General features: G+C 41.0%; 9 protein-coding genes across 16 annotated transcripts in view; 3 read left to right on the top strand and 6 right to left on the bottom strand.

The window, feature by feature from the left end:
- Nucleotides 1-1,035, top strand: part of stx18 (syntaxin 18) — an 18,975-nt gene extending 17,940 nt beyond the window's left edge. The window contains exons 9-11 of the mRNA XM_061727772.1: nt 16-85; nt 187-267; nt 363-1,035. Of these exons, the coding sequence (XP_061583756.1) occupies nt 16-85; nt 187-267; nt 363-458 (247 nt within the window). The 3' untranslated portion in view covers nt 459-1,035. The remainder of the gene's footprint in view (nt 1-15; nt 86-186; nt 268-362) is intronic.
- A 293-nt stretch (nt 1,036-1,328) lies between these two features.
- LOC133448853 (neuronal vesicle trafficking-associated protein 1-like) lies at nt 1,329-12,860 on the bottom strand. The gene is made up of 5 exons (XM_061727773.1): nt 12,662-12,860; nt 12,275-12,415; nt 11,915-12,031; nt 3,797-3,907; nt 1,329-2,562 (listed from the first exon to the last, which is right to left on the bottom strand). The coding sequence occupies exons 2-5, from the start codon at nt 12,401-12,403 to the stop codon at nt 2,362-2,364; spliced, it is 558 nt and encodes a 185-aa protein (XP_061583757.1). The 5' UTR covers nt 12,404-12,415; nt 12,662-12,860; the 3' UTR covers nt 1,329-2,361.
- Nucleotides 12,861-18,259: 5,399 nt separating this feature from the next.
- tacc1 (transforming, acidic coiled-coil containing protein 1) lies at nt 18,260-55,666 on the top strand. Of its 3 annotated transcripts, XM_061727769.1 has the most exons (14): nt 18,260-18,437; nt 19,892-20,058; nt 44,310-44,419; nt 46,187-47,567; nt 48,400-48,463; nt 49,031-49,220; nt 50,104-50,168; nt 50,525-50,656; nt 50,785-50,861; nt 50,985-51,028; nt 53,251-53,414; nt 53,491-53,597; nt 53,701-53,821; nt 54,110-55,666. In XM_061727769.1, exons 4-14 carry the CDS (start codon nt 46,258-46,260, stop codon nt 54,173-54,175), a joined length of 2,340 nt encoding a protein of 779 aa, XP_061583753.1. In that variant the 5' UTR covers nt 18,260-18,437; nt 19,892-20,058; nt 44,310-44,419; nt 46,187-46,257; the 3' UTR covers nt 54,176-55,666. The 3 variants fall into 3 exon arrangements, with proteins under 3 accessions (XP_061583753.1, XP_061583752.1, XP_061583751.1); XM_061727768.1 differs by lacking the exons at nt 18,260-18,437; nt 19,892-20,058 and adding an exon at nt 23,533-23,674; XM_061727767.1 differs by lacking the exons at nt 18,260-18,437; nt 19,892-20,058 and adding an exon at nt 42,108-42,629.
- On the bottom strand, nt 23,574-31,100 carry aggf1 (angiogenic factor with G patch and FHA domains 1). 2 transcript variants are annotated; one of them, XM_061727770.1, is made up of 16 exons: nt 31,049-31,100; nt 30,898-30,959; nt 30,358-30,572; nt 28,439-28,538; nt 28,110-28,339; nt 27,861-27,992; nt 27,548-27,748; nt 26,372-26,807; nt 26,097-26,205; nt 25,929-25,980; nt 25,739-25,840; nt 25,487-25,655; nt 25,308-25,387; nt 25,091-25,218; nt 24,907-25,006; nt 23,574-24,828 (listed from the first exon to the last, which is right to left on the bottom strand). In XM_061727770.1, the coding sequence occupies exons 3-16, from the start codon at nt 30,562-30,564 to the stop codon at nt 24,580-24,582; spliced, it is 2,295 nt and encodes a 764-aa protein (XP_061583754.1). In that variant the 5' UTR covers nt 30,565-30,572; nt 30,898-30,959; nt 31,049-31,100; the 3' UTR covers nt 23,574-24,579. The 2 variants fall into 2 exon arrangements, with proteins under 2 accessions (XP_061583754.1, XP_061583755.1); XM_061727771.1 differs by lacking the exon at nt 26,372-26,807 and adding an exon at nt 27,287-27,356 and having other exon boundaries at nt 30,898-31,098.
- Nucleotides 55,667-56,857: 1,191 nt separating the features above from the next.
- Nucleotides 56,858-81,431, top strand: loxl2a (lysyl oxidase-like 2a). Its single transcript, XM_061727765.1, has 14 exons — nt 56,858-56,958; nt 58,112-58,420; nt 60,998-61,173; nt 68,441-68,649; nt 69,770-69,986; nt 70,285-70,468; nt 72,211-72,362; nt 72,456-72,623; nt 76,106-76,274; nt 77,018-77,258; nt 77,492-77,607; nt 77,812-77,948; nt 78,226-78,337; nt 80,309-81,431. The coding sequence occupies exons 2-14, from the start codon at nt 58,144-58,146 to the stop codon at nt 80,377-80,379; spliced, it is 2,229 nt and encodes a 742-aa protein (XP_061583749.1). The 5' UTR covers nt 56,858-56,958; nt 58,112-58,143; the 3' UTR covers nt 80,380-81,431.
- Nucleotides 78,760-89,851, bottom strand: r3hcc1 (R3H domain and coiled-coil containing 1). Its single transcript, XM_061728301.1, has 9 exons — nt 89,848-89,851; nt 87,657-87,786; nt 85,043-85,180; nt 83,905-84,424; nt 83,501-83,676; nt 82,453-82,523; nt 82,280-82,375; nt 82,025-82,160; nt 78,760-80,139 (listed from the first exon to the last, which is right to left on the bottom strand). Exons 1-8 carry the CDS (start codon nt 89,849-89,851, stop codon nt 82,051-82,053), a joined length of 1,245 nt encoding a protein of 414 aa, XP_061584285.1. The 3' UTR covers nt 78,760-80,139; nt 82,025-82,050.
- On the bottom strand, nt 89,321-95,103 carry LOC133448848 (golgin subfamily A member 7-like). Its single transcript, XM_061727766.1, has 5 exons — nt 95,026-95,103; nt 93,660-93,782; nt 93,421-93,573; nt 92,270-92,371; nt 89,321-90,455 (listed from the first exon to the last, which is right to left on the bottom strand). Exons 1-5 carry the CDS (start codon nt 95,032-95,034, stop codon nt 90,408-90,410), a joined length of 435 nt encoding a protein of 144 aa, XP_061583750.1. The 5' UTR covers nt 95,035-95,103; the 3' UTR covers nt 89,321-90,407.
- Nucleotides 95,104-96,390: 1,287 nt separating this feature from the next.
- On the bottom strand, nt 96,391-100,314 carry rplp0 (ribosomal protein, large, P0). Of its 2 annotated transcripts, XM_061727763.1 has the most exons (8): nt 100,273-100,314; nt 99,869-99,975; nt 98,917-99,092; nt 98,152-98,239; nt 97,266-97,412; nt 96,971-97,156; nt 96,725-96,865; nt 96,391-96,608 (listed from the first exon to the last, which is right to left on the bottom strand). In XM_061727763.1, the coding sequence occupies exons 2-8, from the start codon at nt 99,920-99,922 to the stop codon at nt 96,453-96,455; spliced, it is 948 nt and encodes a 315-aa protein (XP_061583747.1). In that variant the 5' UTR covers nt 99,923-99,975; nt 100,273-100,314; the 3' UTR covers nt 96,391-96,452. The 2 variants fall into 2 exon arrangements, with proteins under 2 accessions (XP_061583747.1, XP_061583748.1); XM_061727764.1 differs by lacking the exon at nt 100,273-100,314 and having other exon boundaries at nt 98,917-99,108.
- A 3,189-nt stretch (nt 100,315-103,503) lies between these two features.
- Nucleotides 103,504-139,404, bottom strand: LOC133448845 (paxillin-like). 4 transcript variants are annotated; one of them, XM_061727758.1, is made up of 14 exons: nt 139,177-139,404; nt 118,477-118,649; nt 117,787-117,872; nt 117,425-117,570; nt 117,035-117,230; nt 116,746-116,893; nt 115,045-116,295; nt 113,362-113,631; nt 112,681-113,106; nt 110,783-110,941; nt 107,865-108,038; nt 106,364-106,445; nt 106,115-106,263; nt 103,504-106,022 (listed from the first exon to the last, which is right to left on the bottom strand). In XM_061727758.1, the coding sequence occupies exons 1-14, from the start codon at nt 139,187-139,189 to the stop codon at nt 105,756-105,758; spliced, it is 3,540 nt and encodes a 1,179-aa protein (XP_061583742.1). In that variant the 5' UTR covers nt 139,190-139,404; the 3' UTR covers nt 103,504-105,755. The 4 variants fall into 4 exon arrangements, with proteins under 4 accessions (XP_061583742.1, XP_061583743.1, XP_061583745.1 ...); XM_061727759.1 differs by having other exon boundaries at nt 117,035-117,227; XM_061727761.1 differs by lacking the exons at nt 112,681-113,106; nt 113,362-113,631; nt 115,045-116,295.
- Nucleotides 139,405-141,824: the final 2,420 nt, after the last annotated feature.

Here is a 141,824-nt window from a genome sequence, read left to right as displayed (position 1 = left end):
TTTTGCACTCACCAGGCAAATCGAGGGGAAGGTGGTCGAGATTTCGCGACTTCAGGAGATCTTTGCTGAAAAAGTCCTGCAACAAGTAAGCCAAGTTCCCTCTCTGCCATTCCTCCTTTCACTTCAAATAATTCGTTTTTTAAGAGGAGTTTGTACATAAACTAATCATTGATCTTACTGTGACAGGAAACGGAGATAGACAGTATTCACCAGCTGGTTGTGGGTGCAACAGAGAACGTGAAAGAAGGCAATGAGGATATACGGGAGGTACGTTTTACTGCACAGAAAAACCTCTGCAGTTTTTGTTTTGGTCGACTATTTGAAGGAAAATCAATAAAATGTTGTTTCTTATCTTTCACAAGGCAATCAAAAACAACGCTGGCTTCAGAGTATGGATCCTCTTCTTCCTCGTCATGTGTTCTTTCTCTCTCCTCTTCTTGGACTGGTATGACAGTTAACGTAGGACTGGCAGTGGACTTTCCAACAGGAAACCGCCCGTCTCTCTGGCACGTATTGTTTATCTAATGAACAAGTGATGACAACACGGTGACTGAACGAGCGCCTTATACTGCTAGACCTTGTGGGAAAAAATGGTCCTTCACGAAGATTGTGTCACCGCTGCTGAATGATTCATCCTTTTCCCGAGCTTTCAGGTCGGCTTTGATGCGTGTTTGGCAAAATCTATGTGAACCACTTTGTCCAGTTTAGCAGCCTGTCCAGTGGACAATTTGTCTTTCTGTGTCCGTAAAGCTGATGATGAAAAAACTGTTTTTGTGAATGTGACCAGACAAAAACAAGATCGGGTGAATTCTGCTGTGTCCCCTGATTCCAATTCAAAAATGCATAATAACAATAGTGTTGTATTATTATAATAATAATAATAATAATAACAATAGTAAATCCTGAACAGGATTCACTGCACTTGTTCCTACTATACTATGACATATGCTTATCTCAGTCTAAGAAAAACACAAATGTCATCCACAGCGGCAACTGTATGAGCACTTTCTAATAAAACTAATCCTCTAAAATTGATTTTATTTTCCTCTTGCTTAAAGGTTCATGCATTTTATATTTATCTGGCTTTTAGATAACTTGAAGATGTATAGAAGGCCGGGGCAAGTCGTGGTTTGTCTCAGCTAAAGAAAGGAGTTGTTGAAGGTTATTCCTGCTAATCTGTTAATCAGAAATAAATTCCCTTTCCCTTTCTCTTTCTCTTTGGTCTGCACTAAAGGGAACTAAAACTGTCAACTGTATTTACTTCAATAGCACTGAAACGATCCTCCCGCTGAGTTATTAATGAACATCTTTGTACTTCTGGGTGTCCGTTTGAAATGTGGGCACTTTATTTCAGTTTTTCAGTTAACAATTGTATGTAGCAAATGCACTTCAATGGTAATCATTACATCGTTTGAAAAAAGTACATCATTAGTGACAGTTCAAGTTAAATGACAAATACAGAAAAAAGCAACAGGACAAGCAACTACTGTCAGATTGATCCACTACATCAGCCTTGTTCTGGTGTCAGCGATGGCTGCCAACAGCCATCTGTGGTGACTTTTAACAAATGCAAAGCATTGCACAATACAGTATCTTCACCAGCAAAAACATTCACTACAGTAGCATAAAAGTTATGCTATGAAAAAGAAGTCTTGTGGAGCCAAGAAATAAAAAGCGTATGTTTTTCACAGACCGCCCAAGTGAAGAAAAACAATCATTATTAGGTAAGTACGGTGTGACTGAAAACAACACTCTTTAAAATATTTTTTCGCTGGTACATTTCCTCCATGAGAAGCGTCATCTTTTACAATATGACATAAAATATTTCAGCACGGATGAAATCAGTGGCAAATATGCTGCTAACTTTGTCACATCATGAGAAGTTGACCGCTGGCCTGCTCTCAAGAGGTTCGACATGCTTCATGAGTACTCAAAGAAGAGATTTAAAGCAAACTGATTGCTGTTAGTCGTGCGTTCATGTGCAATAAAACAAGCAACGCAGACACGAGATGTCTCACAACCATTTCACAGTCTTGAGTAGCCTACTAAAGTGAGTTCTGTTACATATGTGTATGTACAAAGTCAGTGCATGTGTGTAAGTGTTTCTGTGCCTTTTCCTACATATTTGCCACTTTGTTTTGTGTAAATAAATAATATATGCTATTCAAACAAATCTTGAATCCACCATATAAAGCATCAATGTGCAGATTTCCAACTACTGTTCACATTCGCTTACCAATTTACATCAAAAAGGCAGCATAGCACCTCAGCAAGAGAGGCTGTTGGGACTCTGAGCTTTGCTTGAATGGCACAACCATATTATTTATTTTTCTCCAGCCTCCGCCTCCCAACTGCACTTGGTTAAGCAAGTTTCTGGGCAGTTTCCGTCTCCTGCTGGGTCACCTTCTCTTCAGACATGATGGTCATCCATGGTGATACGGAGCGAGTGATGGTCTGCTTGGCCATGTTGTAGTGGTTGATGAGGGTGAAGAGACGTCCGCGGCCCCCAGGGCCCTGAGGGGGGTAACTCCCGTACAGCCCAGCCGGCATGCAGCGACCTTGCTGCTCAACAAATTGATTTTTACACACACACAAAAACAAGTCAATATACCTGTGCAATGGGAAAGTGACATGAAAACTATACACAGGGATGAAAACATCATTATGCAGATAGGCTTTTTTCTTTCCAAGCAAAAAACCAAATCAAAGTTTAATTTCAAATTGTTTAAATTCGATTCTGTTCTATTCCTATTCTATGATCCTTTAATAATCACCAGAAGGAAATGAAATAGGGTAGGAAAAACATGGTGTTACAGCAACAAAATGGAGATGTGCTGCTTAATTAACCCTATAATGCTAGATGTATCATATTTAAGACATGGATTTATGAGACCTTTATAGCATCCTCTTAATCAAAAAAGGAAAAAAAAAGTATACAAACCAAAAAATTATTTAAAAAAAATTGAAAAACTAAATAGAAAAATCTGTAAATTGACTTAATGTATTCATAATAATTAGGAAAACAATGTTTTTGATTCCAATATATAATTAACACTTCAAATAGGTTTTCTTTGTGTTATTTCATATGTCAGACTTTAAAGGGTTAAGATGAACAATAACAAAAGATCACAATCTACATGAAAACAAGATTCAAATCAAGCCAAACCTACACGTGTGACATATGTAGGCCTTGTGTCCATTAATTGGCTTCATAAGTTGAAGAATACGGAGTATGGAAAGGTTTTACGGGGAGAACCTGTATATTTGCTGAACAATAACTATTAGTTACATCCATGTGATAACATAAAATACTCGTCTTAAACTGAGATTTAGAAAAAAGAAAAAAAGCTACTTTTGGAGCAGGACGTGGATAACAGATAACCACAACCCAGAAGTCAAATTGAACCTTTGCCAGAAAAATAATTTCCGTCTCACTTATGTCTGTGTGACTTCTCACCGACAGTCTCACTGCTAAGATTTGGTACAAAAAGTGTGTAGTGATAGACACTTTTTGGTAAACATCGGCTCTCCAAAGTTACAAACACAAACTCATAAATACCAGGTATTAAAAGGGAAGCTCGAAGGAAGAAAATAAATACTGGATTATACGTGAAACCTGGGATATTGGAAAGATCTTGGCAAAATAATTGTATTCTACTTTAATTGTAATATAAATCCAACTGTGACATTTTGGTTTCTCTATGGACATATCTACCATATTTGGGTAAAATCTCGTTGTGATTTTTTGGGGGAAAAAACAATACACAATGAAGGTTTAACCGTTGAAAATATTCACCATGTACACGAAGCTGTCGGGACAAGGCTGCTCATACTGGTAGACCTTGTAGATGACCAGGAACACCACACAGACCAGGAAAGCCAGGGCACAGATCACCAGCAAGCTCACCTAAAGAAGACACGCAACAGCTTCATTATCAGCACAACGTCCACTTGACAGCTCAGCTGGAGAAAACATGCAAACTAATAAATGAAGACAAGACGACAGTCCAGATCAAGGGTATGATGATTCAATTATCAGCTATTGTTATAATGTATCAACAATCGGTCAAAATCACCTGTTTCCTTTGTGTTATTTATGGGTCCATCAGCATGAAAATGTGCAAAAATCCAGTCTACATATGAATCGTTTAATTTTACTGATTATTTTATGTTTTACTGTGAGACTGAATGACACCATGTGGTATAATACACCATGTCATTTATTTAACAAGGACTAAGTCATAACACTGAAGTGTTGTGGTAAAAGTTAATTACCCCCAATGATTCCATATCTTTTAAAAACCTCCTGTAGCAGTTATAACTTGAAGTAATTGATATCTGTATGATATTATCAGTCTGTAAAAGCATCTTGGTCCTTTTTTTGTTAGCCAGTGCTGATTTGCTGGTGTGCTTGGGATCATGATCCAGTCTCAGCTCAGCTTTAGCTGCTGCACAGATGGCTTCGCATCACAGAGAACTTTAAGATGCCCACTCCCCTTTGGTCTTGCCCGTCCAAGGATCACTGCTTCTGTGCAAATCTAAAATGTGCTGAAAGGTTCTCAGACAAAGGAGAGGCTTTCTCCTGGCGATCGTCCTGGCATTGTGTTAACACACACCAGAATCCTGCAGACCAGAAAACTACCAACGTCCCTGATCCCAGTTGCTAATCATCAGTTAAGCAGGTACATTTAATTAGCAGCACCCAACTGCAACTTATCCTCTTAACTCACATGCTTTTTCTAAACTCTGGCTTTATTTTTGTTAAATAAACATGGCACAGTCTAATGTGTTATATATTGCTGTTCATCTGAAACTGTATTTTATGAAGGACCAGGAGTATGATGCAAATCATAATAAGGCATTTTCATCATCACTTATTAAAGTTCCAGTTGGTAACTTTATTTTTGTCATTGTTGCTGAAAATACTGCTATTTTCTGATAATATTACATAAACTAGGTAATTTAAGAAATAGATCCGCTCCTTTGGCAAAACCTGCAGCTTGCAATGCAGTTTACAAGTTTCCATTGCTCCCGTTGCAACGCCTCCAATCACAGCCAGGAGGCGTGCTTCCCAAATGTCAATCACAGGGTCTTGCACACCAAAACAACCCCCCTCGCCTTCTCTTCCAGTGCTGTGCTTCATCCAATCATCCGCATGCCACTGCTTGAGAAAAACCAGATGTGAAGAGGTTGTCGGAGGTTTATAGAAAAAGCAGACAAACAAACACCGCAGGCGATGTTGCCTGTTTCTTCGTTGGCAGTTAGTGTTTCAGCGGTGAGGGGAGCTGCAGGACTTGAAGGGTTTTCATGACAAGTAATCATCTCATTTTCTGCTTGTCTCTGGTTTATTTGTTGCCGTTTAGGGGCATATGAAGTGTTCACCATAAAGAGTACAGCAATACCTGCACATTGTAAAAGATAAAGATTGCGTTCTAAAATAATGACGTTAGTAGATGTTTGTTCTGGAGTCCAAAGGAAAGTTTGGGAAGTTCCCAACTGCACCTTTAATTGAGAAGTACTATATAAGAATATAGACCACTAAATTGAATTGTAAATTATACGATAAATATATTAAAGACTGATTTCTAAAGTGTTTAAATATTTAATATTTGTATTGAGCTTTTTGAAAAATAATTATGTTTTAAATAGTAAATTAATTATTAATGTAAATTTATCATCTTTTTGAAAGTGCATTTTTAAATAGAGAAATGAATAATTGAATTTGAAAATGAAATTAGGAAATAACTTTCTTTTCAGATTTTTAAAAATAAATCTGTTTTCCATTCTCTTTTCCCTTGCTGCTTTTTCAAATCTTTTTCAAAATTGCCATTTCTATTACTTTCTCCATTTAGCTTTCCTTTTCCCTTTTCCTTGGCACTAAGTATGGAGGACCAGAAGTGCTGTGTAAATGGTAAAAAGGAATTTCCATCATCAGTTAAAAAAATTGGGAAATATAAATAAATATGCCTAATTTAGATGGCAAATTAGTTATCTGGGGCTTTGTGAAAAGAAAAGCAAGTTAAGTTAAGGGGTAAATCATTTACAGAATACATCCTGAGAACTTCAGGATGTATTCGAGGCCCAAAGTGCTTCAGAAAACGGAATAAGACAAGCGAAATGAAGAGGGTAATAGATTTAGAAAATGCATATGCATAATGCAAATGTATAGGGGATTTGAAAATGTAGTAAGGAACAGAAAACAGAAATAGAAAACAGAATTGCCCTTTTAAATACCTGAATAGTAAATTAATTACTAAATCAATTAAAAAATTAAATTATTTATTTATCTATTTGCAAAGATGAACTGCAGTTATTTTACACCATATATTTCTTATATTTTCTTATATATATATATATATATATATATATATATATATATATATATATATATATATATATATATATATATATATATATATATATATATATATATATATATATATATATATATGCTAATAATGTGCTAATTCTCACTCCAGTAAGAGCTGAGCTTCTTGGCTCAATTCTGCCAGTAAAACCAGATTATCCTCAAAAAGCAGAGAGGAAATGCTCAAACCGCTGTGGATGCTGCTACAAATTCTGTTGATAAAAGTTCAGTATCGGTGACGATTGGTGACGATGTTCTGCCCTGGATCCAACTTCCACCTCCAATGAATCCGCCAATGAATCTAACTTATTAGGAGAAAAGTGGAACAAACTCCCTCATATCTCATACTCCCTCATATCTCATACTCCCATGGAAAATCCTGCAGAATGCCCTGAGAGACTTCTCCAAAGCACATGTAGATTGGCTGGGCAAATTCCCATGATTCATCCAGGCCACATAGGGAGAGCTGGTGAAGTGTTCCACGGCCAGGACAGATCCAACGATGCCCCTCCTTAATCTGAGGCCTCACTATCGGCCAGGCTCTCTTCTCCAACACCCCTGCATAGACCTTACCAGGGAGACTGAGGAGTGGGATTCCCCTTTAATTGGAACATGCCTTCTGGTCCCCCCTCTTAAGACGGGGAACCACCATTACGGTCTGCCAGTCCAGAGCCACTGCCCCAAATGTCAGTCTCAAATGTGTCAGTGTTGCAAAGGGATGTCAGCCAAGACCGCCTGCAATATTCAGAGCTGCGAGGAGCTCAGGGGAGACCTCATCCACCTCAGGGGGGCTTGCTGTAGTGACGCTTCTTAACCACTTCAGCAATCTCAGCCTCAGTTGACAGCTTAGCTCCTCTCTTCACCAGAGTGTCCAAGAATATACAGTACCAAATCCACTAACACGACTATGACGACCCGGGGTTGTACTCGCACCAAGGCCCTGTCCCAATACTCCCCCTCGCCCTCGTTTTCATCACTTCCCCTAAATTTTGCGCGTTCCTGTGAGGGTAGTGGTGTCCCAATTCCTCTTTCCACCTAGGGGGAGTGGAGAAATCGAGGGCGAGTGGCTATGAATTTTCCCTTCACAGCGAGGGTTTTCAGATGCTGACTCGCTGATCTAGGGCCAGAAAAATTTCCCAGAATGCTTTTCATCGTCATTTGCGGACTGAATCCAAAAAAAAAAAACATGGCGGACATTTCTTATTTTTTAGTGAATAAAATCAATATTTTAAGTTAGTTTCTGCATAAAAATGAGTTTTGATTAAATTTCTAGTGAGAAATATATATTTTACTTTCATAATATTCACTCAGTGAATGTACATAATCCCTTTTTTTCCCGTTGTTCGCGAAGATCGCGCCGGAATAAAGGCTGTGAGGTTACGCCGTAGGCTACGTAACTTACGCCGTAGGCTCCGCATCGATTTAACGCGGAACCATAAATCAGCTCCGGAGCCGGCAGTCAGGCAGAAATCCCGAAATTTTCGGAGCAAATTTCTTAACAGGCATTATTTGGATAAACTGAGCCCAGGTTGGGGGATCTTAACGGTTACTTTTACGCCTGAAAAAATATTAAAACTTAATAAAGTGCCATATTAACAGCGCTACAGCTGAAATTAAAACAGTTTTTGGCTCTCAGCTTCCTGATCAGGGTAGGGATGAAAACGAGGGGTAGTGGGAGTATTGGGACAGGCCTTAGATGTCAAGTGCCCTAAAATCTGCCCCTTCTTTTTTAGGGGTTAGTGAAGAAAAGTAGGGGGAGTATTGGGATTGGGCCCAAGTGCACTGATTTTCAAACATACTGTTTCTTATGGACACACCATGGCTAGAGCAGAAGTCCCATAGGAGAACACCTCTCAGGCTCAGGTTGGAGAGGCCATTCCTCCAGGTAACACTGGCATTAACCACGTGAGCCTTGAAGTCCAACACAAGAACAACCAGGTTCCCTTCAAGAGGGCTTATCGAGAGTGTTGTGGCCGTGCAAAACAGTATCCGTCTGTTCTTCATGAGGGCCGGGGGAAAGCTCCCTAAGGTACTCGACCACACTTTAAGGAGATGGGACAGCAGCCCCCCATGTTTGCAGGGATGCGTCAGGAAGGATATCCAGCACACCTGACATATGCCAAAGTCTGTGTGTGACTGTGAAGGTCCACTGTGACGACCTCTCCATCACGGGAGGGACAGCTGAAACACAATTGCTTTTTCATCCTTTGTTTATTGACTATGTCTTATTATTCATGTGTTTAATTTTTGGTTCTGATTTTCCTGCACCGTAATCAATGGCTTGAAAGTGATCTTTTGGAAGTAGATGACTAGTCAATTTATGATACAAAGATATAAAATCCCAGTATTAAAAGTAAACCTGCTGCTGGTGGCATACTTGCTGTTTCAGTCAGTCTAAATATGGAAGGTTTCTGTTTAGAAACACTGAAGATGCTTGTTTTCAGTCAGCTTAATCAATCATTGCTGAGTCATTGAGTTTTTTTTGTTGCCCAGATTAAATAGACGTCTCATTTCGAACAGGTGAAAGCTGTTAAGATATGAAGATTTTCATAGTGAGTTGATGTCTGTTAATCTACTTCATTTCAGTTTACTTATGGTAAGTAAATCAAAACAAATCCTGGAGGGATCAATAAGTGCAAACAACAGTTAGAATGCAAAGATGAAATGTTTAACCTTCACATGTCCTATTCCCCACCCCAAAGGTGCAAGGCAGCTACCTTTTCACAAACTGGACTAAAGTCCCAACGTACAGGCTCAGAGCTGAGAGTAAGTAAGTAATCCCATTCCAGCCAGTCACCTCTAACTCTGGACAACTCAACAGTGGACCAGGATCCAGAGTAGGGCTGTGCGATTAATCGATTTTAAATCTAAATCGGATTTTTTAATCAAAATCGATGTTAAAAAAAGGAAATCGGAAAATCGATTTTTTGCAGCTGGCTGCATTACAGACAGAGCTCGTCTAGTTTGTTCAAGAAAATTGTAAATGTTGTCACTTTACTAAACTCAAGGGGGATTTACAGTATCTTTCAGTTGCACTTCATTCCCAATAGGGAAATTTTTTTGCTATTTTTCTTTAGAAAATAAAGATAAAATATTTGAAACAATTTTTTCCATTGTCTTTTGTCGTTTTACCAAAAAAATCGAAATCGAAAATCGGGTTTTCAGAGAAAAAAAATCAGGATTTTATTTTTTTCCAAAATCGCCCAGCCCTAATCCAGAGCCTCTTAAGGAAATTTGTTGCAGAACGAATACAATGCAACGTGTTACCGTGGGCCCATCTACATCTAATTGGTATCAACTTAACCTCACAAACGAGTTCAGATTCCCTCCCTACCAGGTCCCAAGAGACAGATTTGGCAGCTGAGGGTTAAGAGTCCAAGCCTTGCACATCAGCCACAACTCATGGCACATTTTACCCAATTTATACGGTACCTTTTGCAGGTACTGGGCCCACAGGGGGGTGAACTCTTGTTTTTTGTTCAGGCCAAGCTCAGCCGGCTCCATGAATGATGTTTCCCCCACCAGGTGCTCGCACACAAGTCCCATTCCCAGGCCAGGCTCCATGATGGGGCAGTGGTGAAGTATAAAATCTCCATGAAAGGGTTAGTTCACATAAATGTGTTCTGTGAGTTCAAGTTAAAGATATTGGAAGGGTTGTTTGACAAGTCACCAGAAAACCACATTTTTAAAGATGAGCTCAATATTTTTTTAGAATTGAGATAGATTGAAGCAGTGTGATAGTTAAAGGAGCCGTCTGTAAGAAATGTCCAAAACTGGTACTGCAGTCACTTTCAAAATATTGTTGAGCGGCGTGTACCCTCCCCCTCCTCCCCCCGACCAGAGGTTGCCAGGTAGGCTGCAGAATGCAGCAGGAACGTAGGCTGCCATGGCTGCGATAATTAGAGCCGAGCTGGCAACCCGGATGCCGAAACAATACTGACTTGGTGATTGGGAGATAGGTGGAGGGTGGAGCTTCAGAAACAATACTGACTTGGTGATTGGGAGATAGGTGGAGGGTGGAGCTTCAGAAACAATACTGACTTGGTGATTGGGAGATAGGTGGAGGGTGGAGCTTCAGAAACAATACTGACTTGGTGATTGGGAGATAGGTGGAGGGTGGAGCTTCAGAAACAATACTGACTTGGTGATTGGGAGATAGGTGGAGGGTGGAGCTTCAGAAACAATACTGACTTGGTGATTGGGAGATAGGTGGAGGGTGGAGCTTCAGAAACAATACTGACTTGGTGATTGGGAGATAGGTGGAGGGTGGAGCTTCAGAAACAATACTGACTTGGTGATTGGGAGATAGGTGGAGGGTGGAGCTTCAGAAACAATACTGACTTGGTGATTGGGAGATAGGTGGAGGGTGGAGCTTCAGAAACAATACTGACTTGGTGATTGGGAGATAGGTGGAGGGTGGAGCTTCAGGCCAAAACAAAAAATGACAACATAAACATCAGTTGAGGGCTGAAACTCCTCTTTTTAAACTGGAATATCCTGGCTTGAGTGCTGTTGTCAGTGACATAAGTATTTGAAATGAACATGATTTTTAAATGTCTGTTGACATATCGGGGTCATTTTATGATTCGTTTTATTATTGCTCTTACATACAGCTCCTTTAAGCTTATACGTTTGTGATTATATAGCTAAATACAGCATGCATGTTAATGATCTTGAAGGATTCACTGACAGGGAGAACACCATGCGTTCAAATATTGCAGCATCAGGTTTGATTCACGTTTCAACCGTGTGTATCAATATAAATGATATTCCTTTTATCTGTCTGATTAAATCCTGCAGTTACACAGCGGAGCAGATGGTACAGCATGTACAAAGCGAAGCAACAGGAGCTTATGAAAGACACTATCTGCAACGAAAGGCTTGCCTACCGCACTTCAAAAGCACAGACGCCTGTTCCCTCCGACAGTGCTGTGCCTGTGCCGATCTGCTTTTTAGATGTCTTATAATCTAAGATCCTTAAAAGAAGCTTGGAGGCAATGTCATCTGTTGAGTGTTAAGGGAGAGCAGTGCCGTCTGCATAGACAGAGCTGTGTGGATTTCATTTGAAATAAATAAATAAGGAAGTGTCTCTTACATGCAGGTTATTCACCCAACTTCATATTTTCCTTTGAAAATAAAATGTGTTTTAAGCATTTTGTAGGTGTGAACAGTTAAACACATTGGCGGGTTGGGGGGGGTTAAGGTAGATGGGGAAGAGGAGGATGCGTGGTGTGTGCAGGCCATCACCATGGCAGCAGTTGAATTAATGAGAGTTGCAGGGCGGGGTTAAGTGAATCATTGTGCATTATGTCTCTATCCTGATGAGATGACAGGAAATACAACACATGGAGGAGGACTGAGCAAAAAAGCCCCAGAATCTGTAACTCAAACTGGAGAGTGAAAGCTCATGATGACGATGGCGATGATGACAAATGTTCTGAGCTGCGGGGAGACAGCTCTCCACTCCTCTCAGCATATGCATGTGTGGGGGTGTAAGAGCATTACTGGCATATGTAATGCAGATGGCAAAAGCAGCATTCTTCTTACTTTGAGTCGCTCAGAAACACCTTCAATGATGCTTATGGAGAACTCTGCAATTTTAGCAGACCGTAGCTTGCCCTTCTTGTTCTCACCATCATAATCTGCCTTTGTCTTCACGACCACCTGGTAGAAAGATACATCACACACAAATATATGATAAAATCAGCTTATAGTTGGGGCTTTTTGTGGAATTTAAACATCTTTGAAGACAGCTGGTATGACTCAAATATTTCTATAGAAGAAAAATGTGTAATGGTGAACTCTGGTTACCCCTTAAAGGGTTTTTTTTTTCTTCAATTAGAGAAATTGAGTGTTCTGAAAATATATTTTTGGGAGGAAAAACGTCAAATAAAAATACAATCTTACCTTATCAGGTGGAGGGAATTGCAGCTGACTTGCATCTAATGGTGTTATGAGAGGGATGGTGTCAAAGCCGTCCTCGCAAGCCACCTTCCCGTTATTTTTCTCGGTGAAATTATTCCCCAGTTTAACCATTTTTTCCCTGCACTGAAAATATATAAACAAGTAGTTATTACTCACAAGCAAAAGGTAACCTATTGTCAATGATCGCGTCCCCTGCATGAGGTGACGCAAACCAACCCAAGAACCATCGGTGTTGAATTAAGGTTTGTTACACATGAAAACACAATGCCGCTTCATGTGAGGGGCTTTGGTAACCGCAGACGACATAATGGGACTGATGCAGCAACCGTGAAAAAACCCAAAGACGCTTTTCCTCATCCAGACACTTACCAGCTCCGCCGAGGCGCGTTTTCAGTCACTGCGCTTCACTTGGTGCGTTTATTTTCTTTTTTCCAGCCTCTCTCTCTCGCTCTGTCTCTGTCTCTGTCTTTGTGATTTTCTTTTCTTTAATTTTTTTCCTCTTTCTTCTTTCTTTTTTTTTTTAAATGTGACGCAGCCGATTTGTAAGTGGCTGGTGCACAATATGGCGAGCTGGGTTTGTGCGTCGAGCCTGAATTATGGTTATGCGTTAAATCGACGCAGAGCCTACGCCGTAGGGTACCGCGGAGACGCGCACCGTACGATGCGCGTCTGTAACGCGGGACCAAAAATCAGCCTTCGCGCTGCATCCGAGCTGGATGCTGCTGCTGGCGTCTGGCTGCACTGCAAGTGATGTAACGTCCTCATCACTTCCATCCTACACAGGCTGCGTTCACCAAACCACACGGAGTCTTTCACCATGTATTTGGAGGAGTAAATTAATATAACGCAGCCCAACAAATGCTGCTGTTGTGTTCATTAATTCGGGAGTACAGACTGAAAGACCGGGGGATCTAGATGTCAGCAACATTCAGGTCTGCTGGAATCCCTCCATCAGCAGTTTGTGCCTTCAGGAGACCCCTGTTACCCCCAGTTGATCATATGTGCAAGGACTGGTACAAACATCAGGGAATTTAATGCATGAGTTGTTTTCTGAGGCTGATTTCTTGGGGGAGGGGTGGGGGTTATGTCCTTTCCCCCCCAGAGGAGGCCAAGTCTTTTCCAAAAAAGCTCCTGAAATTATATAAAACTGTATGAAAACTACTGTCCATTTCTGGGCCGTGATTATAGCTCAGAAATGTTGGGAACTGTCTTTTTGTGTTTGTGTTTGGTTTGGGGTTTGCTACTGAAATGATAGTGATTGAGTGACTGACTTCACTGCTGTCAGCTGTGTTTTATGATTGGTACTGATCAAGCCATGCCTCAGTCATGAGAGCTCCAGTTATGCGCTGACTTTACAAATGAAGTCGATCTGAAGACAGTGGCTTACAGACGATCTGGCCAAGCTTTCTTCCAGCAGTACATTCACCGGTTCTCCTCATTATGCCAGAAAATACTTGCTTAACATTGGGTCATCCTTGTGCTCCAGCAAAGCTCTGAATGCAGTCGGGGTCTGGACATATAACCACTGAGGGTGTCTTGGAGTGTCCTGCCGGGAAGTTAGCAATAAATCCTTGGGTCGTGTGGCTTGTTGGGTGGGGTCTCTGCAGACTGGAATATGACATGAGGTGCCATCACACCAGAGAAGTTTGGAAACCCCCCTGACTCTTTGTTGTGTTCTTTGAGGAGTTAATACAACATTTGTTGAGGGGCCACTGTTGACCTGCGGAGGGAAGCGGTTACTGTGGGGGAATCATTTTGCCATGCTGAGGGATACAAGTGATCCACAAAACATTTTGGTTGGACAAATTTGTTAGTGCCCTTCCATTAACCCTTGTGCTGTCTTCGGGTCAAGGAAGGAGGAAGAGAAGAAGGGAGGAAAGAAGGAAGGAAGAATGAAAAGAAGGAAAGAAAGAAGGAAGGAAGGAAGGAAGGAAGGAAGGAAGGAAGGAAGGAAGGAAGGAAGGAAGGAAGGAAGGAAGGAAGGAAGGAAGGAAGGAAGGAAGGAAGGAAGAATGAAAAGAAGGAAAGAAAGAAAGAAGGAAGGAAGGAAGGAAGGAAGGAAGGAAGGAAGGAAGGAAGGAAGGAAGGAAGGAAGGAAGGAAGGAAGGAAGGAAGGAAGGAAGGAAGGAAGGAAGGAAGGAAGGAAGGAAGGAAGGAAGGAAGGAAGGGAGAAAAGAGGAAGGGAAGAAGGAAGGAGAGAGCAGGAGGAAACAAGGAAGGGGAAAAGGAAGGAAGGAAGGAAGGAAGGAAGGAAGGAAGGAAGGAAGGAAGGAAGGAAGGAAGGAAGGAAGGAAGGAAGGAAGGAAGGAAGGAAGGAAGGAAGGAAGGAAGGAAGGAAGGAAGGAAGGAAGGAAGGAAGGAAGGAAGGAGGAAAGAAGAAACAGGAGAATTAGGTCATTTTGACCCAAAGACAGTACAAGGGTTAAAGGAAAAACAAAACGGTCACGGAAATAACATTAAACTGAAAAAAGTAATGATAGATAATATTTACCTGAGCATGGACTAATGACTATCAGACATTGCTCTAAAATTGTGGTTCAACAGGATCATTAAAAGAGAGAGAAAGAGAAAAATATTGGCCTGAACAAAAATGATGGGATCCTCAGCGTAACATTTGATCCACATCCTTTGAGCCAATCACTCCAATCAAGAGATTCCTGCAAGCCCTTCACCTGTAGGCGTGTGTTTTGGTCCATTCCTCACTGAAAAACTTTTCCAGCTGTGTCATGTTTAAAGGGGATCCAGACAAGGATCAACAGGATCTAGATCAGGCCGAAAGGAGGGCAACTTCAGAATTGTACAATGCATAGTTCTTAGTCATTCTTGGCTGTTTTCGGGTCATTGTCCTATTGGATCATGACCTGCGACTGAGACCAAGCTTTCTGATGCTTTCCCTTCAGAATGTCTTGATAGTCTTGAGATTTCTTAGTAGCAGCACAGATTCAAAACACCCTGTACCTGACACAGCAAACACCCCCACAACATAACCTCTTCCCTGTTTCACAGTGGCTACACCCTTTCTTTTAATGCTTTATTTTTACATCTGTGAACACACACAGAACTATTATGAATACACAAAAAGCTCCAGTTTCTGTCTCATCTGTCCAAAGGAGCTTGACAGAAAACATTGTGATGAATTCCAAAATTCCTTTTTTATGATTTGTTTATAACACAAAGTCCTCTTCAGTCGTCTTCCATTAAGTCCACTTAAACTGTTACAGATGATGTGAACTGACACTGATGTACCTTCACTTTGGAGTTCACCTTGAATCTCGGAAATTTGTTCAGGGCTCTTCGGGTTGGAAATGGTCTTCTAGGTCTTCACCCTTAACATGCTTGTCTTTCATTTTCTCGTTGATACCCTCAGAAAACTCTTTGCTTTCTGTGTGTGTTTGTGTGTGTTTAAAATAACAGATTTTGTATTCTAAGAGAACTACTGTAAGATCACTGACAGTGGGACATGAAAGGGCAAGAAAGAAAAGACAGTGATGGGTGCACTTTGCCAGTGTGTGAAGAGTTTTAGTGTATCTGAATGAGCGTATAACGTGTTGTATTGGAGTAAAGAGAGACATAGGACAGCCAAGTATTTGCAAACAGAAGAGGACAGAGAAAAGGGAGGGCAGTTGTTAATTTTGGTGTCTGATGTGTGTGTGTATCATATACATAATACACATTGTGTGTTGTGTACTATATCACAGTTCATGGTTAGCACACTGTAGCAACCTCGTTGCCACTGGGGCCGACCGTCAGGACAGAGGACACAGGGTTTTATTTCACTCAACACACGTGCAGTCTCCCTCAGCAGCTTCCTCTCTCTGGAGTGCAGCTGCTCCTTATCAAGGCAGGCAGGGTGGAGAGGTTGATTGGACACACCTGTACCCAATCTCCTGAGTGGCTGCTCCTCCACCCTGCCACACACCTCCATCGCCTAACTCAAGCCGGGGTCCATCCGGCCTAGCAAACCCCCCCCCGGAACGAGAGAGGAAGCCAGGAACCGCCGTCCTGGTCACCGGGTCTCCCAGACTCCTGGTCTCCGCCTGCTTGTTCAGCCCGTCTCCGGCGCGTCCCAGCAGGCATTGCAGCTCCGCCACCAGCCCGTAGAAGTCCCGCACCCTGTCGCCGGGGTCCTCGTTCCGACCCAGCCGCTCCATGGCCTGCCGGCCCTCCTCGAACTCCCCGACGCAGCACTGCTCCAGCAGCTGGTCCGCCAGCACCTCCAGCGCCAGCGTCTCGAGGGTCCGATCCCCGTGTACCGCTACCATCCTGTCGGGCCCCATGTTGGGCGCCAGTGTAGCAGGGCGAGTGCTACGGGGCACGACCGACAGGATAGAGAGGACACAGAGTTTAGTGCAGAACCCTTTATTTAATCCACCGGAACCTCACACCCAGTTCTCCTTGCAGCTTCTCTGTCTCTCCCTTATGGGTGGGGAGGCTGACGGGCCACACCTGTGTCCCGTCGGCCTGAGTGGCTGCAGCTCCTCCACCCTGCCACACACACTAGTATTGTTATTTAATTATATTTATTCATTGATGTCAAATACATACACACACATACATGTGCTAAAATAAATATACATACAAATAAGCATACATCACAATATGAATATATATATAATATACACATATAAATATAGATCACTGCACATACTATATATATATATATATATATATATATATATATATATATATATATATATATATATATATATATATATATATATATATATATATATATATATATATATATATATATATATATATATATATATACACAAAAATAGTTACAAGAATATAATAATAATGATTTTATTTTTATTATATTTATTATATTGATATTTTTACAATAATAATGGTGGTTCTCATTATCTTTGGTTATTGCCACCAACATCAGACTGGCTCAGGTCCTGCAGGGCAACGGCCATGCCCGTAACTCCCAGCGGGGGAGGCAGGAGGGACGCCACCAACCTAGCAGACCCCCACCACATGCAGGTCCAGCAGCCACAACGGCAACACCACCTCTCCCGTAGCCCACCCGCCACCGCTCAGGCAGAGGGAGAGGAAGGCTGCGAACAAGGAGGGAAAGAGGATGGAGAAACCGGAGCGATGCGACCAACATCAGAAGGACCGGTCCCCCACAAGGGGGAGGGACAGCCAACACCCGAAAGCAGCACAAGGCCAGCCATTTGAAACCTGCCAACACGTCATGGGCACGTCCAGCCAATGACTAGTCACCACACCACCCCCTCCAGAAGCCCCCCCGGAGGCTGGCCCACGTACTAGACCCACCAGCCGAGGCAGATCCTGGATTCAGGCCTCAGAAGGTCCGTTGCCACAGGGCCAGTCCCAAATAGCAGGGACGTGCACCAGACAGTCCAGGCCCCCGGAGGCCCCCCCGGGTCGCAACCAGCAGTGAACGGGCCTAAACGTCCGCTAAACCGCCCTGCTAACACCCCTCCATCACGGCTGACCAATTTTTTTTCCCCTCTTTCCTCTTTCCTCTTCTTTCCTCTTCTATGTCCCTCCTCTGTTATTTTGTGTGTTTTGGATGCATTAAAAACAGAAGGTGGGACATGCTGGGTGGATAATCCCTGTATGCCCAGTTCATGCCCAAATGTGTGATTTTTATTTATTTATCTTTTAATTTTTTATGTAAGTTTGTATATGTCTTGGATGCATTAAAAAGAAAGTGGGACATGCAGGCTGGATAATCCCTGCATGCCCCAACTTTTCATATAACTAAAATGTTTTTTTTTTGTCTTTTTTTCCCTCTTCCCCATGTTAGTTTCTTTATTGTGAGTGAGTGTATTAGGAAGAATGTGGGGCATGCAGGGCTGACTGTCCCAGCATGCCTCATCCCTCCAGGTCAATGTATATAATTTGGTGTGTATGTATGTGTTGGGGAGGGGAGGGAGGAGGTAATGTTAGAGGCCACGTCCCGCATAGCGAGCCCAGCGTGGCCACAGGAGCCAGGTCAACAGCACACGCACTTACCACCAGGAAGTAAAGGTCCCAGTGCCCAGAGTGGGCCGACACACCACCAGGGGTCTGGTACCTGGGCCAGCCCCCAGGGGAGGCCACCGGGCCGTGCAGGATCTCCACCGACCGGAGCACCGAGACAGCAGCGGACACCCCAGCACAACACCAGGTACGGCCGCCCCCCACCCCACATCACCACTGCCGCTCCACGCCGACAGGAATAGCACCCACGGTGATTTCACGGTGATTAGAAATTTGAGTTAATTCTGAAATCAATCGTGGAAGGTTGAGTTTGGGTGTTTTCCTGTTTTTGCCTGACCAGATGATAAAATTATTATTATGATCAAATTATTTTCAATCTTTTCCAGGGGTACCAGCTAATTTGTCAATACCAGTTCATTTATTTGTAATTTTTTTAAATTAAACTATTCTATTGAATCACAATTCAAAAGCAGTGTCTTATTATCAATTAAATGTTCAGTAAATTATATAATATTGTAATGTCACTATTTTATTTCAGTGCCTATTTTTTTGGTGCTGTTGTTTTAAATGGGTGGTATCCATAACTTTCTCAACGTGTGTATTTTAAATACACAAAAATTCCTGTGAATGCCAGGATTAAGATTTTCCCTGCAGAACATTGGCATTCTAATAATAATATCAGTATGTACTCACATTACCTATTACATTTCATATTAATATAGTATTGTTTGTGAGTATATATTGAGTCCTTAAATGACAGAGAGCTTTATATGAGTAAATGTTTCTGAGTGGCAGCTGAAAAGTAAACTATAGGAAGTTTAGTTTGTCCCGTGGGGGTCCACGTGAGGAGCCTGGTGGTCTAGATTTCATAACAGAGTGAGTGTGGAGACGTGCAGGAGGGTTTACCGCTGCACAGATGAAACCAATACAACACTAGAGGGAGATACCAGCACACTGCTCTCATGACATCACGCTGTGCTGCTCTGCATGTTGACAATAGTCCCAGCATTGGTTGATTTGTTTCAGCTGTGCTGTAATCTCAACATGAAGGGATGTTGCCATAAAACAACTTCAGCAAAAAGAAAGATATAAACAATCTCCTCAGCTTGATGTAAGGAAACACTTCCAGCACACTTTATTTTCCCGTTTGTTCATGAGTATGTGGGTCGTACCTTAATGCAGTTGTGTTTTAATGTTTTACTTAAACTTTAAGAATAAACACTTAAGTATGATAATCAGAACAGGGTTTAACAAAGTTAATACTTAATGCCATCAAACTATACAATATGTTTCTTTTGAGCTAAAACACTAACCTCCAACTACAGTTTAACTGTAATTTCTCACTTTAAACTGCCTTTTTTCTTTTTGCACTGAAAATCCTGACTGTCACACACACCTTCCACCTCATATGAAAATTGTACTTACTCACAGTCTTTGTTTTATGTTTTTATTATGACAGTTCATTTTAACGTTCTTGTATTTAACCCACTTGCAATTTTTGCAGCACTGTCGTTGCAGTGACTCTTGAACTGAGGGTAAAGCGTGACTCCACCTTATATGGCACTGCGACGGCTGTGTCTTTAAAGCCCACTCTGTTCTTGGCTCCCTGCCCAGAAAGTTTATTTCCCATTTCCCATCCAGCCACATGGACTAGGCTCCGCCACGCAGAGAGGACAAGAATTTTCCCTCTAAGAGCAGCAGCTCTAACAGCAGCCCGAACACAGGACCTTTGTCTTTAGCCGAAGACTTCTTCATCCTCAACGTCGCTTCATCCCAGCAGATCTGTCACAGACCGTCTCAGAGGTGAGGTAGGTTCATACTCTGATGCTCAAAGTGTGACGCCTCTCAGGTGCACATATAGTGTATTACATATTGGATTGGTTTGCGTATATGCTCTATGTTGTGTTTTGCAAACTTGGTCTTTGCTGGTGCTGACTACTGTTTTTGAACAGTGTGTCAGAGCGTTCATTGAACGTCCCGTGTCTGGATTAAAGGTTCTGCTGCCATGCAGGAGCTATTGTCTTTTGAAAACAAAACCTCTTTTCATAAATCTATTATCTCTCTCACTATTCAGCCGGTCGCATGTGAGGTTTTCATGTGAACTACAAAGTACCTCTGAGAGAGTGTAACAGACAGGTTACTGAAAGTTTGCACACATGGTTTTTTCATTTTTGCTCCTGAGGAAGAATTAGTCATAGAGATTACAATGGAAAGAATGTTGGCATGAACGATTAAACAGGAACATTGTTTCAAGTTTTCACCAGTCACAGTCACATGGCTGTATAAACACTCACATTTACGCGCTGAAAGCGATGCTTTGGCTGACTGAACGGTGCCACTCTATCCTCTACACTGATGTAGCAGGTTGAGTGAGATGTGTCTCTGAAAACGTCTTGGTGTATTATTGTGGAAGACACGCACAGCCTGGGTTTATGGATTCCTGTTCTCTGAGACGATGATGTCACAGGGAGACACACCCTGAAGTGCGGGCTCTGAACAGGAAGGGCCAGGGGTGGAAGACCTTCAGCAGCAGCTCCAGTGACTCATTCACTGGAAGGAAGACATAGTTCTGTGGGAATTTACATTCAGTTTGGAGCGCAGGGATTTTGGTCTGGATGTGGATATTTATCCAAGCCGCATAGCAGAGCGTGTGTGGGAGAGGTCCAAACTTTTATTTGAATTCAACAACAGCAGACAGCTCTAATCAGATTTCGTAATCAGCTTTAACTTTTGCAGCAAGACTTTCAGTCTTCCAATCAGTGGACTGCAAGCTAGTAAAAAATGTCAATATTGTAGATGTGTGAACTGTAACCGTTCAGTCCTCCAGTTTTGTCGTCTGTGCCGCCTCTGCATGGAACTGGTGTAATCTCTGGAATTTCATATTAGTACAATCTGCTGTTTTGGCCAGAGAGCGTTGGTCTGATTAAGAGAGGAACTGGGGCTCAGATGCAGCAGCATAGAGGGACAAGGCGGAAGTGGGGGGTGGTGGAGAGGTTTGAGTCAACACTGGACTGTTTCTCAGACTTGTCACTTCTGGTCTCGTGCCTTTCAATAGACGAGCAGGCACAGAGACTGCAATAACACAAAGTTGCAGATGATGGCAGACTGGCCGAAGTGAAATTAAAGTGAAAAGTGTCTGGCTGGAACAGTGATAATCTACCGCTCAATCAGTGATTTACGGTGACAGTACCAGCAAAATATGTATTGAAAGTATAAGAAAACAGCATCATGCTTCATTTATTCAGACTTTTTGTTTTAACCTTAACTATACTCTTTTCTTCGTGTATGTTATATATGTATGTATGTATGTATGATATATTTGTATGTATGATTGATATATACATACACACACATCCTGGCTGTAGAAACTTTACATATAGGGAGGATTCCCTTTCCATGGTCCATCGTTTTCAATTGCTGTTCATGTCTGTCTGCTATATATCACACACGAGGACTTTGTTCTGATTAACAACTTTAAGAATCACAGATAAACCAAGTTTATCGTCTTTTTTTTTTTTTTTAAATAGCTTATCAATGCAACACCGGATAAGATATAAACACGACCTTATCTTGTGTTCAAGTCAACTACAGTATATGTCCGTCACCAATCTATATTCTGTAGATACTTTCCTTCATCCTAGATTTCACGCTCCAGAACAGCCTTTACAGAAGCCATGAACTATATTGTATTAAGAAGGCTGATGACGCAGTTTTCCTCGTTATGCTTTGAGCAAGACTACAGACAGTGAATGCAGCAGCTTGATATCAGGCTTCACATCATGATAACCAGCATTTTATTAGATTTCATTTAATGTTTTATTTTAAACTCAATTTTTCTGTTTTATAAACCTGCTTAATGTCATTCATAGTTGCATGAAAAACTGCAGCCTCTGGTGAATTTGAGTAAGAGGCATCTACCCGGGACAGGTGGGCAGTCCATCACACCCTAGCGTGCACGACTTTACACTATGGGGAGAAAACAAACTCCACACAGAGGCCCCAACTTTTAATGGCCTGTCCTGAACCAAGCGCATACTGACTGATAACAGCTGCACTATCTAATAATAAATATCACTATCTAGGCTAATATGTATAGAAAATGTATATTATCACAAGAAAATCCTTTCCTTTAATCGGCTGTAACTGATCTCAACTGTAAAGACTGAAAATGACATTTCAAGTTTGATTGAATACCTGATACACTATTCCTCGTACGTCAGACATAACGTCCTCGTCTCCATTTTATCTGATGCTACAGAAAAATAAAGCCGTCCAGTGTCTTTAACAAGCCGGCGTGGCTGAGTACATGCGCGTGGTTCAATTCATGAAAGAGCGGTTGATCTTTGACCTGCAAAGAACGGGTGGAAGACAAGACAAGGCATCTTTGTGCAACGTTGTTCCTAGAAACTTTGTAAAATTGTTGCTGTTTGGTTAAACCTTCAAAACTCACAGCAAATCTTTCGCTTCTTTAATTATTAGTTAGTACAGTACCCTCTGAGATAGCAAGCCGTCTTCTATGACCCACCATAAAACGTATCTTAAATGTAGACTCAGGGGAGAAATTAAAAATCCTTCTCACTTTCTTAAATCCTAAGTGCACCCTGAACTAGATTTATTTATTTCCTTATTTTTGTCTCTATCTAGCCTTAAAAAATTGTGATCATTACTTCCTCTTCTGTGACATAACTCAAGTCAGCAAAAAAATGACTGAACAGAGAACTTGTTTGCACTTGCTTGTGGGAGTTCAGTCCCACGAATTGCTGTTGTCTCGGGAATAGTCACATTTTCTCGCTGGGAATGATGTAAAGTGCAAGGATGTTCTTTACAGACACTGTCTACAACAACCCCAATTGAACAAAACATAATCTGGAGTTGTGTTACCTATTCACAGAAGTGGGAAATGGGTCTAAAAGTCCTCAGAAAAATGGTGGGAATCAATGCACATGTTTTTCTGCTGGCTTCAGAGGAAATAAACAACATGGAAATCCTGATCCTGAAACAGATAACTTGTGTTCCTCTGAACTTACTTGTAAAACCACACATCTGAAATTGCCCAGGGCCCCATCACACTTTGTCTTATGATCGTCTCCGTTTTCCAGCTGAGACTTTCAGCCCAAAACATTCAGTCAACACAGGACAGGAGCGAGCACCTCCCACTGTTGTTACAAACTCTACGTGCAGTTGAGGGAGGAGACGTGACAGAGTTGCCAAGCAAAGGAGGGAGGGCCCACCTGTCATGAGAACTCTGAACACGTCACACTACCATTACCTGTTGAACTGTCAGCCGTGGAGACTGCCAGCGGGCTGAGTGAAGGTGTGGTGCAGTCTGTCCAGCGACAGGAGAGCAAGCAACATGGGTGGCAATGCAAGTCGAGGGAGGGGCAGCAAGCGAGGAAGCTCAAGGAGCAACACCGGCAACATAGCGTGAGTCCACTTACTCGTGTCCTGTTAGACTGTTAAACATTTTGTCTGTTAAAAATGGTTTTAATCCACCCCGCTTCAAGCCCGTTTGCAAAGTAGCATGATAATCCAACAGCAGTAAGAACATTTATTTCCTTTAAATCTATAAAATATATGCTTCAACTCTTCCCTTTATTTGCCTTATCTTTCTGCAGGGAGTGAGGGAGTGTTTCTGTTCAAGTGTACGCTTGCACACACATGCAAATATTCACTCACCCTCGAAATGTTTCCACAGATAAGCAGCACAAAGATGGACAGCTACGTTTTTGTTAACTGAACTTACAGGAATGTAGATATGCATATCATCAAAATGTCACTCACCATTTAAAATACAAGTTGTCATTTCACAGTAACAGAAAGTGGGTCAAACTAATTCCTTAAGTTGAACAGATTTAAAATTTAATATGACACTTCTTAAGTTGTTTTAAAAGAAATTGTGAGTGGTTTAGCAGGTGCAGTGAGTGTTGCCTGAACATATCCATGGGTGTTTCACTGTTGCATGATCTGAATCTGAGAAATAAAATACAGCTTCACTATGTCAATATTTGCTCAAGGCGTCCCATGTCTTCTTGTCTCAGGGAGAAACGGTGGCACCTCAGCCCTCCGAGTCCAACTGCAGAAACAAATGGTACTCTTACGTGACTTTTACTAAATGGAAGATCCATAAACACTACAGGTCTCTGACTAGTAGTGCTTCATACTGACAAGAGAAAAAACTAAACAAAAAAACATTAAAAAAAATTATTCGGCTGCTGTTTCCAGTGATGCTTCATCCTGATCTTTCATCATGTTTTGAGTAAAAACCTGAAGCATCAGTCACTTAAGAACACTCTTTTCTGATACATATGAAAACACTATAGTCTTTGACTTTAACTCTGCCCGGCTGGTTCCTGGCTCGGTTCTGAGGTTTCCGTCTCCCCTGATCTGATCCAGGCCGCAGGGGAACTATTTTTCGGTGTTTTGGTCGACGGCATGTCAGGCTGACACGTATCAGCAAACCGCTCACGGGCTTTCTCCCAGTTCTTTTGAGACTTTGATTTGGTAATGGATATGTCGTCCAAAGATGTGGCGGCACCTGCCCCCAAACCTGACTGAGACTTTCTGATCTTCAGCTCGATCTGTGGGGGAAAGGAAGAAAGTCAAATCTTTCTCCCGCTTCACAATCAATTAAAATCAAATTCAGCAGTTTATCTTACCGGGTCTTTCATTCCCGTTCCCTCTTTACCAAGTCCTTCTCCTTTCTTCCAGCCCATCTTTTCGAGCATCTTCCGGCCTTTATTGGCTTCACTGATCTCCCTTTTAAAACAGAAACGTACACGATAAGCATTTAAGTCTTCCATTTCCTCTCCTAGCAGTTTGACTGAGTGACAATATACTGACTCGTGGACAGAAGCTGGTGCATCGTCTCGCTGGAAAGTGCCCTGGCTGCCAACCGTTTGTCGTCGAGACTCTGCTCGGTCCTTGTATTTGGGATTCCTCAGGGCTTTGGCCTCCTTGTACTCATTACTCTGTAGAAAAGGCACAGGGATGAGTAACTCCGCAAACAAAAACAGGTTTTTAACTTCTTCCGACCAGGTGCAGCCAGTTTAGCGCTCACCTGCAGGCCATATTTGGCCTTCATTTGCTTTAGCTCTTTCTGTCGCAGAGCTTCTTTATCCTCCTTGGTGGGGCCAGGAACTGCAGCAAACAAAAAAACTACAAACGTCATTTCTGCAAATGTTTTTGTGAACCTTTAAAAAAAAGAATTTCTGTGTCTCCCTGGATGCATTTTCTCACCAGAGTTCTGTTCTGCTCTCCTGTGCTTGCTAAGGTGAGCCATCACCTGACCGGGCTCACAGCCATCACAAGTATCAGTGCCTGAATGGATGTGGAAGGACAGCACAGTCTCCCCCATCTTAACCTCATCACCATGCATCAGTGCATGAGGCTCAGACTTGGTTTTAGGCTGCAGGAGAAAGATCTGACAATGTCACAACCAAAAGGAATTATTTTCATAGTTTATTTAAAAACCTGAGACAACATGCTGACCTGTAATATTCTGTTGCCATTGATGACTGTTCCGTTTTGGCTTCCTTGGTCCACCAGCATGTAGCTCTGCTGCTCCTGGTCGAAATACACCTCTGCATGGAACTGGAACCAAACATGTGGGACATTTAACATATTTACAGCACAAATAATCATTTCCCTTCCAGTAGGAGAAGTGGAGATGGTACCGTACCTTACTGACTCCCATTTCTGGTATACGAATTGCATGGTCCAATTCTTTCTCTCTGCAAGCAAATAACATGTTTTTTTATAAGTATTTAGGTAGGCCATTGTGAAATTTGGTGCTACAGAAACAAGCACTGTTCCACGTATTTTATTTATTTTTTTAAATAGCACAAACCTGCCAAAGGTGGCCGGAGAGACGGCTGTGATGATGAACAGCGTCCCCACCTGCAGCACCGGAGACCTGACCACGGTCACTCTTACACACGGAGGCCAAATGTCTTTAGCTGCAAGAAAAACAGACCATTTCCATTGTCCCTTAAAAATACACAGAGCTTCACATAAAGACAGGCAACTTCCAGCTCCAGGTATTAGGCAGGTAAACACATTTGCCCAAAAACCAGTCTACAGTTGAATGGTTTGAGGATACGTTTGGCTTGTTCTCCCTCTCACCTTCTTGACTCTGCATTTCCATTTCTGAGTCTGGATTTTCATTTGGGGAGGACTCAAAAGATGCTGAAGAAGAGATCGAAGATTCCTCATCTTCCCTCTCTGATTCGGTGATCTCACCCTCCTCTGGTTCACTGTTGACCTCCGAGTCATCACTCCGAGCCTTGTTCTTCTTCTTTTTCTTCTTGTGCTTTTCTGATTTAGATTTCTTCTTTTTATGCCTCGATCTTCCCTTATCCTCGTGGCTCGAGTCTTTTTTACGCTTTTTTCTACTCGATGACGATCTGTCCCTCTCTTCCCGACGTTTTGAAGAGTCCTTTCTGTGCTCAGCCTCATCGGGACTGCGGGACCTTCGGTTCAGTTTTTGGGAGTCTGCATTCCTCTTGTTTGTTTGGCGTTCGGTTCCTTCTTCTAGGTTTGTGTCTTCAGATTTCAGCTCCTGCCACCAGACAGTCAGTAGTGAGATTACAGTCCCCAGTGACGGCAGGCCAGCTGACTTTATACTGTTGATCCCAAGCCTTTTTGCCACCAAAATCTAATACACAGGTCTCAGTCTTCAAAGACAATTCACCGATGGTCTTTGCCAGAATAATTCAGTCTTTACAGTAAAATATTCTGCTGTTAAAAAAAAAAAAAGTTGCATGCAGACACTGCATACTGGTGAGGGGGAAAAAGAAAAACTTACACTAAGCTTTTATGACTAGTGACAATTTCAAATATCAGTTTTTTTTTTGTAACCAGCCCAACAACTGAAATATCCCACGTGTCGGGCTGAATGCTGACAGCACAGGTGTTGGGGTCAGTGTGTGAATTCTCTGGTTAGATTTAAAATACTGTTGAAGAGCTGCTTAGACCAAAAATAACTAGAAATAATCAAAATGCTTTATAAAGCAACAATAAAAAAAAAAAAAAGTATACCTCTGTAGGAGGGGCTTTTCCAGTAAGAGCAAATCTTCATTTTGGCCAAAGACTTAGTCACATCTTGGACCTAGATCAGAGGAAATCTTTTCATCACCTTGCCTCGTATTAATACAAATATGAAAAGTTTTTGAAGACTGAGACCAACTAAAGTCAAAATAACTTCTATGGAAACTCAAAAGTCAAAAGCCAGCTGTCAAGAGCCAAACCTAACATTTGCAACTCAAATATCTACAGAGCATCAGAGCACTAGTTACATACCCCATCGTCATGGTGCCATGATTTCTTCACTTCTTTCTTTAGCTTCCTGGCTTTCTTGTCAGCGCCGTTCTTTTCTGGCAAAGGCTCTGCGGTACTCTGCACAACGGGAGCCTCAATCCTTGAATGAAACTGATACCGACCGCTCTCTGCATCATAGTAATAGTATATGCTTGTGTTGGCATCATAGTACAACTGGCTGGCCTGTGGGAAACGAAAAAAAGAAGAGAAAAGCAAACATGGATAAGCTCAAAAGAGAAACTAATTACGTCTAAAACGAAATGATCATCTGTTATAAACCACCAAACTAACAAACCGAGTCATAATAGAAGCTTGTGCTGTGGTCGTAATACATCCCAGTAGTCTCATCAAAGACAAACCCAGTCTGGGACATGGCCTCCTCAGCAGTGGCCCGCAACATGTCAGCTATGGATCCTGCGTCAGCACCCTAAAACAGTCAGGAAGCAGTTTCACTACCGTAACAAACACATTTCTACCATCAACCATTTATTGTGATTATTAATGGAGAACAGGATTTGCCAACTTCTGTTTAATAAAAACACACCTCTGTGGCATCGACCGGTGCTGGTTCATTTGGTGTTGAAAGTTCTGCTGCTGTTTCACCATCAGCTGCGTTGCCATCAGCCGTCTCCACTGCTGCTTCTGCTGCTGCTGCTGCTGCTGCTTCTGCGTCTGCTGCTGCTTTTGTTGTTGTTGAAGTTGTGTCCAAGCTTTCCTGAGGGTCTGTCCCCTCAGGGTTCTGGGCGTAGCCTCCATAGTAGTAGTTGTAGTAATCTAGAAAGAAATAAGACGCATTCAAGTTGTTGTTAAATAAGTTATAAATAAATATATAAAGCTGCTAAATTCTTCAACGTGCATCCACAAGTTACAGACCCGTTTCTGTCCAAACATATTCCTCTGTCTGAGTTTCAGTGTCGACTCTGTTTTTATCTTTCTTCTTGCGTTGGTGCAATTCTGCGCTCAGCTGCTCAACCTAAAGCAATGAACAGGGAAGATGACTGGTGGGCACATTTTTTTCAAACATAAACCCAAAATATTGAGAGGAAAATTAGGCACATTATTTCCCTCTCTAAATTGAATGAGATGATTGCATCAGGCCTAGGGCTGGGCGATATATCGAGTATACTCGTGGTATCGCAGCTTCGACTCTGTGCGATGTACAAAATGACTATATTGTGAATATTCAAGTATACATTGTCACGCATTTGCTTTTAGCCGCGGGCATTAAATTACAAGCTCTTCTCACTCTCTTGTCTCGTCTCTCCTTCTCAGAGAGATAAAACAAGCGCACCTAGTTACACACGTCAGTCACGTGCGTGCGTCGCCATCATACACCCAGCAGAAAGGTGCTGCTGGTGTCGGCGCCACTGTCCGGTCCGCCGGTGAGTTCCACCTAACTTTCCCAAACTCGGCTTGTTTGCGCCGTGAGCTCATCCGCGCGGTTGCTACGCGCAACGGACTCTTTTCAAAGCTAACCGGTTTAGTAAAGACGGGAGGGATGTTTTCTCCTTGCACGACGCGCACGGCTCTCCGGAAAGCCGAGGAGCCGCTCAGTGCGCCACCGAGCCTTTCTCTTCCAGAGCTGAGAAACATCACCTAGTGTTGCTTAAATGTGGCCACATGAAATCAATCACTATCATCGAAACAAAGTCAAACAAGATTATGACGTCATATTTCTAAAAGTAAGTGAAAGTGATGCAAAGTAAAAGGAGGAGAGGATGAAACATTGCAGTCCCTACACCTACAATTAGGTTAGGGTTAATAAAGGTGCTGTAAGGGCCCTCCTGCTCAGAGCAGCTTATCGAGGTAAAACCGGGACCAGAAGATTCTGAGCAGATTCTTCAGACGGGGAGTCAGAAAGATGCAACGTGCTCTTTCTGTTTTGAAATTACACTTTTTATGTTTGTGCCACTCACTGCTTAGTAACGGTTTAATAAATACAGTTTTGGTAAATTTGACTTATTCCCCCTTTTTGCACGAAAGTTTAAAATTAGCATACCGTATTTTCTGGACTATAAGCCGCTACTTTTTTCATAGGTTTTCACCCGTGCGGCTTATACAAAGGTGCGGCTAATCTGTTGATTTTTCTTCCACCGCTCAGTGTGCTCTAACCGGAATTAGATTTAAAACTAAGACAAAATAAATGCAAAGAAGAATATGCTACTTCTTTAGCAGATAGAAGTAGAAGCAGATTTCAAACAGATAAATAAATACTGGTTATTTTCTCTTGGTTCTGTCCCGTTTTAATCAGCAAAGTTGCTGCCGTGTTAAAAGACACTGATAGGAAATGATCTATTTAGGTACAAACATGTACATCATTTACAGTTCAAAATCCTTCTGTACATGTAGTAAATATCTAATCTAAAGACGACATAAATATCTGCGGCTTGCATATCTTTTTTTTTTTTTTTTTTTTTTTTTTTTTAAATAGAGCGGATGCGGCTTGTATATCTTTTTTTAATTGTTTTTTTTTTTTTTAAATAGAGCGGGTGCGGCTTATATGCAGGTGAGGCTTATAGTCCAGAAAATACGGGTATATTAATGAAGTATGAACAAGAATGTTTTAATGTAGACATATAGAATCATCATACTGGTGTGATTGTATGCATCAAAGTGTTAATTCAAGGCTAAGGAAAAATATCGAGATATATATCGTGTATCGTGACATGGCCTAAAAATATCGATATATTAATAAAAGGCCATATCGCCCAGCCCTGATCAGGCCGAAAAGGTCTGCCATCCCTGCTTCAGTTCACTGTCCCTGTCAGATCAGTCCTGTGAGTGGTGCGGACCTGTTTCCTGAGGTCCTCGTTGTATCCGTCCGTGCTCCGCTGCAGCCGCTCCGACTGGCTCAGCTGCTTCTGCAGCTGGGACAGCTCGGCTCTGCACTCCCGCAGCTGCTGCCTCAGCGCCTCCACCTTCTCCCGCAGCTCGCCCAGCTCACACTCCTCTGACCCGCTCTCACGCCCGTCCTGGTCCTGGTCCTGGTCCGGCTCCATGAGCTCAGCTGTAAATGAATCACGGGCAGCAGTCGGGTCAACTACAGGCTGATTTATGGTTCCGCGTTAGACCGACGCAGAGCCTACGGCGTAGGTTACGCGGCGACGCGCTCCGTACGCTGCGCGTCGCCGCGTACCCTACGCCGTAAGCTCTGCGTCGATTTGACGCAGAACCATAAATCAGCCTTTAGATGCACCTCTACGCAAAGAAGCAGAACTCAGGGTTGATGAGATGTCCAATCATGATTGATTCAACAACATACAACATCTTTGACGCGTCAAAACACTAGTTTATCCTCCAGACATGAGGGAAGTATCCGAGCTGCTTCTCACCGTTTGTTTCGTTTAACTCTTCTTCGAGGTGAATTTCCCGTCAGCTCGGCACATGAACCGACCTGAAAATAGTTGAAAATAGACATCTTATGACTGCGCTGCGAGTTTGACACATCCAAGTACATGTTTTTGATGATAATTAGACAGTTACAATTAAAACCGTGGATATTTTTACAGTCCGCCCTGAGCGTAACCGCCATTTATACAACTACGTCACTGAGCAGTTCTTCTTCTGCTCCGGAGGACCGACACGGAGACACCAGCGAGAGCTGCTCTGCCGCCACCCAGCGGCGGCGGAGGGTAGAGCAGGTTTAACACCAGTTTGTGCCTGTGAAATGAACATCTCAGAATCAGAAAGAAGTTTATTGCCAAGTAGCAGAGGTGTCAAAAGTATTCACATTCATTGCTCAGGTAGAAGTATAGATACTAGAGCTTAAAAATACTCCTGTAGAAGTTGAAGTGTCAACTCAAGTTTTTTACCCAAGTAAAAGTATAAAAGTACTGGTTTCAAAACTACTTAAAGTATAAAAGTAAAAGTAATGTAAGGGGGAAAAAAGCCATTAAGGACAAAATCCATTGAAAATGAATGCATCTTAGTATAATGCAAATATATTAAAGAACCATATATGTGTACTATGAGCATTAACATGTGTTTCAGAGAGCAGAAGATATGATGACTAGTTGCCTATAAGTGTTGTCATGGTGCAAAAAGTCAAACTTCAGAGGCATGTTATCATTTATCCTAACCTTTATTGGAATGTACATCCAAGTTTAGTTGCAGGAATCTGAGGGAACGGATGTAAGAACAAAACTGGACAAGAACATCTGAAACAACCACAACCAAATTCACTCTATCCGGACAATTTAACTGGATAGTTTTTTTTTTAAAGGCCGAAATGAAATAGAGTAACAAGGCTGTTTTTAAAATGTAAGGAGTAAAAAGTACAGATAATTGCGTGAAAATGTAAGGGGTAAAAGTAAAAAGTCGTCTGAAAAATAATTACTCCAGTGAAGTATAGATAACCAAAATTAAGTAAGGTAACAAAGTATTTGTACTTTGTTACTTGACACCTACCTTTGCCAAGTAGTTTAACAGACACAAGGAATTTGTTGTGGTGATTAGGGCAATACAAAAGAGCAAATAATATTAAAGGAAAAAATGTACAACAAGGGGCAGCATGGTGGCTTGGTGGTTAGCACTGTTGCCTCACAGTGCCTCAGTCTCAAAAAGACACTGAACGAGACCTGCAGTTCTCGCTTAAGTTTGAGTGTGAGTATGACTGGTTGTTTGTCTGTATATGTGGCCCTGCGATGGACTGGCGATCTGTCCAGGGTGAACCCGGCCCTGCCTCTCCCCTGTGATGAGCTGGGATAGGCTCCAGTAGAACCCCGTGACCCTGCAAAAGGATAAAGCTGGTATAGACAATGGATGGATGTACAACAAGTTGGTTCTAAAGTCTGTAGTCTGTAGGAAAAAAAATTACATGAGGTGACCTGGGATGTGCGTTAATGTGATGCATAAGGTCAGGAGTGGAGTCTTTACGTTAATGTAATGTAGAGCGGGGTGGGGGGACAGTCTGTGGTAGACTGGGGAGAGGGGGCTCCGGGGCCTTGTTGACGAGGACAGCTGCAGTTGGGAAAAAACTGTTTTTATGGCGTGAGGTTTTGGTCCTGATGGACCGCAGCCTCCTGCCAGAGGGAAGTGTCTCAAACAGTTATTGTCCGACGTGGGAGGGGTCTGCTGCAATCTTTCCTGCACACTTTAGGGTCCTGGAGGTGTGCAGGTCCTGGAGAGATCTGTGCGTGTTTGAAGTAATATAATGCTTTCATGAATCAGTCTTGTGGAACGAACACGTTTTGTAATAGTTCTAACACCATAGTTTGATATACCCAATATCCTTTTTTTTTAAATCAAGAATTTTAACTTTTGTGTATTTTCAAGCCTTTAAAAGGTTTTGAAAATGTGTGTATTATTGCTATGTGAATAAGTTGTTGAATAGGATTTACTGGTTTAATTATACTCTTTGACCACTAGATGTCAGTCCAGTGACAGCTATTTACAGCTCAAAGTGCCAGAATACAGACAGGAAACATGAGAAGTTAACTGAAGCCATTTCTCTGGAATGTGGGGAAAAATTGTAAAGGCTTCGTGACTGGCTGACAACTGTTCTTGTGTTTTTGTGTCTTTCACATACAGTTTGGTGTTTGAGTGCTGAGTTATTTATTTTCACACACACAACTGTGTCTCTGGCCACATTTTGAGTCACTTCCCTACTTCTCCTCCTCCTCCTTCTTCTCTTCCTCCCCCTATGAACTTTATGTCTCATTCTTTTTATACTCAATCATTTCTGGGAATGTCTGATGCTTTCAGTCAGTTTGCAGGATCTTGCCAAAGTTGAGCCGTCTACTCTTAGTTTAGGCTCCACAGGAAGGACTGTTACATAATCACAGTGCTCCACTATTGTCTTCTGCTCTATTTATGGTGAGACAGTATTTCAGCAGTTTCTCTGTTTACACATTGTAAACTCAATTTTCACATATTATCTCTGTTTTCTTTCAGACACTTGTTACTGCATGCAAAGTCAGTAGTGACACAGAAACTAAACATAAATGAGCCATATAATTCACATGTGAACTGAGACCATCAGGACTGGAATGAGCTGAGAAACTGCTTACAGTAAAAAGGAGGAGGCAAGATGTGTTGTCTCTTGCTTTAGTAGTGTTAGGTATTTTAAACCTGTGTTCTCATTGTTATGAGAAAGAAGACACCTAGTTAGAAATAAAGGCAAACAACTTCTCTCAGTTAAAGTTTTTCTTATTGGAGATTCAAAGTTAATTTACACACAGACCTTTTCTGTTCAGTAGACAACTTCCCAGAAAGACCACAGAACAGAATATGCATCATAGTTTTCTACTGACAAAAATGCAAATATTACATAAATGATTACAATATAATTGGCTAAACTGATGGTGAGGAACTGTAGTTTAGACTTAGCCCTCCCTTTGTTTCAATCAATCAATCATAAAGGATATGCTATGGTCGTAGATTGAACACGTCTCCTTCTCGTCCCACCTCGATTCCACCGGCACCGTTTCTTATCCCATCAGCACCTAAGAAAGACTGTTGATAGGGAGGGGGACCTTGCTGACCCTTAGACAAAGCTGATGTTATTACTCTGTTGACCAGTTATTTTTATCTGCTTATCTAGTCTCAATCAAGTTAGTTTTGCCACTAAGGGAATTCCTCATTGACATCAGTGCCAATGGTAGGGCATCCAGCCAGGTGAGACTCTTGTTTATGTAGCAGATCTTGGCTATCTTCCTCTTCAGTGTCTGATTGAGCCTCAGAAATTCCAACATTGCTCAGGATCCTTTTGGTCAGTCTGTGCCCTTCTGCTCTGGACAGCATTGCTTGAATGTGTCCGAGACACAGAACATTCCCTGTAGTGGAATCTTCATATGGAGACATCCAAAGGTCGGCTCCAGACATAAGTGGAGGTAGACGCTGTACCAGTCCTCCTACTGTATGTCTCGATGTCAAAGGGGACATACATTTTGTCCCCATTTCCAGTTGTTCTTAAAGGGAAATATGCCTCTATCTCCAAGGTCAGTTCCACCAGGTGGTGCGTGGTTTCTGGTGCGTTTAGCCGGACCATCTCCTGGTGGCAGCCGTTTTTGAGAAGGGTGGAAATTTCCTTTAAAAACCCCATGAAGGCCACCATACAGAAATCATCTGGATGGTGGACCTCCTGGGTCCACCAAAACTGGTGTCTTGTCCTTGTAGGTTGATGATGTGGGTTTCTTGAGCGGATGGCGTTAGGTTCTCAGTCCATGATCCTCAGCCTTCCACGCTTCCTCTTTTCCTGAGTATGTCAATGAGAGGTTCTGATGATGCAGGAAGAGTGTGAAGTAGACCGTCCCTGTCTAGGCCAGGTGCCAGGGGTGCGGTCAAGTCTTTTGGGCAAGGTGTATGCAGAGGACCGGCTAGGCAACCTCTGCTGGAGCCTTTTCTTGTTGTTGTTTTAGGTTTCTATTCAACAGTAGCCTTTTCTTGTTCTATGAGTCGCCGTTCAATTTCCTCCAATGCCCTTGAGGCCAGATTGTTGACATGTGTTCTGCCCTGTTCATCTCCCTCCTCTTCTACATCCAGGAATCCTCCATGATTTCTGAGTACAGCCATGATGGAAGTATTGCTGTCGGGATCTTTGTTAGTGGAGTTTTCTGGGCTGTAGGGTGGAAGCATAAGTGGATAAGCCCCCAACCCTGATGCATGACGTGGGGGTCAGTGGTTTCTCTGCCTCGATGTGAGAGGCATCTCAGATTCTTGGGGGTGGGCAAGCCTTCTCTACTTTTGTCATGAAGTTGCAGATGGACATGGTCAGTTCAGCCTTGACCTTTTCTTTCTTCATTGCCTTCTTCATTGCCTTCTTCCCAGGAGTGCTGACCAGCATCCTCCCAAACTGTCTTTGCTGCTCTGTATGCCCCTTTCACCACTATAGCAATACTGGTGATTTGGGAGAGAGCCATCTGGGGTCTTGGCGATGAATCCCTTATCCTGCCACATCTTATTGAGTTTCTTGTCTATAACCTTTTGTTCTCCTGTTCCAAGGATCACAAGTTGACGAAGCACCCAGGCACTCAGTTCTACCCCATTGGTGTGCAGGGCAGGCGAACTGGAGTCCATTGTGTCTTTTTTTCTTCTTTAATTTCTTTCAATCTTCTCTGGACAAAGGGTTGTGGAAAAAAACAATTTGGTGTGTAGTGCCACTTGCAGAACTCTCAATGATTGTTTTTTTTTTACAATGTGGTGGAGTTTTTGGTGCATAATCAATGGCATAGATCTGTCGTTTTCTGTGGGATCTCCTTCCAGCTGAAAATGAAGTTTCTTGGCTTGAGTGCTAGAGGGGTCCTCTTCGCTGATCAAGTCTTTTTCTTCTCAAAATGTCGTGATCTTAGGTCAAATCGAAATTCCCTGTATGGCAAAACCGGGATTTTCTCAACATTTTTTTTCTAACATTTTATAATAAGAATAAGAATAAGAATAAGAAATTACATTGTTTCTTTATTTATTTGCATTATTGTTATTCATATATATTATTATTGGACACACTTCCCCATTTGTTTGAATGGGAAGGTGTGTCCAAACTTTTGGTCTGTACTGTATATGTACTTATTTTTCAGATATTAATGAATCATTTGTGTGTGCGTGTGTTTTTGATGAACGTGTTTGTCTGTTAACTTTATTTTGAACGTTTAATGTTACAAGTCGTTCTGTGAGCAGAGAAAAAAATCACTACTATTTGTATCAATTAATTGCAACTATAGCATTTGTCCACCAGATGGAGCCAGAGGGCGTTATACCTCCTCTCTACCATGGGGGAGTTGTTTATTGTCTTGATGTAATTTGTTCTTTGTCCACCAGATGGTGTTACAAGGATGTCGTACTACATGCACGTATTCTTGTAGTAGTCTTTTATATGATTATTTTCTTTAATATCATTAGATAAATTACACCTTAATTCTTAATTAATCCTACTTCTAAACTAAGAATTATACATATATATAAAGACACAAATTTGTCTTAAAAGACAGGTCGCTGTGGGACAACAAATCTCGGACTGTTGCAAGGAGAGCAGCCAGCAACCGGCCCAATCTGAGTGAAAACGGAGGTCATAAGGTCTCCTCTTCCCCACAGTTCACTCAAAGACAACTACTCAGCCTATCACAGTCCACCAGTTTCACAACCAGTCTTCCACAAATATGTATTTCTTCAATAAAAGAAGACAACATAAAATAAAGTAAGAACTACTCTTTTGCACTAAGGGAAAAGGGGGAAACAATGTGAACACAAATACACACATATTTAACAGGAGTTTAACCTGAGGGATTTTCAACCACCCAAAATTTTACAGGACCTTTAACCTAAGGGATTTTAAACCTGTGCCCATTTTACAGGAGTTTAACCTGAAGGATTTTACAGGATGTCCAACCCGAAGTATTATAAACCCAAAACAGAACTATCAAATTTACAGGATTTCAGTATTTACAGAAAAAAGTACCTTGAATCTCCTATATTACTCACACAATAACTATTCTCACTATATTTTGAACTACAAAAGCTATATTTTAACAATTTAGGTCAGTTAACCTTACCTCTTCACTCAAATACATTTTAGAGTACTTAATTTGACAAGATTTGACTCTTAAGCAACTGGTTTCTGCTCACCACCTGATTCTTTTCCGTGAGTCAAATCAGGGATATCTGAAAATGAAGGACTTGTTCTCACATCACCAAATTGTTAGGTGTTTTAAACCTGCATTCTCGTTGATATAAGAAAGAAGATAGTGAGTTAGAAATAAAGACAATTAAATTCTCTCAGTTAAAGTTTTTCTTATTGGAGATTCAAAGTAAATTTACACATGGACCTTTTCTGTTCGGTAGACAACTTCCCAGAAATACCACAGAACAGAATATGCATCGTAGTTTTCTACTGACAAAAATGCAAATATTAGATAAATGATTACAATATAATTGGCTAAACTGATGGCGAGGAACTGTGGTTTAGACTTAGCCCTCCCTTTGTTGGAGCCTTGATTGGTACCAATCATTCGGCTCTCTTCATCTTCTGTTCCTCCAAACATCGTGGAATTGGCCTTGTACTAAAGTAACCGCTCTGGGCTGACTCCTCTCCGGCACTGTTTGCTTGAGATAAGTGAACTACTTCAAGTGATTCAGCGCTACACTATACTTAGACATGGGAGATACTTCCTTTTTTTTATAAATATTTTTATCCCTGATTTTTTTCTCCCATTTTATCACCCACTGTAAGTTTTATTACCTACTGTAAGTCAGTCATGGGCATTGCTCTCCCTCTACCAACCCCGGGAGGGCCCACACTGAGCTCAAGTCTCCTCCTTAACCTGAGGAGTGAGAAGGCGGCTTCTTTTCACCAGACAGGGTGGGGCTTCTCTGGCCGGACGTAGCGCGTGGAAGGATCACGTTATTCCAGCCAGATCCTCCCCACCCCATCGGACCAGAGGGGGAAGTGTATAGCCCAGGACTGCTGCATGTTTTTGTGAGGTTCACATTAGCTACCCAAGGGAACACGGGCAGAACATGGGTGATCCTTCCATATCATGCAGGCTGACGTAAGAGTGTGAGCCAGGCCATAACACACAAATGATGTTTGGGCCTTTTTAATCTATCTCCCAGTTCTGAACAACTCCTGCAAAGGCTAAAATAAATGTATTCCTAACACTTCCCTACTTTCCCTCCTCCTCCTTCTCCTCTTCCTCCCCCTATGAACTTTATGTCTCATTCTTTTTATACTCAATAATTTCCGGGAAGATCTGATGCTTTCAGTCAGTTTGCAGGATCTTGCCAAAGTTGAGCCGTCTACTCTTAGTTTAGGCTCCACAGGAAGGACTGTTACATAATCACAGTGCTCCACTATTGTCTTCTGTTCTATTTATGGTGAGACAGTATTTCAACAGTTTATCTGTTTAAATATTGTGAACTCGATTTGCACATATTATCTCTGTTTTCTTTTAGACACTAGTTACTGCATGCAAAGTCAGTAGTGAAACAGAAACTGAACATACAGTAAATGAGCCATATTAGTCACATGTGAACGGATACCATCAGGAATGGAATCAACTGAGAAGCTGCTTACAGTTAAAAGGAGTGAGGCAAAAATGTGTTTTCTCTGGCTTCAGCAGCTTTAGGATTTTCTTAAATTGCTTTTGGGTTTCTCCCGCTGAGTTTGAAACCTGAGCTCTTTTTAGTTGTGTGGATTCTGGTGTAGTGTCAGACTGCTTGGTCGGGGCCCTGAGCTCTGAGGTGCTGGTGCCAGAGTTGCCTTTGAAAGGTGGTGGGGGGGGGGGTTATCAGGACCACCACAGAGAAGTGCTCCCTGCTACTTACTGATGTTTACTGATAACATTTTTAGACAAGAAAAGAGCCATTTCTCAAGAGTTCCCATAAAATGGTTTTAAACTTTTTTTCCTCTTCTTTTTGTAATAAGCATTTGCTGCAGCTGACATTATCTCTCAAAGGGTTGAATCAAGGCAACTAGACCTACATTTTTTTCTGATCTCATCAGTTCATCATCAGCTGAACTCATGAGTTTTCCAGATAAAAAGTGTAACATCTTGAAGACTAAAAGATCTCTTACGCTTTCTTGGCACTTGAGAGTCTACATCAACGTTTTGATTTATTTGTCACGAGAAATGTAATGAGGAACCCTTCCTTTATTTCATTTACCTTCAGGGATCTTTCTTTACTGGTGGACGGAGCAATCTAGAGACTGTTGTTTTTGGTAAAAAAGACTCGACAATTGTAGGAAATACATTCTTATCTCCATCTCTTTGAAGTCTCTCAGTCTTTTGGCCTCAAAGGCCCGAGATAGTGAAGGTCATTACTGCTACCCTTTTAATAACCTGGAAAACAAACACTTTTAATAACAAAACAGAACTAAGAAACATTCTACTTTTTAAAAGACACATATAGCTCAACAAACGCTACACATGCTCATGATTAATGCGCGCTCTCTCCAGACTCCACAACCGCCACCACTCAGATAGAAAATAAGTGAACGGAGTAAAAACCCCACCCTTTCTGGTCAAATGTGGAAACTAAGCCTGACTGAGGTTCTGTTACTTTACTCCTTCATGGGAATGTGGGAGGAATTCAGCCGCCGCTCTGGCGTTGCCCAGTTTGTAGAAATGGGCTACTACTTATTTTGCCACAAGTATCAATTAGAAGGAAATTGATATGCCAGGGGAGTATTGCTGCATTACAAGAGCACATCATGGATTTTCTTTTCAACAAAGCATATTAACTGGTAAAAAAGGTATCGCTGATTGCACAAGAGCAGTACACCAATGTGTGGTGTGTGTATGAGGAGCAGCAGATGAGTTTCAGATGAACGTGGGACTGCATCAAAGACCAACCCTAAGCCCCGTCTTGTTTTCCCTGCTGATAGGTTAACAGATGAGCTCAGACAGGAATCTCCATGGGCAATGATGTTTGCAGATGACTGCTGATCTGGGTGAGCAGGTTTCATGTAGGGGGGATACAGTCCTTGCATGTCTTTCCCCTCTCTCAGCTCAAAGTTCCTGTCTATTTACTGCCAATGAAGTTTCCTAGACTGATAAAATCTAAAAATAAAAACAACCTGGAGAGGTGAAGATATGTGCTACAGAAAGAAGAGGAATCAAAGTTATTCACAGTAAGACAATACATGCGTGTAAATGAACGGGAGGCAGGTGGAACAGGTGAAGGACGGCCGGATGTTTCAATAGTTGGGTTTGAGTGTTCAGAGCAATGAGCCTGGAAAAGAGAGAAGCAGAGAGTGCAGGCAGATGGTGGCTGAAGAAGACGATCTGAAGTTGGAGTAGTTATCTGTGATAAAAGAGAAGCAGCAGGGGAAGGGAAAGGTTTCCAACACAGTGGCGACACACAGAGAGTTGAAGATGTTAAGACTTTATTTGGAGGTGTCAGTGATGGATACACTCAAGAATGAGTGAAACAGCCAGCGTTAGACGTCTCTGAGACAAAATTAGAGACGCTAGACTGAGATGGTCTGGACAGATTAGGGAGAAGGATCCATTTTTAGGTGACTAGCGGAGATGGAGCTGCCACACAAGAGGAAAAGAGGATGACCAAAGAGGACATTTCTGGATGTGGTGAAAGAAGATATACAGATGGTTGGCTATTTCTGAAAAAAGGACTGCACTTGACTTAACTAGATGAAAGCCACATTTATTGTGGTGACTTTCATCAGTTTCACTTTTATTTTACACAGAAAGCCCTGGTTTGTGGAGGTATTTCACACATATCAGCAGAGGTGGACAGAGTACTCGACCCCAGTACTTGAGTAAGAGTACAAATACTACTGGTCAAAATTTACTCCGTTACAAGTAAAAGTAGCTCAATCAAAATATTACTTGAGTAAGAGTAGAAAAGTACTTGCTTTTAAAGGTACTTAAGTATCCAAAAGTAAATGCTTTTAAATTTACTTTAAGTAAAAGTAAGAGTAAGAGTAAGAGTAAATTTCTTATTTTCCACATCAGTAAATGACTATATTTTTTCTAAATTAATTTAAGGATCTTTTTTAACTCTTGTTTCTGAGAATTAACTCTTTGAAACCAGCTGCACTGATGTGCTGCTTTTAGAACCACAATGTTATATAAAACCTGCAGAAACACCAAAAACAATAACAATAACTCAATGTTGAAGTCACTTAACTTTACAGGAAGGACATGTACCAGTACAATATAGCAATATACTACTTTGGCGGTATCGTTTTGAGGAGGCTTGACGTATTTCCGCTTTACGTACATCCCAGTGGAGAGCGTGCACTGTGATAGGTCTCCTCCTTTGACAAAAACAGCTTGTCTCCAATAGGATTTTAGGGAAGAAGAAAAAAGAGCAGACCTGAAAGTAACGAGTACTTTTCAGCCTTCCTAGAAATTTACTCGAGTAAAAGTAAAAATATTTGTCTTGGAAATGTATTCAAGTAAGAGTAATAAGTACCAAAGAAATCTAATACCCAAGTAAAGTACAAATCCTCTGGATATGTACTTAAGTACAGTACTCAAGTAAATTTACTCCGTTACTGTCCACCACCGCATATCAGGAGCGATGTTGGGCCACATTTCTGTTCCTTTTATATTTGTTGTGCACCTGTGTAAATCTCTGATGTTTTGGGTTTATTTTACCATCCCCTGAAGCCTGCACTAAAGCCTGCGGTTCCTGCATTCTCCGTGGACTGATGTTACCTAAAACAAACAAAATCCAAGCAGGTAGTTCTCCTGAGGCTATAGAACTGGTTCCCCTGGTCACGCATGCCTGCCTGCCGCTGGATGGGAGAAACAGTTAAGTGCTGAAACGCCTTGAGGGGAGAGGGGCAGTCTTGAACGTCCAGCCCCACATTCCTAACCTCTCCCTGGACTATAAAATGTAGAGCCCCAACAGCACAGCTCCTCCTCTACCTCCACCTCCCTCTGTGTTTGTTTTGTGTCTCTCTCTTTCTGCCTCAGAGTGGAAGAGAGCGGTCTGACAGGGACGAACCATTCTGCAACCACAGGGGAAGTTGTTCAGCAGAGGAAGCAGAAGCAGCATTCGGTTTTAGAGCTGCAGGCTCCCGGTCCACCCCCCTCCCTTCACAGCGTTCTCTATCAGTGAACCGTTCCAAGGTGGAGGAGGGAGGTTGGAGAGGGGTTTAGAGGAGGAGAGAGCGAGCAGAGCATTTGAGGGACCAGCTGATCAGAGCTGAGGTATTCAGACACAGAGGGAGAGAGGGAGAAGGAAAGAGGAGGACGGAGAAAGCTGTAAATTTGAGATTAATGATACACAGACTGGAAAGTGAAAGAGAGATGTCTACCTCCCTTCTCTGGAAACTGGGAGCTCATGACGAGGGAGAAGCTATGCGGAAAAATGTGTGAGCTGTTGTCAGGGTGGAGATCTGAGGGAAGAGTGTCACAGAAAAGGATCAGGCAAGTGCTGGAAAGCAAACCTCGGATGCGAGCGAGTCGACGACAGGGCTGAAGAACCTTGAGGAATACAGAGCAATGTCTTGGCTGTCACCTGTGTCATGGGCCAAGTGGACGTGGACGGCAGTGCGAGGGGGAGAAGGAGAGGATGAGGAGGGGCAGGAGCCCAGTGAGGAAAGGGAGCAATATTTAAAGACAGTGAGGGAAGATGAAGAGGAGAGATCTCAAGACTGCAGGCAAGTGTGCTTTTAGCTCTGAGACTTCAGGCGGGGTCTCTTTCTCTTTCTGGAGTGGAGAAGGAGGTTGTTTTTATACAGGAGAGGCATCTCTGATTATGAGGGTTATGAGGGGAAGAGGAAAGGGAGTTACAGTATCTGGTGTCTTATGTGCGTGGACATTTTGTCCCTCATATGTTGTACATGTGCAGAAATGTGACTGTTTTAGATTTATTAAAGCATCAGGGGCACATGCTCCTCTCTCACACATGCTCAAATGCTGCATTCAGGTTTCAGTTGAATAATTGCTGCTAACACACAAGCATGACACGTGTGTAAGTCATCAGGACCTCAGGGTCTCTGCCGCTCACGTCTGCTGTGATAACGCTGTTATCTTGGCCTCTGTCCCGCACAGATACAAACACTCACAAGGACCTTTTTGTGCTGACTCCCGCCTTTCCACACCTGCCCAGGCACCTTATCAGTTCCCTTGAGCATGAAGTCATACTCAATATATCTAACTACACTGTGGCACGGCTTCCTGAAGCGATCGGATTACACCAATCAATCTGAAAACCAATGAACTGAGAAATTGCAATCAATCAGCACTCACAGGTTTTCATACACACAGATATTTTGTGCATATACAATGTTTTGATTGAGCACAACCTGCATTTTACCGTCTCGTGTTAGACACTATATTGTTCTTAGACTGTGACAGGAAGTAGCAGGCTGCCCTACTTCCTCTTCCTCTATGTATCTTTACTTTAACTGAGTTCTCTGGTGTCATAACCGAGAGCTTTGCAAGATGAAGTGTCATGAAAATGAGAGAATCCACTTGTCTAATCTGCTCATTTCTAATCTTTAAATACTGGATTGTTTTATATCTTCATAACCCAAACAAAACAGCCGCATTCCATGAGTCATTGAAGCACTTCTTTTTTCTTTCTTTCTTTTTTTCCTGTATTAGCAGACATAGCAGTGCCAGTTTTGATTATGAAGGTCTACTAAAGTCTGCTGCTGCTTGCAGCGCTGATCCACACTTCCGCCCGTGGGCATCAATGCTTTTTCTGTCTTTTCGTTTCTTCAACTGCTCTGTATAAAAACAAATATGAGGCACATGGTCCCTACTCAGCATTCATCATCATTCTTTATTTTGTGTGAGGGGGGTATATTATACTTAAATACATTTAACTGGCCGTAATTTTTTATTAGGTACTTAAAAACAAACATTTAGTACTCAAAACATACAAATAATTTGAAAGACGTGATCCTTTGTTTAAATGTCAGAACATTGGTTTGGTTAGAGCTTTGGTTGTAATTTGCAAATCAAACTTTAAGTTGATTAATAAAGAAAATAAACAGAGGAGTAGTCCAGAAGGAAACCCATTGTATTTGGAGTTTAAAAGGTTAAACATCCAGATCCAGCAGCAGCAACACTAAACACTGACTCTTACAGAAACTCACAAGTAATAACAGTTTGATTACGTAATAGAAAGTATGAGAGGCATTTTTTTTCTTTTTCATTTTTAATACTCTGAGTCAGTATATATTTTTTATTATTATACTAAGATACTAGTACTTTAAGTGGAGAATTTTCCACCACCAGTGACTGTTTCTGTAATATGATCATCTCTCCTCAGTTATGTAATCATTTCTCTTTTCTCTGTCCCTCTTTCTAATGTTTTGAATATACTACAGCTCGGACTCGGAGGGTCATTTTGACACTCCTGAGGCAGCGACTCCTGTTCGTGCCCCTCCGCCCGCCATAGGAGCGCTGGAGTACAGTAGCACGGATGCAGACCAAACAGGTGAGGCCCCTGCAGAGCAACAACACACGGGCGGAGGGAGAGAGAGAGAAGGGGGGGTGAGAACGAGAGATGAGACAAGGCAGTCAAGACATAAACACTTAAACACCTCGGGGCAGCTGAAGACTCCTCTTAATATTTCAAATGTTCAACATATCAAAGGAGCTGCCTGTTTGAGAACACAGCACATAGGCACGATCCTCTTTTAAGGTTGCTATGGAAACAAGAGTCTTTAGAGGCACTGAATGTGCACACCTCATGTTGTGTCTCTTCATAGCCAACAAAAGAACGGAAGATGTCAAATGAGTAATCACTCTACTTTAGTTTTAATGGCATTATGAAGATTTATAAAATATGACATCTATGCATGTGTATCGAGTTAAAAATGCTGTTTGAAAGTTAAAGAATGTACCTGCTAACTAGCAGCATTTCAGCCTTTAGTAACGTATGTCCCTTTTTACTATGAGAGGCTTTATGAGTATTGAAATGCTGTGTGTGTATATTAATAAGAGACAGCGTCACATGTGGGGTTTCACTGCAGGTAACCAAGATTACCCAGCACCTGAGGAAGCACTGAATCATGTTCTGCATGCTTGTCAATGCAAACCCAGCAGGGTTTTTTGGTGTGATGAGGGTGTGAGCACATTGGAAACTGTCATTTGAAGGACTTAGGGGGAGGAGCTTGCAGGAGAGTGTGGGAACGACCTTTGCTCTGGAATTCAACAGGTTCTACAAAAGCTTTGGTTCGCGGTGCTTTGTGCTTGCCTCTGATGAAGATAGCAATGAGGGGGGGGGGGACTGAACAAAGCGTGTCATCACACTTTGTGAGGAGATATTTGGGTCTGTGCATTGTGTGTCAGGTGGAAGCACGAATAAGTTGTTTCTGTTAAACAGCTCCAACATTTTCAAACATTAATTTCAAGATGCAAAGGCCAATCAGGCTAGAGAGGGCAGGGCGTTGGCTTCAGGCATACCTTTGAGCAGCTGTTTGGGAAGTTTGAACCCTGGTAGACAGGAGCTGCAATGCCACTCAATACTTGTTTGCATGTAATCATGGCACTGATTGTGGTCAGTAAATTGATCATTAATGTCCTTCAGACTGGTGTCTTACTGAAAACACGGTGTACGGATATTGAAATGCATTTATTTACATATTTGCAAAATGGTAAAGAAAATAAGTGATTGATCGCAGCAGAGTTCAGGATTTGTGTTAGTGCTGCCGTGCGGTGCAGCTGTGTGAGGTCTGCTGCCTCTGCAACATCGTCCACCAGCATGTAACAATATTAGTGATGGTTGGGAACAAAGATGTGTATGAGCAGGTTAAAGTGTTGAATAAAAATGAAACAATGCCAATGTGGCAATGGGAAAGCAAAGCAGGTCCTGCTGGTCTCCTAGCAACACAATGTTACAGAATACAGCGAGTATGACAGGCACGATGAAATATGCTGTGAGTGTCAAAATGTTCCCTGGAGCTCATTATTGCACCATAGCAGCCACTGTGTGTGTTGTCCTCAACCACAACACAAACTATATTAAAGATGTCATTGTTTATTGTTTATAATGTAATATCTAACTTGAATGTCATGGCTTGGGTAGTTAGATATCACCATGGCAACAATGGCACCATGAATGGTTGGCTGGTGGCTGACCAATCAGATATCGCCTGCATCTAAGTTTTGATGTGAATGGAGAAATGAACACCAGCAGCAAGATTGTACATTTGCTTTGCAGTTGTCTTTGTTAACTGTGTTTTTTCTATTTCCTTTATAGACCTGGAACAGGAGCAAAACCTGATAGTGACTGCTCCTGTGAGGGATCAGGATATTTTGTTCAGTCACAACATGGGCCAGGACGAGCCTGCAGTCCCCATGGGGGGTCCGTTAGAAACAACCACCCAGAAAGTAGAAGAGGAAGAAAAAGCAGAGTACTCTTCGGAAGACCCTGCTCCTGTTCCTGTTCCTGTTCCTGTTCCTGTTCCTGATCCTGATTCATCCTCCCTGGAGGGGGCTGAATGTGCAGCTCCATTCTCCAAGCCAGCCCAAGACACGACACTCAACCATGTTGCAGATCCAGTCTCATATCTGCCTCCAGCTGCAAGTCCATCTTATCTCCCAGAATTACATTCAATACAAAGCACTGAACTTGCAGCAGTCTCCCCCTCAGAGCCCCATGCAGAGACGCCTTCTGCTGAACCAGAGGTGAAGCACAATGGCCTCCCCAACCCTGAAGCACCTGCTCAAAAGACTAAAAGTAGCAAATCCAAGCCTCCATCTCTGAAAATGCATTCCTCATTAAAAGACCCTGTCCAAATAGACGAGGAACAAGAACTTCCCGTTCCCAGGGCAACATACAACTTTGATCCTGATCAATTTGATGATAGCTACAACCCCTTCACCAGCGGGGGGCCTAAAATCCAGAACTCTCCCCCACCGTGTGGCCCGAGCTCTCTCCCCAGGCTGGAGCCGATTGGCAGCTCATCGCCTGAGGTCGGCTCGGCAGCACCAACCGAGTCCGACATGGGAGATTCTACGTCAGAGGTGAAGCCCGTGATGCTGGAGTTTGGCTTGGATGAGGGAGTGGAGCGCAAGCCCCCTCCAAAGAAATTAGGGGGAAAAAAGACAATCAGTAAACTTGCTTCAAAGAAGCAGAGGTCCAAAGGATCAGACAGTTCCAGCAAACCTGCACCAGAACCCTCGGTGTCAGAGACACTTTCCGAACCAGTATTGCAACTTCTTCCAGACCAGCTTCCTCAGTCTACATCAGAACCAGCTTCAGAACCAGCTTCAGAACCAGTAACAATTGACTCTTCCGCGCCTCTGAACCTGGATGATATTCCTATTCCCAAAAGTGGAACGTACAACTTTGACCCCAGTCAGTGGGATGACCCAGATTTCAATCCCTTTGGTGGCAGCACCAAGATGGGCGGCTCCCCTGTGGTCTCTAAGGGCTCCTACAGCTTTGATCCAGACAAATGTGATGACTCTATAGACCCTTTTAAACCTTCCAAATCCCTGACCAATGAAGAGTCATCTTGTAGCATCGCTCAGCCTGAGACGAAAATAAAAGATGAAGGAAAGCAGAAAGCTAAGAAGGCTCCAGCAGAGAAGAAAGGGAGGCAGATTCCTAAGAAAGTCAAAGAGAAGACAATCACGTAAGAGTCATTCTTGCACTCAGACTCGGCAGATTAGAAGCTGCAATTATTGATAATACAAAAATACTGGATTCAGGTTTACAAAATTCATATTCTGTCATTTCAGGTTTAGATTTAGCCCAGTGAACTTGCGTTTCACATGCCTGCTTCTGAAAACTATTAAAAACCCAGCAGTGCTTACTGGCCATCCATGCAAACAGGCTTCAGATATGCTTTAATCTGTGTGCAGCTGCACTGGTTGGACTAAATCTATCTTTTCCACATCTGTCTGCATCTTGTGTTTATGCTCAAACTTTAAACAAAGCTAACATGCCAACACCTTAAGTCACTCACTCCTTCTGCTTTGTCTCTTGGCCCTCTCCGCTGTTCAAAATCCCCCGTGCTTTATCTCCTTCATCCTGCATCTCTCCTCTGTTTTTGTTTGTCTATCGGCTTCAGGACATCTGAACAAGTCAAGTTTCTCTGTTTTCTGTTGTAAGTACTCACACTATTGAATACTTATTTCTCTCATGCAAGCTCGCTCCTCGTCAAACTATCGTCATGCCCCGTGCTGTGCCATAACTTGCTAGTGATGGAACATATGGGGAAGTTGACAGTTTCCTCACTTTCATTTCTGTCAACAAGGCCAGACATTAGCATTTTGATTTGTTCCATCTCTCATCTGTCCAGATGTTATGCAAAATTGTTGCTGCACCTCATTTGGTGTCTGCCTCTGCATCAAGGAACATAAATACTCATTAGTCAGTTATAGAAACGGTGGTAGATAATAAATTTGTTATGTATCATAGATTTTTCTCTGACTCTTTTTCCATCATTATGTGCTTTTTTGCAGAAATTCGTGTAAAGTACAGAAATATGATGAAAGCCAGTCCTTGGTTCTCGATGTGTGCAATCAGGTAATTTGTGAACGTCTACAAGACCGTGAGAGTTGCTGAAATGTTTCACCTCACTGCAGCGACACTGCAATGTCCATTATTCATCAGCTGTCCAACCTTTTGGTCCCACACGCAGGCAGAGTCACCCAAACTCTTTTTCCAGCGCTGCAGCAGCACCTTGGCATGGTGACAGATATGTGACTCACTCTGCAGTCAAATAATAGTCTGCTGCGTTCATGTGCCCTCAACAATAGCACCTCTGTCATCTGCTCAGAAGGATAATGTTCTCCCACAACGTGCTGAGGATAGTTTAACATCAATCGTCAGGACCTTTTAGTTTGGACTTGCTTCTTCCACATTGCGGTTCCACAGTGCTGTTAAAACACATTAATTCAACACAATAGTTACAAGTCTGGAGTGCAGTAATGTAGTGTTTTCATCTCTTTATGAAAAACATTCCTGCTGCTGACTCTGTCTGTGCATTAGCATTTCTCGTGTTACTGAAAACATGTTTATATTTAGTCTGTGTGCTTTTGTAAGACCAAACATTCTGTGTAATCACATTATACTTTACTGTCTTATGTCCAGGGGGAGGATGAAGGGGAGGTGCCCACCCCAGAGATCACTCAGCGAGTTCATCACGCCACAGATGAGGAAAAGCTGGCCTCCACTTGCATGGTGGGCCAGACAACAGACGACCAAGACGAGGGAGAAGAGCCCGAATGTGAAAAAGCACCTCCAAAACAGCAGCCTTCCAATGATATATCTGTTGTGGACAGTAAGTTTAACGGTGACCGTGGTGCTGACATGATCCTGAGAGATTATATATCTTTATTTAAATATAAATAAAGATTTAATATTGTATAGAGATTACAGTGTAACTACACATCATCATGATGTTATGACAATGTTCTAGACAGAAGGTTAACAAAAACTGCCAAATCAAGAAAGTGTATGGAAGGATAACTCTCCTGGCCAGTTCTGTTAATAAGAACTACTGAAACAATGAAAAGTGAAGTATGTGCAGCTACATAATCTCCTCAATGAGTACTGTTGGGAGTTTTTCATCCTGCAAGCTACAAAAATGAGTGAAAACATTTGGGTAATGAAATTGGAGCAGTGCTGTGGTGGTTAGCACTGTTGCTCACAGCAAGAATGCTCAGATTTCACCTGGGGTCTCTCTAAATGGAGCTGGTATGCTCTCCTCATCCAAAGAGATGCATGCAAGGCCAATTGATATTTCTAACAAGTCTATAGGAGTGAGTGTGCATGGTTGTTTCTGTCTGTGTCACTGTGACCCATCACACCTACACACCCAGATACACCTCCTCTCACTGCACTCAACCCTGCAACCTCTCCCCAGCCACCCCAAACCCCCATGACCCTGACCAGGAGGAAGTGGGTATATAACACAGATCCTAAAATGAAACGTGCATGCTTCGCAAAATTCTGTCCTGGGCACAGAAGAGCTATTTATAGTACACAGAGGAACAAAAACTCTGCATATTCCTGCAGTAGGACGCGTTTGTTTCAGTGGCTCATGCATCATACCAGTCTAACTGCAGCAAGTGAGGTTCACAAACATTCTGAACACAAGGCATATACTGTAGATGTGGTCGATTAATACATGTTAATGATATAAGTGTTTGATCCTCTCACAGGTCCTGACATCAAGATTGCAACTCAGCTGCAGGAGAAGGACACATTCTGCCTGAAAGATGATACAGTAAGCGCCCTGCGGGAACAACATGAATATTTAGTATGACTGGATTATTTTCTGTCCTCTTCTTTTGTGTTCATATGGAACAAGTCTTGCATGTTTTTGTCTATTTTTTGTAACTTCTTTCAAACCGATACACTTGGTTTATGATAGTTGTTTCTCAGTACTTTTCTAATACAACCATACCTGCACTTTTGGGTCAGTGAAATTCAACAGATTGTCCAGGAGTCTTGCTCTCTTGATGAAATGCAAACATCCGCAGCCAACAGTGGAAATACTAGTCTGTTGAATTGCAACTGTGAGCTGCCCGTAGAGGTATGTTTTATGTGTCAGCACACAGTGATGTATGTCACCTTCCACAGAGTGAGATATCCTTGCTGCAAACAGCAAAACTGCGCATCGGCAAGGCCCCTGACACAGCATCCCTCTCGGAGGATGGGACTCCTCTGACTGAGATGGACAAGGCTGCAGTGCTAACTCTGATCAGAGAAGAGGTATGTTTCTACCACATACAGAGAAAGAGAGGGCCAAGCACATGGATTGAAACTTTGAGGCTATCATTACTTCTTTTGATCTCACCACAGCCAATTTTGGCATTTATTGTCATTTTCATTATGAACAGATTATCACTAAAGAGATTGAGGTCAATGAGTGGAAGAGAAAGTATGAAGAGAGCAGAGCAGAGGTTATGGAAATGAGGTACGATGCTTTTGTTTCTATGGTTCTTTGTTCCTGGCTTATAGATCATTAAAACTCCGTTGTGTAAAAATACAAAAAAATTAGAACAACTAAGTTGACGGTGAACTGTTTTCTGTTCAACAGGAAAATAGTTGCAGAATATGAGAAAACAGTCGCGCAGATGATCGGTGAGTTGCTGCCCCCTGGTGGTGGTTTGTTCCGCATGGTTTGATTTGTTGAGGGACACAAACGTCCCTAGTTTATGTTCTGAAATTTTGTAAATAATTATGGTTTTATGGCATTTATCACTATTATAAGAACAATATATTTATGGCATTCAGTTCTTAGCATCTGTAACCTGTGTGGAGCCTGTGGGCCCGCTTCAAGGCAAGGCAACTTTATTTTTATTGCACGGTTCATACACAAAGGTGCTTTTGTATTACGAAGAAAAGAACAGAAAAATAGTATAATGAAATTAATTAAAACAACAAAATGATGTAGATTAAAATCAGGAGAATATACAATAAGAAACTCGTGCAGATGTGTTTATTAAAAGCATCTAGAAGTAATTAAATAATAGTGTTTTAATTCAAAGCCATTTTAAAAATAAGGTATTTAAATTGGTTTTAAAAATGGATACGTCTGGGGTAAACCTAAGCTTCACGGGAGGTGATTCCAGCAGAGGGCAGCATAATGTTTGAGAATCATTTCATTTTGTTGGGTTTAGATCTCAGACATATTCCAGGTTCATACCTGACCATTCAGAACTTTAGAGACAATAAGAATATCCTTAAACCACATTCTGTGTTTAACCTGAAAGCAGTATAAGGATCTAAGGGAGGGATATGTTTCCGTCTCCTGATGTTTGTCAGTATTCTTGTTGCAGTATTTTGAATGAGTTGTAGATGACTAATGCTTTTATTAGGGAGGCCACTAGGGAGTGCGTTACAGTAATCTACCCACTTCAAATAAAAGCATGGATGAGCTTTTTCAGGTCGTTCTTTGACAACATCTTTTTTATTTTGGCAATGTTTTCGAGATGCCAGAAAGAATAATTTGTGGCACTTTGTTGAGCTAAACACAGATTCTTAACTTGTTTTCTTTATTACCAAAAATATGTTTTCTATTTGCTCAGTTAAAGGACATTTTATTGCATCTAGTTGTTTATTACCTCGATGCACTGATATACCGAGTTGATAGAATCTTTACATACTGTAGATCTGAGTATCATAGTTATGATAAGAAAGTAAAGAGGAGGAGCCCAATAACTGATCCTTGTGGAACTCCATTTGTCAAGGTGTTTTTTTCAGATTCATAATTAGCATTAATAACTATGCAACTTCTGCCTTCTATGTATAATCTGAGCCATGTGATTACAGTTCTGAAATATTTCAGGATCTACTGTAACCGGGACTGTTAGAGTCCCTGAATTATTGTTCAGCAGAATGTTGTTCAGAATCTTAATGAAAGCATTTTCAGTGCTTTGAATAATCATAGGCCTGTTTCAAAACTGATATGGGTGTCATTCTTCTTCAAAAAGCTATTGATAATATTAAAAACCACCTTCTCAATCATCTTACTCATAAAGGGAAGGTTTGAGACTGGCCTGTAGTTACCTATTGTTACATCATCCAGTTTTCTGGGTCTGACAACTGCAGATTTTAGTAATGCTGGAAAGATCACAGAGAGAACTGAGCTATTGATTTTACGCAACAGCTCTTCTGTTGAAAAGCAAAAAATGCTTTTTTTTTCAAAGCTTGAAGACAGGTCTGGAGGAAAGTAGGTGTGTTCAGAGTTCTGTTATCAATCCCAATGAAGTCAGAGATTGAAGTTCTTCCTGCATATACTACAGTCAGGATGTTTTATGATGGCAAAGTGGATATCCAATTTGTCTCCAACTTTCTGATGAAAGAAATATGCAAAGTCTTTAAATGTCTTGACTGACCGAAGCTTAGCAGGTATTTTAAATGGTGGAGTCATCCTGTTAACAATGGTGAATAACATGAATATTCGTAATATTTTCATTAATGATATTAGATAGATTGTGAGTGACAGATGTGCATAACTCAGACAGACTATATTTGATTCATTTTGGGGATTGGGAAATAAAAATACATGATGACTTTCTGGCCAGGAATTCAGTTAATCAATCACACTTGATTGCATACCCATAAACAAAATCTGTTGTTTGTGAATATAAAAAAGTCCCACATTCCGTTGAGATTAATCTTCCAGTTATGGATTTATTCAAAACTCATCAGGCTAAGTCTCATTAGATTTATAACATGCCAAGCTTTCTGACCTCACTAACTGTTGTTGAAAACATATTGCTGCTGATGAAGCCCCACTGGGCTTGAGGCTGCTGCACATCTTCATCCCTTTTCTCATACTCTGATTTATTTGTTTGCAGAGGATGAGCAGCAACAGAAGAGCATCTCCTCCAGCAAGTCGGTCAGACAGTTGACTTTAGAAAGGGATCAGGCTGTGGCTGACCTCAACTCAGTGGAGCGTTCCTTTGCTGATCTCTTCAGGAGATATGAGAACATGAAGGGAGTCTTGGAAGGGTTCAAGAAGGTCAGTACAATTCATAAGAGATGTTGTGCAGATCCCTGTCATCACCAGATTTTTAGATGTTTATCTATCTTTCCAGAATGAGGAGATGCTGAAAAAGTGTGCACAAGACTATCTGATGCGTATAAAGCAGGAAGAGCAACGATACCAAACCCTCAAAATCCACGCTGAGGAGAAACTGGACAAGTAAAGTTCACTCAAATTAAAGTTCCAGGATTATGTCATAAAATCAGTATATACAGAATATCTAATTTTTCTCTCTGCATCTCTTTCAATTCCTCCTTGACAGGGCAAATGAGGAGATCGCCCAGGTACGATCCAAGGCCAATGCTGAAGGTGTTGCATTGAACGCAGGTCTGAGAAAAGAGCAGATGAAGGTGGAGTCACTAGAAAGGGCAGTCCTTCAAAAGGTAAATCAGCTACAAGTGGGACAATAATTAATTCATTGCATCCGTGTGAGTGTAGAGTTCGGCATACCGAGAGAAAAAAAACTAAAACATTTCAGATGACTGAAGGTGAAACCCTTGAGCACTAGACTGTACTTTCCCTAGAGAGCAACCCACACCTGGTTGAAAGGAATAAAATGTTTCTAAAGTAATAACAACCCTGGTAGTTTTTTGGTGTTGTTTTTTTTTTTAAAGACAGGCTCATGCTCCTGCAGTAATGTCATTTTCAATGTCTCTGTTTTTCTCTGACAGAATCAAGAAATCGAGGAGCTCACGAAGATCTGTGATGAACTGATCGCAAAACTGGGACCAGATTAAGAATCTCTGGCACTTGACTGGCTTCCTTCTGCTTGAGTCCTAAACCTTCTCACATCAACACGTGATGTAAATGGTGTACATGAGCACAGTTTGGCATATGGCAACTTATATAAAGTTTTTCTATATATATATAACTCGCTGATTACACTATATTTGCAATTGCTTGCTTTCGCCTTTCAGACTGAAATGTGAAACCAGAACAATAATTGTCCATTGTGTTGATCATGTTATAGCAAGTGAAGAAGCACACAATCATTATGAAGTGTATTCCTATTGCTTTGAAGAGGTGTGTACAAAAAGATGTGAAAGGTAACTTAGAAAAAAGTCTGTTACTTACAAATAATTTCCATCATGATTTTACATTTGCGTTTGTGCAGAAACCAGGGGAAAGATGATGTCAGCAGACAGCACAGAATTTTATCCACTTAACCGCACCACATTTACACTGTAATTGACTGTATTTATGATACGGTCTGCAGAAAGTACAAATTTCCATACTGAGTGCCTAAACTGATTGAAGTGTATTACTCCTTATGTAGTTCTTGCAGTCATTTATTTGGGGGTGATTAGTTCTCATTTAGGGGAGCTTTATTTTCTCTCATGGGCTGACATAAGTGTGTCCTTCAAGTCCGAAGTTAAACCAGCAGAATTTACACAATATGTACACAAAATGTACATTCTTCCTCATGAATCTTGAATGCGAGTACTAAGAGTAAAAGTCTATTTTACATTCAGCTATACAATAGCCTCTTCATCTGAGGACGCTTTGACAGTGACAGGAAACATTTTAAGCAGTAAAAACTTTATCATTATACTGTAATATTACTCATGTGCCATGTTTCCTTTTCTACGACTGCATTTGAGTGTTAAAGTGCTGGTCTGACTTTATTTTTTCTGCTATGTTTATCCGTCTAGGATATTTTACTTCGTACTAACTCCGTTGTTAAGGTGAACTGTATACATTTACTTCACGTATGATCAAATTATTCTAGACAATTTATGATGGGTTTGCAGTTTTAGTGCTTCACCCGTGGTGATGTATTGATTAAGCCTGCATTTTAAGGAGCAGACGTTTATCATGTAATCAAATTTGCCTTTTTAACAGGAACATTTTCTGGTCTGAACTTGAAGCAGCACACATGCACATTATTAAGCAGATATGCATAAAGAACAGATTTTCTTTTCTTTTTTTCTTCTTCTTTTTTTTAAGAAAACCCTCTTTTAACTTCTGCACAACCAGATGCCAAATATCACAGTGAAAGAAAATTGTTTTTAGTGGGATTTCATTTCTTGACGTATTGGTGTCGATTAGCTTGAAAAAGCTTTTCAAATTCATTGTAAAAGTACCAGATGTGTATATTTTATACTTTATTAAAAGGACATTAAGAGTTGTGTTGCTAATATTTGTAAAATGAAAACTTAAGTATGTTCAGGTTGTACGGTAACTGCTATATTTTGTGCATTGCTGAATAAATGGCTATGATTTAATAATAGTCTATTCTGTCCTTTCACCAACAACCATTTAAGCTGTGCACATCAAACCACACTTCTAAATGCATCTGTCACGGAGGTCATTTCCAAGTCCATGTGGTGAAGAGTACATGCAAATGGAAACACTTTCATTGTTTGTTCCTGTAGAAAAATGAAAAGCCAGTTTTCATCACGGTTCTCTTGACCCAATACTATTGCTGCAGACAAGTAAGTAAGAAATAGTTACATCTGGTCTGCAAGAAACTGCGGTTTCTTCTTGCAGGAAAATAGTCTTAACTATATTAGCACAACAGTGTTTCAGTCTTTTCTGTATTAACATCCTGAACTTGTTAAGTGTTGTATAATTTTGAAAAAGGCGAGGCAGTAAAGTCCTCTTTTGTCCCAGCTTTTGTCTGTTTGGTATGCTTCAAGATTATCTTGCTTTGTTTCAAATTGCATAAAAACAAGCTCCTAACTGCATTTAGGAGCTGAACTTTCAACAGTGGCATAGGAAAAGTATTCCAATAGGTCTTTGTTACACAATAGGTCCATTTTAAAAAACAGAATTTTGGTCAAAACAGCTCGAACCTTTAAAAAAATGAATCAAACTAAAGAGATATTTCCTTTGTCCATGTAACACGTGGACAAAGCTCAATTACAGTAAGTCTATAACCTGCCAGCTGGATTTATTTGAAGCAGACTTGGAGAAGCACAGGGATTTTTTTTTTCTCTCACGCTCTCAGCTTAGTTATATATAACCAGGAGGAAATACATGGGCTGCAGCAGTGATTTCAAATCACTGTTTTTTAACATAGCTTTGAATTAAACTTCAGAAACACAAATCGGATTGACTCACAAAAACTACTTTTGACTTTTAAGTTTTGGCCCGGTTATAAATTGGTAAAGTAAGTAAAATCACAGGAATGACACACTTTACCAAACCCTGAAAACTGATGCTGAATGGGATCACGAGGCCTCGGGGATGACAGACAGTCCAGATCCCTGCAGCAGCAGCAGCAGGGTTTTGTAACCCCGGTGATTGAGTGTGAGTGGGCGGGGCCAGGATGCTGAGGCGGCTTGTGATTGGCTGCTCGGTGCGGCGGAAGCGCGGGTGGGCGGGGCCAGGATGCTGAGGCGGCCTGTGATTGGCTGCTCGGTGCGGCGGAGGGGCGGGGCGGCAGCTTGCAGCCAGCTGTGAGGGGGGCCCAGAAACACGGCCAGCGCAGTACTTAAGGGACAAAGAACCGCTACCTCACACCTCATCCTCTGCACAAGCCTGGGAACGTGTGGCCTGCCTTTTCTCCGCTTTCACAGTAAGTCCTTCAACTTTCACACGAACTCTGATTGGTCGTTCGACAGACTGCATATTGTTTCTCACGTGCATGAATATGTGAAACTGAGTTTTCAAAGTACTTTTTCTTTGTTTTAAACAGTGAGGTTTTCATCATTTTTCTCTCTTCGACACTTGAAACAGAATGTATTGGTGTTTTTAATCTTATCATCAGTTTAACTTTGTTTAACTTTATGTATTTCTTGAAAGCCACCTGCCTTGTTTTAACTGAGTATTGGAGGAGGTGGGTGTGTCTCCACTGGTTGTATAGGCTGTATTATCAGAGCATGAAAAAGGTGATGTTACTACTGTTGGATAATACTTTCTTACATCTGAATTTGATTTAAAAATGGTCACAGGGGCTATATTTTCCCTTTCTGGGTTAAATTAACTGCTCCCACAGCTCCTTTTAGGAGGAGGGGAACCACTTTTCCTCAGAAATGACGTTCCACACGGCTGCACAGTTTATTGATCTTGTGCTCCAGGGATGCAGTTTCTTGGGCTATTTCTATGATGTCAACCCAGAGAAAGCCTCCCCGTCATTCCAGTTGTGGGGGGGGGGTTCCTAACTTTCACTGTCTCCCCTGTGTCCTATTACTCCTTCTGGCCTTTCTGTCTCACTTTGAACACATCCATGGTCTGCAGTGAAAAGCGTATATGAGATCAACTTTCTTTCTGAGCTTCACTGAGTCCAGAGCATTCAGTTCAGCCCGAAGGAACAGATCAGAAGATAAACAACAGGAGCAGAACCCTTCCTGCTGGAGCCTACGTTGGCTCTCCATTAGACTGAGGTCTCCAAACCTCCATTTTTAACTAAACCTCAAATTTTCTCTCTCTCTCTCTGTTTATCTGGCACAAACTGCATTTGGGGTTGGCAGCCATAAGCCTTTTTCCATGAGTCTGTGCTATAACTCTGGTGAATTTTGCTTTTATATATGTGATATGATGGAGTGGCCTAACCAAGATTTTTATAATGATACCCTCTGAAATGCCACATGCTTCAAATTACTGTTTGCCTCATCTGATAACATTCAGGATGAAGATTAATTTTACTCTTTAAAATTAGAAAAAGGTCCCTGAAAAAGTAACTATAGCAGCGGCGTTGTACGTTTGCTTGTTCTTCTGTTTCCTTGTAGATCGATCATCTCTACCTCCCTTGTCCTGCATCATGTTGTCCCCACTTGGCTGTCTCTTGTCCACCTTGCTGTGCATGGGCGTGCTGTGCAACGCTCAGTCAGACTCCAGCAGCCCTAAAATCCAGCTCCGCCTCGCGGGGGAGAAGAGGAAACATTACGAGGGCCGGGTGGAAGTGTTCTATAATGGAGAGTGGGGGACAGTGTGCGATGATGACTTCTCCATCTCTGCTGCCCAAGTGGTATGCAGAGAACTGGGCTTCATGGGCGCCGTGTCCTGGGCGCCCTCAGCCAAGTACGGAAGAGGGGAAGGTAAGAAAACAGGAACTTTTGATGTCAAAGATTTCCCCTTAATTCAGCATTATCCAATAGAAATCTCCCAAAGTTCAACTCAGAAATGTCTCAGTGAGCTGTTTAGGCACTAAGGGTTAGGCAGGCCCTCTGAGGAGCTGAGGGCTTTCATTCTGGCTCAGGTCACTATGACCGAAGCCAGAGCACCCTTTATAAGGAAGTTAGTAAAATACTTTCAAGGGTTATTAGAGGATATTAAAGGACCTCGTTCAGTTATTCTGCTCCTCACCGGTGGAACAAACTTCCTGTAGACCTGAGGTCTGCTCCAACTGTAGATCCTTTAAATCAGGCCTAAAAACATTACTGTTTACTGAAGCGTACTCTTAAATTAAATACTTACCTGCTGAAAAACTTGTGCTTTTAATTATTTTACCTCTTTTCTTATCATTTTATTTCATTTTATTTTTCATTTACTGTTTAATTGTGTCTTGCGGCTTTTAATGTTGATGTAAAGCACTTTGAATTACCTTGTGTTGAATTGTGCTCTACAAATAAACTTGCCTTGCCTCTATTAACATTGTAACTTTTTTTGTAATAACCATAGCGTGTAATTCTACTGAAGTGACCAAATATGGTCTCTTGTCCCGTGAAGGGTTAAGGCCTGATGTAAGAGGTTATATGATAGGGCAGACGTCCAACCACCTACACGCGAGTGCAGCATACCTCTACACAGACTTCCATGGAAATCCCTGAATGAGGGGCAGGTTTCTCCTCCCTGTTAATCCCTTCAGGCTCTGCTTTTCTCATTAGACGCCAGCTTGAAAGTACCAGTCAGTCCATAGCAGGGAATGACTGTAAATCAGACATGATCTCACCTTTTTTATTTTGTTGTTGTTGTTGTTTTTCTTTCTGTTGCCTATGTTTTCCGTAAGCACAGTACAGTAGATGAGCTTCTGCCCGCTGGAAGTGTCTGCACAACAGTAGCGTCTCTCATTAAAGCCACATGTTTTCCTGCTGAGACGACCACATGCAGACAGCTACTTCGGGAGTGAAGTACAGAAGGGTCTGGAATAACTTCCTACAGCACAGCAGACATTATGTAAATTTCAAGAATCACGTTTGTGCAATTATCCAGCCTGTTCACTTAATGTTGTAATATAAGTTAACAAGCAGTTCAGGGTGGGTTTATACTCTGGCTGCACAGAAAGGCAACTCTGTACAGCATTTCACTGTATGAAGATGGTCTCCTTTAGGACTGGCACTGGTATAGGGTGTGGCCTCCAAATGTTTAGTGGGTCCACAACCCAGTGGGTTCAATTTTAATATAAAAAAAGAAAGGAAATTTGTCTTTAAATACAAAGTTAAGCAATGCAAAAAAAATCATTCACACATTGTATTCTTAACTCTCCTCCATCAATAGATATTGATGAGAACTGGATGGTTCACACAGGCCTAAATGGCCGCATGTGTGGATGGAAACCAGTTTTATTTGTGCTTTCTTGTTGTTGGTGGAGAAATGTGGTCATAAAAGTAATCAGCAAGATTTTCCCTTCTCCATCATGACTTATACACTGATGAAAGAAAACAGCAAATGTTTTCAATTGAAGACATATAAGTGATTTACCAGCATAAGGACATCCCTTTAAGAGTGTCTTTCCAGCAGAGAAGTTAATCATCTGCCAGCTAACTTTTATGTGCAATTCTAATGTGTAACGAGAAAAACCGAAAGGACATTTTACCAGTTTTTTTTTTTTTGCTACAATTTGGTGAAAGAAAGAATAGCTTTCCTTGTGTAAAGTGGCAATAAAAGCTCATAATGAATACTGACGGGTCCATGTGAACTGTACTCCTTATTCCTGTCAGTGGCTTGTTAAAGCCCCATAAAACCTGCAAATCCAAAATTTAACATAACAATCCAGATTTATCGCAATTTACGTATTTATTAAGATAAAGGCATTCTGAGACCATGCTGGTTCTCACTCTGATGTATTTCATGAAACACTTGGCTCTTATTATGAAAATCTTAAAGAGGCAACCAAGGAGGAGGCTACGTGACCGAATGACATGCACTCACTTTGTTGGAATGATCACAACGTTCCTTAGCAACATGTCGAGACTGTCAGAGTGATGAGCGGCACGTCGGAGGTTTCCATGGCCACAGTTACGTGGTTTCCCCTCACGGCTGATTCAGACATCCAGCTGGACAACAGATGACCTGCTTCAGCCGTTACAAAATTTATTGGCCAGGTTCTGGCTGAAAGTAATGTTCAGGAGCAAACAGGTTTCCGTGTGAGTAGTTTTTCTGTCTCAGTGACTCGACTTCTTTGGAAATTACATAATGTGAATAAACAATCACATATTCTGTGATTGAGAATAATAACTTGGGTCTCAGAGATAATTCAAAATGAATCTATCTTCTTCATATAGAAGAATAATGTTATGATTAAAAAAGCTGAATTTCTTTATAAATAGTAAAGTGGTCAAGCAAAAACTGAACTGGCCCCGTTGGTTTTATCCAACTAAAGAAGGCTTACTAAGTTTACAGAAAGTCTTCATTCATGTCTGCCTCCTCTTATCCTTACCTTCCTTGTGTTTCAGGTCATATCTGGTTGGACAATGTCCACTGCACAGGTGGGGAGAAGAGCCTGGCGGAGTGTCAGTCCAATGGCTTCGGAGTGGCTGACTGCAAACACTCAGAAGATGTTGGGGTGGCGTGCACCCAGAAGCGCATTCCTGGATTCAAGTTCATAAAGAACCAGGCCAGCAGCGGGGAGGTAGGCCAATGAGGACAGAGATGGATGCACACACTTCAACCTGCACAAACACAAACAGGGTGGAATCATTTAATCACGTAATTATTAACAGTCAAGTAGCATGCACACAGGGTTCAAGTATGCACATGTAACCCCAGCAGATGTTCTGTACAGTGATAAAGTGTGTGTGTGGGGGGAGGTGGGGGGCTGTGGATGAAAAGAAAACTTTTTATAGCTGACAATCTGCTCTAGATCATTCAAAGTGAAAGGTTTTCTTCAAATCCTTCCAACTCTCCAGAAGTGAAACGAAGTGAAATCCGATTAATAACAGATGAAGTGTTTCCTTTTATAACATATAAGTGTATATATATGTGGAAATCCACAAAAAACATAATCTAATGTCTCCTGAAAAAAAAGACAACTGTATGAGGGTAAATACCTGCTTACCCATAGTTGTGACTATCTTTGCACCCCATTTTTAAGTAGAACTGTGTATATTTCTGTTTTAATCCTAGATAATCCATGTTAAACCTCTGAGTGAGTGTAGGAAGTCGGATCAGGCAGAATATTACATGATCCTTGAATCATCTTCACCACATTCTTCGCTAAAGACCGCCAGATTCCAGAAATTATTAGTCTATGACTGCTCATGTCGGACCCCGACTCTGAGCCAGGGAGATTGTGGAGATGACTCAGAGACCTGGAATACCACCCTGTCTGGCGGGTCAGAACGCCCACTTAGCAGATGGAAAGTCAGCGTGGGCTGGTGAATGTGACAGAGAGAAAGGAGCAAGGAGGATGGAAGCATCCCTTCAGTCTGTCTGCTCCAACCTAGCAGAAATAACTCATCATTCTTGTGAACGTTCTGCTAATTAAAGTAAGGTTCTATGTGAAAAAATAACTTTCTTAATAAAACACATCATTAAAAGATTTAATTATAGAAGGCTGTCCATTTAAAACTAATGAAATATGATTTGTTTGGCAGCTTTGAGCAGAGCCAGTGCTCTCTCACTGCATTCATACCAGAGCTCTTTGTTTGTTCATACTAGCCCCGGTGTGGTAAGGGTTGGCTGCATCGCAGACTGCACAGAGGCACCGACTGTGTTTTTACTGGATTCAGTTAACATAACACGTCCAAGGAGAGCATCTGAAAACCCTGTTTATCTTTCTAAGTTCAGCACTGGAATTAAATGAGTCGAAGAAATTGAAATGTGTAACTGTGGACTGCCGAACGCTTCCACTGCAGTTTATTCATATTTTTATAGGTCGTATATGTAAGGATTTTGTGTTTTAAGGGTTGTCTGGGTGTTAGTGGAGTTAAGTCCCACACCCTGTAAATATTTCCTTGGTTTTGGCCGAAGCCTTTCAAGTCATGGGGGAGTGGTAAGGGAAAAAGGTGTAGCTACACCTCTGTAACTGTGCTTGAACCGTGAGCAGCAATAGGCGGCAGTGTTCCTGCCATCTGTTTACTCACAGCATCAGTTGAGTTTTGGTGCCCAGTCTGGAAAGTTAACGCTCACACCCGTCTGGAAGGCCAATACTGAAAAGGTGAAGGGATTGATAATTAAATTTGGTATTCCCTTTACGTGTGTCTGCTGAATTTTTTACACGACTTTAGTTTCAGTCATGCAAATCCTGGTAAGTATTATGTTTGAATGGTTCCATCAAATTTCAAATTCGATAAGTGGAGCATAATCAGTAAAAGAACCCATTCAATGTCGGTGCTGATCAGAATCGCCATCTTCTAAGTTCTGAACAGCCCATTTGGCCTTGGTGGTGGATGCGCTGGCTTCATCGAGGTGACACCCAGAGATGGCTTTATCTGGAGTTATGCATGGAATTTGCAGAACACCAGTCTCAAAGTCTTCTTTGACATCCTCAGCCGTAGTCAGAGCTATAATTTTAACTCTGACCTTCCCAGTTGCTGCTTCGCTGCAGACGTGTCGGTCCTGAATGTGGTCTGCTTCTGATCTGACCTCTGCAGACAAACATCACGTGTTTGCAGCCTTTCTCAACTGGTTATACAAAAGTACAACAGAAGAGCACACATTCCTGCGGGACATGAGCCATTCTCATAAATAACATTGATTAACTTAATTCATCCTAATCTAGTAGTAGTTATTTAGGAAGCAGCACACCTAATTAAGATGCACACCTGGGAGAGGCACAGTACTCAGTGTGATGTGCTATTGTAAGATTATTACAGGATCACAGTAAAACTTTGATTAGAGCCAGAACAAGTGATCTTTTAGTGTTTTTCCACAAAATTGCCAGCTTGTGTAATCATTGTGTAACACCATGGTCTCGTTCCAACAAGAAAATCCAGTGGGAGGCGTTGCTCACGTGTGTTAGGGTCACTTTTTTGATTGTACATACACAATGAAAAGTGGAGAAAATTTCCAGATAATGATGTCCCACAATGTTGCACAACTTGATGAGAGAGAAGGTTTTTTTTTTCTCCTGAAGATGAAAAAAAGCAGCTGCAGTTCACCACAATACCATTAGCCATGTTTGCTTTCACCAAATAATTACACCAGGAATCAACACACAAACGAAAAAGGCCAGTTGTAACAACAGAATACAGCTGTTTAAAATGCCTTTTATGTAATTATTGACTCATTTAAACACTGCAGAGTTTGTGCAACAGAGTCTGCCTGCATGGATCTCAGTTCCTCACGCTCTCTGCCGTACAACAAAAAGAAATGTGAGCCGGAGTAGACTTGCCCTCAGCATGATGTATGCAAGGAGCTTACAAGGAGGACAGTGATCGAGGGGAGAAAAGGTTGATTTATGTCAGGAGGCTGGGGCCAGTTTCTCCTGCTCACCACATGTTCAACAGCTGGATCCTACTGCAGACACAGCTCTCTGTTTACCAAAGAAAGGAAAAAAAGACTTTGAAATTTGAATATTATGATTTAAGATCTTTTTATTTGGTCCATTCATTAAATGAGAATTACAAGACGAGACAAGACACTCGATAAGTGTTACAATTTGGGCAATTATTGGCTTTATTGATGACAGAATGTTTAAAAGAACATCAGCACTTCTTTTGTCTCATATGAAGCCAGAAACCGGGGATGATCAGATTTAGTTTAGTTTTATTATTTGACATTTTAATTTTTGTCTGGTTTATTGTCGGCACCATTAATGTCTAAAATTGATAACTTTTGGTGTTATGACACCCTTTTTGCGTGTGAATAATTCATATATTTCTGTCCAGCTGGCATCCTCATGCTGGTATTTGCACATTATGTTTGCACTACATAATTATGTTTGAGTCTTTATTCCATGCCAGCTGCCGGCTACAGCTCCAGATTAAACACACGCTACATCCAGTTGTGCAGTTAGGTAAGGCCTGTCTGAGATGAGTTGTGGGTGTGTTTTTCTTTCACTACCATAAAGGGAGCAATATGCTTAATAGATATTCCTGTAGCAGAGCACACCGTGTTCTCAGTCCAGAGCGTTAGACAGACTGAGGCCCAGTGAGGCAGAAAGGGCGGAGCACATGTAAAATTCAGTCGGCTCTTCTTTGGCGTCTGTGTAAGCGAGGGTGTGATTGGCGTGCATAAGAAAGGTTAGCAGGGCAGTAGTTGAGTTATTGAGCGCCTGGCACCGACGTGGCATCTGGGAGGTTGAATAAAGTGGCGGAAATGCACAGTAGTGGAAGCGTTCGTCAGACACTGGCCAGACCACAGCGTCATGTTCACACTTCTTCATTCTGAGGGAGACCCGGTCAAAAAAAAAGAAGAAGAAAACAAGCCTGCTCTCTCCGGTTGGAAATAGTTCAGTAATTGCCAGAGTTCACTTCAGAAACTCGAATTGTAAAGACTGTTTTCATTTTTTTCTCTCCAGCCTCCACTTACAAATAGAACAGGAATGTTATTTTTGGGGGGTTGGGGGTAAAGAGGGAGGATGAAAATATCCCCACAGTTCCACATCCAGTGACACAAAGAGTAGAAATGCTCACTTCAAACTCTGTACGTAACCATGAAGCCAGGACATTAAACAGTGGTTCAAAGTCGCGTGTTTAGGATGACCTGTTGGCCAAAGTCTGAAAGTGATCCAAATAATCTCTAGGTGAAACGCCCTGCAGTACACCGAAATATGCATTTCTGCTTCCTTATAAATAATGAAAATTGATACCCTCATTATTGTGCTCATCCCTGTTGGCTTAGCACAAGGACAGAAGGAATCAGCTCTTCCTCCGTTCAAATGTAACTAAATCTGTGTACTGGCACCATTTAAAACCCTTTAAATAAAGGTTTTTTGTACCGAGTCAGTCTCTTCCTCAACACCCTTAACTTTGTCTTTTAACAATTTCTAAATAATAGTTTTTTTGTATCATTATGAATCATTGGGTCATTTTAAGTATTTATATATTTATTTATTGTATAAATTACTTTTTTATTACAGGGGTAGTGCAAAGGTCTCAGAAATTCCTGTATCTGCATTATGGGGTTAAAAACTGACAGTGTCCATCCAGGTGTGACAATGATATCGGCCTTGATGTTAAATAAAGCATCCAGCTATTCCTTATTGGTATTACAACAGTTCTGTACTTTGCTGAATTGTATTTATGGATTTGGAACTTTACCATGAAACAAGTCATAAAATCTGTGTTTTGTTTTCTGTGGGCTTCTTTCACTGCAGCTGACCATTGCCAGAAAGTGACCAGTGCAGATGGTTGAAGTGCAGCCAAACTGTATTGTGCTGAGTTAATGTTTGTTTGGGGTTTGGGAGGTAGGGTGGGTGCCCGGACTGATCCATCTGTGCATGACTGTCCTCATCTCTGCAGTCTCACACGTCCAGACAGCCAGTTTCCTCTCTCTCAGCCAAATGCAACACTACTCAGACCCATCTCACCACATTATTTCATACTAGCACTTGTCTGACACATTGTCTTTGATTTCGTGCTTTACCTTACCCCAGATATATATATATATTTTTTTAATTTCTTTTTTACATTGTTTTATTAGCTTCATGGTTTAATAAAATGCACAGCTACAAAACAAACTAAAAACTAGGATGTTTATAAAATTCTAAGCACCAAATCCCAGATCACGATCACGTCTCCCTACTTTCCCATCCTGCCAGGCACCGACGGAAAACACTCTGTCATGCTTTAACCAGCAGGAATCTCTTCATGAAAGACTGGTTCTTACCCGCTGGAACCACTGTGGTCACTCCTGAAACACACTCAGGCTCCTCCCGCCCGTCCCGTCTTGAATGCTGAGACTCTGAACCCTTGAACATTCCCCGAGGCTGACGCCATCCCAGGAAACCACTCTGTGGGCACGTGTTTAATACTCTGGGAATCGTGCCTGAACCTTTTGGGTTTTTTTTTTTTTTTAACAAACTCCTGTCTGTTACAAAATGACTGGGATCAGCACTATTATATCACAGAAGCTTTTGGCACCCCTGGTGCAGCTTCACACCCATCTGGAACTAAGTAAGCAGTAGCAAAAGTTATTAGCTGTTTTCTCATGAAGCCCCCAGGTCAGAGGTAACCGTTCCTTCTCCAGAGTGTTGGTGATGACACGTGAGGCTGATAATGAGTGTTTGTTTTTCCCTCACTCTGCCCAGCTGGCTTTACATAACCTAAAAGTACACATTTGATCACCCTTAGTTTAAATTTTCTGATAATCTGTGATGTCGAGGACACTTGTTTTGAACTCTTTAAACAGAGATTTGGTCCAGATTCCTTCAATGTTTTTCACTAAACGACCACCCACAAATGTCTTCCTGTCTCACTGTTGAGCGAGGACCGTGGTATTGATGGATTTATCTGAACATCCCCATCACATATTATGGCGTTTAACTCTGATACCAGGCTTTGACTTACGTAGATCTGGACTGATTTTCTACTTTCTTTACATACTGCGGGGGCATAGAAAAAAAAGATTATAAGACAAAAATATCTGCAGCAAGTGTTTCAAAATAGGCATCACTTTGAATCTATGTAATCTCTGCTTTTGTGTCTGTATATGTTTAAAGGCACTTTAAGCCCCCTGGAGTTTTGAATTACTCTATTTAAATTCACTGCATTGCCTTGAAGAATCAAAGAGCCTTAAATTTTATCTCTAAACTGAAGATGCAATGAACTGCTCAGGCTTTTCTGCAATACTTGACAATTTAAACAAAAATTCTGTATCTCTCCTTCTTTTTTTAAACCTCACTTGAACCTGTGCAAACTGGTGCCTGTAAGAGGCTAGGAGAATGATATTTATTTTTTTGTGTCGAGGCTGCATTTTCCACGTGACAGTCCTAGGCTGTGTTTTATTTACAATACATCAAGTGGAATAGTTGACATGAGCTTCATGTATACAAATAGAATCAACTGCATGTTGTAAATAACATGTCCTTGCCTTTTTGAAGAAAAAAGAAAAGCGATGAATTCAGTCATATTTGCTACACGTATTACATAACTCTGTTTAGCAAGCAATAAGCACTTGTGGATAGTTTTCGGAAGCGTCAGTGGGATTTCATGGAAGTGTATATGTTGCAGAGATGCAAGTGTCAGGCTGCAGGTCCCAAGAATGTTGTGCTGATGGAGAGACTTCATATGAGCTCTGCTCCAGATGAAAGGCAGAGGAGTCATAGTTCAATCTCAGGGGGATTTAATGGTAATTTATACAACAGCTGTCGACACGTCTCACTTCAAACCACAAATGTGACCTGGGAGAAAAGTCAATATGATTAGTAACACTTTGAAGGTCATAATAATGAATAATAGTTGCCATTATGTGAGAATGTGATGTCTTTCTTATGACGACTTGATATTGACCAAGATAATTCTATGACAGGCAACATCATCAGATGGGAATGTTATGAATGAAATGATGTTATTAAATGTCACTACACTATCATATGAGTTTATCACCATTAAAAAAAAGAAAGAAAAAACAGCTGCAGAAGTTATACTTATATAAGTATATAACACAGATGTTTTCATAAATGACCAAAACACACTTCCTGACAACAAACATTCTTCTATGTCAATAACAGATGCTGTGTTTTTTCAAATGATGAGGAATCATTTTGTTTTTGGACATGAATATCTGAAGTAAAAATACCTACAAATCCGCCCAATAAATGTAGAAGTAGTAGTGACCGCAAACATAACTAACTACAGGATAACTGGATGTATTTCCACATATTTGATCAGTTTAAGTCTAAAAGAATTGGATAATATGTTGAACAAAACTCTTTTATTGTCTACTATCAGTTTTCTCCTGATGGGCTGCCCACACATTCCCTAAAGCAACGTTATTTCTGTCCTGTTTGTCAGGGTTTGACGGTGCAGGTGGAGGACGTGAGGATCAGGGCAACATACTCTCAGAGGAAAAAGATTCCCATCACTGAGGGCTTTGTGGAGGTGAAGGACGGAGGCAAGTGGCGACAGATCTGTAGTGAGGAGTGGACGGAGATGAACAGCAGGGTCATCTGTGGCATGTACGGTTTCCCTGGGGAGAAAAACGTCAACGTACGGCCTTACAAGTGAGTAATGCTGCTGCGATCTGCAGGAGGGTTTCAGCAACGCTAATTAGATATAATAAATGCCTCTTACATGAGGTTAACCTGAATACAATTTACTTTTTGTTATTGAGGGCGGGGGCAGTTCTGGTTACTATTCTGTATATAATGAAGATATTGAAATTCAGAATTTAAAAAATGAAGCTTTGTTAAATTTAACATTTTCTCTCACACTTTTAGACATGTTTTACTCTGTCTGGGAACGCTCGGCCAAAAACAAGCTGATGTTAAGAAATGTTTAACAAGTTTGTTTATCCTGGTCATCCCGCTTCCCTTCATTCATTTTCCACTGAGAGTTTGGCTCGTAGATTCTTGAAAAGAGGCCAGCCGCTGCCGGAGGAAGCTTTAGCACATGAGGGATGGTCCTGGACGGGAAACAGCGGAGTACACTGCACTAAAAAACAGAGCCTCTTTTTGGCTGTGTCCAAATGCGTATCAATCTGCTGGCATGGGAACTAAAGGTTAAGATTAAACGCTTAATGATCATGAGAAAACAACCATGTTAGCAGATTACAGTCAGCATTTGCCTCAGAAGCTGTCTGAGGCCTCTAAATATAAAACCAGTCAAATCAAGAGCTGACAGAAATAAAACAGAGTTATTTAAAAGTCCTGTCAATTAGAGGGATTGTTGTGGTTTGAACTTGGATATTTAGTTTGTATAAGATTAAGGCAAAGAGGAAAGCCACTTTTCTAGTTTAATAGCTTCAATAGCCGTTGTGGTCTTATTTGACTCAATGCTAATAGTAAACTAGCATATGCATTTCATTTAAGAAATGATTGGGGTAATCAGTCTATAAATGAAACGGTTTATTATGTAAGATCACTGCTTGTTGGCAAACCAATAGGTTCCAGTCCAAACCTGTGGTTCCTTGTAGCTGTAAGAACTGATTAATTCAAAGGATTGTTGACGAATTCCCATCACAATTCCTCATTGCACGACATGAACCGTTCTAAATTCTTCTCAGCAGGAGATTAAAAGTCTTGCATCATATGGAAAATGCTTCTTAATATTTGAATTTGTGCATTCCTTTACATACCTGTGTGTATATATAACTTATCCACCATTCTGTTTTTGCCTTTGCAGAGCGCTGGCCAAGAAACGCAAGAAGAACTACTGGGGTTTCTCCGTCAACTGCACAGGCAACGAGGCCGACCTCTCTGACTGCAAACTGGGCCGAGAGGTGGAGCAGAAGGGCAACAACACGTGTAGGAAGGGCATGCCCGTTGTGATCAGCTGTGTGCCAGGACGGGCCTTCGCTCCCAGCGTCAGCACTGGTTTCAGGAAAGCCTACAGAGTCGAGGTCGGTGAGATGATATCCCACACTCTTCACATGTTATTAGTTAAGTCAGGGGTTTGAAACGCACATATTTGTTTTATGTGTGAACATTGCTCATCATTAAGTTTATAATCCACATTATTGTACATGATCTCAGTATGTTTTTTTATGTTTTTTTCTTTTTTTTAAAAAGCATATCAAAGTGACTTCATCAAACATTCATTTTATTTTTGTAATCATCTATTACTGTTATAGATTTAAAAAAAGACAATTTTCTTCAACTCTCCCCCTAATTTGAGCTTTTTATTGGCTGTTTCCACAGCAACCGCTGGTGCGTCTAAGAGGCGGAGCTATGATAGGCGAGGGCCGGGTGGAGGTGCTGAAGAACGGCGAGTGGGGAACCGTTTGTGATGACAACTGGAACATCAGAGCTGCGACGGTGGTGTGTCGAGAGCTGGGGTTCGGCAGCGCCAAAGAAGCCCTGACTGGAGGCAGACTGGGACAAGGTACCTTTCATCACGTTTTTGAGTTGGTCACAGTTTTGGTGTTTAAGTTCCTGTTTTATTTTGAAACCCCATGTCCTTGTGTTTAAGTTTTGTCTTGACTTCCCTTGTTCCCGTCTGCCCTGATTGTCTGCACCTGTGTCTCGTCAAGCCTTCCTTGTTTATCTTGTCTTGTCTTCCCCTTGCTCCCTGCTGGTCCGTACTGTTTCCTTCCTTCGTGTGTCGGGTCAGGTTATTTTGTATTTTGTAATGGGTTATTTTTTGAATGCTGCTCAGCAGCGCTTTGGTTTTGTTTAATTTAATATAATTCACCTTTTTGGAACATTTTGTGTGTGTCTCTTTTAAGGTAAAAAAAAATAGCGTGAAATGTTGTGAATTCAATAGTATAAAATGAACATATAATGTTAGGTTTTATCCCTTTTTTGCAAAGTCACGCAGTTATTCTTATTCTTATTATTAATTATAGTGCAACATAGCCCTTGACTCTAGCTTAAACACTCCCGATTTGAAAATTTAAAAAATGCATTGAACTTGAAATTGATCTGTAAGAACGCACACACAAAAAAGAAAATCCCAAACATGTCTCAAATATATATTTGAGGTAAACATTTCTCATTTTAAATATTCTCATAACATACCTTTTTTTTTTTTTTTTATTCTTAAATGCCCCCCCAAAAAATCATTAGATCTACAGTATTAGCATGGACAACTTAAGTCAAACTTTACTGGGCAGGCTGTAAAAATAAAAGTAGAGTGAAAGTAGAGTCCTTCCCACCACCTTATTTAAAGGCTTCTATGTCACCACCTGTTTCAGTCTCACTTTCATCAGTCTAGACTAGACCTTCAGTCAGCACACAAATACATCAAGGAATGTGTGGAACAGCACATTAATGTTTATACATTTTGACCCAAACCTTGGTTCTTAGAAATGCAATATACCACCTCCTTATGAGAATCATATGGTCATTGGCAAAGTAGAGGAGCGCACAAAATGTTCCAGGAAAGAAAACAGGATTTATGGTTTTCAGAGGAGGAATTCCACGTTGGAGAGTGAGCGAGGTTATGTGAGGGATTTCTTTATGAGCGGACCACTGGACCTAAAAATTGCGCCACACGCAGTCTTGGAATAGCTTATTCTGTTTGGTTTCAGAGGCCAGCGAAGTGGACTCAGCTAAAATGTCAAAAGTAGAATTCAGTCACTACTGGGCAATCCTCCCATTTATTTGGTAACTGTTATATATATACCGGTGTATATATATTATCAAAGAAAATTTAAAAAAATCATCTCTCTTTTATATGGGATACAAACTTCCACTGGATGTTTCATGTATTCTTTTTGTTAAGCGTGGAGTTACAAATGTTATTGTGGGAACTCTGCCACGCTTGAAGATTTTTATTTTTTTTTAAACAGGTCTTTTGAGACTCTTTTTGATTCGTCAAAGCTGACTGCTTGTTTCCTCTGCAGTGTAATTCTAAGAAATCACATCTGTGTCTGGAAGAACAGATTGTTCTGACAAACCTCTCAGGCAGCTGGGGCTGCTGCTTTCTCCATCTGTAGTGGTGGGCATTACAAGGTTGTTTTCCCTTAAACCCTTGCGTAAACTAAGGATCAGACCTCTTCTCTCCAATAATGGAAGAACGACAGATTTTTGTGTGTTTGTTTCCTGTTATGTGCATGATGTGAATGTTCCAGCTCATTTATTTGAATGACTGTATTTTCCAACGTGCTTAATGTGCACCTGCAGGGGTCGGGCCGGTCCACATGAACGAGGTCGAGTGCTCTGGGTTTGAAAAGTCTCTGACTGAATGCCACTTCAACCGTGAGTCTGTGGGCTGCAGCCACGAGGAGGATGCTGCAGTCAAGTGCCATATCCCTGCTATGGGCTTCAACAGCCGAGTGAGTAACTCCACCTGACGTTCAACACCAGACCAACATTACTTGTAACACTTGAGGAGAAATCCCTGATTGCATGTGTGCTCCTGTCCTCAGCTTCGGTTAAAGGGAGGTCGTAACCCATTCGAAGGCCGGGTGGAGGTCCTGACGCAGAGGAACGGCTCTACGGTGTGGGGAGCGGTGTGCAGTGAGAGCTGGGGGACCATGGAGGCTGTGGTGGTGTGCAGACAGCTGGGCCTGGGCTTCGCCAGCCATGCTTTCCAGGTACGGTCTCATGGGAAATCTTACAACAAGATGTACTTATCTTTCCTGCACACAGAAACACACACACACAACAATAATTTATATTTATAACTCATAAAATCCGCTCCACTGCATAACGGAGCTCCATTGTACCCTCAGGAGCTGAGAATAATGACTGTTGCGGTCTAGCAAATAGGAATCTAGCACACGGCAATATTCCAAAGTATGCCTTTGTATCAGTGCACCATGGGTACCCATGCTTACCCAGCCTGGATGCTCTTCTTCCTCTTTGGCACGTACAATCGTTTTTCCCCAAAACCTAGCTGAAATGTAGTGATCTGAGCAAGAAATAACACGTCCACTGTCTTTCTGTTCATTACAACTCGCCAGCATTCCTCCACAAATCTAATATACGTTGCTTCCTTCCCGATTCATTTCAAATTTTGTAGATAGTGCAGCTGACTGTCTGGGATGACAATGTTTTCTGAAGCTCCACCAAACCTGTGTGTCTGTGTTGATCACAATACCAGGAGTGTTTCTCTCCCATTGTCACTCGAGGGTTCAAAAGCGTATACTTGTAACAGTGGACTTGCTTCCTGCGTAGAAACACTGAGCCTCAATCGGCCGCTCCGTTTATCTCTAACTCCGACACCCTCACCCCGGGTTTAGTCATTTGAGCCGCACCAGGAAACCACAGGGAATGACTGGGACATCGTCACAGCTGACTCAGCTGGAGTCTGCGGGCTCCACAAAACTTAGAGTACATAACAACCGGATGGGATTGTTATGGGAATGAGTCAGATATACAGATCTTATTTTCATTTAACAAAAGAAAGAAAGAAAAAAAAAAACGTATGGGTAGTAGGTGATCTCTTACGTAAATGTGGAATTCTTGGAAACATTTAAAACATGTATTTTCTCTAAAAATACACCCAAACCTAGAAAGGGACTTTAAGGATAGAAGAACTAAATGTGGTTAGAAATAATTCAGAACATAATGAATAATGTAATACCAATTTTTATTCTTGTATTTATACATACTGTATGTGATAATATCTTTTGGGAGTTAAAACACAACTGAGGGACAGTTAAAGTCATTACTGCCTCACATATTGCCATCAACGGGGGATTTTATTCACATTTGCAAAGACATAATGAGTGGATTCTGTGCGTTGCTATTCATTTTACTTGATTCCCCCCTGGCGATGTTGTCTAAAATTAGATTTTATTTGCACTTTCTGGTTTAAGCCTCGTTGTGAGACGTGGCAGTAGACGCCGTTAACTTCTCTACCTCTAATAAGTGAGAGCTTTATTTATCCCCGAGGGTCAAACAGAGAGCCCACTTGCTTAGAAACATCTAAGAGACCCACTGAGCGGGGAACGCAGGTCCGTTCTGGTAAACCTACGACACAAAGAACCGTGCAGACTCTCAGCAGGGGGAATGGGAGTGTGTGTTTGATGTTTAGTGGAAACACCACCAGTAAACCACGGGGAGCGACCAGGACAGCGTCACAGTCCGGTCCTGCTGACGTCTGTTTAAACTCCCCCTTATGTAACGAGGCGAGGTAAAACCTGTCTGCTTCATATTTGGTACTTAAAGGCAGTGGCGTCAATTCAGTCAAAGCTAAGGTATGGCAAGGTTACGAGTCACAGAACTTAACTAGAGTATCAATCAACACGTCCAGCAAATACTCATCACACAAGTCTATGTAGCTTATCTGTGTGGTCAAGAAAATTGGAACTTTTTCAAATGCAGTCTCGCTCACTGCAAAAACTCAAAATCTTACCAGGAATATTTGTCTTATTTCTAGTTAAAATGTCTCATTTTTAGTCAAAAAATCTCATTACACTTCACATTCACAATCTGCCAGTGGGACAAGATTTATCTTGTCATTACAAGCAAAAAAATCTTGTTCCACTGGCCTAAAGGGAAGTTTTTCTTGCCACTGTTTGGCTTAAGGTTTTTCTCCCACTAAGGGAGTTTTTACCTGCCATTGTTTATATAATAATTGCTCGGGGGGTTATGTTTATGTTTATGTTCATGTTCTGGGTCTCTGGAAAGCGTCTAGACAACTTTTGCTGTATTAGATGCTATATAAATAAAATTGAATTGAATTGCAGATTTTTCTACTTATTTTAAGTGAAAATCTACTTGAAACAGGTGAAAATTGTTGTTTTTGAGTCTTGTCTTAAATGTAATGAGATTTTGTTTTACTAAAAATGAGACATTTTAACTAGAAATAAGACAAATATATAATAAGACAATCTTGTTAAGATTTTTAGTTTTTGCAGTGTATAATAACTAGTGAAATCGATATGTATTAAGTAATAGAATAATCAATACAAATAGACACAGACTAATTCCATAAATGTATTTAAAAAACAAACATTTACATTTTCCCTTGAAGCCAAGATGTGGCGGCTGCCATACCTTCATACCCAATTGACGCCCCTGCTTAAAGGTATCTATAGTTTAAGATGACACTGGTCTGGAAAGTATGTATGTGAAAAAAGAGGAGGCGTGTCTGGAACTGCAGGGGGTTTATGAGTGGAACTTGGACTGGATCTGGTGAAGGCTGTTTATCTTAGTTAAGTGTATCTTTCCATGCCAAGTTCAAATTTGAGGCCAAGCTGTTATAATAACACCTCCCTTTATTACCAAATGCAGCAACATGTCATTACATTTGAGTTCTCATGTTAAAAGTAATATTTGCCGGGTTTTTGTCATGGAGCAGGATCTCAGCCGCTTCGGAGACTCTTTCCTGTCTGACTCATAAATACTTCTCCAGGCAAATCCCACTACCAGATGGAACAAATGACATCAAGCTCGAACTACACTGCTCCGTGTCTGACCGTCCCCTCAGCCCACCAGCAAGCACTCCCACACTCGCATCCCTCAGTGCAGTCTCATTCTCGTGAATGCTCCACTTCCTTGGAAAGGGGGTGGAAAACTTGAGTTTCCCCTCACTCAAGATTTCCCTTTGGTCTGCAGAATCATGCAATAAGGCTGAGTCAGGACCGGGAGGACAACAGAGCATCCCTTGCTCCGTGTTCGTGATCTGCGATCCACCGTTTGTTCAGCTTTGCCTTGTGGGACAAAAATCATGTCTGTGTTTAATTACTGGGGAGAAAAACCATCTCGCTTCCCAAAATACATGAGTGCTTTCATCTTCATTTTTTCAGCTGGCAATAGTTAAAGATAACCTTAGAAGTCTTATAAGCCAGTGGGGTAAGAAAAAAATTCTTGAAAACTAGAAAAATAGTCTTCCAATTTTCTTGAAAAAAGGCATTTTTATTTTCTTAAGAATTAGTTTTCTCAGTGTGTCATTAACTCTTCTCAAGTAGAATTTGTTATAGTCAAACGAAAAAAAACATGCTCATAACATTCCCGTATCTAGTTTTTATTGTTAAACTAAACCATGGATGTAAAAGTGGAAATAACTTTTGCACCAAAATCTTGTTTGTTCCGCTGTATGATATGTTTTGTGTTTTCCTTCTATCAGGAGACGTGGTACTGGCAGGGGGATTCGGCAGCTGAGGCTGCCGTTGTCATGAGCGGGGTGAGATGTTCAGGAACCGAACTGACTCTGGATCAGTGTCTTCATCACGGGAAACACGTCGTCTGTGCGAAAGGAGGCGGACGCTTCGCTGCTGGGGTGTCCTGCACTCAGAGTAAGATAAGATAAGCCGAGGAAGATACAAGCACCGCGTTTATACAGGACTGTCTCAGAAAATTTGAATATCGTGATAAAGTTCTTTATTTTCTGTAATGCAATAAAAAAAAAAAAAAAAAAAAAAAATGTCATACATTCTGGATTCATTACAAATCAACTGAAATATTGCAAACCTTTTATTATTTTAATATAGCTGATTATGGCTTACATTTTAAGGTTAAGATTCCCAGAATATTCAAATTTTTTGAGATAGGATATTTGAGTTTTCTTAAGCTGTAAGCCATGATCAGCAATATTAAAATAATAAAAGGCTTGCAATATTTCAGTGGATTTGTAATGAATCCAGAATGTATGACATTTTTGTTTTTGTAATTGCATTACAGAAAATCACAATATTCTAATTTTCTGAGACAGTCCTGTATGGAATCAGATTTAGCGGAAAACTGCACTTCATAAGAAAAACATACACAATCGTACACTAATACGCTTTTTCTATCGAGGATATTTTGAATTAAAATTGCAGATAAAGTAAACTTTTAAAGAAAGAAAAGTTGAAAGACGCAAAACTTGTTTTGTGGAGACTTTTTTTTTTTTAAACATTTATGAAAACATGATTGAACTGAAAAAAAATTTAATTATTCAACTAATCCTATATTTTATTAATACTATACTACCACAACAGTATCTAGAGTTATCTGAGTTTGTGATGCGGGTCTTAACCACCACCTCCTCCCCTCCCAGCGGCCCCAGACCTGGTCCTGAATGCCCAGGTCGTGGAGCAGACCACGTACCTGGAGGACAGGCCCATGTATGCTCTGCAGTGCGCCCAGGAGGAGCAATGTCTGTCCAGCAGCGCTGACAAAGCGGACCCCAGCTCCTACCGCCGCCTGTTCCGCTTCTCCTCCCAGATCCAGAACAAGGGCCTGTCGGACTTCAGACCACGTGCAGCACATCACTCTTGGATCTGGCATGAATGTCACAGGTGAGGCATCAACAAGTACCACTGACTGCTCATCTCATCACAACTTTTCATTGAGTGAAATGTTTGTTAAATGTCCAAGAGACCACACCCATTCCCTTTTGAGGGTTTCCTCCGTTTATTCTGCTGTAAATGTTTAGACCCACCTACAGGACACGCTCATGATGGATAACTTTATGGTGGAGTCCCTAAATAAAGGTGATTATAGGAAGTTTGTTTCTCTCTGTATAATCTAGGCATTACCACAGTATGGAAGTGTTCACCCACTATGACCTGCTGAGTCTGAACGGCACCAAAGTGGCAGAAGGACACAAAGCCAGTTTCTGTCTGGAGGACACCCAGTGTGACGAGGGTAAAAACAACCTCCTGCCTTCCTGTTTTATTATAGTCATACAATGGCTTTAGAGGAAATTCTCAGCCTGACTTCACGTAATCCTCTTACACAACTAAAAACTACAATTTCCTTAAGAATAATCAATGATTAGTCTTATACTTATTTCATCAATTAACATCTGACTGGTTCAGTACAAAATCTGAAATTTTGTTCTTCATTCAGGCATTCAGAAGAGGTACGCATGTGCAAACTTTGGATCCCAGGGCATCACAGTTGGCTGCTGGGATACCTACAGACATGACATAGACTGCCAGTGGATCGACATCACAGACGTGAAGCCCGGTGACTACATCTTCCAGGTACGACATCTGGTTTTAGTCGAGTCATGTTCAACATGGTACATCATCTGGTGGAAAAGTCTTGTCTCATTTCCAGCTGGGGCAGCCTCATAGACCAAAAAGATAAACAGTGTCTGTCCACATCTCTGCATCCAAGTATAGATGAATGTTAACACACCTCAAACAAATGAGCAGAGGTTGTTGATGGACGCAAGGCTGGAAAAATCCCCTTGGTTTTCTGAATAACAGCCTAACTTTATCAATAAGAAAAATATTTTGTTTTTTCTTCACATTTCAGATTGTTATAAATCCAAACTATGAAGTTGCAGAATCGGATTTCACCAACAACATTATGAAGTGTCGCACCCGGTATGACGGCCAACGCCTTTGGACATACAACTGTCATATAGGTGAGAGCACTGATTCATGCACAGACATCAGCATGATGCTGCGTAGGGCTGGGCCATATATCGAGATTTTAATATATATCTATATATTTTCAAACCCGATATGGTACAAGACAATATCGTTTATATCGAGAAAAAAAACAAAAACAAAAAATTATGATTTTTATATAGCTTATTTTGTGACAAATTGACTTGAATGTTTTATTTGAGATTTGCACAAATGTTTTGTTATTTGCACAACTGTCAACCTCAGTGGAAGAGTCTGCCTGTTACTGTCTACATTGTATTAATTGCAGTGTATTTTAATTTAATTGTTATGCAGGAAAGGGATATTTGTTTTATTTTATTCAAGAAGCATTTTTATTCTATATATTCAGGCAGTTTATTTTTATTTCACTTGTTTTATACATTTTGATATTGTGCAGACCTCTGCTATTAAATGTACCTGTGTGACATTTGGCACGAGGCATTGTATTAAAACTGACTGTTTAAGGGTTTGCCTTAGGAAAAATGAAGCTAACAGAGATGCTATGCTATAATGCTTTGGGGGAAACCCCAATTATGGCACACAAAAAATATCGATATATATCGAGTATCGCCATTCAGCTAGAAAATATCAAGATATATGACTTTTGGTCCATATCGCCCAGCCCTAATGCTGCGCTGTATTTTCCAAGGACAGTTTATTCAAGAGGTTCGGAACTTGAAACAGATAACTACATCGTTCTTATATTAATACACTTGATACCGTCCCATTTTGAACTCAAATGAGATTTTTTTACTTTACTGGTCAGAAATATAATAATGAACACCAAAGTTTCTTTAACATAAAGAATCACATTTGAAAACTATGTACAGTGTGCATGTTTTCTTGGAACTGTGCAGCAATGAATACCATGAATAAATGTCTCTTTCCCTGAAACTACCACAGCAAACAACCAATCCTGTGGTTTAAGACAATCTCAGCAAACGGATGTTAATATTAATGTTCAGCGCATACCAACCTCATCTCCTCTAATATTTAAACACCAACATTTACAGTTCTAACTGACACTGTTCAGATGAATGTCCACATATGGGATATATGTTAAATCAGTATGCCAGTAACTCTACTAGAACAATAACATTCAAACTTTCCAAGGTTCAAAATACAGACAAGCAAAAATGGAAGAATTCCAACCTCACCAAACAGTTCTGTTTGATAAACCAAAGAAATTATACTGATAATGTTGAATATTTAAGAACTGTTTTAAAATTAATAAAACACAAATCCAACTGCAGTATGCTTCTTCAGCTCAGTCCTGAGACTCATGGAGGAATTTCAAGTTAAAATAATTGACTAATCAAGAGAACTAGTTCTGCAACATCTGAGAAACTAGGAGACACATCATTTAATAAACTGCATAGAAAATTTTAAATAGTTAGTTTAGTGTGAACATGCAATAAAATCTAAAAGGCTAGAAGCTTCTTCCACGTTAGAACCATCTGAAATGTCCACTGTATCCATTCCTGTCATGGCGTGAAGCCGACAGGGAACATCAGGCGTTCCTGCCCTGGGAGTCGGCCTGGCTTCAGAACGTCAACGATGAAGGGCCCTGTTGTTTCACGTCTTCCTCACGGTTCTCCGTCATGGTTGATGTTAGTGACACGAGGCCGGTCAATCTCCTTCCTCCCTTTTGTTAACCTGTTCTACTGAAGCAAACGCTGATGGACAGCATTCGTCCTCCTCGTGATCATTTTGACACCTACAGTCTCGAGACTTTTCAGTGACTCTGAAGATGGAGACACATGTCGGCTGAATGTTTCTGTAGATAAGGGGGACAAAATGAGAAGTGACTCAGTGCTTAACAAAAGCTTTCCACAAGTAAAATCACTGTCTTCACATTGGAGCACTATTAATTTCTGGTTTGCAGAATTGTGATAGTCAACATTTAAACATTGCTAATCCCATCCTCTTTATGTCCCATTTCACAGGTGGAACACTGAGTTCAGACGTGGACAACACGTTTCCTGGACTGATAAACAACCAGCTGTCACAGAGTTAGACCCAAGAAGGACAAAGCAGAAGAACGGCACCAAAGATTGTTCTTGTTTTTGACAACCACTAGGAGGCTATGTGACTTTGCTTCCTTGAAAATGTGCTGGATTGTTTTTGAGCTTAAGGCTCAACAAGTACGATACACAATGGCTTAATAACATGAACTGCTTGCTTACCGAATCCATTTATTGCATTCAAATGTACAAAAGTGTGTTTTTTAAGTGTCTCGTGTCTTGTTTGTGTACAGTGTAGGTTTCAAATGGTGCTTATTAGGAACGATGCAATCGGGACGGAAACCGAATAACTTAAATCAAGTGGGCCTTCACGGCCAAAGTTTCAAGTGTGGGGAGAATGCGTAGAAGCCACAAAAGCCCTTAATGCACATTGAGATTAATTTAAACGGGTAAAAATGTCTATTTGCTAAATTTGGTGCTTTAACTTAGAAACTTGCACTATGTTTATCTTCAAACTGGTGAAATGAAAAGCAGCTGCTTCGATCACATTTGCTTCCAAACTATTGACTCGAGACGAAGATGGATAATAATTACTATAAATCATAACATGTAGCTGCAAATGACAACTATTTATATTTTCTGTCCGAGTCCTCCGAGAACAAAGCAGTTGCTTGGATTAGGTTCCTGTCATGTTTCCAACCATCTGTGGAGACAGTCATAAACTGATGAACTGAAGTGAGTGGGAAGTGCCTTTTTTGTTTCACAAGCTTGAGCTCGTTTAAAAAAAATATTTATTGCTTTGTTTATTGGTCATCACAGATGAAATTTATTTCCATCTTCATAATCTGCACATCCCATTGTCTTCTTTCTCAGTGTTTGAGTTGTGTTAAATTATTACGGTCAGGGACTACAGAAACATTGTAGAAGTACTGTAACAGCCACACGTGTATGTGAAACAGCCTCTTCAAGGATTTGTAATTTTTTTAATGTGGCAATTCAAGAATCCTTCATTTTATAAGGGTTGTTGTTAGTTGCTGATTGTTTTTACTATGAATGCATATTTGTGGAAAAGCAACAAACAATAAATGCTGAAAACCTGGTGAAACTGCATTTCTTTAATTCTTCAGTGTACTTCCCCTAGAACAGGGGTCGGCAACCCGCGGCTCTAGAGCCGCATGCGGCTCTTTAGCGCTGCCCTAGTGGCTCCTGGAGCTTTTTCAAAAATGTTTGACCTTTTTTTTTCCTTTTTTTTTCTTTTTTTCTTCCCTTTTTTGATTTTTCTTCATTTTTTCCTTTTTTCTTCCTTTTTCCTTTCCTTTTTAATTTCGATCTTTTGACTTTTTTCCTCGTAATTTTGACTTTTTTCCTCGTAATTTTGACTTTTTTTCTCGAAATTTTGACTTTTTTTCTCGAAATTTTGACTTTTTTTCTCGAAATTTTGACTTTTTTTCTCGAAATTTTGACTTTTTTTCTCGAAATTTTGACTTTTTTTCTCGACATTTTGACTTTTCTCGAGATTGTACTTCAGCATTAGACTTTTCATTTTTTGCGGCTCCAGACATATTAGTTTTTTTGTGTTTTTGGTTCAATATGGCTCTTTCAACATTTTGGGTTGCCGACCCCTGCCCTAGAAACTGAACAAATTAGCAGCAGCTTCTCAGAGGACTTAACGTTTATGATCTGTGACAATTCAATTACCTGTAATGTATGAAAGTTAATGTCTCTCAATATCGCTGGACTCGGCCTTGTTCTCGTATGCCCAAAGCTCTTGTGACCAACCGCTTGGCAACAGCACAGTCTGTCCTGGGACGTTCCTTCACTGGCTGGATAAACTCTGGAGGACAGCACAAAAAAACATTATCATTCACATAATCAACAGCATATTGGCAAAATAATGACATTGTGACTCAGCATTCCCAAGCACAGCAAGCAGAAGCTGCAGGGCTCACCCACCTGCCCGTCTGATAGCCTTCCCTTGGGCTTTTTTACTCCCTTCAGAGAGAGCTCTTGCCTTCAGCAGTGGGTGGTGGATGGAGAGGGCATGGATCGCTACAGGTGACACAGCAAACACTGCTTTTAGTCCCTGCCACATTTTAACCTCCCACTTGTACAGGAAGAGCACTCACCTGCTCCCTCACTGGAGAAAACCCCAAGCGCATGCGTGTTGTCAACCCATTTGATCTTAATTCCACCATCACTGATAAGACAGAGAGGAACTTTATGATTATCATTCAGTTTTTTTAAGAGGACTTTCACTTACTTTTATATTCTTGCTGTAAATAGAAAGATGTTACTCATTAATTAGAACTTTTATACACTTGAGAAATAAACTGGGAAATTGGGAAATTACACTTTAGAGCTAAACGCTTCAGCATGTGCTGGTATAATTTATTGAAATAGTGGAATATCGGTGGAGACATGTCCAGACCTGTGAAGAGCCCGGCAATCAGCTCATACCCAGAGGTGTCAAGTAACGAAGTACAAATACTTCGTTACCTTACTTAAGTAGAAATTTTGGTTATCTATACTTCACTGGAGTAATTATTTTTCAGGCGACTTTTTACTTTTACTCCTTACATTTTCATGAAATTATCTGTACTTTCTACTCCTTACATTTTAAAAACAGCCTTGTTTCATTTCGGCCTTTAAAAAAAAACTATCCAGTTAAATTGCTCCATCCGGATAGAGTGAATTTGGTTGTGGTTGTTTCAGATGTTCTTGTCCAGTTTTGTTCTTACATCCGTTCCCTCAGATTCCTGCAACTAAACTTGGATGTACATTCCAATAAAGGTTAGGATAAATGATAACATGCCTCTGAAGTTTGACTTTTTACACCATTACAATACTTATAGGCAACTAGTCATCATATCTCCTGCTCTCTGAAACACATGTTAATGCTCAATAGTACACATACCGGTATATGGTTCTTTAATATATTTGCATTATACTAAGATGCATTCATTTTCAATGGCTTTTGTCCTTAATGGCTTTTTCCCCCTTACATTACTTTTACTTTTATACTTTAAGTAGTTTTGAAACCAGTACTTTTATACTTTTACTATAGTAAAAAACTTGAGTTGATACTTCAACTTCTACAGGAGTATTTTTAAACTCTAGTATCTATACTTCTACCTGAGTAATGAATGTGAATACTGAAGACACCTCTGCTCATACCTGTAGTCTGCAAAAGCGCTGAGAAGGTCATCCGTCTTGAAAAAAGCTGGGAAGCCGTAGATCTCAATTACATGGCGAAAGTCATCCGCGTTGAAAGACACATTCTCAAAGAGGGAGTAGTCATTGTGAACGTGCTCAACACAAACAGTATCTGGCTCCTTTAGATGTGCCTTGATCTGAAATAACATATACAGTGCATAATATTAGATGCAGCAGTTTATTCTGAGCACAAGTTAGGAAACACAACAAAGAGAATTGACCAATAGAAAGCACTGCAATGATGACATGATAATCCACATGAAAATACATGTATTAGTGTCAATAATTATCAGTGTATAAGTGAAAAATACAATATGAGTAGAATAGCAAGTAAACAAACAGCATCAAAATTAACTCCAACTTACCTGTTCAGTTATGTCATCCGTCTCTGTGTTTTCTGTTTTAAGACTGTTTGTCTCACTAGTGAGGTCCTCCCTCTCGTTGTCCTCGCTTTCATGGAGCCTTGTCGCCACCTGCTGTCTCCCTTCCTGCAGGTCTAGTGCTGAACTGTTTAAAGAAGTCTCAGCTTCACTGTCTGCTATACTGGTACATGGTTCATGCGCGGAAGCGTACGGGTACTTTGTATTTTCTGTATTTTCAGGGGAGGAGAAAGGCTTTAATGGACTGCCGATAGAGATACTGCTACAATGATCTGAACTTTGGAAGTCTTTGTCTTCAGCAGAGCTTTCTGGGTTTTGCAGAGTCAACCTCTCCCGGGCAGCCCGTGGCATGTACAGGGGCTGGTCCGGCCTCTTAGGTGTTCGGCTTCGTGATGGGACCAAAGGTTTAGGCTTGATGTTGGCTTTAATCTCCTCTTTACAAATTTGGAGCTCTTCAAACAAGCAGGTGTTGTTCTCATAATCACTGTCATCCTCAAACTCAACCCTATGGAAGAAAAAACAGCAAGCTTAAAATAAGTGCACACATCCCACTCTCTGCTTCCCTATGAAGCTCCTAGACCCCTGAGGTTCATCTGGATCTGGTTTGTTGTGGTTCCCAAGAACCAGAACCAAGCAAGGTGAGGCAGCGTTCAGTTATTCTGCTTTTCACCGGTGGAACAAACTTCCTGTAGACCTGAGGTCTGCTCCAACTGTCAGCTCCTTTAAATCAGGACTAAAAACATTACTGTTTACTGAAGCGTACTCCTAAATGAAATGCTTACCTGCTGTACTCTACTGCCCTTATTTTTAACAGCTTGTGCTTTTTATTATTTTACTTCTTTTCTTATCATTTTATTTATTATTTTACCTCCTTTTCTCATAATTTTATTTACTGTACAATTATGTCTTGCTGCTTTTAATGTCGATGTAAAGCACCTTGAATCACCTTGTGTTGAATTGTGCTATATAAATAATCTTGCCTTGCCTCTTACAAACTTTAAAATACCACTAATAAAACTATGTAATCGGCCTAAAACGTTCATCACACCTAAATAGAAGACATTTCTCATAGTTAAAAAAAAAAAAAAAGACAGGTAAAATACTGTAGACTAAAGTGTGTTACCTGAGCTCAGAATGGCAGACAACCACACTGCGGCACCAGCTCTCCCCGACAGAGAAGGATGTGAGTTCTGGCAGGTCTTCTACTTTCCTGTGAATCAGGTAACGCAGCCTGCTGGGTAGAGGGGGGAACAGGAGCACGCTGGACAGAAAGACAGAGGGCATGGAAGAAAAGATATAAGCTTTTATATGCACAATCACATTATTTTCAATAATACTTTAAATATCCAAGATTTGATTATTTTATGTGTTGTTTTCTGCCCTTGCGATGATATGGTCAAGCATCGGAAGGGACTGCCAGTTCAAAGACTTTGAGATAAAACAAAAATGTCACTTTGTTTGGAGCTGCACCAGTTGGAAATTTGCAGGGTCACAAAGCAGATCAGAATAAGATTTCTAGCCTCAAATTCACATCCTGTTTCATTTTCTCTCCCCCTTACATCTCTAATGAACTGATGGAAAAGGGAGCTGTTTAACTGTATCTCCACAGTATTTTATCAAAAGCCTCTAACTGATATTTGTTTAAAAGTTATCATGTTTTGGAAAAAGAAAGAAAAAAAGTCTTAACCTGGATACAGAGAATAACAGTTTATAATTCAGGTTTCTAACCAGTTGACCAGACTGTCACCTTATGACAGACGCTGTAGACCTGAGGTCTGCTCCAACTGTCAGCTCCTTTAAATCAGGGCTAAAAACATTACTGTTTACTCAAGCGTACTCTTAAATTAAATACTTACCTACTGTACTCTACTGCCCTTACTTTTAAACAACTTGTGATTTTTATTATTTTACCTCTTTTCTTATAATTTTATTTGTTATTTACGGTTTAATTGTGTCTTGCTGCTTTAATGTTTAGGTAAAGCACTTTGAATTACCTTGTGTTGAATTGTGCTATGTACAGTGCCTTGCGAAAGTATTTGGCCCCCTTGAACTTTGTGACCTTTTTCCACATTTCAGGCTTCAAACATAAAGATATAAAACTGCAATTTGTTGTGAAGAATCAACAACAAGTGGGACACAATCATGAAGTGGAACGAAATGTATTGGGTATTTCAAACTTTTTTAACAAATAAAAAACTGAAAAAGTTGGCGTGCAAAATTATTCAGCCCCTTTACTTTCAGTGCAGCAAAATCTGTCCAGAAGTTCAGTGAGGATCTCTGAATGATCCAGTGTTGACCTAAATGACTAATGATGATAAATGAAATCCACCTGTGTGTAATCACGTCTCCGTATAAATGCACCTGCACTGTGATAGTCTCAGGTCTGTTTAAAGCGCAGAGAGCATCATGAAGAACAAGGAACACACCAGGCAGGTCCGAGATACTGTTGTGGAGAAGTTTAAAACTGGATTTGGATACGAAATATTTCCCAAGCTTTAAACATCTCAAGGAACCCTGTGCAAGCGATAATATTGAAATGGAAGGAGTATAAGACCACTGCAAATCTACCAAGACCTGGCTGTCCCTCTACACTTTCAGCTCATACAAGGAGAAGACTGATCAGAGATGCAGCCAAGAGGCCCATGATCACTCTGGATGAACTGCAGAGGTCAGAGGTCACCTACAGCTGAGGTGGGAGACTGTCCATATGACAACAATCAGTTGTATACTGCACAATTCTGGCCTTTATGGAAGAGTGGCAAGAAGAAAGCCATTTCTTAAAGATATCCATACAAAGTGTTGTTTAAAGTTTGCCACAAGCCACCTGGGAGACACAAACATGTGGAAGAAGGTGCTCTGGTCAGATCAGACCAAAATCAAACTTTTTGGCAACAATGCAAGACGTTATGTTTGGCGTAAAAGCAACCCAGCTCATCACCCTCAACACACCATCCCCACTGTCAAACATGGTGGTGGCAGCATCATGGTTCGGGCCTGCTTTTCTTCAGCAGGGACAGGGAAGATGGTTAAAATTGATGGGAAGATGGATGGAGCCAAATACAGGACCATTCTGGAAGAAAACCTGATGGAGTCTGCAAATGACCTGAGACTGGGACAGAGATTTGTCTTCCAACAAGACAATGATCCAAAACATAAAGCAAAATCTACAATGGAAGGGTTCACAAAAAAACATATCCAGGTGTTAGAATGGCCAAGTCAAAGTCCAGACCTGAATCCAATCGAGAATTTGTGGAAAGAACTGAAAACTGCTGTTCACAAACGCTCTCCATCCAACCTCACTGAGCTCCAGCTGTTTTGCAAGGAGGAATGGGCAAAAATGTCAGTCTCTCGATGTGCAAAACTGATAGAGACAAACCCCAAGCGTCTTACAGCTGTAATCGCAGCAAAAAGTGGCGCTACAAAGTATTAACTTAAGGGGGCTGAATAATTCTGCACGCCCAATTTTTCAGTTTTTTATTTGTTAAAGTTTGAAATATCCAATAAATTTCGTTCCACTTCATGATTGTGTCCAACTTGTTGATTCTTCACAAAAAATTAGTTTTATATCTTTGTTTGAATCCTGAAATGTGGCCAAAGGTCACAAAGTTCAAGGGGGGCAAATACTTGTAAATACACTTGCCTTGCCTATGACATGTCATAATAAATGTGTGTTATCTTAAAAACAAAACAAAGTGATGGTGAACTGAAGACTATAGAGACTCCTGCTACTCACTGACCTTTTCCGGTTGCTTTTCTCTGTGTATGTCTCCAGATCACCCATGACATCGTGCAGAAACTGACTTTCCTCCTTTGGGAGGAAGCTGCCATCGAAACAGGGAACCGCCAGGGTGGAGAGCAGGACCAGACCTGTGGACAGGAAAGTTATTACTGATCTAACAATCCATCATGTTATAAACCATCAATACAAACCCAAACACACAGAGGATGAAAGAAAAAAAAAAACAAAGGATAGCCATGGCCGGACAGGTTAAAGTGGGCGGCGTCACTGTTGTTATTGAGCCAATTAGACATAAACATGTTTTGATGTTTTTAAATGTTAAAAACTCAGCTGCGAGCTAGCTTACTTCAAACATGGGTCCGTTCTAACGTTACCTTTCAGTCCAGCCCACGTTACTCGTTACCTGGTGTAACTGGCCGGTGATATTGAAGCTGGACTGGTGTTGCAGGAGGAGCAGCTCGCTGCTGGGACTAGTTACTGCTAGTTTCAGCGCGCTGGTAGTCTGGCAGCGTGTTTACCTTCCGGAAACTATTCTCGCTCCAGCAGCAGCACATCCGGCTCCACCCTTTCACAATAATAGTCCATGGGCCAGACCAAATATCAGTACCAATCAAGGTGACCAAACTTACTTATGATTTTTTAAAAGATCCATGACTAGATGATATTTTGGTATGCTAACTCTTCCTGAGTGGCAGCTGTTTCATAGTTATCAGCTCATGAATTTACCAGTCCCTTCAGGTTAATTGATGATTCTAAATTGGGTATATTATACATTTCCTGAATCCTTATGTTATGGTCCTGTGAGTATTCCAGTTTTTGTATTTTGTATTTTTTTTGTATTTTGTGTCTCTAATGTTGTTTATAAAACTAAGCTGGTTCTTTATCTCATTGTGGTGTCCTTTATGTCGTGTATTTGCAGGATAAAGACCAGTTTGTGACATCAGCCTAGTGGCTGTTATAGTTTCATAGGAGCCTAATGATGCTCTTCTAGTTTAAGGCTCACAATAACCTGCAACAATGATATAGTAGGGGTATATCATACATTTCCTGAATCCTTATGGTCTTGTGAGTATTCCAGTTTTTGTATTTTGTGTCTCTGTTGTTCCTAGATGACACAGGGCTAAAATATAGTATATCATTTAGGTGAAAATTGTGTAAACATGTGTGTTGTTTATAGTTTAAAGAGCTGCAGTGACCTCTATGTTGGCAGAAAGATTCACATTTTAGCTTGAATGAATGCTTAAAAGGTCCTCTTTAAAATGATACCAAGGACAATATTGTGAAACATTGACAGATATCCTGTACATGAGTCTAAACCAGGATATGCACCAGCATCTAAAATGTAATTTTCTGAAGGGGTGGGTGACTTCATGAGCTGATAACTATGATACAGCTGCCACTCAGGAAGGTTATCATACCAGAATATCATCTACAGACATGGATCTTTTCAAAAATCATAAGTAAGTTTGGTCACCTCGATTGGTACTGACAAGTGAAATTTTGGGCTCTGGCCCTTGGACTATAAAGGCTGCATTCATATCGACTCTTTCTTCAATGACAATTGAATGGACTCCGTTATATATCTTTTTTTTTTAATCCGATGTACTATAGAGTTATTAAACCGCAAAATTAAAAAAATATATTAATACAAGACACAACATATTTCTGGAAACCACAATTTATTTGGATAAAAGATAACAAAATTGTAAGAAAGGTACAACTGCATAAAAAAAATAAATCACCAACAATCATCTGTGGAGTATTTCAGATTTTCCGTGATGACGAAGCGATAATGCACAAGAGGAAGACATGTGCAGTATATATAAATCTCTAATAAAACTCTGGAGAAATATGAGATAATTTGACTAAATTGGAGACTGACTGTTCTCCAACTGAACATGGTCATGTGATCATTCCGGGATGGTCTTGGTACACGATTCATTTAATAAGTCACAACAATTTGAATTTTACAACTACCAAGACACAATCCATCACCCAAACAAGCTCAAATTATGTCATAGACTATAAAACAATTGTCATCATCATCAAACATCATGTTTGTACTGTGTAAAACCACCAATAAGCACCCCGTTTACAGACTTACTAAACAGTCAACATTGATCTGCATGTAAAGTATATCAGCTCTTGCCAACCACACATTACTTCAATTTAAATTTGCTAATCAATACCCATGTCAAGTTACTTGTTAGTACCGTGTTAAAAATAGGTATTTAAATATCGGCACGATCATTAGATTGGTCTAGATCAAATAGGTCATGATTTAGGCATTGTATTGTATATAAAAAAACAAAAAGAATACAGGAAAAACATAAGAGTACATATAAATAACAGAAATAAGATCAGATTAAAAGTATTTACACATCATTCAGATGAGGATGCCTGAACATACAAAGCTTGATAAAGAGTGTTTGTTCAGTCGTCACCCTTTACAATGAAGTAAGACACAGGAAAATTATGTTGCATGATAGATATTCTTCTGTACTACTATAGTTTAGATTAAGTCTTGTTAAATGTTTTTAAGTAATTACAAAATCGCATATAGGCTAGTTAGTCAGTATGACAAAAGCTGAATAACTGAATGTGATTTCTTTTGGACAAATATAAAAAGAAAAAAAATCTTGGGTATTTACAAGAATGAACATAATTTTGAATCTTCAAAAACATTTTCCAAGTGAAGCTGACTTGTTACCAGAAACACATCTGAGTTTTATGATGCCCCAAGATTCTTTCATCTTCCAGATCCAACACCTCTTTCTTCAAAAATGGTAATTTCAACCTGAGAAATGGCAAGTTAAGGAAATTACACACTGCTTAATGTATACGTCAACCTGCTTTTACACCCTGATTTAAGAAATGTTTGGCTACTGTGCAAAATATATGTTAAACAATGCAGTGATTAAATATCAGTTTCACCCTAATTTAAAAAGAATATAGACAACAGGTCAAATTGTTCATATAATTTTACAAGTTCATGATTAGAAACACTGAATTGCGTACTGCTACATCATATTTAATAGTGCTTTATGACACTGTCAGTCCTTAAACATATTGTGTTGGTAAGATTTTGCAAACGATGGAATGAGCTACTAGTCTGTCCCATTGTTTTTTTTTTTTTTCATTTTTCTCACTCCATGTCTGACAATACTGTTGACCATCGCAAGTCTGGTTCATTTTGGGGTAAAATTTCCAGATGCCTGAAGGTCCAGTGTTCATCTGTTCAAACAACAGCTTCTGTGTCCCAGAGATGAAGCAGCTCTGGTGTGAAATCTACAAATAAACTTCAGAACAAAAATGAAAGGCCTTGTAAAGATGCTGACCGGAACCAGGAAGGGAGTACGTTTATCCACTGTAAAATGTGTTCTGCAACAACATGCCACACCGCCAGGAGATAGTCTACTTTGAAAAAGACAGACACATGGGAGCAAAGATCTTAACCTTTTGAGACCTGCCCTGTGGTCTGACAAGACTAAAATTGATTTGTTTGGTTATGCTGATGGTTGTGATATTTGGAGTGAAGAGAGAAAACAGCAGGAGGGACCAGTGTATGTCACAATATAGACCCATCATGAGGAAAGAAGGTTATGTAACGATAACATCTCAAGAAATTAGCCAAAAAGTTGAAGCCTGGGCATGAATGAGCCCTGCAAACAAACAAGGACACCAAACATGCATCAAAATGAGTTGCAAAACAAAGTGAAGGGAAAAGTGAAGCGGATGGATTTCTACCCAAAACATCTGACCTGAGTTCAACTATTTAAACATAATTCCACCAATACTAAGCAAGTATATGGAATTTCTGACTTTGAGAAAGTCTAAAAAAAAAATATATATATATATATATATATATAATGTATTATTACTCTAACATTTTGCAAATAGAAAAAGGAAATCCTAACTGACTATATACAAAGGATTTGGAGAAGCAGATAACCTCTTACATATGCAGCTTTTTTCAAAACAAAAAGATGATGACCTTTATGTGCAAATGTGAGAATACACCACTTGTCCTGTCCCTCATTTGAGTCTTTGAAACTGGAATATTCTGTGTTATCACAAGCTGAAGGCTGAAGCAGTGCTGAGATGTCTGTTCTGTCCGCTAGAATTTCCAAACAAGATCATATGTTTCACAACAATTATTCAAATAATACATGTAGCTAAGTTGCCGTTCTGCATGTAAGTCTTTTCTGTACTAACAAGCAGCAAATGCTGCATGAAGACCACTACAGACATAAGGAAATTACTTAAAGCATTTTCAAGGTGGAGAGGTTGTGCCAATATTGGTGCTGCGGTGGAAAGGTGGGACATTTTCCCTGCATCTCTGTTCTGCTTTGGGAGGTAATAACAGAGGTGAACTGATGTTTGTTTGCTAGGGTGAGTCAACATGGTGGAACGCATCACTCTTACCAACAACACTGCCATCACTCATCTGAATCCACAACACTGGATAGCTGTGTGTAATAACATGCCAATGTGGAACATGGTGGAGACCTGAAAATGCCTGCAGAGAAGGATGCACCATCTCCATTCAGGCGGAGTGAACTATCACAGTGGAACAGAAATCATACAGAATATCAACCAGGTTAAGGATACAACTCTGAGGCCTCGCTCTATTGGGTCTGTCAGCAGCAAGCCCCTGGGAGCATAAATCTTCTCATTCTGGTCCTTAATATATCTGGCAATCTTCTTTAACACCTGTCACAAAGAAAAGCCAGCACAAATGAATGCACACATATGAAGACATCTCCCACAACAGCTAATAACGAGAACTTAGAATTAGGAATGGGCGATATTTTCCGTTCACGATATACCTTCAAAAAAATTCCTCACGATAAGAATTTGTCATGTTGCGGTAAAAACGATAAATTCCCGTTGATGATGTTTTTGTGTAAAGCTGATTTTTGTTTGGAAGGAAGGAAGGAAGGAAGGAAGGAAGGAAGGAAGGAAGGAAGGAAGGAAGGAAGGAAGGAAGGAAGGAAGGAAGGAAGGAAGGAAGGAAGGAAGGAAGGAAGGAAGGAAGGAAGGAAGGAAGGAAGGAAGGAAGGAAGGAAGGAAGGAAGGAAGGAAGGAAGGAAGGAAGGAAGGAAGGAAGGAAGGAAGGAAGGAAGGAAGGAAGGAAGGAAGGAAGGAAGGAAGGAAGGAAGGAAGGAAGGAAGGAAGGAAGGAAGGAAGGAAGGAAGGAAGGAAGGAAGGAAGGAAGGAAGGAAGGAAGGAAGGAAGGAAGGAAGGAAGGAAGGAAGGAAGGAAGGAAGGAAGGAAGGAAGGAAGGAAGGAAGGAAGGAAGGAAGGAAGGAAGGAAGGAAGGAAGGAAGGAAGGAAGGAAGGAAGGAAGGAAGGAAGGAAGGAAGGAAGGAAGGAAGGAAGGAAGGAAGGAAGGAAGGAAGGAAGGAAGGAAGGAAGGAAGGAAGGAAGGAAGGAAGGAAGGAAGGAAGGAAGGAAGGAAGGAAGGAAGGAAGGAAGGAAGGAAGGAAGGAAGGAAGGAAGGAAGGAAGGAAGGAAGGAAGGAAGGAAGGAAGGAAGGAAGGAAGGAAGGAAGGAAGGAAGGAAGGAAGGAAGGAAGGAAGGAAGGAAGGAAGGAAGGAAGGAAGGAAGGAAGGAAGGAAGGAAGGAAGGAAGGAAGGAAGGAAGGAAGGAAGGAAGTCATTTTTATCGTTAAATGCCAGAAATAATCGTGATACATTTTTTAGTCCATACCGCCCATCCCTACTTAGAATATGCACAACATCCCAGTGAAGCAGTGTCACCTTTTCGTAGTGCGTCTCCATACAGAGGAAGATGGTGTAGCCAGTCAGACAAGCCAGGCAGCCCTCCAGATAGGACTTCCCTCCGAGTTTCTCTGCCTCTGCATACAAGTTGTTTAAACTCTGGATCGTCTCCTCGAACTGCTGCTTGTCAATCTGAAACATTGACAACAGTTCACAATCATACTCCTGAGAAAACTGCCAGTCACAATCCTACCAAACAGGTAAAAACCACACCTCACCTTGGAGACCAGCTCAGAGGGGAACTTGGTGTGGAACCTGCATATGGTTCCTGAGCCGTAGTCTCTCTGAACAAACACCTTGGATGAGACAGCTGGCTGCCGGAGGTCCTGCAAACTGTGTGTCTGAGCAAAGATGCAGAGGGAAAACACTTCAGCTCTGCACATGAACACCAGTCTCACAGCAGCACTTACTTCAGACCAGAGGTGTCAAGTAACAAAGTACAAATACTTTGTTACCTTACTTAAGTAGAAATTTTGGTTATCTATACTTCACTGGAGTAATTATTTTTCAAACGACTTTTTACTTTTACTCCTTACATTTTCACGCAATTATCTGTACTTTTTACTCCTTACATTTTAAAAACAGCCTCGTTACTCTATTTCATTTCGGCCTTTAAAAAAAACTATCCAGTTAAATTGCTCCATCCGGATAGAGTGAATTTGGTTGTGGTTGTTTCAGATGTTCTTGTCCAGTTTTGTTCTTACATCCGTTCCCTCAGATTCCTGCAACTAAACTTGGATGTACATTCCAATAAAGGTTAGGATAAATGATAACAAGCCTCTGAAGTTTGACTTTTTGCACCATTACAATACTTGTAGGCAACTAGTCATCATATCTTCTGCTCTCTGAAACACATGTTAATGCTCAATAGTACACATGTATGGTTCTTTAATATATTTGCATTATACTAAGATACATTCATTTTCAATGGATTTTGTCCTTAATGGCTTTTTTCCCCCTTACATTACTTTTACTTTTATACTTTAAGTAGTTTTGAAACCAGTACTTTTATACTTTTAAACTTGAGTTGATACTTCAACTTCTACAGGAGTATTTTTAAACTCTAGTATCTATACTTCTACCTGAGTAATGAATGTTAATACTTTTGACACCTCTGGACAAGGATTCAGAATAGAGCAGATAACACATTTATCATTTAATCTCCGTCCATCCGATCAGAATGGCCACCCGTGTATAATAAAAGAAGCATATGTAAATGAATGTCATGTATTAACATATTTTAAAAGAGACGCAAATGCCAGGACCTTTTCCGTGTGGATAGTTAAGGCTGATTTATGGTTCCGCGTTAAGTCGACGGCGTAAGGTACGCGGAAACGCGCAACGTACGCTGCGCGTAGCCGCGTACCCTACGCCGTAGGCTCTTCGTTGGTGTAACGCGGAACCATAAATCAGCCTTTAGCCAATAACACGGTAGCTTACATTTGCCAACCCCTCAAAACGTTCAGAAACTCGGAGTTTTCGACTTTGCTCCTGCCCAAACAATAATTCCCCACTAATATAAACCATTTAGCTAACCTATCTTCGCCACAATCTTTTCAAAGCGACTCAAACCCTTAAACTTACCTCAGCCATGTCTGACGTTCCTGCTGGAGCGACGAGTGATTCCAGCGCAACCCCACTTCCGGCTGCAGTTTTCACAATAAAAGCCCCTTTGCATACTTTATTGTGATAATTATCATCTTGAGCAGCACACTCGGGTATATTACAAACTAGTACCACAAGTATTTGAAATATTTAAACGGAGTAAACAGCACATTCGTTTTTTTAGTTTAGTTCGGTCATGACGTCACAAAAAAAAAAAAAAAGACAAGAAAACGAATACACTGTTCAAAGAAAACATTACAAAAAATGTTCCAATATACAAATACCATCTAGACCGAAAAAGGTGTCGGCTGAAGCAAAGCTTATTTGCCCACCCTCAAAAAGATGAATTAAAGCAAGAAGTAAGACAAAAAACACAGACAGTAAAACAAATTGCCTCCATGGGGATAAAAAAAAAATCCTCAATAAAAAAAAAAAAAAAAAAAAAGTGCAGTGTACATGTTACCTTCATCCATTAAAAAAAAACACTAATTAAATATTAGATCCAGGCACAGTAGAAATGAAATATCAAAATTAGAGGTTCCACACTGTGGGGGCATTTCCCAGTTTGAAATGGCATAGTCCAGGAAATTACCATTAGAAACACTGAAAAGTATACTTAACCGTTGCAACCAAAAGGGAAAAAGAAGTCTCAAATGCACACATGCCCAATTTTAACCTTTTACAGGGCAAGTGACCACATTTAGCAGAACTACACTGGGTATTACACAAAAAAAAAAACTTACTAAATTACGCTAGTACAGATCCTTTAATGTTCTCCCTCTCGTGTGACATTTCAAGTGTTTTATTGGACTGTCCTAGAAGGGCGAGGGTTAAAAGACGAGGGACAACTTCCCCCCAGGTTGTTTTGAAGTCAGCCAGGATTGGCCGTCCATTAATCTGATAGATTAATGATAGTCCTCCAAGAGGTATAGTATAGTCATTTATACCGTCGATTTTCATGCACTACATATAACAGACCAATATCAGCAAAGTTTGGATGGCAAGGGTGTAGATCTCTTCACAGCCACACCTCACGCACACTTGCATCATGCACCACCTTCACCTTTGGTGACTGAGATTTTGCCTCTACTGCCCCCAAATGCCCTCCATGCCAATAATGTTGTCATTTTACTTGATTTATACATTATGCTAGTCTTTAAAAGGTTTATTTATCAGTTATTGCAATAAACTTGTGTAATTTCCATCTGTGAAAAGCACTATATGTAAAAAAAAAAAAACATTACTTTAGTCATGGTCAAGATCAAACTAGTTAACTGCATCTTTTCCTCTCCTAGGATAAATGGACTTCAAACCAGCATGACATTAAACACAAGAATGACTTAATAGGATGTCAAAAGATTTTATTGAATCATAGTCTTGTTTGATTCAAACATGGATTCACTGTTTTAGTCAAACAGTCCAAAGCCCATGTCGTCATCTGATTCCTCAGACTCTTCCTTCGCCTCCTCCTTGGCAGCTGCAGGTGCAGCAGCAGTCACCGCTGCAACGGCTGCAGGTGCAGCAGCAGCAAAGGCAGATGGATCGGCCAGGAAGGCTTTGACCTGTGAAGAAAATTATGCAATGTTACCCTTCCATCAACACCACATTAATTCACTTTCAAGCTAAAGAAAAACCAGCAAATCAGACTAAAGCAATATAGTATCAACGTGTACTGTACCTTTTCTGCCAGAGGGAAGGAGTACTCCGTCTCCACGGCGACAGCCAGGACTCTCTTGTAGCCATTGATGAGGGAGTGGGGGACGGAAGCCAGAGTGGGATAGCCAATCTCCAGACAGACACTGGCGATGTTCCTCACACCCTACGTTTAAAAAAATTATATATTTTAATTAAAAGTGAACTCATAATCTGCAAATGTTGAGTTTAGTTGTAAATATGTTATCTAAAAAAGGTAAAACTGCCTCACCTCCAAGAATCTGACTTGCAGGGTAGCCTCTGTGATGTCAAGCACCTCAGGACTGTAAACACTCCCGTTGTCATACACTTGTTGGATGTTGAGTCCAAAGGAGAAGGGGGAGATGTTCAGCATGTTGAGCAGTGTAGCCTCGCTAGCACCAACTTTGTCGCCAATCTTGATCAAACCGACATCACTCTAAAGGAGAGGAATGGCTGTTACATTAAAAGACAAAAACACATGCAATTTGTGTTTCAAGCACAAAAATCCCCTCTGAACAGCTTGCGACTGTAATGGACAAACTCACCAAGATCTCAATGGTTCCCCTGGAAATCTTGGTGGTGATACCCAAAGCCTGGAAGAAAGAGGTCTTCTCTGGACCCAGTCCAGTGTTCTGGGCTGGCACAGTCACATCACAAGGGGCGATGGCTCCAGCACGGGCAGCTGCAGGTACCTGAAGAAAAACGGTACAACTTTTTACTATGTCGTGTTCAAACATTGTCAACACAAATCTGATTGTTCGATGTAATTGTCTGAAACCTTACGTCCTTGGTAGTCAATAGACAAGTGACAAACAAGGATAGCGAGGAAACAGTTTACTTTTTGCAGGGGGAACGACAATACAGTACTGCACAAGCTGCATTGTAACTTATCCTGCACATCAAGTCCAGTAAATGTAATGTTTTCTTCTATATAAACATGGCCTGTATGTATGTATGTATACACACACCTATTGTATATTTTTTTCACAACTTATTTGGCATTTTTGTGGCTGTGGAAACTGTTCTCATTTACAGTTGACTAGTTAATCAAGTCTCCAGCTTTAATTGGGGCTGCATGCGTATACATGCATTGATTTCATACAATTCTCTATACACCAGACGAATGTACTACTTTCATATTATAGTATAATTACAGTATATAATAGTAATAACAATACTGTTACTTAGCAGTGTGAGTACAGTGTGTGAATAATTATAAATACAGGTTAAATGATCAGTGAATGGGGGTAGGACTAAATAAGTTTACACTTCTTCCTACTCCTTTTTTGGCACATGTAATTCAAGTTAGCAAGTTTTAAAGGATCAAATTCCTTGTTTTGTTGTTTTTTTCTTAAAATTCTCATGAAGTTTTTTTTTTTTTTTCCATGTACAAAAATAAATCAAAATCAAATATTAATGACCGGGCTTTACCTTGTTGGCCAACAGCAAGTCCCGGACCTCAGTCAGATCCTCCTTGGTGAAGACAAAGCCCACATTTCCTTTGATGTGGGGCAGGAGCCTATGAATAGCAATATCAGTTAGATGCGAGCACATCATCGTTATTACACGAGCTTAAGATTTATTGAGTGTCTGAAACCTTACGTCCCTGGTAGTCAATAGACAAGTGACAAACAAGGATAGCGAGGAAACAGTTTACTTTTTGCAGGGGGAACGACAATACAGTACTGCACAAGCTGCATTGTAACTTATCCTGCACATCAAGTCCAGTAAATGTAATGTTTTCATCTACAGGACTGTCTCAGAAAATTAGAATATTGTGATAAAGTTCTTTATTTTCTGTAATGCTATTAAAAAAAAAAAGTCATACATTCTGGATACATTACAAATAAACTGAAATATTGCAAGCCTTATTTTAATATTGCTGATTATGTCTTACAGATTAAGATCAAGATTCCCAGAATATTCTAATTTTGAGAGCTGAAAGCTGTAAGCCATGATCAGCAATATTAAAATAAAAGGCTTGCAATATTTCAGTTAATTTGTAATGAATCCAGAATGTATGACATTTTGTAATTGCATTACAGAAAATCACATTCTAATTTTCTGAGACAGTCCTGTATATAAACACTTTTATATATTTTTTCACAACTGTGTTCTTGTTTACAGTTAGGGCTGCATGTGTATACACAGTAGATATCCTGCTCTCTCAATAGTAGCTCATGTAGCAGGACTCACTTCTCCAGAGCTGGGTTGTTCTCCAGATGTCCACGGATGGCTTTGCGCATCATGGTGTTCTTGCCCATGAGCACCACGGCCTTGCCCCGCAGGGACAGGCGGATGGTCTGCATCTGCTTGGAGCCCACGTTGTCGGCGCCCACGATGAAGCATTTTGGGTAGTCATCCAGCAGTTGCTACAAACAAACCAATCTGCGTCAAAACAACTATCATTAAAAGAAATGTCAAACTTATTCCAAGTTTATATGCGAGCACATCATCGTTCTTAAAAGAGTTTAAGATTTATTGAGTGTCTGAAACCTTACGTCCTTGGTAGTCAATAGACAAGTGACAAACAAGGATAGCGAGGAAACAGTTTACTTTTTGCAGGGGGAACGACAATACAGTACTACACAAGCTGCATTGTAACTTATCCTGCACATCAAGTCCAGTAAATGTAATGTTTTCATCTAAACACATACAGGACTGTCAGAAAATTTGAATATTGTGATTTCCTGTAATGCAATTACAAAAATGTCATACATTCTGGATTCATTAAAAATCAACTGAAATATTGCAAGTCTATTATTGCTGATCATAGCTTACAGCTTAAGAAAACTCAAATATCCCATCTCAAAAAATTAGAATATTCTGGGAATCTTAAACTGTAAACCATAATCAGCAATATTAAAATGCTTGCAATATTTCAGTTGATTTGTAATTAATCCAGAATGTATGACATTTGTTTTTTTAATTGCATTAAAGAAAATAAAGAACTTTATCACAATATTCCAATTTTCTGAGACAGTCCTGTATATTAACACTTTTATATTTTTTTTCACAGCTTGTTTGGCATTTTTGTGGCTGTGGGAACAATCAACTGTTCTTTACAGTTAGGGCTGCATGTGTATACACAGATATCCTGCTCTCTCTAAAGTAGTGATGGTTCGTGTGTCTACGTGAAAACACTTACGATGATTTTCATAAAATAGTTGGACTTCCACGTGGCCCTGTCTTCCCTGGGCATCTTGACTGTGCTTCCAAGGATCGCTTAAAGCCGGTTTAAAGACAAGGTGGTTCCTACAGGGAAAGAGGCATATGTAAGCATGACTTTGGGGATAGAATTAGAACAAAGTTAGAGTTAAATAACTGTAAAATCTCCAAATGCCGTCCACAGCTAATGTTAGCAGGCTAATTCACAGCGAGGCAGCGGCTCAACAGGCCTTAACTACTCAAATCACATCAGATTTCAGCATTGAACTATATTTCATCAAACATGGTCTATTTTTAGCGTATAAATCTAAGAGGTAAAAGACAAAGATTCTAGGCAATAAAAGCATTTAAGCGCCTTTTGAAGCAGCCAGGCCGCGGACGCACCTTACGATAGGGTCGCGTGAAAGAAAGAGGAAGAGGATCTGCGCGGGGAGGCTTTATGGAGAAGAACCAACCAATCACAGCAGAGTGTGGGCGGCACCTAGACGCCGCATCGCATCGCATTGCCCGCTGCTGCGATACGTCAACGTCGCCGCCATATTGGATGTGGCAAGACTGCGCTGTAAACTAATACAAGTAAATTGACTTATTTTCATAAAGCGCCTTTCTACAAAGAAATGTACGTTTTACGTCTCATTTATTCATTCACACACGCACTAATATACTTGGGAAACAGTTAGGCACCAAATATAATATATTTAATTTTCTCAGACGGCAAAAATAAGAACTTTATTGATCCCACATAGGAGTAATTCTTGTCATATCAGCTCACAAAAAATAAAGAAAAATCACAAAAATAAGAAAAATAGAGAAACATATTTTCTCATCAACAAAGCATATTTTACATTAACATATTTTAAAATGTTCAAGTAACAAAATAACATATTTGAACTATTTTTCATTTATTTTATTGTCTGAAAAATGGTTCAAATATGTTATTTTGTTATTTGAAAATTTTTAAATTTGTATTGTTGATGAGAAAATATGTTTCTCTATCTTCCTTATTTTTGTGAGGGGGGATATATATTGCTTTTCTCCTATGTGGGATCAATAAAGTCCTTATTTTTGCCATCTGAGAAAATTAAATATATTATATTTGGTGCCTAGCTGTTTCCCAAGTATATTAGTGCGTGTGCGAATGAATAAATGAGACGTAAAACCTAAATTCCTTTGTAGAAAGGCGCTTTATGAAAATAAGTCAATTTACTTGTATTAGTTTACAGCGCAGTCTTGCCACATCCAATATGGCGGTGACGTTGACGTGCGACTCACCCCCGATCCTATAGGACCGTTCTGCTGTCAATCAAACTGGCGGCAGCCGTACTTCCTGTAAACCACAAGGAACACACATGGCATTCAAAAAATATTTTTTCCGGGTTTTCAGGCGGTTAAATTAAACCAAAGGGCCACGGTATCGATGGGTCTAGCTATTTGCTTTATTTTTTAAAACCCAAGCAGCTCCGATGACGTCTCTCTCATCCCGACAGATACCGGCGGAGGTCTGGACGCACGTTTTCCGCTTTCTGTCAGAGGCAGACAAGTTCAACGTCCGGGCATCTTGCAAGCATTTCATGAAACTGATCGACCACTGGTCTCTGTGGAGAGGCTGGACGGTGGTGTTGAGTTTTAAAAACGGCTCTTACAACAGTCAGTTCTGGAGCACTCTCCGCCGCAGGAGGGTGTCAGGTGTGGTGATGCGGAGCCCCAGAGCCCGGCACTGGCAGCAGCTGGCTCTGTCTCTCCCTAACCTCTCCACGGTGCTCCTGCAGGGAAACCACCACGGTAGCCTCCGGTTTTTAAAAGATTTCCCACATTTGAGACGTCTGGCTGTAAGAAACAGCACTGTGTTGCTAGAAACTAACACGTCGTCTGAAGCCCAGCAGCTGACTCACCTGAGCCTGTGTGGGGTCAAGTTTCCAGATACATTCAAGGGCTCCTTGGTTAATGCACTGTCTCAGTTTACAAATCTCACATCTCTGGTCTGTCATCATTTGGGAGTCTTTGAAGGATGGGTTAAGAGCATTGATGCCTTACTGACACGCCTGCCTAATCTAAAGCATCTGTCACTGTCATCGAAACAAACACTGCCTAACTCTGCAAGGGTTGAACCCGCTGGTGAAAAAGCCTCGGCCTTGTCTAGTTTGGAGCTTATAAACTACTTGGATCACTCGTATCCAGAAAATACAATGAGGTTGATGCCTTGCTTGAAGAGTCTTGCTCTATTCCACAAGCAATCTCATCAGAATATGCCAGGGTGGTCATATCCTGCGATTCCCCTGACCACATGGCTGCAGGACCTCTCCCAGTTGTCGACGTTGGTCATTGTCAATGGGCCACCAGTTAACATGTATGCTGCTTCCATCCCAGCCACTGTGACCAGTCTCACACTGTGCGTCACGGGCTTGTCCTCGGAGGACCTTGCAGCCGTTGCACTGCAAGTCCCAGATCTTCTTCACCTGCACATCGACCCTTGGCCTTCACATTTGGGAGCTCACACAGCTCAAATCCCGCAACTGTTTCCAAAGCTCAAAAGTCTGAAACTTCGCCACGAGCATGTGCCAGAGAAAGACTTCTTGCAACTTCACCGGCTGCGAGACCTGGAGTACTTGGAGATTCTGGATAACCGTCAGCGCGTCTCTGACCTTGCCGGCAAGCTTCGGGCTCTCACGAGCCAGAGACTGCAGGTTGCCACCGCTCCTCACCAAACAGATGTGTTTTCCTGCTCGTGTGTGAATCGTTTGACCAGTCATCATTGTTGACAAATGCTTGTCTCACTAGTGAAAGCTCTCAAGACTATTTATGGAACATATTTACTGATATTTACTCAGTGCCAGTAAAGACTGCTGTATTGCACGAGTGATTATTCTCAAATTGATTTGGGCCTTCTTAGTCAGGCCTGTGAGTTTTCGCCTTCTTTGATATTCAAATGCAAATATTTATGTTTAATCTCCACAATTTATTGGAACAAAAAAGATTGTTATTGTGACAAATATCCTCTGACTGCTTTGCTAAACTTATCCCTTTAATGTCTGACATAAAATGATACTGTTTTTCCCCCCTCAAGGGTTTATCATGTATTGAAATTAAAAACACCCTCAATTATCTTTCACAATTTTTAAATATTTTTTGTTTCATCATGAGTACATTGGGTTATTTCTTTTCTACTGCATAAATCATTTTGTTTTTTTAGGGAAGTCGTAGAGGTCTCAAATTGATTTATTAAATGTGATACATCTGCCATTTTGGGGTTAATATTTTTTTAAATTGATTCGCCAACAGGACATGGCCTAACTCAAGGTTTGAAGTTAGTGGGAAACATTGTAAAGAAGACAGAATATGTATTTCTTCTCTGCAAAATAGTTGTTTTCAGGTATTTTTTCACAAGGAGCATTGTTTTGAATGGTTACAAGCTGAAAATCTCTATAATAAAATGTTCTGTTCATTTTCATCAATTATGTTGACATGCACCACCGTTGGGCACGGGAAGTTTCTTTTTCCATTTGTAGAATAAATTAACTTCTCAATAAGACTGAATGCCAAAGAAGTGTGATGCGTCACTGATCAATAGTTGTAGTTTTTGGGAAAAGTGCACAGAAATGACAAAACATGGCACAACAAGATATATACTTTCTGTTTAATTTGCAGAAGTTTATCAATCAGTAATCAGGGCCTGCAAAGGCTCACAGCCCAACCAGCACAGATTTATGGCTTATGAGAAAAATTTAAATGGCAATAAATCACAAGAATGTCTGCATTCACAAACACGAGTTCACATAAGCACAGAAGAAAAATGATTCAATTTTTTTTTCTTTTCAATAACGATTCTCTGACAGATATAAAACAATTAACTGTGATATGATGTAAATGAGAAAAATTAAACTAAATTCTGTATTTTCCACAATCCCTCCTTTGCTGGATTCTAAATATCTGAATCCACTAAGTAAACGCTACGTGTGCTGACTGACTCAGTGTAGCAAGTTTCTCTGCTCCTCCATCCCGGTGTGTAGTTGAGTTAAAACGCAGCGCAGCAGGTGAAGCGTCTCCCAGCGTTCATCCCTGAAAGGGTTCATCTCAGAAAAGGCCGAGAGCTTTAACAGTGTGTAAGACCTTATTGCATTGACACATTTGGCACAAGAAGGAATTAAAAACAACTTGAATCTTGATACTCTGCATCAACTCGTGTATTGACACGCACAGATCAGGCTCCAAGATTAATTTATATCTAAAAGAAAGAAAAAAAAAAAGAGCAATTACACATATTTTTGCAAGGGTCTGGCCCTGGCTTGGTGTGATATTCTGATTCCTGACCAGCAAAAAAAAAAAACCCAGCTTCTATCCATTTGCCTTTGCACTAATATCATGAAGAAAGCACGATCACAGTTCAAAATACAAATAGCACAGGTTGCATCTGCTCTGAAGCTTCACATACTGGAATCTAAGCTGGTTCGTGTGTGTGTGTGTGAGAAGGAATGAGACCAGGGTAAACTATTGTTACAGGAGGCTACATGCCAATAGAGCCAGCTCTTTGCATATCGGTGCGAACCGTCACAGCTCAAAAATATATACGTTTTCATTCAAACAGACAAAATACAGTTTTATCTCTACATGACGGGTATTACGGGTTTAAAAATTCTGACTCTGATTGTAACAGCAACTGGCAGCTGGTGCTGATAAGATGCCTCGTTGAAGAAATTAGCATGTTTCTAAATCAAAACACACAATCACATTGTAAATCAATAATCAGAAATATTGACAGAGCGAATGAGGTGATAAAAGCATTTAAGTGGTAACAGATACATTGAGTGAAAAAAAAGACCGGTCTGTGATAACAGTCAAATTTCTGTGTCAAAAAAGAAAATCTTGTTTTGTTTTTATTTCTCTTTCCTCATAAATTGCAAAAACAGTTGACATTTGTAATTCTTGTATATGTATTATTCTGAATTGACTTGGTTTTTAATGTAATTGATTGCTACTATTCAGTGTTATTTTAACATTTTTAATGGAGATGACATTTAAGTTGCTACAGCCGAGTTAAAACAAAATGTAATCTTGCAACAGTTCAAAGAAAAAAGAAAATTTGAATAATTGGGTATACAATGTATGCTGAAACAGAAAAAAGTGTTTATTGGCAACGATAAGCTGTAGAAAAATAAGAACTAATATCTTGAGGACACTAACTTATAAAATACACCTCAAGAGGTCTGCTGTTGAAGTGTGCACATAGGCTGGACTGGTATTTCGAAGAAGCGAAGAAAGCTTGTGTCTGTGTGCATGTGCATAAAGTGTATTTACGGTCATTTGAAATGGCACCTCATAAGTTTTCCAAAGTTAGAAAAATACATATTTTTTTTTCCCCCTCAACACTCATTGGCTAAGCAATGCACATTCAACACTCATGTTACTTTAAAACTGCTCGGGTTAACTCTAAATGGTCCATGCAATCAAGCAACAGTCTCGGATCTGCACCAGGTTATGCAAGCACGGGCTCAACACCACGTGATGCAAGGTCTTGCCCTGCAATGAGTTAAATCATTTACAAACCAAAACTATTGGTGGGCACATGTACATGGGGGGAAAAAACAACACCTTTCCTCCGTTTTCCTATCGCGCACAGGAATACAAGTCTAAATAAAAATCTCTTTGGGCTCTGATAAAAATCTTTTGTAAAAGTGTAAAAGGTTGGACATCCAGGGAGGTCCTTTCAGTGTCATAGCTGCAAGAGACATTTGTCACCCTTTGTTATGACATGATTAAAAATCTGTCTTAAAAACCTCTAAATCATAGATGCACACAGACGTGTGAGTGCACATATATCTACACGTACATGTAGCCTTATACCCATTTGCACAAACACTTAAGCATGCAGTCTAACTGAAGAGTTTCACAAAGCAGCCCTGGCAGTAGGGCTTGTCATTCTGCTCTTTGAAGGTGCCTTTGTTCAGCTGCTTGAGGCAGAAAGCACACACAAAGTGCTCCGGATGGAACTTCTTGCCCATGGCGGTGATGCAGCGGCCAGTGATGGGTTTCTGGCAGCCAGAGCACAGTGATCCACGCCGCTCGTGGTAATGGGATTCGCAGTACGGCTGGCCATCGTGGTCAAAGAAGCTGCCATTTATGAATGGGGTGAAGCACTCCTACAAATAAATGAAAGAAAGAAAACATGAGTTTTCTGCATACATAACTTAGTTTATATCAAGTTGACTGTAAATGGGTCTCGGTGACTCACTCTGCAGACGAAGCATTCAGGGTGCCAAAGTGAATTAAGGGCAGAGATGTAGTTCTCCAAGATGGCACGGGCACAACCACCGCATTTCGGGGCAAAAATGTCAAAGTAGTCCTTCCTGCAGTAGGCCTTCCCATCCTTCTCATGGAAACCTAGAGGGCAGACGAGTCAAACGCTGATTCACACGCAATGCTCCTCTCTATAAGACCCTTATACTCTGATTCAGCACATGCAACAGGCCGTGGGTGATACCTTCTGGTCCAAAAAATGCTCCACACTGGGCACAGAAGAAATGCTCCGGGTGCCAAGTCTTGTCCAAAGCGGTTACTACTTTCTGTGAAGTCAAAAAAAGATGCAAATGGTCACATTTTCACAAGCTCCTTACACCTAGACAGGCACACAAGAGGAAAGAGATTTTTCTGAGTGTTCTGAAAGGAAATCAGTGTGCAGGCATGTGTATCTGTGATTACAGGCAAAGACCTCACACTGGAGCTGCGTGAGATGTGCTGGAGTACCAAGACTGGAAACACATGTTTTCCAGGCATGAAGCAATTCACACCAGCTTCAGCTGGAAGAACATTGACATTTTCCATGAAACAAGAGTTTAAAACACCCCTCAGAGTCTGCGTCTCTGCAGCACAGCATTTACTCATCGTGAGCAGGCTGCAGAGCTCTTTTCATTTCAGCATGTATTCTCAGCTTTGCCACCAGGGGGTGCAATGTCCTAAAAGAGTGGGGGTTTTAACCAAGGCTGGGCAGTTTTGACAAACGCCATTAAATCTCTGTGAGATATGGATGTTCTTAAATGTACACAAACCACATTAAAGTACAATAACATATTCTAAAACGTAGCATTATCATTTACATTTATACTGACAATGCTAATTTAACATTTACTACTTCAATATTAAGAAATGTACCACAACAATCAGGAATGCAAATCTTTGTGGTTTTAACGGATCCTTTGAGTATAAAAACTTAGGAATAAAAGGACGCGATAAGTGAAAACTATCCCAAGGATGTCAAGCAGTACATGAAAATCAGCTGGGAAGTCTTGGCAGTGACTCTTGGTGGTCTTCCTGCAGGCTAATGTCCACTGTTCACTGTCTGTTTCCCTCTTAAAGCCTCCGGCACTGTTCTGTGTTTATGTGAGTGTATATGAGTGGGAAGGAAAAAAAGAAAGAAAAAAAAAACAGTGGGGAGTGTGTCATCATGAAGATAAGACCGAGTGCTGACAAGTGAGAGGAGAGAGTAACATGCAGAGACATGGGCATACGAGTCTGTCAGTGTTGGGCAAGTTACTCGGAAACTGGGAAGACTTACAGACTGAAAAAGTAATCACATTACTTAACTAATTAGTCGGAATAAAAAAAAGTACAAAATGTAATTTGTAAGCATTTTGGTCCCTTTAAACAACACCAGACCACCCATAACAAGTTTATGTGTATTTTATATGTGCAACACTGAACATGAGCCTCTATCAAACAGCGAGCAGCCCTTTTATAACTAGGAATAGTAACTGCAATGCAATTACAACATTTCACATCATAATCTCTTAATGCCCTTGAGTGATGGATTACTGTTGGACATGAGTTTGCACACAAAAAGGAAAGTAGAGGTCACTTCACTTGACTGTCTGTCAGTATCTGCTTGAGAGAGAAAGGTAAGGCTTAAAAGGTCATGAATAAATAAATACATGTCTATCCTCCGTACATATGTGCATGTGTGTGTGTTGTGTGTGTGTATTACTAACATCCAGTATGGGTCCGTTACAGTAGTGGCATCGTGGAGAGAACAGGCTGTGGTAGTCTCTCTCGCAGTAGGGCACGCCGTCACGCTCAAAGAAGTTCCTGGAGCCTATCTCTTCCTGACAGTGGGTGCAGACAAAGTGCTCCGGGTGCCACGTTCTGCCCATGGCAGTCACCACCTGGTGTGGGGAGGCACGGCGCATTAAAATGAAATGAGACTGCTCAACATAGAAAAACCCCTGCAGCACAGCATGTGAGCGGCAAGGGGAATACTCTGAACTACAGCATATGTAGATCTCACAACCCAAGGACAAAGAGAAGAAGATAAAGTAAAAAAGTAATCATTTTGGATCTCATGTTTACAGTCATGTTGCTTCTCTTTTGTTAAATAGTAACCTAGTGAAAACTATACTCTTCCTGTGGGTAGAGTATATACTCTGAGCTCAGTCGATTCTTACAAGTTTTTTTTTTTTTTTAACACAATAAACATTTCTATACCATACACACAAAAAAATTAAAAAAAATAAAATATATATAAAAAAAAAATAATAATAATAAAATAAATAAGGACACAAAACATAACAAACACCCCAAAACACACACACTGCAAAATACGTAATTATAAACAGGTCCCAAAGTAAGTACCGATTACCAATCAAACTCTGACTGAAGACAATAATAATAGGAAAAATAAAGTAATAAACTAAAATACAGGACACGCAAAACAGCTGCAACAAAAAAATTAAAAAATAAAAATAAATTAAGAAAACAAAATAAGATAAATAAAAATTAAAATAAACTGACATAAGAGGAACCCTAAAAAAAATTAGACATGGTTAGCAATATCATACTTCCCTGTAATTAAGTTAAATCAGATTAAATTAATCTTCCAAGGATGCCAAAGAATTAACAAAAGAAAGAATAGGTTCCCAAATATAAGAAAACCTATCCGATTCGTACAAGTTTTGAGTATATTTATATTAAAAGAGTGTATTCATATTAAAAGAACTGTTATGTTTAGTATTTTTACCTGATGCTGGTAAAACAAAACATTTAAGATACATAATTGGCTAACTGATATAAAAACTGCTCTTAAAACAGTAATGACAGGAAATACATTCGGAAAAAAATTTAGACAGTTTGGGTTTGTGAAACTATATTTTATAAGACATATTACTCCAACTAAGAAAAAGCTGTAAACTAGACACAAATAAAACGAGAGACGTTGACGTTAAGCCCGGGTTCACCCACAAAGCATAACCAGTCTCCAGCTAAGATGTAAAATCTGGAGTAGAAACTGCTTTTTACCACACTGGTAAGTTTTATAAGCCAACTGGGCTTCCTGTAAATAACAACTCTGTTTATAAATATCACAGAGTCTAAAAACAGGCCAACACCAAAGAACTTAATAGGTTTAAAAAAAAAAACTGTAAATAAATCAAACTCTCACACTCATTGCGGTAAGAGACTGTCAAAGTTGAATGTAGACCTTGATGTCATTCAGAGATTAGTGACCTTCAGCTCTGAAGCCTCACGTTCCTTCAGCATGAACCTGAATGTGTTCTAGCTGCAGCAGTACAACAAGAGATCATCCAAGTAGGAAAAGAGGAGATCCCCTAGTGCCACGCTCACTTTTTATTATTAGTGTGCAGCTATAAAGTAGTGAAGGTTGCTTTTATATGCAACAATATGTGTCCCTGTTCCTGAAGTCGAAAGGGATCTGAAAACAATATTTCTTAATGTGTACGAGCACTTATGATTTACACCCAAACGACGAAAACAAATCTACATGAGATCATACTCTAACTGATCTACTCCAGGGAGGAGATTGTGATGTTAAAAAAAAATGTGTTTGGATAGTTTTGAACATCTGATATATTTTTTTGTGTTTGCAAGATTTCTGCCAAGGGATTCATGATGAAATCTATGCAACTTTTGTACACGAGGCCCTGGAGTTAGATCCAAGGAGGAGGAGGAATGGTTTGGTCTCGCCCTGGAACCACTGAAGCAGCTTTATTTCACCTCGCTTTGCTGTGTGAAACACAGAAGCAGATCTGTGCATCATCCCCCCCTAACGTGGACATCAACCCCGGTTTGTACTGTACATGATCAGTGACAGTGGTGGTAAACCTCTTATCATTTTCCTCTGCTGAGAACGTTGCCCAGTGTTTCTCCAAAAATGGACTGAACCTTCCAGCTAGACATCACCGAGGTCATGGACGTTTGCTTGAACTGGGGCTGAAAGGAGCAGCGGACGGTCTGACTTGGCTTCGTTGCCTTGGACATGGGGGCGAACTTACAGTTGTCCAACCTTTTCCTCCGCCAAGACCGGCTTTTCCATCCATTAAACGCACGACAACATCTCCAGCCAGCAAGCCTCCTGGCAGGCTGGTGCATGTCGCCTCAAACAGCACCTGGCCGCCTACTTTCATGGTCCTGTACACTTTTCCAATCTCTTTGAGCTGAACTCTCTTTTCTTCTTCTCTCCATGACATCCTCTTTCACTTCCTGACTGGCGTGACTTTGTTAAACATTCTTGAAAACATTAGTAATGCAGTCCACCATTAACCATCTCCACACCTGTTTTATAATAGTCTCAAAGAAAATTGTTAAAGAAAATGCATCTCAAATATCACAATCTGGAATACTAAATTTGAGATTTTTGCAGAAAAAAGTGACATGCAATTAAAGGATCCCAGCATGAACCTGGCTCGAAATCTTTTTATTTTTTTCATTTCTGCAGCTAATTCTATAAATCTTAACACAAGGTCTTTGCAGATTGTCTGTCCCTCCCTCCCCCACTCCCTCCCTGCCTCCCTCTTGGATTCAGCCTCAATTGGCCTTTAATGAAGTGAGGTTTCTTCAAAGTTTTAACCCCAGAGGATCCTCCTTGGTTATAATGGGAAGGATTCGGCGTTAATACCTGTCCAGCAATCGGTTTCTTGCAGGCTCCACAGACGCCCTTGGCCACCGTCTGAACTCCCAGTCTGTTGAGGTCAGACTGCAGACTTCCCAGCATGTTGTCAAGCTTGTTGACTGGTTTTGGGGCAGCAGTGGGTGAGGTCTTTCCCTGTGACTGGATCTGACAGAAATGGAAAATGGTTTCATTAAACTGTCTGGAAGCATAGGGAATAAATACATCAAAAATTACTTTAATGACAATAACAGTTACAGCCTGAACCGTTGTTTTTATTGCCATCACTCCTTTGAGGGGATTTTGTAAGCCGTTGGGACACCAATCGGTCGTACATAGCAGTGAATGTAAATAAAAATTTACTGTCTCCTCTTTCAAGACAGAAAAAGTGTTAAATGTTCTAAATGTGTTCATCAATCCATGTTTAAGATGACTCTGATATTAACATTGTGTTTAATGTGTCTAGTTGTTGCAAAGAAGGAAACACAGACCTTCTCAGATGGTTTGGTTATTGGATCTTCACGACTCCTAAATTCCTTTGAGAGAGAAAATAGCACCTCTGCTCGGTGTATTCTCTCCTGTCCACATACCCGTTCCCAACAAATAACTTCCTTACCTCACGCAAAATAAATTCATATCCTCATCCAGATGTATACGTAGCGCCCCTTCCGTCAGTCCGCTACCTCTAATCCTCAGCAGAGGAACAGCATCCCAAAAAGCTGGCATCTAAACTCATGGGACCTGTGACTCGGTACGGTGAGACTTGCTATAAAGGTGACGGTAACTGTGCTGTCATGTGGCAGATTAGGTTTCAGTTGCACTGCCAGCCTAGCATTCCTGTGCATGGGGGGACACTTAGTGTAAGGGGAACTTCGGCGTGTTGCCTTTAAGCGCTTAAATTGTCCCCTCCATTTTGAACACACAGCTCATAATGCCATCAGACGTCAGAATTAGAAAAGGGGCTCAGTCTCTCCAGCCCTGGTGTCAGTACCATCATAACCTAGACCAGGGGTCGGCAACCCGCGGCTCTAGAGCCGCATGCGGCTCTTTAGCGCCGCCCTAGTGGCTCCTGGAGGTTTTTCAAAAATGTTTGACCTTTTTTTCCTTTTATTCTTTTTTTCCTTTTTTTCTTCTTCTTTTTTCCTTTTTCTCTTTTTTTCTTCCTTTTTCCTTTCCCTTTTGATCTCGAAATTTTGACTTTTTTCTCGAAATTTTGACTTTTTTCTCGAAATTTTGACTTTTTTCTCGAGATTGTATTTCAACATTAATCTCGAAATTTCGGCTTTTTTCTTGAAATTTTGACTTTTTTCTCGACATTTCGACTTTTTTCTCGACATTTTGACATTTTTCTCAACATTTTGACTTTTTTCTCGAGATTGTATTTCAACATTAATCTCGAAATTTCTGCTTTTTTCTTGAAATTTTGACATTTTTCTCAACATTTTGACTTTTTTCTCAACATTTCGACTTTTTTCTCAACATTCCGCCTTTGGCCATTTGCCTTCATTTTAAGACTTATATAAGACTTTTCTTTTTTTGCAGCTCCAGACATATTTGTTTTTTGTGTTTTTGCTCCAATATGGCTCTTTCAACATTTTGGGTTGCCGACCCTTGACCTAGACTGACTGGATTCCAGTGAACGCTTTGAATCATTTAGACCTAAGGCACCTTCTAAATATTATAAGTGTGACATAACCCTATATTGCGAAAGGTGTCTAGAGGAATAAAGAGAAATAAATGTTTCAATCCTAAGAGTCTAAATCAGAGCCAGAGAAACACTATAGGTCCCGTATATAACGTTTAACCAAGAGCAACAACTCAAAGTGTAGCCGAAAGCGGCAGATGCGAAGTAAAAGAGAACATGAGGATGGAGGACGATAATCAGAGATGAAGAAAGTGGTCCATGCCTGCAGCGGTGGGAAGTTTGCATCGTTCTCTGTCTGACAAGCCACTGATACAAAGACCTTGGGAGGTGGGGGTGGCGTGATGGGGATGGGCGGGGGACTCGGTGACGGAGGGAGCTGGACCGGGGGAGGTGTAAGGTCCCTGGGAGGGGGAGGAGGGGGCTCCATGGGGGGCGGTGGGGAGGGATCCACCGGGGGCGGTGGAGGGGGCTCTATGGGAGGTGGAGGAGTGGGCTCTATGGGAGGTGGAGGGCTGGGCTCCGCGGGGGGTGGTGGGGTGAGTTTTCGAGGTGGAGGGGGCGTTGGAGGTGGAGGAGGCAGCGGTGGAGGTGTCTGCTTGACTGGGGGGGATTTTTTGGGTGCTGGGGGAGACTGTGGAGGGGGAAGGAGTTTCCTCTGAGGGGCAGGTGATTCAGGAGGGATGATGATCTGGCAGAGACAGAAGGGAGAAGGACACGGCAAAGAAAGGAGAGCAAACAGACAGAAAAGTCACAGAAACACAGTTAGAATAGAAAATAAGAAGAAGTGGAATGAAACAGAACTCAGACTCCTACAACTGGCTTCCAGAATAAACAATTTCAATGCACTGACTACGTCAAAAACATGTACACTTAACGCTAGCAGTGGAAGATTTGATGTCCAACTTGGCTAAACACAGTCCTACTTCAGTCCTCTAGTGTCTACCTTATCTACAGATGGCTGACTCCCTTCTTCCCGTGTTCTCTGGGGGTTGGACATAACGATGACGCCCTCCGTCAGCCAGTCATCTGGCAGTTGCTTACGCTTGCGCTCCACTCGCCCAATCCCCAGTTTCCCCTGCAGCTCCTCAATGAGTCGATCCTGCGAGTTGCTTTTATTTACAATAATTGGTCCCATTTTCCGTCTCAGCAATGCCTCCCTGAACATCGGATGCACATTGGATGTCTCTTTGGTGCGCCTGATAACCGACTTGAGCTGGAGAGTGGATGATAAGGAAATGTCGGAACTTGGGATCGTACCATTTACTAAAAAAAAAAAATTCCATTCCAAGTGGCAGGCCGAGCAATAGAAATCTCATTCAAGTGGCAAAAGGTTCAAGCGCCCAACTGTGCCTTTTCAAAATGCTGCGCAATCACATATTTAACCACTTGTTTGTCCAAACAAAGCACAGCCTACAATCAAACCCGTGACAACGCATGCTAAAGTTAAGACGACACATGTCTCATCACAAAATGCTCTTCCAAGTGTCTGCACATGCCAAAGCAAGGCCAAACATCCAAGAAGCATGTTGCTTAAGGTCCAGTCCTCGTTGTAAGTACATCTATGCATGAGCGGCGAAGAAAAACATCCCCTCTCCTGTGAACGCTTAGCGTCTCATTGCATCGGTGCAGTCGGTGATTAAATACAGGCTCTATGACGAACAAAGCCACGTAGAAAAAAAATGCAAGTGTGAACATGCATCAATGTCTTTTGCGTGAAGCTTTCAACATCAGCCACAAATGTTCTCAACAGGGAAACTTCTCCCTCAAGCCATTTCAAAATTCCTGTATGATACAACATGCATCACAGCAGAGAGCGAAGAATCTCTCCTCATTTCCACATGTGTGAACTATGTCACAGTTCTTTCAATGCTTGTTGGAGCTCCTCACCCAAAATAAGCTTATGTGAGTTTAAAGATACTGACTAGGGCTGGGCGATATGGACCAAAAGTCATATCTCGATATTTTCTAGCTGAATGGCGATACTCGATATATATCGATATTTTTTCTGTGCCATAATTGGGGTTTCCCCCAAAGCATTATAGCATAGCATCTCTGTTAGCTTCATTTTTTTCTGAGGCAAACCCTTAAAAAAACAGTCAGTTTTAATACAAAGCCTCGTGCCAAATGTCACACAGGTTCCTTTATTAACAGAGGTCTGCACAATATCAAAATGTATAAAACAAATGAAATAAAAATAAACTGCCTGCATATATAGAATAAAAATGCTTCTTGAATAAAATAAAACAAATATCACTTTCCTGCATAACAATTAAATTAAAATACACTGTGAAATTAATACAATGTAGACAGTAACAGGCAGACTTTTCCACTGAGGTTGACAGTTGTGCAAATAACAAAACATTTGTGCAAATCTCAAATAAAACATTCAAATCAATTTGTTACAAAAAAAAAAAAAAAAAAAGTTTTTTTTATTTTTTTAAAAAAAATCGATATAAACGATATTGTCTCGTACCATATCGCGTTTGAAAATATATCGATATATATTAAAATCTCGATATATCGCCCAGCCCTACTTTGCCACATGGTTAAACAATAGAAAGACCATGTGGGATCCTAAATTGTTTATAGTTTAATGAGCTTATTTTGGGAGAGTCAAGTTGCCTACTTGACCAGAGGCAGACAGCCGCTCCACGGCAGAAGGCTGCTGCGTGGGCAGCTCCAGCGACGCGTCTGGAGTCCCGGGGCAGGTGGAGGGGGTGAAACACTCCTCCATCCAGCTCGACTCAGTCATGGGTGTCCAGGTCTCTGCTCGGCTGAGATCACGGTAAATTGCATCCTCGTCTTCCCATTCATCGCCAGGCTTAACAAAAGTAGATGGCTGGTTGTCGGGGGTTAAGAGTTTGTCCAAAGCATCATCCAATAATGGCTCCCGACATGGCCATGTTATATCCGGTGCGTCACCTCCTTGATTTTCTGAGGAATACACGCTATGTGACGGTGCAGCGGCAGCGAAAACTGGTGAAGACCTGGGACTACCGGTGCTGGGACTTGTGAATGCTTTTCTGATGCCTGCGGGACTCTTGGGAACCATCACAGGACTTGAGAGTCTCTGAAGCATTACTGGGGAAGAATTCCTCTGCACCGTTTCAGGAGCAAACGTCTTGGGTCCGACTGGAGAGCTGGATTTTGTAGGAACAGTTACAGAGCTTGCAGTCTTTGGAACTGGACTTGAAAGTTTTGGGACCGTCACTGGACTAGCACACTTGGGAACGGCGTCAGGACTGTTTGGGATGGTTAGTGGGGCAGACATTATGTGTACTGGACTTGCTGTCTTTGGCACTACTTGTGGACTATAACTTATGGGAACTGAGGTGAGACTGTCCGGCACTGAAACTCTAGAGTTATCATCAGGAAGACTGGGAGTCTTGGCTTTTAAAATGGGACTGGAGATTTTAGATGCAGGAACTGAATTATTGGTAACAAGTAGACTAGAGCTCCCAGCAATAGTACCTGCACTAGTAGACTGTTTCGTCCCTGACGCGTGTGTAAGACTGTGGACCTCATTTTCACGAAGAGGTTTTAGCGTACTGGAGACCAGGAAGTTCTCCAAATGTGAGATCTCAGTGACGGCGTCAACGTCATCTCTCTGTTCGACATGGGAGAACTGAAAGCTCTGAGATGATGCAATTATTACAGTGGAACCACGTGAAGACGAAGGGGCTGAACCGTCCTCATCTATGTGTAGTTCCAGTGGAAGAGGTGTGCAGGAAGGTGAAGCATGACCTGAGGGGAGAGGAGTGTCCTCTAAGCCCATATGAGTAGTCACAGATGCATCGGTCACCACTTGCACAACTGCTGAACCAACAACCACTAAAGAGTCTCCAGTCTCCTGATTCACGGACGACTGAGAGCCAGACTGAGTCAGGTGTGGTGAGGTAATGAATGCAATACACGTACAAACACAGGACACACAGAGGTAGAGAAGAGAGAAAAAGACCAAGGAAAAAAAAAAGAAATGAATTGAGAAGGAAATTGGTGTTGAAGAGTCTCACATAAAGAAAAGTTTGTATATAAAAGCTCCAGCCACCACTCCTTGCAACAAGTGTGAAAAAATAAACATCGTGTCAAACTTATGCAAACCAGTGGCCAAGATAATGTGGTGAAACAGAAAGATCTAATTTCGTGTGCGACCTAACCCGAGTGAGTAAGTGGAGGAATATAACAAAACCACAAGCAAGGAGAAGACAATAGACAATGGTTGTTCTTCTGATGCCTGAATAGTCACACAAAGCCAAAAATCTAGACATTATCAAGTGTGAAAAAGCTTCATCCAGACAAAGTCAACCCACTCCTGAAGCACACTCACATTGCTTTGGACTTTGAAGTCAGACAGCGAGGCCATGAGCTCATCCAGCTCTCGAGTTGCAGAGGAGGCGGACATTCTGGCCTGTTGTTGTGACAGCGTTTCCTCTTGTGCATCGGCTTGTTCGTCTGACTCCAACAATGTAGCGGGACTAAACAAGAAAACCATGCAATCCCTTGAAATTATACACGCTTTTACAATAGACTAAAAATAAACACATGTAAAAATTGTTTGGGAGAAATGTAATAACTTCAGTCTGGTGAATAATTGGTTTATGAAGGTTTTCTATTACATGGGTGTGGGCACAGAGTTTTCCAGCTCATCTAGAAGGCTCTCCACACTCGGTCTCACGGCCTCCGTCCCTCGAGCTGCCGTGTTGCGCTTGGGCTTCTCCAGTGTTGGTGGAGGGGCTTTGCCCGCCGTGGCGACGCCATTCTCTTGAATATGGTGAATGATACCACTTGCAGGCAGTGGTGGAGCCGTTTCTTCTTCATAAGAATATAAAAAAAGGACACATTTGTCATCAACTTACTGACCTCATTTGACAGTAAAAAAAAAAAGAAAAGAACAATAGAGGAAATGAGATCACCACGAAAAAAACCAGAGGGGCCACATTTAACCACTGACATCTATGTGGTTTCAGAGAAACATTTGTGATTGTTAAAGTCATCCGTGTAAATACCTTCGGTGGGGAAGGCAGGGGTGCTCTGCTGCACGGCGTTGAGCTCCAGCAGCAGGCGGTCCAGCTCAGACAGGTTGCTGCCCAGCGATGAGTTCATGGCAGCAGCTGATGATGATGACTCACTACTCTTCTGCTTATTAGGGAAGCTGTGTTGACAAAGGAACAACTTTTTTCATGGGCGCTCAGGGTTTTTAACTCATTATTTAGTCAAATTCTACTTTTTGGTGAAATATTTTAACTAATATTTGTAAAATTCAAATCACACTAATGTTCTTCCCATATCTACCAAATAGTCTATGCCAAAGAGCTTTGACCGTGTAAAAATCAAACCCAGCAAACTACACTTAAACAGATGTTCGAACCTGTATACGTGGTCCTCTTCACCGATGGGTTTGTTTGGACTGCTGCTTTCTCTGGACCAGGGACCTCTCTGAGCCGAACTCACGGGCTGAAGAGAGGAAGCGATGTCACTCCAAACAATTCACCAAACAACAAACAATGAAACGCTGAAATATTTCAAACTGCGAATGCCGTGTCCAGGGGCAGGTATTAAGGCTGAAATATGCTTCTGCGTCACACCAACGCAGAGCACACGCCGCAGCCGTGACGCCGTATTGAACCCTTCGGACTTCTCCGTCTCTCCGTTTGGTCGCGGTGCAGTACCCCCCGCGGCCACTAGTTAGCGATCTTTTTCTGAATGGTTTATCCGACTTTTTCCGGTCACAGTAAATCAAAGAAATAAGGACAACTATTGTGCAAAAAACAAAAACAAAAAAAATCACATATAAACGAAGAAAAGAGCCCTGGAAGTTCACTACTGATTCAAACCGGAAACCGGAAATGCTTCGCTTTCAAACGAACCAATCACAGCCCTCTCGGTCTGCGTGTAGTCTGCGTCTCCTCGACGCGTAGTTACAATTTTCGGGAGGTGCACGTCAGAGACGGCGCAGGTGACGGCGTGTCCTCTGCGTCGATCCAAACCACACGCCGTAGGCACGGCGCCATTTTGACGCAGAAGCATAATTCAGCCTTTACGGTACGAATGCAGTTACCTCCGTCTCGTCCAGTCCGTTCAGAGCCTGCTCAGGGGGGACCTGGGATGGAGAGCAGTTGTCTTGGCTGGGTTGACTCCCAACAGGGAAGGAGTATGCAGTGTCGTCTGACAGGAAAAGTGGGTTCTTGGAAATGTGGGATGTTGTGGACTCGAGCTCCGCCAACAAAGCATCTACGGGAAAACACAAGGCACAACAGAGAGCATACCTGTTATAACTGGACCCTTACATGTCACATGGTTGCATCACGTACATGCTGTAAATCTCATTCTCAGTGGAACTTTCAGACCTTTTAAAAAATACAAAAATAAAAACTACTTTAAAAGAGTTAACTAGATGGTCCTAAACCAAAGCAAACCCTACCGCAAAGACCTGGGAGAGAGAGTTCCCCCCCCAGCGAGAGTTTGTGCCATCCTGCAGGCACACAAACAGACAAACAAAAAGCAACACAAACAAAACCACGTCCTGCTCACCGGAGGTAACTATAATGAAATTGATTCATATCACTAAGCCCTAATAAAAAGTTAGACTTCATCATGTGCTTCTCGTAAAAACATTCAACTCATTGCATTTTCTGTTTGCATAGACTGGCACAGTGTCATTACTGATTCTTTCGCAAGCTTTCAAAAGCTAATGCACGCCGACATCAGAGGAGATGGAGTTGTAAAAGTTGAATCATGCAGGCTGTCACAGCCACTCCTTTGGTTACTCATTGACCCTCACCTGACAGCAGCCTTGACATGTTTCAAATCCAAGGGTCCATATCTGCACCTAGGCTCACATTTACCGTCCACAAGCTGACAGCAACCGTCTCTGAGCGATGGGGTTATTTGGTATTTTGAGAGGAACACAAGTCAAGGAAACAACTACTAATTTAGCTCTCATAACAAGTAGGTAGGACACATAACATTATAGGGGATTTGATGAAGACCGCGGGCCGAGTTACTGAATACTTATTTTAGCACACTCAGTCACAAAAGCAAGCTTTGAGTTTCTCCTGCACGATTTCACAACTGCTAAAAGATGATACCCTAAGGGTAATAAAAACATGATCTAACAATAAATAAATCGGTTTGAATAAATTATATGCAAAACACAGTAGGACATAAAATATACATAGAGTTACTGTGCATGCCCATTATTAAGGTAATGAACAAATAACATTTCAATAACAAATAGCCAGAAGTTATAAAAAAAAGGACATATTTAACACTGCTATCATTTGTTATCATTCATGTCAAAAACCGGGCTGGGAAATATTCAACTTCCAACTTCACATTCATTTTGAACAATTATGATCATATTTTAGATAATCACGATGCGCTGAAGAGCAAATATCATACTAAAACTCAACTCTAAAACTAAACACTGGACCAAGAGAGAGAAATAGTTTCAAAGTAACAAGGTAATAAGCCATACCTTATAAAAAGGACATAACTGTACGCCCCGGAGGTGAAGAAGAGATAATACAGAGAAGGAAGAAGTCGTAGAGGAAGAGGGCAACCTAAACACTATGTCAAGCAGGAACTGCCTTTCTTAACTCTACCATCAGCACAAGAAAGGGTGGGAGCGGAGCAGGGGGTCGTGGCAGAGAGGGGAAGGAGGAGTTTAAACAAATGGCAAGGGGTTAGGGTCATCATCCTCTGCCGTGGCTGCTCTAAACTTGTTGCCTGAAAGCTCAAGTAAGAGATATACTTACGTGAAAGCCCCAGACTTCAGCAGACAGAGCACCTTAAAGCAGATGAACAACTAGAAGACATTTAAAAAGGAGGAAGGCTGAAAGCAGAGCTCTTATCACCACAGGCTTAACCAAGGGAGTGGTACCAGAAAGGAATATAAGAGTAATAATCAGCCCCTCCTTCGCACTGTTACGACAACCTCCGTCTGAACTTGTGACGATGCACACTCAGTTTGTCTCATTTTAATGTTACGGCATATTTACAATGTAAATAAAATCACAGTTCTAAGATTTTAATTTCATTTGCTGGCCAGGTTTGTAATGCGTACTGAAACTGACGGATGGGTACATGACACTGCTATTACAGCAGGGGTAACTTGGTGCACTGTGTAGTGCAGACAGACAGGAGACACAGCAGAAGCCGAGCCAGGTTCATCTGGACTAACTTAGCATTAGCATGGTTAACATATTTAGCGTGGCTAACATGCCGTGTGTCCGGGTTTCACAGCAGAGATCCCCCCCTCCTTCTCTCGACACAGAGGCCCGGCTGTATACCACCAAGTTTCATTACAAATACAGCCCAGCACTCTGTTTACACTGCTGCAGCCAGCTCGCTGCATGTCCTCATCTCCCACTTAGCAACAGGGGGTGGGGGGGGACAGATAAAAGTAAAGATGGAGTGGTGAAAGTAGTGGTGCTTTAAAGAACAAAACAAGACTGAAGTAGCATTAAAAACTACAATTCAGAGCTGTTTAAATGCAACAACTGTATAATCAACAAGCACGCTTCCTGCTACAGCAGAAGGTGTTGAATTATTAAAACATTTCCTATGCTGCAGCTGATTTTAATAACAATGAAAAAGCCCAATACGAGCGATGTGCTTAAAAAAAAACAAAAAAAAACAGTCTACCAGTTTCATAAAAACAAATTCCTCTTGAAAATACATGATGAAAATATCGGTTACTGATGTCAGAGTGTGGTTTTAAATGCAGCTGGTGGAGACCACTGCCAGCAGATGTTACTCCAGATTGTTTACACAAGAGACTTTAATCAACTTAGCTCTGAAGATGAACTGGATGTAACCTTGCTTATTAGAAATCTTCAGCTGTAAAATGCAGTTACTGCCCAAACACGAGCCTCTAGGCTACATAAAAAACACGCCGACTGGCACTGCTTGGTGCGTGGGTAGTTGCTTTAATCTCAGAGTTTTTGCCCCAAAATAAAGCGAGTTAATTGAAGTGAACAGCTCGTTTGCCTCTGCAGAGTGGGTACAATCCTTACTAAGAGGATCCACTGAAGTCGGGTTCTGTTCCATGGCTGCTTTTGTTTGCTGAATGCAGCGTACTAGGCGTGCTCGGACCTATCCACCAACTACACAAACAGACAGAGGTGTGTCAGCCCCCTCTGCCAAGCAAACATACCATGACACAGACTCCAGGGCAGAGCACAGGCTTGTTCTCTAGTGGCCTAATAGGAAATTGCAGTAAAATATGTGTTAAATGTGTTAAAATGAAACCTTTTGTAATGGAAAAAGTCAGCACTTTGTAACAAAACTGTGAGTGAGCTTTTTTGTTTGTGTACGTGTAATTTTGATAAGAACCGCATAAAGCTTTCAGATGCATTTGGAGGATTAAAATCGATAACAAATCTGCTCCTTATCACTTTCAGTCATGCAGGTTACATATACCGGTACTGTAAATCTAACAAACTGAATACATTGATTAAACAAAGTCCTCCCTCTTCATTTGCCGTTAGTTATTAAACACAAACATCAGGCTCCAGCTGGCCTGTCTGTCGGCGAGCTTAAATGTGACATTGCAAGGATCACGTCTCAAACAATGAAGAATTTTGATGGGAGTGTCTAGATAGATAGCGAGTGGAACTGGAAGGGATGTGCATGCGTGGCACGCACAAGCCAAATCCTCTGGGGCTAAGATGTGGGTTGACACAGAATAAGGAGACTCCCTTCCTCCCAGATGAATGGTGTGCATTTTAATTACACAAAAACCGCTTCACATGAGGCTTATTATAGGAGAGGGAAAGAGTTACAGATAAAAAAAAAGGGGGGGGGGGGTGAGGTTCAAGAAGAAGGGATGAAAAAGACAGGAAAACTAGGAATCAAGGCAAAGGAGGCACGAGGGGATAGAAAGGAAACCTTTTGAAGAGGCAAATATGCTGGCTGTGAAGGCCAGGGCCAATCGTGCAGCAGCAGCAATGAAATCAAGGTCAAACTAATTATGAGGTATGAATGAAATCCAGTTAGATAAAGTCATCAGTGAGCATTAATTGTACTCTTTTTTCCCTTTTTTTTTTTAATGAATTCTGGACATGAACAGAAGCAAGCATCCGTTATCCATGACAGGACATCCTGCCTGCCTGACTCAGCTTTAAATCAATGCTGTTTCTTACTCAACACATTTAATCCTGTTCATTTAGCCCTTCTGATAGGAAGCTATCAAATGTCACCAAACACAGTATTTAACAACCACCAGGGGGTGGCGTTGCATGAGCAATGGGCAACAGGCTTACTGCTCTTTTCTTTTTTCTCTTGTGGCTGGTGCACAGAAAAGCTTTCATCTGTGAGGTTCATAAATGCCATTTACTGATATATGAGGCAAAGCGGAATACGATGATTATTAGCTGCAAGACGCCTTCTATGTGGCGTGTTTTTATACGTGCTTTTCTCGCCTCCTTCCTACATTTCCCCTGCTTCATTCCTTTCATTTCTTCTCTGATGCGTTTGATGTGTTGCAAGGTGCATGCTGGCTGATGTGAATTCCTGACGTGCTGCAGCTCGTCTTCCATAAATGAGAGAAAGAGCGAGAAAGGTGTATGCCAGATGAGCAAGATTGTGCAATAAAATGGAAAAGGTCGGATTTCAGGCAAGACAGGACAAATGACAGACAACAAAAATGCCAGGTATTATAACAAGTTGTTTTATCTGTTTTAAGTGAAAGAGGATGTAGAAATTACACATCTAAAAATGACAGAATCCCTAGTGTCTGTACATTTGACATTCTACTGAAATACAAATGTGAAGCAACATCCTTTGATGTTGTTCTGTGAGAGAAACAGACTTTCATTGTGACACGAGCCGACAATCCACCACAGAAAGCAGAAATACTTTGTTTTGCCTGCAACATAAGGGGAAAGCACAAATCAGGACAAGCTGGTAAGAAATGGCATTACTTGCGTTAGACAGCAGAAGGCCCGTGGCTGCGTTCATCTGAGGAGCTTTGGTTGACACACGCATCCTAAGTAAAATCACAAAGGAGACACGCCGCTAAACACGGCTGCCGATGCAGCCGATTCTGGCTGCTATAAATACATCTCCAGCGGACCCTGACCTCTGGGAGAAGAGACGGGAGATGATGGATGACCACGCAGGTCAAAGCCACGCTAAGGCCTTAGAGACCACCCAGCCAGCATGCATGAATAACTACAATTGCCGTACTCTTATACACTTTCAGACTGCTTTAAGCCAAACCTGGCAAGGATTGTAAAGTCTTTGCTAAACAAAAAGTGACTTCATGGAATGACCTCATACTGCATTATCAATAACTCAAATTAAACAAATCAACTGCGCAAAGTGAAACGGGTCTCATGCATACGGAGCAATCAAACAGAAATGTCCACTTTTCTCTCCTTCGCCATGCTTTTCTCTGCCATCATTCTAACACTAGTTTATTTCGGTTTCCTCTTTCCGAATAATCTGATTCAAGAAGATGGGAGGCTTTTCAAATGCTTTCTGGCAAAGTCTTGTTTGTACACTCACCACTTTATTAGGTACACCACATGTATCTAATGAAGTGGGCAGTGAGTATAGTCACTCACCAAGGTGTCTGTTCATTGTAGATTTCAACAATAATGCTCCTGTGTTTCTTATAGATTTATGTTTCAGCCTACTAAAAGACATCTTCACTTGCATTGAGATTTACAGCTTCATATTGGTAGCTCCTGTCAAACAGCTGCCAAATACCAACCCAATACCCCATCTAAACTAAACTTCAGACCTGTTATGTGCTTCACTTCTCTTTATATGTCTTAAAGTAATGAGGGATAAGTCCACACCTCAAATATATGTGCACTCACACTGGTGGAGCAGCAACACCAACTGAGTGTGAAGATAGTTGTGAGGTGTCATTTCAGTTCCTCTGAGAATCCACACCAAACACACACAACTAGGTTGTAGGTCAAGTAATGAAACCACACAACAAAACTAGAGTAGGGGTGGGTTAAAAATATCTATATTTTACCGATATACATGTGTAGGAACGATTATTGATACATAAATCCAAGTATCGATTCAAAAAAATAAAATAATAATATATATATATATTTTTTAATCCCGATTTTCTTCCCCATTTTAAAAATCACCCAGTGCTCCTACCTAGTCAGTCCTGGGGATTGCTCCCTCTACCAATCCCGGGAGGCCCTGCACTGAGCTCAGGTCTCCTCCTTAACCTGAGGAGTGAGCAGGCCGCTTCTTTTCACCAGACAGGGTGGGGCTTCTCCAGCCGGACGTAGCGCGTGGAAGGATCACGTTATTCCGGCCAAAGCAAAATTGGTATTGTAACCACTACTATGGAACCAACTTCCAATCTGGGTTAAGGAGGCTGACACCACCTCCACCTTTAAAACTAAACTTAAAACCTTTCTGTTTAGTAAAGCCTATAGTTAGTGTTTAGTAAACCTCTAGCTGGTGTTGGTAAATCTCTAGGTAGTGTAAACTTTAGTGTGTCAGAGTCGCTCCTGTAGTTTCTTGTGCTGGCCCCCCCTTCTCCTCCCTTTTCTCTCTTTTGTCCATGTTGCAGCATCCTTTGCCGGACACCGGAACCTGCAGTGTGGGAGTGAGGGGGGCAGGGTAACGGCCCCTTTTGGGCGGGGGAGAAGGTTCGTCCCTCAAGACTCCTCTCCCTGGCCCTGCCCCTTTTCAACCTTTCCCCGACCCTGCACCCCAACCTGGGACTTGCTGATTGGGCCGGAGCTTCGGGAGCTGCGTGCTGGCCTGCGGTCCCCACCCCTGGTCATCCCGTTGCTGCTTCCACCTGCCTGCTGTGCTGTTGCCGTCCCCGACCCCCAGTCTGGCCCTCGGCAGGAGGGTCCCCCCTTACGAGCCTGGTCCTGCTCAAGGTTTCTTCCCTCCTAAAGGGGAGTTTTTCCTTGCCACTGTTTGGCTTAAGGTTTTTCTCCCACTAGGGGAGTTTTTACCTGCCATTGTTTATGTAATAACTGCTCGGGGGTCATGTTCTGGGTATGGGTCTCTGGAAAGCGTCTAGAGACAACTCTGTTGTATTAGACGCTATATAAATAAAGTTGAATTGAATTAACTAGAAGATCGATATCGAATCATATCGGAAATCGTATCGACTTGGGACCTAGTGTATCGGAATCGTATCGGGAGGTCAGTGATGATACCCAGCTCTACTACAGAGCTGCATTAACTGCATGTTTCTAACTCTGACAAACAAACAAAAAAACTATAATAAATGTCATTCTTTTGAGTACTTTTCAGGGTACTCAAAGTTAATTGAAATGGGAAAAAAAAAAAGTTTTTTTAACACTGCAGTAAAACCTAGAATAAATACTAGTTTTATACAGGAGAGCTGTGGTCTGAGTAATGCAAAAAGAAGCCTAGCACCAGAAGAGCAGAGAGGATGCAGGAGGGAGCAAGCTGATGGACTGGGTTGGCATGAGAGGAGAAGGTTTCTGAGTGAAGAGAGGGACTTTGAAGTGGATCCTATGTATGACAGGAAGCCAGAGGAGCTTCTGAGGAAATCCACTTAAATGACAACTCTACTTTTGTTTGCTTCCAAATGTTTTATTTTCCTCCACATTTCATTCCCCTTGATTTTTTATTCATTTTTTCTGCCTGCCTCCTTGCACTCTGCTCTGCAGAAGTGTGACATCAATCTGTAATGTCAGCATATCAAAATGTCATTTTTAAGAATCATTAGAGTTATAACACTGATGTATACACAGCTTTAACACAAACTCCCTCTTTTTATGGTGTGCTTTTTTTAAATTCAGCTGTTTTTTTGTGAGCTGTGTTTGTTAAATAAATAAATAATTTTACAAAGACACTGGTTTGCATGCCCCTGTGGTTTATACGTAGTCCCTGCAGTTATTTTGGGCCTCCGTGTAGGGCTGTGCGATTAATCGATTTTAAATCTAAATCGGATTTATTAATCAAGACGATGTTGAAAAAAGGAAAATCGGAAAATCGATGTTCCTTTTTTGCAGCTGGCTGCATTACAGACAGAGTTCGTCTAGTCATCTTTGTTTGGTCAAGAAAATTGTAAATGTTGTCACTTTACTAAACTCAAGGAGGATTTACAGTATCTTTCAATTGCACTTCATTCCCAATAGGGACATTTGTTTGCTATTTTTCTTTAAAAATAAAGATAAAATATTTGAAACAATTTATTCCATTGTCTTTTGTAGTTTTACCAAAAAAATCGAAAATCGGGTTTTCAGAGAAAAAAAATCTGGATTTTATTTGTGTCCAAAATTGCCCAGCCCTACCTCCGTGTGCATTCAAACTGCAGTGAATGAACTTCCAAAAAGTGTTGCTGGGACATTGAGGTAGCGTGCATCTCTGACAGGGGGGTGCTGGGTGGGTCTGGGTACTTTGAGTGTGTGTGCATGTATATAGATAGGTGTGTGCACAGACATATACATATTTTCATACTTTTCATACTAGTCTTAATGTTGTTATACTATATACAATGGTTTTGACATGTCTGGAATGAATCAATAAATGAATGAAATGAAGAGACAAATGTGAGCACTTCAATAAAATACGCAGTTTTGCCAGTTTGCTGGACTGAAGCATTCAGTTGTGTTGACATAACGACCAGATGGAAAAAAATCAGCAATGATTTTAGAAAAACAGTTGTTGCTACCAAATAATCATTTATAAGGCCATTTGCAAACAATTCAGGGTCTGTTATTGAAACATTCAGGACGGCTGCCAGTCCTCCTAGGAGAGGACAAGTTCCCATAGTTTCTGGGTGGAGAGGTTTGTGATGGAAACAACTTCTCCTCCAACATCATTCAGCAAATGATTACTTCTAGTAATATCAGTAACGGTAGTAACAACGTTTAGCAGAATAAATAAAGTTATTCTGCTTAACTATTTCCACACAATACTTATGGCTTTCATGAAGTAGGTAATTGAACAGGGTAATATGTCATGAGTTTTACTTTTAGTATTTAATTCATTTTAAGACCTATTTAGGACCAGATGATTTCTTTTATGTCATTAGAATTTATATGTGGTGTAGTTTCTTTTTCACATGACTGTTTAAGAGTTGAAAGATGCTATTACAATTCTGGCTGTGTGAAGCACTACTCCCCGAACGAAGGTGCTTTGAGCTAAAAGTAATGTTATTACGATTTCTACTGAAATCCAAACACAGATATTGTACGTAGTTCGCAGGTTTTTGTTTGTTTTTTTGATGTACAGTTGTACAGCCTTAATGGATAGATGGATGGCCGGATAAACGGACGGATGGTAAATTCCCCCTTCTCCTAATCAGTTCTGGCTGGTTCTGTCCTTGCTGGGTTGAAGTAGGTCACAGCAGCAGAAACAAGAGCTCTTTGTCCCCCGTCCAGCAGGACAGGAGCAGAAGGAAGATGATGGAAAGGAGGGTTAGTGAGGTCTGCAAAGCCAAAATCATTCCATTGGAAAACAATCAGTCCTATTACAGTGCCAGAATCCTTGTGCGAGTGTGTGTGCATGTACTCTTACTGAGCCTTCACCCTCATAAACCTGCAGAGTCGTAATCCCAACATCAATGCTGTCATAAACTCCAATGAAGTCCAGATAAGTCTTCCTCAGTTATCCTCTTTAAACAAGCCAGATGCTGATTACAAATGCAGCTGTAGCTAAAGAAATCTGACACGCGCACACACACGCGCGCACACACACAAACACACCTCTTCAACCCGCGCTGCTTCCCTGTTCATCAACATCTTGCACTATATCCCAAATAGGGCAGCTCTAGCAGTGAGTTAGTGATTATTTGAGCCTGCGGCAAGGACAGAGGAAACCTGCTGGGCTCCTGTTCATTCCCAAATAAAGCAGTGATGTGTTATCTCAGCTTGCAGCTACAGCAACTACACCTCCTTTCTAAAGAAAGAAAGACCTTTAGCTACCAATTAAGGAAAAGTTTGAAAAGTTCTGACAGTGTAGGAGCGACACCGTGATTCAACACACTTCAACACAACCGTTCGAACAGATGACTGTTTACATTTGAATTTGCCTGACCAATCAAGTGTTGAAATCGTTGGAGCGTCATAATTGTCTTTGCAAAATTGTTCTGCCAGCTGTTTTTCACATTAGAGAACCAGCAGTGACGGATCAACTGAGCCGTCAGTCAATGACTAACAAAGACGAGAATCTCACAACAAAACAAGCAGAAGGAGAAACACTTCTGAACACAGCGGGATAGATGGAGGACGGTAACAGCTTCAGGCATATACAGAGATGCATTGTGCAAAGCGCATTACAATGCCATCCTACTTTCACCACAACAGAGTTTATTTCATCATTGACGACATGCTGTATCAAGCTCATGAGCATCTGTGGTTGCCTGCAAGCTACAGTACATGGAGTACAGATGAAACAATAACGAAGGATGCACCTCTCCAATAAGGAAGTTAACCGAGCAGGGCATGATGAAACATGGAGATGTTAGTGTAACTAACACAATGTCTGGTCTGCTGGGATGCTGGTAAGAGACAAAGAGCTACACGGCTACAACACTGAGGTTAGTGAGGGTCAGCTCCTGTCACGAAACATGTGTCGAGCTGGATGTGAAGCTGCCGAAGGAAAAGGGGTCACTGGGCTTCGCTGACAAAAAACACAACAGTAAAACAAAACAACTATGCTGCGATGTACATGCAGCCAAAACCACTCCCATCTCATAGGAGGGGAGATTCTGCTTGTGTCTAGCCTTCATGCTTTTGTCTTGAGGGCTCTTTCTACATACAGTTTTGAAAAACCTAAAAAAGTTGCACAAATATCAACCCTGCAGGCCGCCGTTATGGTTTGCTGGGCCTGAGAAAGATAACATGACGGTTGGCTGAGTGTCGAGCTGTTGCTGCTTAGTCAGCTACCCTTTCAGGGCTGTATGTCCGCACCAGCAGTCCATGATCGTGTGTGTGTGTGTGTGTGTGTGTGTGTGTGTGTGTGTGTGTGTGTGTGTGTGTGTGTGTGTGTGTGTGCATGTGTGTGTGTACCATATGTTTCAAAGCCCTGCAGAATTTTAACTTTTAAGTTAAACAGATGGACAAGCCCAGAAGGGGATACCAGGGCTTCTCTCGAGCTTTTGGCTATCTGCACTGTGTGTGTGAGATTCATGTGCGTGTGTCAAGCACTAGCAACTTATCATTCAGAGTGGGGTTGTTCCCCGCCGCAATACGCTGAGTCCCTGCAGATGCGAGCGGTTTTTTAAAGCTTCGGAAAAGAGGAAGTTAAATGGAAGGGATTTTTAATAACAGGAACTTCAAACCAAGACTAACTCTGAACTTAAAAGAGAAGTCAAAGTTTAGCACTGCACTTTAATACAGGTTGGAAGGCCAGTCATAAATTAAATAGTGCCAGCAGTCTTTTATTTTATATATTTATTTTTTTTCAAATCTTGCAAGTAGATTAAACTACAAAAGTCTGTGGATTCAAAACATCCTTCAATCATGCCTTTTGTTCTGACCGTGGCCGTGATTAACTTAGTGCAGTTAATCGATTCAGTTGTTTTCTCCGTCCCTCATCCAGAGACACGTCCCTTCCGTCAAATGCACATAAAATTCATATTTGAGAATATGGTATTGATATCTCTCTGCTTTCCTGCTAACATGAACGCCACCAAAAAAAATTAAGTATATTATTTCCCTTGCAGCATCCTTTCTTTTTTTAATGCACCTGGCAACAGCTGCTACACTGCAACCATGCAGGTAAACTCAAGCAGAAGTGTAAAAGAACCTGCTTTGTGATGATCCACATTGTTCTTGTGTATATTATAACTAACTACTGCCGTCTTGGCCTGGTCTCTCTTGAAAAAGAGATTTTAATCTCAATGAGACTCATACCTGGTTTAATAAAGTTTATAAAGCAAACTAGTGTGCTGTTATTTTTATCCACAAGTTTTCTTTGCCCACATTTTCCACACTCATCTCTTTCCCCTCTGTCATCCTGACACTCACAACCCACTCTGTGTGCTTCAGCATCTCAGTCACTAACATCTAAACGGGGACATTCACAGCGTGAACGTGTAACACTTGCAAATATATTAGGCTACTAATTATTGCCATTCATTGCTGCATTACGGATATTTCTTCCACCTGTTGATATTGTGATAACACATTTTTATTGCTAATTTAAGCAACTTTTCACACCCATTCAGGAAACTAAAAAAAAAAAAAAAAAAAAGAGAGAACAGGAGGTCCCACAAACAAAACAAAAAAATAAATTAAAAAAATTGTAACCTTAAACAAAACCAAATTTCAGCGGCCACAGGCGGCCACAGGCTTGGTTGGGGGTTCAGAGGTGGCGTTATCTTGATCTCTCTGCCTGCGGTGACTGCTACTGACACTTCCCCCTCACTCTGATTCAGCTCTGTCTGAAGCCAAATGTATGCAAGTAAGATGACTGTTGAGGAAAGGCATCACGCCTTTTAGTAACAGAAATAGTTCATGGAAACAGCACCTCTTCCTTATAAACACTGTTGGTTCAAGTATCACGACAAGCCAACTGCTGACAGTAGTTGGAGCACATTTCACCATGTGTCACTGTTAATATGTATCCAACTGCTAAATGTCTGAGGAGTTTAAAATTATAGTAGAAGACAGAAAATAGGAGAGAAAGAGCAGTCTGAATGAAGACCCAAGTAAAATACTATCCCTGTCCAAAATATAATAGTCACAGTAGGGTGGGTATTGGGAAGGACCTCACGATACGATACGCATCACGATACTTGAGCCACGATACGATACGCATTGCGATATCCCGATTATGCGATATCCCGATTATTATATTCTACATAGTTCACCGAAAAATTTAAAAATGCATTACACATCTTAAAATCCAAGTTGTATGTATGTACATCAGATGATAGTGATGGATCTTAAAATCCGAGTTGCACGTTGATCAGATTATAGTGACAATTCATGGGACAAACTGAGTCAAAACAATGTTTTATTATAACTATACAAGCTAAAGTTACAACATATTTGTATATGTTTTTCATATTATTTACATCATATGAAATTAACATTAAATTTAGTATGAGGTTGCTTTAATTATGTGGCAAATGATAATAAACACAAGAAAAATGGTACTAAAACCAAGGACAGGCACAGTGATCAGTCAGTATAGATATAAATCCATAAATAAATAAACATCTGTCCATTATTTTTCATTTTTTAAGGACAGGCAATTGTGTTATATAAAAAATAAATTATAAAATGAAATAAAACGTGAAATAAAACCTGAGCTTAGTGCAGGGCCCTCCCAGGGTTGGTAGAGAGTGGCAATGCCCAGGACTGTCACTTAGGTAGGAGCACTGGGTGATATAATGGGAAAAAAATTGGGGACAAAAAATATTTAAAAAAAATAAAAAAATAAAAAAAAAATAAAAAAATCGATATTCAAATTTTTAATATCGATATTGAATCGGCTGGAAAAGTATCGCGATATATTGCCATATCGATATTTTTGCCCACCCCTACTCCGATAAGCTTCTGTAATGTCATAACATTTACAGTATTTCCATCCAGAGTGATATACATTTTTCGTGAAGATCTTATATTGATGATGGGAGTCATACCACTGTGCAAAGTCTTCTCCAGCTGATCCCAAAGATTCTCAATGGGGTTTAGGTCTGGACTCTGTGGTGGCCAATCCATGTGTGAAAATTACGTCTCATGCTGCCTGGACCACTCTATCACAATTTGAGCCTGGTGAATCCTGGCATTGTCATCTTGTAATAACCTGGTCATTCAGTATATGCATGTATTCAGCTGACCTCATTCTTTGGGCACTTCATGTTGCTGAAGCCAGACGTGACCAACTGCAATAAGCCCAGATCAAAGCACTGCAGCCACAGGCTTGTAGGGCAGGCACGATGGGCATGATGAGTGCATCACTTCATCCACCTCTTTATTACCCTGATGCAGCCATCACTCTGGACCAGGGTCAATCTGGACTCATCAGACCACACGACCTTCATACATTGCTCTAGAGTCAAATCTTTACGCTTTGTAGCAAATTGAAGCCTTTTTAGTGTCACAGATTAGTGGTTTTCTTGAGGCCATACAGCTGTTTAGTCCCAATCCCTCGAGTTACCTTCTCATTGTGCATGTGGAAATGCCCTTGCTTTCAATGTTAGACATAGAGCTCTACTGTTTTTTTTATGATTTCGTTTCCCCAAATGTCTAAGTGATTGCCAATCATGCTCATTCAAGATTTTTTACTGACCACATTTCTTCCCGGAAGATAATGGTTGCCCACAATCGTTCCAGTTTTTTTATGTGCTGGATGGTTCTTAACCCAATCTTAGCAGTTTCAGTGATCTCCAATAAGCATGCCAATAATCTGACACTTCTGAAACAGATAAACATCCTTTCCACGACCACAGGACACGTCTTCTGACTTGGTTGTTTAGGAGTGAGAAGCTACTTACTTTATCAATCAAGGTTAAATCATTTGTTTTCAGCTGAACCATCATCATCCATGCAGTAATTATCCAATGGGAGGCGCAGACTTATTTAAATCCAGGCGGTGCCTTTTTTTGGGACAGGCAGCGTATTTGCGTTGTTCACTAAAATATTTTGTTAGAATCTAGAAAGAAATTTCTTAAGTGACTAAGTTGCAGCACTAAAACAGCCCAAGTAAAAGCAAAATGTTCCTTTGTTTTTAAATTACACTGTCTGCTGATCAGGAAGCTAATACTTAAAGTCCGGCCAACAGTAAATGTATCACATTGACTTGCACATGACCCTAAGTTTGCATTTTCACGCTGCATTGTAATACGGGGGGGGATCTTAACAGACTGGAACTTGACTCGGAGCATCACAACATCACAAGATGAAGAAAAACGTGGAAATCAAGTGACTGACAAGAGAACATGAGCTAGAGATCTTTTTTTTTTTTACAAACAAGACGAGCATTAACAAAGTGAAGAAAGAAAACTACCACTCAGGTAAAAATAAGATCTATGATACCATCTAGTGCAGAATGTAAAGAAAATCATTCATGTCACAGCCTTTTCATGTTTCTCTGGTTTCTAAACAATGACTAAAACTAAATTTAGACACAGCTGAGGTATCTAGGTTAACTCAAATCACATTTGGACTTGGAAAAAGAACTACTCTCCCTACGCCCACTATGTGAGTGACATTTCCAGCCCCACAGCTCCTGCACTGACAAGGCTCTGTAATCACTTTTCTTTGAATGATGTCACTAATATGGTTTTGAAACTAATCAGTAAGAGAGAAACTCAGCAGCTGAGGCAAATACTGAAAGGTACGACGGAGTATTAGGGCCAAACTAAAGGCTGAAATATGGTTCTGCGTCACACACACGCAGAGCACACGGCGCAGTCGTGACGCCGTCACGAACCGTTCAGAGTTCTCCGTCTCTCCATTTGGTCGCGGTGCAGTACCCCCCGCGGCCACTAGTTAGCCATCTTTTTCTGAATGGTTTATCCGACTTTTTCCGGTCACAGTAAATCAAAGAAATAAGGACAACTATTGTGCAAAAAACAAAAACAAAAAAAATCACACATAAACGAAGAAAAAAGCCCTGGAAGTTCACTACTGCTTCAAACCGGAAACCGGAAATGCTTCGCTTTCAAACGAACCAATCACTGCCCTCTCGGTCTGCGTGTGGTCGGCGTCTCCTCGACGCGTAGTTACAATTTTCGGGAGGCGCACGTCACTGATGGCGCATGTGACGGCGTGTCCTCTGCGTGTACAAAAACCACACGCCGTAGACACGGCGTCGTTTTGACGCAGAAGCATAATTCAGCCTTAAGACAAAAAAAAAATTGGAAATTACGAGAATAAAGTCATAATATAATGACAATAAAGTCGTAACATTACGAGAATAAAGTCGTAATGTTGCGAGAATAAAGTCGTAATAGAATAAAGTCGTAATATTATGAGAATAAAGTCGTAAAATTACGAGAATAAAGTCGTAATGTTGCGAGAATAAAGTCGTAATAGAATAAAGTCGTAATATTACGAGAATAAAGTCGTAAAATTACGAGAATAAAGTCGTAACATTACGAGAATAAAGTCGTAACATTACGAGAATAAAGTCGTAACATTACGAGAATAAAGTCGTAATGTTGCGAGAATAAAGTCGTAATGTTGCGAGAATAAAGTCGTAATGTTGCGAGAATATAGTCGTAATGTTATGAGAATATAATTTATGAGAACTCTAACAGGAAGAGCTTCTTCTCCCTGTGTTAAAATGAGGAATATTGAGCATCTTGTGAAGTTATATTTATATATTTATAATATATTAAGACTTTATTCTCGTAATATTATGACTTTATTCTCGTAATTTTACGACTTTATTCTCGTAATATTATGACTTTATTCTCGTCATTTTACGACTTTATTCTCATTACATTATGACTGTATTCTCGTAATTTCCTTTTTTGTTTGGCCCTAATACTCCGTCGTAGAAAGGTAACGTGCAGAGTCTGAAAAATTAAGTTAACTTTGGGGGCTGTTTGACATTCATGTCTTGTTGGTGCAGGCCCAGAGCAGTGAAGCAAAGAGCAATGCTCATCAGTGCTGATCGCTGAAGAAGGGCAGTCAATGGGAGTCCCTAGACCACAAAAACTGCACCATGTAAAACATTGTAAGAGAAATGCATTTTGATCCATTTTAAAACAGTGTTGAATAAAAACCCCAAAAAGATATATCAAAGTTATACAGCTTTACAATCTCCTTCAATCAAAATCGAACTCACTCAGCTTTTAACTGTCAATAGACTGCAGCCTGCAGCTTCCTGTGTGGTTCACCACAGGAATGGATGGGGGGGGGGGCAGAGGGTGGGGCAGTGCAGTTATAAAGGAGGATAAAACCTGGCCGAGGTCCAATCCCTGCATGTGGGCCTGATCCACCCCCCAGAGCCCTCCTTGGGACGACTTTTGCTTTGCTCTTATAGTCAGTGGGGAAGCATTGTGACATAATGAAACTCAAAGCGTGGAAATGGAAAAACGCTTTGAAAGCAAACATGTCTGTCAGAATCAATAGGAAGGTTGCGAGAAAAGGGAAAAGACATGAAAGGTGAAAGGTTTCTAGGTGCTGCTGGCTCAGCTCTTAACATGAGGGGCTGCTCAGTGCTTAAAATATGTGCAGGATTCGTTGCCTGCTCAGGAATAACTAGATGGATCTCCACGCTGCCTCTCCAACTGCACCGCTGGTGCTTTTTCAGGTCTCCTACTGCATGTAAATGTTAAGAGCAGGTAAAGGAAAGATGTTGTGGTTCCCACTCCAACACGCAGAGAAGGTTTGTTTCTACATCTCTGCTAAAACGATGACAGAATTTACTGCCCTGTGACATGGTAATTACAGTGGGTTGTGTAACAGTCTTTTTTGAAGCAGCTACTTTAAGGAAAGCCCTGCACCCATGTAAGTGGAGAAGGTATCCATAAATACTGAATACTGGATATAGACTCACCAGCACTTTCGGTGCACTATCACCCCCACCAACAAGATGTCAACCAGATAACCTGGCTTTGGCTGAAATGGATACGTGCAACTTTTTTTATTAAGATGGTGAAAATCCGTTGTTCAAACGCTGAAACCACAGCCGATGCCCACAAACCTAACCTGCCTGGATTGTGAAGTAAACAACAAGACTGACCGGTGCTAAGTCCACCTTCATTTTACACAGAATGGTAGGAAAACAAAGTCATTTATTAATTTATTTGGAGACATCAAGTGAGCTCAACTCTAGTTGAGTCTCCCGGCTGCATTGTTTAACAGGTTTACAGTTTTCCCTCACTTTTAACACCAACCAGAGGTGCTTCCGTTAAATGATCCCAATCACTATTTAGCTCTTGACAAGTTACATGTTCCTACTAGGAATGGGTGATATTTTACCGTTCACGATAAACCGTCAAAAATATTCCCCACGGTAAGAATTTGTCATCTCACGGTAAAAATGATAAATTCCTGTTGATGACGTTTATGTGTAAAACTGATTTATGAAAGGAAGGAAGGAAGGAAGGAAGGAAGGAAGGAAGGAAGGAAGGAAGGAAGGAAGGAAGGAAGGAAGGAAGGAAGGAAGGAAGGAAAAAAGAAAGAAAGAAAGAAAGAAAGAAAGGAGCCTAGAAAGAAAAAGAAAGAAAGAAAGAAATGAACCGAAAGAAAGAAATGAACCGAAAGAAAGAAAGAAATTAGCCTAAAAGGAAAGAAAGAAAGAAAGAAAGAAAGAAAGAAAGAAATTAGCCTAAAAAGAAAGAAAGAAAGAAAGAAAGAAAGAAAGAAAGAAAGAAATGAACCGAAAGAAAGAAATGAACCGAAAGAAAGAAATGAACCGAAAGAAAGAAAGAAATTAGCCTAAAAGGAAAGAAAGAAAGAAAGAAAGAAAGAAATTAGCCTAAAAAGAAAGAAAGAAAGAAAGAAAGAAAGAAAGAAAGAAATTAGCCTAAAAAGAAAGAAAGAAAGAAAGGAGCCTAGAAAGAAAAAGAAAGAAAGAAAGAAAGAAATGAACGGAAAGAAAGAAAGAAAGAAATGAACCGAAAGAAAGAAAGAAATTAGCCTAAAAGGAAAGAAAGAAAGAAAGAAAGAAAGGAGCCTAAAAAGAAAGAAAGAAAGAAAGAAAGGAGCCTAGAAAGAAAAAGAAAGAAAGAAAGAAATTAACCGAAAGAAAGAAAGAAAGAAAGAAAGAAATGAACCTAAAAAGAAAGAAAGAAAGAAAGAAAGAAATGAACCGAAAGAAAGAAAGAAATTAGCCTAAAAGGAAAGAAAGAAAGAAAGAAAGAAAGAAAGAAAGGAGCCTAAAAAGAAAGAAAGAAAGAAAGAAAGGAGCCTAGAAAGAAAAAGAAAGAAAGAAAGAAATTAACCGAAAGAAAGAAAGAAAGAAAGAAAGAAAGAAAGAAAGAAAGAAAGAAAGAAAGAAAGAAAGAAATGAACCTAAAAAGAAAGAAAGAAAGAAAGAAATGAACCGAAAGAAAGAAAGAAATTAGCCTAAAAGGAAAGAAAGAAAGAAAGAAAGAAAGAAAGAAAGAAAGAAATTAGCCTAAAAGGAAAGAAAGAAAGAAAGAAAGAAAGAAAGAAAGAAAGAAAGAAGCCTAAAAAGAAAGAAAGAAAGAAAGAAAGAATTCCCGTTGATGACGTTTTTGTATTGGTATTTTTTTTATCCTTATCGGGATAAATGCCAGAAATTATGGTGATACATTTTTTAGTCCATACCGCCCATCCCTAGTTCCTACTAACTTCACGTTAAACTACATCAAGGAGGTTGAACACATAGAGGGAATCTTTCAAGAGCTTTCACTGCAACCCGTCCCTCCGGGCTTTGTTTTTCCTACTGTCACAAAGTGTACTTTCATTGAGTTAACCTCATCCTTGCAGGCAAATCAGTACCCGAAACAAAGCACCCTTGGAGTTACCTGTCACAGCAGGTGACATCAATCACATTTACTATATCCTGGCAGAAAAAAATACCATCTCAGACAAATAGTTTTATTGTCATGACTGCTTTTCACTGTAAAGACTATTCCCATCACACCTGCAGGGGCACCTGGCCTATATTGTCATCATGACAGTCTCTTGGACGCTCAGAAGGTCAGAGTCCAATCAAATGTGAAGTGTCATGGTTTTGGTAAGAGCTCAAGAAGAAGGAAAAAAGAAAAGGGCGATACATTAGTTTTTTTTTCCTGGCCACTTATCTCGTCCACGGATATGTGGACTCCTCACACGACAGGCTTCCAAATACCCACCAATACGGACCAGTGGCGTCAATTCAGTGGAAGCTAAGGTATGGCAAGGTATGGAGCTTATCTGTGTGGTCAAGAAAATTTGAACTTTTTCAAATGCAGTCTCGCTCACTGCAAAAACTCAAAATATTATATTTGTCTTATTTCTAGTTAAAATGTCTCATTTTTAGTCAAAAAATCTCATTACACTTAAAACAAGAGTCATCACCAGAAAAATAACTTATTTGACCATTTTCACCTGTTTCAAGTAAATTTTCACTTGAAATAAGTAGAAAAATCTGCCAGTGGGACAAGATTTATCTTCTCATTACAAGCAATAAAATCTTGTTCCACTGGCAGATTTTTCTACTTATTTTAAGTGAAAATCTACTTGAAACAGGTGAAAATGGTTGTTTTTGAGTCTTGTCTTAAATGTAATGAGATATTTTTTACTAAAAATTAGACATTTTAACTAGAAATAAGACAAATATTCTTGTTAAGATTTTGAGTTTTTGCAGTGTATAATAACTAGTGAAATCGATCATGTTGTTCTGATTTGCATTTGTAGTTATTCTATATGTATTAAGTAATAGAATAATCAATACAAATAGACACAGAGTAATTCCATAAATGTATTTAAAAAACAAACATTTACATTTTCCCCTTGAAGCCAAGCTGTGGCGGCTGCTATACCTTGCCATACCCAATTGACGCCCCTGATACGGACGGCAATTAAACTCACCATAAAAGCTGGTGTTTCCCCTGATGGGCCTTTCTATGTGTATAGAAAGCTCAACCTGGAGAACTAAAGGCTGATTTATGGTTCCGCGTCACACCGACGCAGAGCCTACGCCGTACCCTACGGCGGAGCTCTGCGTCGATTTAACGCAGAGCCATAATTCAGGCTTTACACCACCTGGAAATGGAAACGCCGCCGACTTAAACTCGCAAACAGCAGTTGTCGACCTCCTGGGAAGGGAGGAGGGGGGAAAGCATTTGTTTTTCTGCATGTTGACGCTAAAGCCAGCCATTCTCACACGCTTCGCTTTCATGTTGTGTTCACGGCGAGAGAGAACTTACCTAAATCATCCATGTTGGCCGGAAATGGCTCCAATGCCAAGAAAACCGGACCGGTCTTCCTCTCCGACGGACACAGCTGGACTGGGAACAAAGCTGCCCGATTCGGCTCCTTTTATCGCCAATTCGCCAAAAGGAGGATTCCCTCGACGGAGCCTGTGAAGTTTTGAAGTGGTCCTGCAGCTCGACGAGTCTCCAGCACACTCGCAGACACACACATGCCCACATGCACACATGCACCCCCGCAGGACGCTCTAGCAGCCCCCCGCCGGCCCGGGCCAAGGCCAGGGGGGCGGCGACATCTAGCGGCGCACAGCGGTACTGCCGGGGAATGCCTACTCTACTCACAAGCACAATCTTGGTCTTGACAAAGGTGGAGTTGTTGTGTTCTTAGACTTAAAGGGGACCTATTATAACCTATTATGGCATCTAATACCTATTTTAAACAGGCCTTGAATGTCTTAAAAACAAGCCTTTGATTGTTTTTGCTAAATAAATTAGAAAATCGGGGCGGCAGTATCGGGGCGGCAGTAGCTCAGGTGGTAGAGCGGGTTGTCCAATGATCGGAAGGTCGGCGGTTCGAATCCCGCTCTGTCCCAGTTTGCTGTCGTAGTGTCCTTGGGCAAGACACCTTACCCAGCTTGCCCCGTGTGAATGTGTATGAATGTGTATGAATGTTGGTGGTGGTCGGAGGGGCCGTTAGGCGCGATATGGCAGCCACGCTTCCGTCAGTCTGCCCCAGGGCAGCTGTGGCTACAATGTAGCTTACCACCACCAGAGAGAATGTGTATGGATGAATAATGATTTCTGTAAAGCGCTCTGGGTGCCTAGAAGGGCGCTATATAAATCCAAGTCATTATTATTATTATTATTAAAATTCAGCCTCTGAGCCATGTCTATGGCTGCATCCGAAATTGCATACTTCCAGTATGCAAAATGAGTGTGCGAGATTTTTTAGTGCGTCCGAAACATTAGAACGTACTCAATAGTATGCTCTATCCATGCTCATTCCGTAGAAATTTTTTAGTGTGGATTGATGGACACTAGCCGAGCAGAAACTTCCCACAATGCAATACAGCGTGTTTGGTTGCTAAGTGATACGTCATAAGTATAATATTAAGTATAATAATATTATTATATAATAATAATATTATTCGTATAATAATAATATTTGTATATAATAATATTATATAATGTAATCTTGTTTCGGCCACAATAAACGGGAAAGAGCGGAGCGCTGCTACCGCTGCTGTGACAGGTTACCATGGTAACAACTCCCCCCCTCCCTACGGCAGGAAGTGCCGTGTGCGCTCTTAATAGTACGTCCGAATTAATGCACACTACCGACTATTTACTCAAAAGTGTGCCGAATTTAAGTATACTTTTTAGTATATACTTTTTTGTATGGCATTTCAGACGCACCATTTATCATCCCATTCTCAAACCTCATTATCTATGCAGGATTCTGAGTGGGCGGGGCGGCTATGATAATGAGGCACTGTGCTGTTTGGTTGCCTGACGCGATGACGCAGTACACCGCTACGAAAAAATGGCAGAAGCTCCGGCCGACGGAGTTAGTTGTGGGCGTGGTTAAGAATCTGAACGGCTCGTAGAAGCCACATCAACCTGGACGGCTCATCCGGGCGGCTGTACAGACACTGCAGAATTTGGTTGCTTTCGTCCTTCTCTGAGTTGGCAGGCTGAGGGGAGACCACTTTATATATGTTAAAGCAAGGAAAAACGTGTTTTTCATAATAGGTCCCCTTTAAGTAAAGCCTTTGACACAGTTAACCATAGTGTTCTCATTTCTAAACTCCCCAACTTCAACCTTTCGTCCAACATACTTGCATGGTTATCATCATACCTATCCAATAGAAGGCAATGTGTGAAAATCAAAGATGCATGCTCCAGCTACTTGAGATGCACAATGGGTGTACCCCAAGGATCTGTGTTAGGCCCACTACTCTTCAGTTTGTACATTAATGACCTCCCACAGTATCGTGAGGACGTAGAGGTACAACTCTATGCTGACGACACAATCTTGTACACACATGCGAAATCAGCTCAACAAGCTGCAACTAAACTAACCAATGCCCTGGTTGGAGTGGCTGAGTGGCTAGACCAATCCTGTCTTACCTTGAATGTAGGCAAAACAAAAGGCATGTTCTTTTCCAAAACCAAGCTGAACATCCCAGATGTAAACATTTGCATTAAAGGTGAACAGATTGAGGCGGTCACTGAATTCAAATATCTTGGTGTGCTGCTCGATTCAAATCTGAGCTTCAAAAAACACATCAAGAAGATGACAAAAACTATTAAATACAACTTGGCAAACTTTAGGCAGATTAGATCGTCACTATCAACAGAGGCTGCTAAGATATTTCTACATGCTCTCATTTTCTCACATATTTCATACTGTATCACCTGCTGGGGACAGGCTAGTCAAACAACAATTAGGCCTTTAGAATCCCTGTACAAACAGGCCATGAAAATCTTTGACAAAAAGCCACTTAGGTACCACCACTGTGACATATTACAAAAGTACAATCTACTAACTTTTGAAAATATTTTCAAATCTATGTACAGTTTACAAAATCCTAAAAGGATTGGCCCCCACCTGTTTGATCAGGTTTTTCTGTTCCCGTGGCTCT

Source organism: Cololabis saira, chromosome 8 (assembly GCF_033807715.1).
Source record: "Cololabis saira isolate AMF1-May2022 chromosome 8, fColSai1.1, whole genome shotgun sequence".
Classification (NCBI taxonomy): Eukaryota; Metazoa; Chordata; class Actinopteri; order Beloniformes; family Belonidae; genus Cololabis; species Cololabis saira.
The sequence above is the reverse complement of the archived record's forward strand: the minus strand, read 5'-3'. Positions and strand labels throughout refer to the sequence as shown.

Bases quoted from the DNA above. Each gene is read 5' to 3' on its own strand.
- LOC133448848 (XM_061727766.1), bottom strand. The intron at 93,574-93,659 runs GTGAGGTGTGGT...TCAATGTTTCAG, and splicing joins CCTCTGAGCTGGTCTCCAAG to ATTGACAAGCAGCAGTTCGA. The intron at 92,372-93,420 runs GTGACACTGCTT...TCTTTGTGACAG, and splicing joins TGGAGACGCACTACGAAAAG to GTGTTAAAGAAGATTGCCAG.
- tacc1 (XM_061727767.1), top strand. From the start codon at position 42,472: ATGTCTTGGCTGTCACCTGTGTCATGGGCCAAGTGGACGTGGACGGCA. The intron at 47,568-48,399 runs GTAAGAGTCATT...GCTTTTTTGCAG, and splicing joins GTCAAAGAGAAGACAATCAC to AAATTCGTGTAAAGTACAGA. The intron at 53,822-54,109 runs GTAAATCAGCTA...TTTCTCTGACAG, and splicing joins AAAGGGCAGTCCTTCAAAAG to AATCAAGAAATCGAGGAGCT.
- LOC133448853 (XM_061727773.1), bottom strand. From the start codon at position 12,403: ATGGTTAAACTGGGGAATAATTTCACCGAGAAAAATAACGGGAAGGTG. The intron at 12,032-12,274 runs GTAAGATTGTAT...TCTTTCTACCAG, and splicing joins AATTCCCTCCACCTGATAAG to GTGGTCGTGAAGACAAAGGC. The intron at 2,563-3,796 runs GTGAATATTTTC...TTTGTTGAGCAG, and splicing joins CCGACAGCTTCGTGTACATG to CAAGGTCGCTGCATGCCGGC.
- loxl2a (XM_061727765.1), top strand. From the start codon at position 58,144: ATGTTGTCCCCACTTGGCTGTCTCTTGTCCACCTTGCTGTGCATGGGC. The intron at 58,421-60,997 runs GTAAGAAAACAG...CTTGTGTTTCAG, and splicing joins CAAGTACGGAAGAGGGGAAG to GTCATATCTGGTTGGACAAT. The intron at 61,174-68,440 runs GTAGGCCAATGA...CCTGTTTGTCAG, and splicing joins ACCAGGCCAGCAGCGGGGAG to GGTTTGACGGTGCAGGTGGA.
- r3hcc1 (XM_061728301.1), bottom strand. The intron at 82,376-82,452 runs GTGAGTGCTCTT...TGTCACCTGTAG, and splicing joins TTTCTCCAGTGAGGGAGCAG to CGATCCATGCCCTCTCCATC. The intron at 82,161-82,279 runs GTGGGTGAGCCC...GCTGTCCTCCAG, and splicing joins GAAGGCTATCAGACGGGCAG to AGTTTATCCAGCCAGTGAAG.
- rplp0 (XM_061727763.1), bottom strand. From the start codon at position 99,922: ATGCCCAGGGAAGACAGGGCCACGTGGAAGTCCAACTATTTTATGAAA. The intron at 99,093-99,868 runs GTAAGTGTTTTC...GTTTGTTTGTAG, and splicing joins ACTATTTTATGAAAATCATC to CAACTGCTGGATGACTACCC. The intron at 96,866-96,970 runs GTGAGGCAGTTT...TTTTAAACGTAG, and splicing joins TGCAAGTCAGATTCTTGGAG to GGTGTGAGGAACATCGCCAG.
- aggf1 (XM_061727770.1), bottom strand. From the start codon at position 30,564: ATGGAGCCGGACCAGGACCAGGACCAGGACGGGCGTGAGAGCGGGTCA. The intron at 27,993-28,109 runs GTGTGTTTTTAT...TGACTGTTTTAG, and splicing joins CACCGGTCGATGCCACAGAG to GGTGCTGACGCAGGATCCAT. The intron at 25,388-25,486 runs GTGAGAAAATGC...TGTTTGCTGCAG, and splicing joins GAGAGCAGAACAGAACTCTG to TTCCTGGCCCCACCAAGGAG.
- LOC133448845 (XM_061727758.1), bottom strand. The intron at 110,942-112,680 runs GCATGGACCACT...CATTTCTGTCAG, and splicing joins CAAACTTCCCACCGCTGCAG to ATCCAGTCACAGGGAAAGAC. The intron at 106,446-107,864 runs GTTAGTAATACA...TTGACTTCACAG, and splicing joins GTAACGGACCCATACTGGAT to AAAGTAGTAACCGCTTTGGA.